This window comes from Pseudopodoces humilis, chromosome 8 (assembly GCF_049639895.1).
Source record: "Pseudopodoces humilis isolate 2021_Gansu_Grassland_sample_001 chromosome 8, ASM4963989v1, whole genome shotgun sequence".
In the NCBI taxonomy this organism is placed as follows: domain Eukaryota; kingdom Metazoa; phylum Chordata; class Aves; order Passeriformes; family Paridae; genus Pseudopodoces; species Pseudopodoces humilis.
The window spans coordinates 1149373-1283694 of record NC_142207.1 but is presented as its reverse complement, the minus strand read 5'-3'; the positions used below and the strand labels follow the sequence as shown (position 1 = coordinate 1283694).

Here is a 134322-nt window from a genome sequence, read left to right as displayed (position 1 = left end):
GGCTGAGGGGGATGGCAGCGCTCGGGTTGTCCCCGGTTGTCGCTTTAATTAATCGAAATTAAAGCGGCCTGAGGGCACAAGTTGTGTCGTCGCCGTGGGTGTGAGGGGGGAGAGGGCGGGGAATGAGGCTGAGGGGATCGCGGGTGGGCAATTCGTCCTGACATGTCAAGAGCAAGAGTTAAATCAAAACCAGTTAACAAGTTGGAAATACTGAACAATTTTCCCAGAGAGCTACAGGGAGAAGGGGGTTATGAAGCAGAGTCCTGCCTGATTGTTGTGAAAGGTGCGATACGTAAAGCTTTCCTTCAGGAAGGATGTTGTGTGATGTTTGATCTTTGCAGCTTCCAAGGCAGATGAAAGAAGAGCGATGGAGTGGAGCAGAGCAGGCAGCGAGCTCCCGGGGATGTGCAAGCGTCGGGAAAACAAATTACAAAAAACAAAAAAGTGGGTGGAACCGCCTTGTTAAATTCAGGGCTTGTCACCTCCAGTGATGCCAGCTGTAGGTGAGGCTAACAAAGTTCAGCAGGAAGGATTTCTTTCCACTGGCAGTGGATCCAGGGAATGCAGGATTTCTGGGCCACAAGGACAGCTGGCAGAGCCCCTGAGGCAAGGAGCAAACCAACAAACCCACATCAGCCACTGTGGTGAAATCAGGGAATTCTGGCAAGGGAGAAGATCACAACCCAAGGAACGAGAGAAGGACTGGGCACAGAATTAGCATGAGGAACAAGAGAATCATTAACCAACAGAAGACAGAATGCCAATTAATAACCGGCCGAGGAGACGAGGGTTAAGGGACCGTGACCAAGGAGATGAAGGATAAAGGTTTGTGGTGGCATGGTGGCAAACAGGGACATTGTTGGGGATGTTCCATAGGGAATGTGGCTCTGCAAGGATGGCTCAGTGACAGATTTTTGGGATGTGTGGCCAAAGGGATGTTGCCCCCTTTATGGGCACATCTCATCCCTGCTGTGGGGTCAGCAGGAGCTCCAAGTCCTTTGTGTGAGGAATAACCTGGATGAGTCAGGGATTGTAGCCAGCACCTTTGGAATATGCACTGTCACCCGTCTCAGAGCGAGCCTTAGTCACCGTCCTGGGTTACTCACTGCCTGGTTTGGAGTCATTCCCAAAGACCTTGTGGAAAAGCGAGCCACAACAGCAGCACGGTGCCTCATTCTGGAAGAAGGGCAGGAATTTGGAAGTCCAACACATTGTTGGATTCTTAAAAGCTTCCTGTATGATTCAGTGATATTTTCCTGCCCACTCGCCCGGAATTTCGGGGGCTGCATTCCTTTCCTCAGCTGTAATACCGAAGTGCAAGACTTAGGGACACCAAAGTTTCACTTGCATGGGTGAAAACAGTGGTTTTTAACATATTTTATACAGTTTTAATTCTTAAAATTGGAGTTGGAATGAAAAGTTAGAATTAAATTGAATTACACATTTGAATAATTAGAAATTACTGTTGTTATTTATTAAAAATTTGATTTGAAGAACACGCTGAATCTCCCTTCAAAAATTTTGCAGTTCTTTTTTTTTTTTCCATGAAAACAGTTCATATTTTTTGACCCGTTTGTACATCAAAACACTGATTTTTGAATCAGCTGTGATGATTATCACAGGGGTTATCAAAGCTTCTTTGCTGGGTTTTTTTGATCCCGAAATTCCATAAAATCATCAAGGCTGGAGGAGACCTTTAAGATTAACACCTTCAGACGGCTGGACTGTGGCTGAGGAGATGGTGGATGTCTGGCTGCTCCATTTCCCTCCCTTTTTCCATTCAGGAATTCCGGATTTTCCAGCGATCCCGGCTGTCTGCAGGTGGCACAATTGCCTCACATTCCCGGCCGCCGTTTTCCATCCCGAACCAGCTGCTGGAAATCACCTCCTGTCAGATTTTTAAGGCAAAATGGAGAGTCTTTCCCGAGGTCTAAATTCACTGATTGCATCGAAACTTCCTAATTTAATTTAATGAATCAGAGCGAGAACGGCATTAATTGGTTTAATTGCCTTAAAAAAGGAAGGATGAAGCCATTAGTGCAGGAAGGCAGCGAACCTTCCGTCAACGACTGATGTTGTCTGGCCAAACTGGGAATTTGTAATGGATCCTGGCTCATTCCAGACATTAATTCCAGAGTTTTGGCTTTTCTTAACTCCACTCATCCCACGTGGTTCAACAATCACAGCAGCTGGGTGTGGAAATGAAGGGATGGCTCCTCCATTTCCATTGGTTTTGCCGCCTCAAATCGTCTCTGTGGAGCTTTGCTCTGTTTTTTACCTGGATGTGGTGGGACAATGCATCCAAGAGCAGCTGGAAAGGAAGGATTGGGAAGGACCTGGTGTGGTCTGAGCCTCGCAGGTTCCAGGAGTCGTGGAGAACGTCCAGTCCAGCAGCACCTACAGAATTCCTGCTCTGGGTGACACCACAGCCAAAGCCACAGCACAATTCCCAAAGGGAAAATCCCACAGGAAATGGGAAAATCAACAACAACAACACGGAAAGGAAAATAGCAAATATCCCAAATCACGGAGGAACAAACTATTCCTTTAGGAGAAGCAAGAAGCAGGAGAGGGGGACAGAGAAATAATACAAAAAGAAGCTGTTTCCAAACCTGTTTTTCCAGACTCTGGATCTGGGAATCTCTTTCTCCCTGAGCAGTCTGTGCCCCCGTGTCCCAGCTGTGTTACCATCATTAGGCCCAGCCACCTGCATGGTGTCCACATCCCTGATGGATCCGGGGGATTTGTAGGAAACCTTTGCTTCCCCTCCTCCCTGCCCTGCCCACATCGAGGGGCCGACTCAGCTTTCCCAGTTTCTTTGTTACAAAATGTTGTCATAATATTTAATCTCCAGCCTTGGGCTCGGCACAGCTGTTTGAAAGGACAATTTGTATTCCCCAAAGTGCTTTGAAAACCCTCGGGAAGCTCCCAGGAAGCTTTTTCCTGGTGCACAGAAGCAGCTTGTCCAGGCTTCCAGCTTTGTTCTGTGTCTGGCTGGATCCTCTGGATTCCTCCAGCTGCCCTCTCGTTTACTTTGTGGTTTGCTGGAATATTTGTTCCCTGTTTTTTACGCCGTGTGGGAGTCACGCGGGCCCAAAACGGATGAAACAGAGAACAGATTCCATGGAAAGCATTCCAAGATGGGAGCTGAGGAACTGCAGTGATGTTCCTGTGAGGTGAGAAACCCACCCTTCCCCATGTAAATCTGCTGGGGTTTTCCAGCTCTGCTCAGCAGCTGGACACGCTTCCTATCGGTCGGGATATTCCTGCAGGAGAAGCTGGGCTGTGTTAATAACTCCTTTCTCTGCACACGCAGCCTGGTGCCACTTCAGTCAGCTGCTTAAAGCTTTGATTCATTATTGCTCATCTTCCTCAGGCTGCTGGCACTCGCCTCAGCCACTCCAGTCTCCTCATGGAAGCGTCTCCGAGGCTTTTCCACGCGTTGGAAGCAAGTTGGTGTTAACAGGAATGCATTTCTTTTTCTAATCACACTTTATCCTGTTACACAGTGGGATTCCTCTTCCTTACATTAGCTGCCACAGAGGAAACGGATCCTGGATTTTCCCCATTCCCATGCACAGCACCCACCCAGTGTCCACATCCAGAATTCCCCCAAATGCATGGAAACAATTCCAGTGGCAAAAGAAGATCTGGTTAACGGACACTGCATCTCCTAAAAAACAGCCTCAGCCAGGGTGAGTGGCTCCTTCTGGATCAGCCAGAAGATCCATCCCTTAGATCCAGCATTTCCCTGTGCGCTGGGGAGCATTTGGGAGTGCTGCAGCTCCTTGAGCCGCAGCTCCTGACTCCCTATTTCCAGCAGGGAGCTCTGGAAAGAGTCATGGAATCCCAGGATGGGCTGGGTTGGAAGGAACCTAAGAGCCCATCCCGTTGCACCCCTGCCATGGCAGGGACACCTGGATGGACAGCCCCATGCAGCCTGGCCTGGGACACTTCCAGGGATCCAGGGGCAGCCCCAGCTGTGCCAGGCTTGCCCACCCTCAGAGGGAAGCATTTCTCCCCATATCCCATCCATCCCTGCCCTCCGGCAGTTTGTTGTTTGCTGCCTAAGACCTCAGCCCACAAATCCTTGGAGATGCTCTCCCAAGCTCCTGGCACGCAGGGCAGGTGCTCCCATAAGGCAGGAAATTTGCCTGGGAGAAGGGATTTTGTGCCGGGATTTTTGCTCATCCCACACGGCAGCAGATCCTAACCCCGGTTTTGTGGACAAATCCACCTCCCGTCCGGTCTGGGTGGATGTGTGGCGGGCAGGAATGCGGCCGGCGGGCAATCCCGATTGTTTTCCTGCACAAACCAAAGTCGGCATCAGATGTTTCCTCCGCTGAGCTCCGGGGTTCAGCGTCCTTTCAGCGGGAGCATTTATCTGTGAATGGAAAGTGCCAGAACGCCGCTTTGCGTCTCGTTATCCGCACACACAGACAGCGTGTAAGCGATTCTTTCTGGGACCACGGTGGGAGCTGGCTGCACCTCTGTCTGCCTTCATCCTCCCCCACATCCCAAATATCCCCAATATCCCCAATATCCCAAATATCCCCAATTTTATAGCCCAAATATCTCTATTTTTCCCAACTCCCTCCTGCAGAGCCGCGCATTATTTTGGGATGCTCGCCCCAACGCCACGGTGAGTATCCAGACATCAGCGTGCCTCGGAGCACATAATTAACAAGCAGTCTAGAATATGCAAATGCAGGCTTTTAATTAGCTCTGGAACATCCAACCACCTGCACAGGGGTTCAGGAGGGGAGAGGAGGGAGGCCTGGCTACACCCAGACAGTCGTGTGTGCTTTTAATGAGGCTCAGCATCAGCTGATTGCCAATTAGAGCCCGTGGCCGGTCGGTGCTGCCAGGCTGGTTCCAGCTCTTCCCCAGAAACACAGAACAAACCAAAACAGGCCCATGGCAGGAGGAGAACGGGGAAGCTGTGAGTGTGACAAATTGAAAGAAATCAATGGATCCAGTCCTCTCCTGAATGCTGTCAATGCCCAGATTCTGCCTAATGAGAAGGCAATTAAAACAAGGGATAAACAAGGAATTGCACCCCAATTCCAGCATCTCTGCTGAGTTAAATCTGAGTTTAACCGTGGAGGCACCCAAAGATCTGCAGGAGGCACCTCTGGAGAGCAGGGCTCCAAGGGAATTGCTGCTCCTGGAATTCATGTGTGTGCCTCTTCCCATCCCCAGGCAGTGCCAGCCTCACCACAGGATGCCAGAGGAGCCCCTGTCCCCAGGAGTTTTGGGGTGTTCTCCAGAGAATTCTGCTCCCTCCAGGGCTCACTTCCAGAGGGGGTCACGGTGCCTCTGGAAGTGAGGAGGAGCAGAAACTCCCGTTGCTCCCAGCTGTGTCCTGCTCATGGCAGGATCCCATTGTACTTCCAGTGTGAGGACTGAGGAGTATCCTGCTACCCAGATGGGATGTCAGGATGTCCCTGGATCAGCAGTGTCAGAGTGTTCCTGTTCCTGGATCAGCAGTGCCAGGATGTCCCAGGATCAGCATCACCAGGATGTTCCTGTCCCAGGATCAGCAGTGTCAGGGTGTTCCTGTCCCAGGATCAGCAGTGTCAGGGTGTTCCTGTCCCAGGATCAGCATCACCAGGATGTTCCAGTCCCAGGATCAGCAGTGTCAGGGTGTTCCTGTCCCAGGATCAGCAGTGTCAGGGTGTTCCTGTCCCAGGATCAGTGACACTCCGTTGGCACCATTTGCCATCAATGCTGCACCAGAGGAATTTGCCTGAATTCCCCATTCTAACAGCATTTTTATGAAAATTAATTCTTCTCATTTCCTTGTCCTGCCTTTTTTATTCGGTTTGTTTGTTTTAAAATCTGTCCCAGTGTGACTTCCAGGAAATTCCCCCGCTCTGGAGGAGCTGTCCTCTCCCGTGCAAACCGGGGCAAGCCCTGCTCCTGACTCCCCACCCGTTGGACCTGTATGATTGGAGAGGCCCTGCCCCGCTGTTTGTGGCTTCGTTCATGTTTATAAACTACCCCGAGATCTGAGAAAAAGGATTTACGAGTGCAAAATAATAAGTTGCCAAACAGTTTCTAACCTCATAAACACATAATTTTAAATTCAAGGAGACACAGAGGAGGGCAAGATCACACAAGTGGACTGGGAAGTGTTTTCATCATCCATCCTGGGAGCTCCAAGTGCACAATTGCCTCCGTTGCTGCAAGCCCAGCCTCGTCTTTAATCACAAATTGAGAAAAAGCTTTTCTAAAGGTATTGTTTTATATTCTAAAAATGAAAAACTCGTTGGTTTTTAGCTGCCCTCATCCTTCTTTTGTTGTTTTTAGGTGGCATTAGGGAAAAGTTTCCTGGAAATACGAACTGGAATGTGGGAATCCGTTCAGCTGGGTTGGACTTTGTTCCTTGATGTCACACAGCAAAGTCACTGCCACACAAAACCCAAACAATCCTGCAGCTGAGCTGGGACCCCGTGGCTCCAAATCCTCCTCCCACTCCTGCACCTGCAGTGGGAAAGCTGGAATTGTTGGGCAGGGAGCCACAGAGGGAATTCAGGAGTTATTCATGGGCCACTTGGCTAACAGGGTGATTAATAATAATAATAGAAATATAATTATAAATATAAATAATATAAATATAAATAATATAAAATAAGCAGGGTGATTAATAATAATAATATAAGTATAAATAATATAAATAATATAAATATAAACATAAACATAATTATAAATAAAGCAGGGTAATTAATAATAATATAAATATAAAATATAAATATAAAATACAAATAGAAATATAAAATACAAATACAAATATAAATAATAAAAATAAATAATATAAAATAAGCAGGGTGATTAATAATAATAATACAAATATAAATACAAATATAAATACAAATATAAATACAAATATAAATACAAATATAAATACAAATATAAAATATAATATAAAATATAGTATAAAATATAATATAAAATATAATATAAAATAAGCAGGGTGATTAATAATAATATAAATATAAAAAATAAATATAAAATACAAATAGAAATATAAAATACAAATAGAAATATAAAATACAAATAGAAATATAAAATATCTATATTAAATATAAATATAGATATTAAATATCAATATCAATATCAATATAGCGGGGTGATTAGTAATAATTAATTTTGCTGCACTGGCACAGCGTGCCCAGATCAGCTGCCCCTGGATCCCTGGCAGTGTCCCAGGCCAGGTTGGATGGGGTTTGGAGCTGCCTGGGATAGTGGGAGCTGTCCCTGGAACACAGAGCTGGCTCCAGGAGCTGCTCCCCGAGCCCTGCAGATTGTGCTGTTTAATATTTGAACAGAAATTCATAATTCCATCCTAATTCCAGCTCCATCCTTTTACAGTCTGAGGCACAGAGTGTGTGCCCTTGTCTCTGACATCCAAAAAAGCACTAAATTTCATATAACACCCTGAAAACAACTGCTAAAGTTAAATAGAATAACTAAAAAGCACCAAATTTCATATAACACCCTGAAAACAACTGTTAAAGTTAAATAGAAAAACTAACTAAGAGTGTGAGTGTGTAAATTAGAAAGTTTTCTTAAGTCACTGAGTGGAAAAATTAAAGTTTAGTGTTTAAACTGGTTTAGAAAACAAAAAACAAGATTGAAGATTTAAGGTGTTGTCTCTTGTCCTTCTTTCTTCTTCATCTTCTTCTAAAGATATTTAAGTAGCAGTAAGTAATTAGCTAATTGCCACAATGAACTCTCACAAGTGTTGAGTCATTAAATCACTAAGAAAAACAATACACATTTCTATTGTTAATGAAGTGAAAATAAGAATAAAGATAAAAGAGCTGAGTATTTCAGAGCCATTTTGGGCCATTCAAGCCAATTTGAACCAGCCAGTTGTGAGTTGTAAGGTCTGCCAAAATCTCTTAAAAGGACTGCCAAATCTTTTAATAATATATTAATATATTGTTATTATGTAATATAATAATACTTATACTATAGTATACTATATTATAATATAATCTACTATAATCTAATAAAATACAATATAATCTAATACAATACAATATAATATATATACTATATAATATAATTATAATGTAATATAATATATATAATAAATATAATACAATATAATACAATATAAAACAATACAATATAATATATATATACTATATAATACAATGTAATGCAATGGAATATAATACAATACAATATAGTATGATATGATATAGTATGATATGATATAATATGATATAATATAATATGATATAATATAATATAATATAATGCCATATAATATAATATAATACAATGCCATACCATACAATATAATACAATACAATATAATACAATACAATATAATACAATACAATATAATATAATACAATATAATATAATACAATATAATATAATATACTATAATACACTATAATACAATACAATATAATATATATGCTATATAATATAATTATAATATAATGTAATATAATAAATACAATATACTATACTATAGTATAATATAATTAATATAATTAATATAATTAATATAATTAATATATTAATAAACATGAGAAACAAAAGCCTAACAAACTTTATTCTTCCTGACACAGAACTAAAAGAAGCCAAACTCCCTGTGAAAAATTACCCCAAAAAAACCTGAAAAGCCCAAAATCCAAGAGCACAGCTGAGGAGAAGAACCCCTGTCCCATTTCCTGTCCCATCCTGGCTGGATTCTGGGGATGGAGCAAAGCCTCGGTGCTGCCCCATCCCACGGATGCTGCGTGCTGGAAATGCCAAACAGACAGCCTGGAAAAGCTGTTTTCAATCCAAAAAATTGAGAATTTTAGTGGCCAAAGCTGCCACTTGCAGAGCTGCAGCCAACCCTGACACCCCATTAGGCCACAGAGCAAAAGCACAAATCTGGTGCTTTGGCCACTGGCAATTCTTATTTTTCTATAGAAAAAGTTTCTGCAGGAGGGAAAAAAAGGGGGGGAAAAAAAGTAAAAGCAGAGGGAAAAGGGCCAAGGGATTTGAGGACTTGTTTAAATAATGGAAAGGCTGCTGCTGCTGCTGCTGCTGGTTTTGTTTATGTCATCAAAAAAAGGGCACAGCTTTGAAGTTCCTCATGAGCAACCATTGGTTTGTAAAAGCAGCAGAGCTGTGATGCTGCTGGGTTTGCACCTTTCCAGCATCCAAACAGGCTGGGCCTCACTCCCTGCCTCCAGTCCTGGGCTGCTGACCTCACAGAGAGCTGATGAGTTTTTATTTTTAATGTAGAAAAAGCAAGAATCTTTATATTTCTCTCCCCCAAAATATTTATTCTGTTACAGTTTCTCCCTGTGTCATGGAATGCCACGGGAAATCCAACCAAGGACACCTGTCCTGGCTGTCCCCAAGCCACATCCTCCTGCTCTGACACCTCCTCCAGCTCCCAGGACTAGTAAACTGATTTTTAAAAACATTTTACGATGTCCTGTAGCATTAAACCCTGAGGTGATTCTGTTATAATCCTATAATTCACAGATATTTCATATGATAAATCTTATTTCCCATTTCCTGAGTCATCCTCCATCCTCCCTGATCCCATCTCCAGCCAGTGAGCAACTCCCAGAGAATGCAGTCCTGCAGTCCTATCCTTTATTTCCAAATAAATTTGGAATTCTATATTTAATTTAATTTTATATCCAGTTGTATACCCAGGAAAGGTGTGAGAAAGGCAGCTGGGGGCTCTTTCCCTGCTGCTCTCCTGCATCTGATTCAGGCAGCCAGGGAGAGGGGAGAAGCTTTCCCTGTGCTGTCACTGCCAGGGAAAGTGTGGATGTGTAAAAACCTGATCCAGACACGTTGGAATTGTCAAATAATTCCTGTTTAACCACTCCTGCTTAAACACTGGATGGGTCATTTAAATACTTGTACCTGCACCTCCCTGGCTCTCCCTCGTGTGGAAACTCAGAGTGTTCTCTCTTGCCAGAATCTTGGAAAAATCACGGAATGCTGGGACGGTTTGGGTTGGGAGGGAGCTTGAAGCCCACCCAGTGTCACCCCTGCCATGGCAGGGACCTCTCCCACTGCCCCAGGTGCTCCAATCCCTGTCCCAGCCAGCCTGGGACACTGCCAGGGATGGGGAATCCACAACCTCTGTGGGCACAGGGGACCCCCAGGAGTGACTGAGAGTGGAGTCCCAGGAGTTTCTCCATGTTTAGAAAGATGTAATTCCATTGCTGCTGCAGGAATCCAGGAGAGGAGAGGGAGAAGAGTGGGAGAGGGAGAGAGATTGACCAGGATCTGCTGCCCAAAACTGAACAGCAAAAAGCCAGAATGATTTTCTGTTGTAAAACAGCTCTGTGGGAAAAGCACCACAGACCCTCTCCCCTTTGCACCTCACTGCTTCCAAATCCTGCTGTGGGCTGGGCTTCTCCTCTCTGGAAAGGATCTAAATTCCCTGATGGATCACCCAGCTCCATCCCTCGTGCTTCCCTCGCTGCTGAGCAGTTCTGGGGTTCAGGATTGGGCAGTTCTGGGGTTCAGGATTGGGCAGTTCTGGGGTTCAGGGATTGAGCAGTTCTGGGGTTCAGGGATTGAGCAGTTCTGGGGTTCAGGGATTGAGCAGTTCTGGGGTTCAGGATTGAGCAGTTCTGGGGTTCAGAACTGGGCAGTTCTGGGGTTCAGGATTGGGCAGTTCTGGGGTTCAGGACTGAGCAGTTCTGGGGTTCAGGGATTGAGCAGTTCTGGGGTTCAGAACTGGGCAGTTCTGGGGTTCAGGACTGAGCAGTTCTGGGGTTCAGGATTGAGCAGTTCTGGGGTTCAGGATTGGGCAGTTCTGGGGTTCAGGACTGAGCAGTTCTGGGGTTCAGGGATTGAGCAGTTCTGGGGTTCAGAACTGGGCAGTTCTGGGGTTCAGGACTGAGCAGTTCTGGGGTTCAGAACTGGGCAGTTCTGGGGTTCAGGGATTGAGCAGTTCTGGGGTTCAGGGATTGAGCAGTCCTGGGGTTCAGAACTGGGCAGTTCTGGGGTTCAGGGGCTGCCAGCTGTGCCACTTTTCTCCTTGTGATGCCCATTACGGATGGGAATGGCTCATGGGAGGCTGCTGGAAGAGCTCCACTGCTCCAGAGGGGGTTCCTGGCAGCTTCATTAACACCAGTGCTAATGATCTGTGTGATTGGCACTTGGGGCAGGGGAGTTTATCTCAGCTCAGCTGGAAGGGCTCAGGACAGCCCAGGGCCCCGTGGCCAGGCAGGTGTCACCAGTGCCACCTCCCAAAGCCCAGGAGGACGACGTGGCCACGCTCCACGGTCCTTCCCTTGAGGAAAGAGAACTCAGTCAAAAAAGCTGGAGAATGTCACTGGCTGCATTCTACATCTGTTACATCTCAGGATAATTTATTTTAACCTCTGAAGATACAAGGGAAAATATGTGAAGGAGATGGAGACGTGCCAGTATTTCCAGTTCATTACAAGCAAAGAACTGTTGCTTATAGCACTTTCTTGGAGCAGAGAGCAGTCTGGTTTTAAATCCCTCAAGCAATGAGGAAATCACGTCCCCACCAATGGAAATGGCTTTTCAGCGAAGAGTTTATTAATTAAAAGAGTTTCAGTTTGAAATTCAGTCTAAATTTCCTCCCTTTCCATAATGTTCTGTCTGCTTTCTGAGGGCATTGCTGCATCCCTGCAGAGGGGTCACCCAAATGTGCTTCCTGCTCTCAGGGGGCTGCAGGGATTTGGGATGCAGGGACTTGTGGAATTGTTTGGAATTGTCGATTCTCAGACCTCTGGGTTTTGGGTTTATTTGCGATGCTGCAGAGGCAGAGCAGAAGTGATGGATCTGGGGACCGGCACAGCACGTGCCACCCACCCCTGGTGGCACTGGGCACGGTGACAAACTCCTGTCCCCGTGAGAGGTGACAGCTGTGTCCCCTCTGAGCCCCAAAAAAACCCCAAACAAACCAAACCTGGCTCTTTTCCAGCTGCAGGACCACAGCACTGCCCCGGGGCACCCAGCTGCACAAAAAGGCCCTTTCTCCACGTTCAGTTTGCGTGGGAGAAGGGACTGAAGGATTTGGGGACAGAAATTGGTGCAGCAGGGTCACCCCCAGCTGGGCAGGTCTGCTGTGAACTGACCCCGAGACATAAACAGAGGAGCAGCTGTGCCTGCACACAACACCAGGGAAAGCAGATCTGATGTATGAGAGTTACCAAGATTAGGGCTTAATTAAATTCCTGCAAGATTTTTGGGTCTTCATAAATTTCCTTTGAGCTCTCTGCCAACTAGGATATGCTCGCTGGCTTTGGAATATGAAAGCAAGTGTTGTTGTGTTTTGCAAATATATTTTTTAATGAATGCAAGTGCTGACTATGCAAAAGTCTCCCAGGTTTCCATGATTAACAAAATTACAAAAGCACAAAGGGTAGCAGTTCTTCTTGTTTTCGACTATCCCTTAAAAACAAGAGATGGATCAAAGTATCCTGTGATTAAGTTCATTAATCACACCCACTCCATGAAAAACCATGGGCTCTTCTGAAGCCACTTCTCACAGAGGGAGGGCGTGAGGAGTTGGCCAGGGCTGGTTCTGCTGTGGCTTGGGTGTTTATTTACTTGTTTTTCCCAAACAAGGACCTGGCTGGGATGGCATGGCCAGGGGGCAGGGATGTCTCTGGCCGGGTGGGCGAGGAGACAAAAATCTCTGCTGCTTCCAAACCGCTGGGGAGCAAATCCCTAAAAGCGAGGATTGAGCTGCAGGGGCACGGGGAAACCTGTCCTGATCACAGGAGATCCCAGGAGATCCCAGGAGATCCCAGGAGATCCCAGGAGATCGCAGGAGATCACAGGAGATCACAGGAGGGGATGGAAGCTCCCTGCAGGGAGCGGGATTCCCTCTTGTGCGCTCCTCTAGGATTTGCATCTTCCTGGCTTTTAATCCTCGTCCTCGGCAGCGGCTCCTCCAACACGCAGAGCTTTTATCGGAGCGTGTGTGAGGAGTGAGAGCCCTCACATCCCCCCTCGCCTGACAAATGTGTTCCCAGGGAGCCCAGAGAGGCCCGGACCGTGTTAAAGTGCTCGGAAAATCCGACAGCAAAGCGACAGCAGGGAGGGATTCAGGTCCCACATCCATCCCTGCAACGTCCCTGATGCGGGAGGTGTGCTCCTGCTTCTCCCAGGGATGGAGCTGGAGGAGCTCCCAGCCAGCAGGACATCACCTCTACCTCTGTAGGATGCAAGTGTCACCTGCTGGAGTTAGCAAAAATCAGCTTTTTTCCCCAAAAAATTGTTCAATGCCTGCTGAGGGAGTCCTGCCCGTGCTGCAGACACAGCGTGAGCAGCGCTGGGCTCCCAGCAGGGACCTGCCAGGGTGTCCACCCTGTCACCTGGGCCATGTCCTGCTCTTTTCACACCCTCCTAGCCTGTCAGGACTGTGAGGATGATGCTTTTGTCCCTGCCAAAAGGATTTCTCCATCCTCCCCTCCAGGTTTAACCACGAGCAGGGATGGAAACGCCCAGCTCTGGGTGGATTTGCACCAAACCGAATGCTCTGCACAGGGAGGATGTCTCGTGGCACTGCCCCACCCCGCTGGCTCTGCCTTTGCCAAGCACAAATGAAACCTCGAGGGGGATTTTGAGGAACCTCAGCACAGCTGAAAGCCCTGGGCAGCAGGGAAGGGGTTAGAGCCACAAACCAGCAGCTCCACGTGGAACAAAGCTGGCATTTCAGCGCCAAGACAATGGATTGTGTTTTCTGCCTTCATTTTAGTCATGCACTTGGCACCGAGGCTGAGGTCACCCACCCAGTCGTGCACTGCAGCATCTCTGTTCTGGCCAGCAAGGAGAAGCCAAACAAAGAGGAGCTGAGTCGGCAGGAGCGGGGCAGCAATCAGGGATGGACACGGCCCTGTTGAGCTGCACTCCAGCCCAGGACACTGCTGCAAATCCCTCTGAATAAGCATTTTCTCTGCCACACATCTTAGCACTTTGCATGGCCACTGGTCACGCTCAATTCCTGCCTCGCATCCCCGGCAGTAATTGCCGGCTTGGCCTGGTTTTGTGGCTGAATGATACGATTTGCAATGCAAGCGTGCAGGCTCCAGCCAGGGGATGCAGCCACTGCTCTCCATCTGTAAATATTTGCTCTAGCAGCAGCTCCATTTCCTTTGAAGCATTGAAAAAGGTGGCAGGTCTAACTTGGAGGCACCTGCGGGCACGTGGCTTAAACACACACGCCTGGGCTTAGGCTGGGCTTTGTGCCGTGCAGAGAGGAGCTCAGTTTGTCACCCTGGCCTGTTTTCTGGGAAAGGAACTCTAATTATGCTACCAAAGGCTGGGAAACCTGAGCTCTCTGTTGTACAGCGGTGCTGTGAGTTCCTCTGAGTGTGAGTCCGAGGTGCAGACATGGAATGCCAGCCTGGATTGGGTTGGAAAGGACCTTAAATCCCATCCAGAGCCACCCCTGCCATGGCAGGGACACCTCCCACCGTCCCAGGCTGCTCCAGCCTGGCCTTGGGCACTGCCAGGGATCCAGGGGCAGCCCCAGCTGCTCTGGGAATTCCAGCCCAGCTCTCCCCACCCTCCCAGCCAGGAATTCCCAATTCCCAGTATCCCATCCATCCCTGCCCTCTGGCACTGGGAGCCATTCCCTGTGTCCTGTCCCTCCATCTCTTGTCCCCAGTCCCTCTCCAGCTCTCCTGGAGCCCCTTCAGGCCCTGCAAGGGGCTCTGAGCTCTCCCTGGAGCCAGGCTGAACTTTGCCCCAGCTCTCCAGCCCTTCCATTCCCCAGTGCTCCATCAGCAGTGACTCAGCTCCACTGCTCTGTCACCTCTGTGGGTGCAGCTGCCCACACAGAAGTGCCCTAAGGCAGGGGGTGCCCTGAGCTGCCCACAAACCCCCTCTGACTGACCCCTCCAGCCTTTCAGAGCCTTTGGGGTGTGCCTTTCCCAATGGAAAAGGTGCCCTGGCCGTGCCACCACAGCAGAGCCATCCCCGTGGCTGTGCCATGGGCCAGAAGGTGACAGGGCACTTCCATCCCTGCTGCTTTCCCAGCTGGCTGTTTGGAGGAGTTATTAAAGATGCAGCAGCTCTGCTCCCTGCATCCGACAGCGATTCCCTCTCGGCTGGGTTCAGCCAAAGGGAGCCCTGTGAATAATTCAGCGTGAACTGCTGTTCTCCTTGTCTGCAGCAGGAGAGGAGATGTTCAGAGCTGGTTGGAAAGGGGAAATGTTTGTTTTATGGGAAAACCTGCATTGTTGGCTTTTTGTTTAATTTAGCATTAAACAAAACCTTTTGGGTCCCCGGAGAAGAGAAGCTCTGGGGTGACCTGATTGTGGTCTTGCAATGCCTGAGCCTGCAGAAAAGATGGGGAGAGACTTTGGACAACGGCCTGGAGTGACAGGACACAGGGAATGCCTTTGTAATTCATGTCCCAGTGTCCATGGAGCATCCCAGGAGCACGGGCTGCATGGGAGCTGTGGGCTGAGGAGCTCTGCTGGGAGCTCTCACCGTGGTGAAACATCACTAAAGGGAGCTGGTGACACTGGAAAATGTGATTTAAAGTTCTGGAAAAGGCGATTCCAGGGACTGCACAACTCCTGCTCTGGCAAATCCTCCCCCTTCCCCTGCCTTGCTGGGAGACAAAAGTTGTGAATCAGCCCCGTAAATTGAGATCCGTATTTTATCTCGTGAGCTCTGAAAACCCATTTAAGGCCTCTAAAACCAGCTGAAAAAAAAAATCAAATTGGTTTTATTCCTCCTGCCTAAGCATCCTGGGGAGTTCTTTGGTGGGAAAACAATGGGAACTCGTGGGGTGTTGGTGTGTGGGCCCACGTGGAAGCGCCCGGCGCTGTCCTCCCGCCCCGGGGACAAGGGCTGGCATTGTCCAGCTGGGGACTGAGCTCCAGCCCCTCCATTCCAGGGAAAACAGGGAGAGATCTTCTGGGAGTTGGTAGAGCCAGCATCTCCTCCAGCCTCTGTCTCCATCTCGCTGCTGCTGCGCTCTCACATTGCAGATTTATTAAATATTGACTCCTTCCCCAGCCCTGTTTTCTGCTCCATTCTCTCACTTTCCTCGGCATTTGTTCCTTGCTGGGAACGGCGAGGCTGGGTTTTGTCTGCCTGCCTTCCTGCCAAGGAGCGGTGAAGGAGCTCCTGCCTGGGCTGAATCCCACCAGGAATCTCAGCATGGACAGGAATGTGAGGATCCACCGAGATGTCCTCCAGCTCCAGCTGCTCATCTTCACATCCCGCTGCTCCTCGGGCGTTCTCTGGCTTTGCATCTTGTTTTAAACTCAGTTTACACCTGGAGGGACGTTCCCCTGGAGAAGGATCCAGGGAGAGCTGGGAATGTTCCCCTGGAGAAGGGAAGGATCCAGGGAGAGCTGGGAATGTTCCCCTGGAGAAGGGAAGGATCCAGGGAGAGCTGGGAATGTTCCCCTGGAGAAGGGAAGGATCCAGGGAGAGCTGGGAATGTTCCCCTGGAGAAGGGAAGGATCCAGGGAGAGCTGGGAATGTTCCCCTGGAGAAGGGAAGGATCCAGGGAGAGCTCAGAGCCCCTTGCAGTGCCTGAAGGGCTCCAGAAGAGCTGGAGAGGGATTTGGGATGAGGGATGGAGGGCAGGGTTGGGTCGGATACCGATAACAACACCGCACTTGGCTCTGGTGGAGCTGCACCTGATCCACACAAGAATTGGAAGTGACATCAGCAGGGCACAAGGAAATCAGACCCAAAGCTGATCATTTAATTTCCAGCACGCAGAGAAAATTGAGAGAGCTGCTGGGATATGAAGCTAACAACTCGCTGTGCTGGGGCTGAGAATTTCCACCCTGCAGCTCCTGCAGAAACTCGGTCTCCTTGAGAAGATTGTCCTCAGGAAGCAGCCTGTGATTTTTATATCTTTTTTTCCATTTGTTAGAGAAAAGACCCTCTCCTAGGCAAGCTCAGCATTGGTGAGCTGCAATCAATAACCTCTCCCTCAGCTCAGGGCTGGGCTTTATGGGTGTTCTACATCTTTATTATGAATGAAACATCCTCAGCTGAAAATCTGGAAACCTGGAAATGTGTCTGCTCACTAAAGCTTCTCCAGCTTTTATCAGATCACCTGGAAATCCACTGAAACAGCAGCTCGGGATCCATCCAGAAGTGCTGAGCATCAGGGAAAATGAGGGCTCACAAAACAATTTTTTCCCTTCAGAGGTCCTTCTGTAGATAAATAATTACAGCCTGGTTCAGGGGAATTTAGGAATGACTCAGCCCCAAACTTCCAGCTTTTTGTGAGGAGATTTTGGTGACAAAAAACCAGCTGGGTCAGGGGAATTTAGGAATGAGTCGACCCCAAACTTCCAGCTTTTCATGAGGAGATTTTGGTGACAAACAGACCTCAAGGAAAGGCTGAGAAGTCTCATTCTGCAGGGAAATTCTACACAGCTTGGAGCCCTTGAAAAGCTGGAATGGCCATTAGTCCCAAGAATTCCCTGTTGGCATCACCCGGTGTGAATGGCCCAGGAGCCTGGGATGAGCTCTGGGAACGGCACATTGTGTAGCTACTTCTTTTATTTGAATAAATAAACATGAAAACAAAGGCCTTGTTTATTAGTTTTTACCCCAGAATAATTCCTTTGCATTGCAATTCCCTTTTTTTACCTACCCACACTAATTTTGGCATTTGCAAATGTCGACATCCCAGTTACAGACAACAACAAATTGCTTAAAAATCATCCTTTAAAAGAATTCTTTGCTTGGCTGCATTGATGTTAAACGTTTGCTGCGTGTAAGGATGCTTAATTTCATTAAAATGTTTTTTTTTTGACCTGAATATGCCTCACAGCAGGAATTAGAGCTGCCTTTGACTTCTCAGGAATCCAGTTTCTCCTGCAATTTTCCCAAGCTGTCCTGGGTATTTGTGGCCAGCAGCATCTCCCCGTGCCCCGAGGTCTCCTGGAGTCCAGAGGGACGTGAAGATGCCAATTCACAGAATATGCTGAGTTGGGAAGGACCCACCAGGATCATCAGGAAACTGTTGAGTGCTTCCATGGTGGGAATTATTGACAGGGAAAATCCTCGCACTGGGGTGAGTTTGTCATCACAGGTAATTCAAAGCCCCGCTGGTGATTTGCTGCTGGGAGAGAGAAGGATCCTCTGCTGGGGACTGTCTTCAGTCACTGCTCCATGACCCTCCTCTCTTATCAGTGGTGCTCTAACGCTCCCTTATCTCACAGCACTCTTGTGAAAGCTTAATTAACTAATTAATCTTTCAAAGAATTGTGATAGTCTTAGATAAAAGACACGGGGCAAAGTATCTATTAGCGTTTCCTTCTAATGTCGTTATTAACTCCCGGGAGCTCACCCGGCTTTAAACCCTTGTTTAGTGAGGATGTCGCAAGATTTTTAGGCTTTTATCAAAGCAGCTGATGAAATTCTGAGCTGTTCCTGGGGCCTGCAGAGTGGGAAATCCACATCTTTGGCATCAGTCGGGATCCCAGGCCACGTCCTGATACTCCGTGGGCAAGCGAGCCAGGACAAGGAGTTTCTCCCCCTCCCAGTTATGGATGTATTACATCTTTATTTATTTTATTTTTAATTGGAACGAGCGCATTTAATTAGCAGTGGGTTTAGAGCTCACACAGAGAAAAGCTGCCTGTCACTTCCACAGATTTCCTCTGCAGGGTTGCGTGTGCTGCCACACAGGATTCCCAGCACATCGCTCCTGCGGCACTTCCTAAGCTGTGCCTCTGGCACAACTCTTATCCCAGAGAATGGAAACGAAGGAATGGTCATTTTCCGAACAATGATGTTTATCCTCTTGCTTTTTCCCCCAGAATTAATCTCCCTGTGGATAGTTTCCATGGCCAGGGGGAGAGGCAGCAGCACGAGTGTTGTCGTGAAGGTGAGAGCTGAGCGAAAATCGTTCTTCCCTGGAAGGATAATGGAATGCTAAAAGTGGGATATGGATTGGTGGGGCTGACAGGAAGGAATGAGGTCTTGGATTTGGGATTAAACCAGATGTAAGTGAGGACAGCACAGTCACCAGATGGGGTGATGGCATCTCCCAGGGTCAGGGTTCCAGGCTCGTGTTTCCCCTGCATTCCTGGGGGGATGCTGACACCCTGCCTTGGAGAGACCTTGCAGGGAACGATGAAGAAATGGGGGATAACACCTGAGGAACGGGCAGGTTTGAAATGCTGGGGAGGATGAACCTCCTGGCTACAGCCAGGCAGCTTCAGCTCGGCTTCGGATCTGTCGGGGCGATGAATTCTTGGGGATCAATCACCCCGTTTGTCCTGATTTCAGTGGGATGTGGAGCCCCTGTCCTCGGGCACCTACAGCCCTTTTGTGAGCAGCAGGGCCACGGCTCTCCATAGCAGAGGTCTGGAGTTAATCACAGGATCACAGATCTGGTTTGGATTTAAAGGGACATTAAAGTCCACGCAGTGCCACCCCTGCCATGGCAGGGACACCTTCCCCTGTCCCGGCTGCTCCAGCCCCAATGTCCCGCCTGGCCTTGGGCACTGCCAGGGATCCAGGGGCACCCAGTGCCTGCCCACCCTGCCAGGGAAGGATTTCTCCCGGATCTCCGCTCCCTGCCCTCGGTGTAAACCCTTCCCCGTGTCCCGGCGCTCCCGGCCGGTGCCAGCGCGGCCGCCGACGCAAAATGGAGGCGGCGGGGTCTCCCCCACCCCTTCCCCCCGTTTTCCCCCTCTCTCCCACCCTTTTCCAGCCATTCCCACCCCTCTCCCGCGTCCCTCCCCCGGCCTGCGGCGGGACTACGAGTCCCATGGCGCCGCGGGCCGGGGGCGGAGCGGGGCTTTGTGCGGGCGGCATGCGGGGGAGCCGCAGCCGGGGCTGGAGCCGGAGCCGGAGCGAGCCCGCCCCGGGGGGAGGAGGGCGAGGGCGGCGAGCCATGCCGGGCGGCGGCGCGGCGGAGCGGCCGCGGTGGTAGAGGGCGAGCCCGCCCGGCCGGGGCGCGGAGCAGCGCGGAGCGGCCGCCATGGGCAACGCGGGGAGCGTGGACGCGCAGCAGACGGAGCTAAGGGCGCACAGCGTCCCCCTGAAGCTGCCCATGCCCGAGCCCGGAGAGCTGGAGGAGCGCTTCGCCGTGGTGCTGGTGAGCGCCGGCCCCATTGTCTGCGGGGAAGGAAGGGGGGAGCGGCGGGGGAAGGGGGGAGCGGAGGAAAGTTGGCTCGGGAGCCGCGGCCGGGCACAGGTGGGCTCGGCGGGGCGGTGCCGCCCGCGGGACGGGGCCGCGGTTCTTTGTCTCGGCAGCCCCTGAGGGCCCGCGGGGCCCGGCCCGGGCGGCTCCCGGGGCCGGGGAGCGCAGCCCGCGGGGAGCGGCCGGGGATCAGCCGCGGCTGCTCCGGACACCCGCTGCTCCTTCTGGGGGAAACCCGCTCCTTCTGGGGGAAACCCGCTCCTTCTGCTCCGGGGACACCCGCTCCTTTTCCTCTGGGGACACCCGCTCCTTCTCGGGGACACCCGCTCCTTCTGGGGGACACCCGCTCCTTCTCCTCTGGGGAACACCTACAGCTGCCCGGAGTATGCCCACAGCTCCTCAGGGACACCCGTTCCTTCTCGGGGACACCCACAGCTCCTCACAGGACACCCCACTTCTGTGCCCCCCGGGACACCTCGGGCTTTCTCCTCTCCCCGTCCCGTTTGGCCGCGACACCCCGGTCGCGTCCCCTCACGCCGGGGACACCCCGGAGCTTCTCCCCGCGGGGCAGCGGCGTTTTCATTTACGGACGGGTCCTTCCCTGGGAGGGCTGAGCTTTCCCTGGGCAAACCTCCCGCTTCCTTCGGGGTACCACCGCGGCTCGAGGCTCGCGCCCCATCTCTTTTCCGCCTGTTTTTGCCGGGAGCCGCGTTCGCGTGTGGAACGGGAGCTGGGGGAGCAGGAGGAGGGAGAGGCTCCATGTGCGTGCCGTGCCCTGCTCTCGCTGTAATGCCATGGGAAGCCCGGAGCTGCCGGGGTAATTCCCGTCTCGCATCCCAGAGCCGCCCCCCCGCTCCCTGAGCGCTCCCGGCGCTGGGAGAGGATTCACAACTGGTGTGTGTTGGGGATTATTTCTGGTTAGACCCAATTAGATTATCATGTCTAAGAAAAGAATAAGCCTATTCAGTCAGGAACCCCCACGGACGAGCCAAATGGCGAGTGAGATGTTACGATTATTGGGCACAGTGGAGAAAAGCCTGGTGTCGCCTTGCTCTTGTCGGGGAAAGCCGGAGATGGGAGATGCTCCCGCAGGCAGCACATGGCTCAGAATCCAGTCTGGATTTGGCTGTGACTACCAGGAGGGCTCCCGGCTCCGTCTGCGGGAGGAAATCGCTGCCTTTGGGTTAGGGCTGATGGATGGGATCAGTAAAAGGCTGAGACGTCATTTGGGGGAGCGTTAGAAACGTGTAAGGTAAATACGGGAGATAACAGCCTGTCATTTCCTGAGGTGCCTGCAAGGAGGGGGTGGCCTCTGGATTTAGAAGATGGACTTCAATTAAGGCTGGGAGGATGAGTGCTGCAGCTTTGCTGGAGGGAGAGGCTGGCCGTGCAGGTGGCCAGTCTGTACAAACACGGCGTGGCAGCGTCTTCCCCCTCTGATTTCTTCTCCTGCTGGGAGAAGCTGCAAGATGGGACTCAAACACCACCAAAAATCACCTTCATGCTGTTCTTGCAGCCAGCCAGGCATGGCTGGTGTTGCTGCAGCTTCCAGGAAATATCTGACCGGTTTGTGAAAGGATAAAGTGCCGGGCTGTGATTATTTTGTTTTCTCTGTGGCTCTGAGGGAGAGATGACTGTGCCACTGGTCAGTTACCCAGAACGGGGTAGGCTGGAGAAGGGCAGGGATTAACCAGAAAGGAATGACTAGGGGAAAAACCATGAGGAATATTTTCTGTGGGGACAGAGGATGAGTCAGGAGATGGGAGAATGAAGCAGGAGATGCTGAAGGTTATAAGACTAAATCTCACCTTCTTTATGTGCTGTCTTAAGAAATTAGCCTGGCACAAGCACTGCTGGCACACTCGGATCCCTGCTGAGGTCCCGCAGGGCTGTGCTGACAATACCAATTTCCATATCTCTGATGGAATTCCCAGGGCTGATTGGGATGGTGATGAACACGTTGAGTTGCTGTGTGCAGGTCTCCAGCCCTCACGCTGGGAGGGTTGTGCCCATTGCAGGAGGGAGATGTCCCTCCCGTGAGTTTGGAAGTTTTATTCTCTCCCCTCATGCAGAGCAGGGAGCCCTGGCCCTCAGAACCACGAGGAGAGCACGGGTTGGCCGTGATTTCACCGTGAGTGCCGTGACACCAACTGGTTTATTGTTATTATTTATTCAAATGTGCTGTCCTGAGCTGCTCCGGGATCTCAGGAGTCCCTTCAGCGAGGGGATGTTGTGCCTGGAGGTGATGGATGTGTGCCAGCCTGTGTTTGCTGGGCTGGCAGAGGATTTTGGGTTGAGAAAGGGCTCTGATGCAGTGGTTTGTCTGCCTTGAACACACCTGGTCATGTCAAACACACTCCTGGTCATGTCAAACACTCACCTGGTCATGTCAAACACACTCCTGGTCATGTCAAACACTCACCTGGTCACTTGGAACACCCTCCTGGTCATGCCAAACACCCATCTGGTCACCTGGAACACCCATCTGGTCACCTGGAACACTCACCTGGTCATGTCAGATACACACCTGGTCACCTGGAACACCCTCCTGGTCACCTGGAACACTCCCCTGGTCACCTCAAACACTCACCTGGTCACCTGGAACACATACCTGGTCATGTCAAACACTCTCTTGGTCATGTCAAACACCCACCTGGTCACTTGGAACACCCATCTGGTCACCTGGAACACTCACCTGGTCATGTCAGATACTCACCTGGTCACCTGGAACACCCTCCTGGTCACCTCAAACACTCACCTGGTCACTTGGAGCACCTACCTGGTCACCTGGAACACACAGCTGGTCACCTGGAACACTCTCCTGGTCATGTCAAACACTCACTTGGTCACCTGGAGCACTCATCTGTTCACCTGGAGCACTCATCTGGTCACCTGGAACACTCATCTGGTCACCTGGAACACCCTTCTGGTCACCTGGAGCACACCTGGTCACCTCCCTGCCTCCTGATCCTCCTTGAGGTGCATAAATTGCAGGAGATGATGGGCCGTGCTCCCGGTGATGTTTTTTGGGTGAAACTCTCCAGGTTGTGCTCCGTGTGCCGTTCCTGAGGATGTCCCGAGCCAGCAGGAGGGAGGGTGGCACCTCTGGCTGTGCCATTCCACGGGGTCTGTTGGGCAGGAACATGGGGGTTTTCCTGTGGATCTGTGTCTCCCTGGCTGAATTTGGCTGTAGAAATGTGGAAATGTAGGAATGTGTTGCCATGGTTCATGAGTCGAGTCCGTGCTGCCAAGGAGAGGGCGCTGTGTGTGTTCTGGATGATGGGATGTACTTCAAGGAGGAGAATGTGGGCAAGCCAAGAGAGATTGCAGGTTTCAGGCTGTGAACCGAGTGTTGTTTCTTCCATCCCCTCAAACTGATGGGAATTCTCCTCTTTTCCAAGAAGTAATTCCCTTCTCTCTGGATTCCACAGGAGTGGGAAGTGCAGGGAGGCAGTGGTTGTGGCTTTGCCACCAAGTTCTGGATTTGGCTGCGCTGGATCTGAGCTCTGGCTCTGACTTTGAGCTCCCAGCACTGGCACATCCCCTCGGGAACATCCCAGCCTCATCCCTTCCCCAGTGCTCCTTCCCTGCCTTTACCCTCTGGACACGTGGGCAGAAATCCTCGGTTCTGGTGAGCAGCGCTGCTCGGAGGAAACCACAGCTCAGCGAACCAGGGGTGCCAGAGTCGCCGCAGACGCGGTGGCACCGGAGCCGCGAGCCCTGGGAGCCAATCCCACATTTCCAGCTCCTGCAGCAGGGTGGTCTCCCTGAACCCGGCACGGGGCTGCACGTTTGCAGATGCCACGTGGTTTGGAGGAAGCAGCCAGGCCGGGCTTGGCAGGGGAAATCGCTGCCTAATGAGCTGTGATTGACATAATTTGACTGCTGGATTACAAATCCGCGGTGAGGTTAACAGGAAATATCCTCTTACCCCCTCTGAGTGGGGTTTGGGTGCACAAAGGGCTCCTCTGTGCTCTGGGGGATGGAGGCTTGGCCAGAGGGTGAGAGAGGTGTTGCCACCCCCAGGGAAGGCACCTACCTGTCCCTGCTTTGCTCCCATCTTCTTCCTGCTGGAATTCCCTTCTTCCCACTGGATTTGGTCCTTCTCCATCCCAGGGAAGGCAGTTGGAGTGTCTCCTGCCTAAGGATTTGGGAGCTCAGTGTGAAAACTCTTAATGTTCCCCAGCTGCTCCCCTTTCTCATTGTCTGTGAGATATATTAGGCATTGTTTTATAAAATATATATATAAATGTGTATATTGTTTAGGGTCTGCAAGTCATTACGGAGCACGACAGGGCTGCAGGAGATTTCTGTGGGATAGGATCAGCTCCCCTGCTCTGGTGGGGCACTGGATTCCCTGTTGTGATCCCTGAATTTTACAGGATTCCCCTGGGATGGATTTGAGTTGAGATCCTGAGGTGCCTGATACAGGTGGCAGTGGGAGACACTAAAGCAGGTTTAGGAATCCTCAGGAAAATGAGATTTCCAAAATCCAGATCTCCAAAAGACCTTTGGGCTTTCCTTGTTGGGGCCTCAGCTCTGCCAGGCTCCTGCCCTTGGGGTTTTTCCTCAGGGTCTCGTTGAAGTGACAGAAACAACCTGATAAATCCCATTGTTAAATCTATACATTTCAGAGGGGTTAAATGTACAGCAGCACCTCGTGGTGACGCTTCTGCCCAGCTTCTGTCGGTCAGGGCATGGCATTTGTAAGTTTTTCCACCCAGACATCACAGGAGAACGTTTTTGTCCAACTGATTTTTTCCTTTGAGTGTCTGGGATAGGAGGGTGCTGTGGTGGGTATTTAGCTGCTGGTAACTCTGCTGAAATTAATTTCAGCTCCCTGGAAACCTGGAATACTTCAAGAATGGCTGGGCTGATGTAAATGAATATATTTTTGGGTGTACCATTTCTCCGTGCCAGATAATCCTGTTAATTTGGCTGATGGTGGAGGGATGAACCCTCTAAATTACACATTAAATTTGATTTAAGGTGAACCACAACAGGTCAAGCAAAACCTCTGCCTTTACCTTTAACCTGCCCCATCCTCCTTCCTCAGAGCGCCGATATCAAACGTCTCTATCGACTTCCTTAACCTTGTGTGCAAGATAAAGAGGATTTTATTATTTTTATTTTGTCTCCACCAGCAAGGTCATGCACAAGTGAGCCGTGAAACGCTCTCTTGGGTACTGCCCCACATCGTGGGTGATGCTAAAGAAGGAATTGGAGAGGTGCAAGATGAAATTCGGAGTTTCCAGGGCCGGCTTTAATCAATCAGTAGCTCTTGAGTAGTTTTTGATGGGTGATTGAACGACTTGGAGCCGTGGGTGGCTGCCTTCAGTCTTTGGTTTTAAAATCACTTCAGCTTTTCCTGCTGCATGAGAAGGTTTTAAAGGGCACAGAGAACCCAGCAGGTGACAGAGCCAAAGCAAAATGTTTGATTTCCCCTCGCGTTTTCGGAAGCGCTTGGGTGTTTTTACTGCATTTTTGGATTGTTGGATGAAGATTGTGAACGGTTCAGGAGCTTCTTAAGGACTCCAAGCCCTTTTGGAATGAAGCATCCACGTGGAGGTGTGCGTGGGGATTTATCAGCCCCTGGCCCGGGGTTGGGTGGTTCCTTTGGAGAAGGGGAGGGTTTTCCCTGTTGGAATTTTGAGTGTTCCTCCCAGCCGCAGGAGGGCTTGGGCTGATGTTCCATATGGGATCAGCAGCACCCCTGCTTTACCAGGCAGTGTCCTGCTGTCGTTTTGAGTCCAGAAATGACTTTTTTCCCTCCAGTGTGTCAGCAGCAGGGGTTTCAGTCTGTCCCCTTGGTCTGGAGCTCCTCACTGGGCGGGTGAAGGACCCTGCAGGAGCAGCTGCTTTGCTTATCCTCCTCATTTCTCACTCCAGGGGCATCCATCCTGAAATGAAACCAACCTTTGACATTCACTGATTTCAGTTTGCTCACTGGGAGATTCCTGAGGGGCAAACCTGGTGCCATCCCTGCCTTTTCCCCCAAACCCACACAGAGTTTGGAGCTTTCTGTTCGTTTTCCAGGCTGTTGCTGCTCCTCCAGCTGGGAAGGGGGAATGAGCACAGCCCAGGGTTCCTTTGGAGGTGGAGAATGCCTGGGATTGGTTGCAGTTTTGCTTTTCCTTTGCTGTCCCAGCTGTGGTTTGTGATGCTGGCTGTGGGGAGTGGCTGGCTCTGGGGCAGGTTTGTGTGCCCAGCTGGAAGGGCTGGCACCGGTGCCCGCTGTGGGTTTAGGGCTCAGGGAATGGGAAATCCCGTGGTTTGCTGCAGGTTCTGTGCACGAGTTGTCAGAGTTGGTGATGTCCAGCGGGAGGGTTCGGTGCCACTTCTGCACCAAAACCGTCCCAGGCTGCTCCAAGCCCTGTCCAAGGGCCTGGGACACTTCCAGGGATTGGGGCAGCCCCAGCTGCTCTGGGAATCTGTGCCAGGGCCTCCCCACCCTCACAGGGAGGAATTCCTGTCCAATTCCCACCTAACTTTGGGGACATGGGGCAGCTCTGGGGGCTCTGCTGCCATCACTAACCCTTCTGCCCCTGGAGCACCAGGACACAACTTGGGAAAGGCCAGGAGGCCAGAGAGACAGAATTCCAGAGGGGTTTTGGCTGGAAGGGCCATGAAGGATTATCCAACATCACCCCTTCCACCATCCCAGGCTGCTCCAAGCCCCAAGCTGCTCTGGAACACTTCCAGGGGTCCAGGGGCAGCCACAGCTTCTCTGGGAATTCCATCCCAGGTCCTCCCCACCCTGGCAGACAGGAATTCCTTCCCAATATCCCAATGTCCCAATATCCCTCTGAAAGGGCAGGAGGCCAGAGTGACAGAATCCCAGGATGGCCTGGCTTGGAAGGGACTTGAAATCCCATCCCACCTCCCACTGTCCCAGGCTGCTCCAAGCCCCGTCCAGCCTGGCCTGGGACACTTCCAGGGATCCAGGGGCAGTGTCTCTGGGAATAACCCAGATTTCTGGGATTCTGTGCTCCACAGCCAGCCCTGCCTCTCTCCTGGGCTGGCCTGGGCCTGGCAGGACAGGCTGGCACCCGGCTGTGCCCGCAGGAATCCGAGCTGGAGCTCTGGCACCGTGACCTGGGGCTGGAGAGCTCTCCCCAGCACGAGCACATGAATTATGCAGAACATGCTAATGAGGCAGCACTTCAGCCCTGGTTTATTTTTAAGCATCTGGGCTGCCTCTTGGGTCTGAATTCAGCACTTTCTGATCAGGATCAAAACAATTCCCCATGCAGGCAGCCAGACACGAGAAGAGCTTGGTTTTCCTGCTCCTTTTCCATGTCCTTGGAAGGTGTGGGGACAGCAAGAGGTTGGAGCTGTGGCTCTGGAAGGTTTTTTCCTCTCTGCTGGGAGGCACAAATGGGATTTTTGTTTGGTCACCAGAAGATTAGAGTTTAAAACCAGCAGGGCAGAGTGCCTGCAGGCAGTGCCGGTGACCCGGCTGGCGGTGAGCGGCGTGCAGCCGCGTTTTACACAAACTCAGCTGAATTATTGTTCTCTTCGTTTGGAAGAGTCCATTTGGGAATTCGCTACGGGAAATCAGTGACACAATCAAAATTCTGCTTGACTGATATCTGGGTTAGAGAAAATCTCTAGCCCTGAGCCTTCAGCAGTGCAGCAAAGGGCTCAGGCTGCTCAGGTAACAGCGCTTGGAGCTGCTGGTGCTTAAAAAGTGGGAAATTCCCGTTTATCACATCCTGATTTCGGTTCTGGAGGGCTGAGCAGGTTTCCATCACTCCATATGCTCACACCAGCTGGCCCCAAGGGTTGTGCTCCTGCCCACGTTCCGTGAGCTGTTCCCAGTTATTCTGCTCCAGTTTAGGTTGGATTTCAGGGAAAGGCTTTTCCCCCACAGGGTGCTGGGCACTGGGAGCTCCAGGGACAGCGGTGCCGGGGATGCCCAGGCTGGGGTTTTGGGGTGGGTTTTGGGGTGTCTGTGCAGGGCCAGGAGCTGCATCCCTGATCCTGTCAGTCCCTCCCAGCTCTGATATTCCCTGTGATCTGTGTCTGGTGCGAGGTCTGTGATGTGCAGCCCTCTCAGCCCTGCTCCGTAGTCCCAATAACCCAGAGTTCTGTATGGAAAAACACGAGCCCCAAGCTCTCCTAGGATCAAACACGGCCTTTCAGGGGGATTTCATTGCAGCAAGGCCTGGCTGATGTAGAATGCTCTATCCCCTGCTCAGGGTAACATCTTGCAGAGCCTCAGTGTGTGCTGGTTTTCAGCCCAGCCCAGGGTCTCTTTAACAAAACCAGCGTTTGTCTGCGAGGACTGAGCAGCCTTAAACACACATTTGGGCAGGAGGTTCCGGAAGGCCCAGAATGGGGGCATTGTGCTGCCAATGAATGGGGCTCACACCAGAGCTGGGCCCTGCTGGACCTCCAGGACAGCTCTGGGTGTCCCGGATCCCAGAGGGGACACCTCGGCCCTGGGACAGCGTTCCCAGAGCTGGGCTGGGCCCCACGCAGGATTCCCGGCAGGAAAATCCACAGGAAAACTCCAGAGGTTCTGACTTCCCTCGTCACGTTCCCTGAGCGGCGCAGGGCAGTGTTAACTGTGGAGGGACAGCACACGGGAAGGGCTTCAGGGACATTGGGATATTGGGAAGGAATTCCTGTCTGACAGGGTGGGGAGGGCTTGGAATGGAATTCCCAGAGCAGCTGTGGCTGCCCCTGGATCCCTGCAAGTGTCCCAGGCCAGGCTGGACGGGGCTTGGAGCAGCCTGGGACAGTGGGAGGTGGGATGGGATTTCAAGTCCCTTCCAAGCCAGGCCATCCTGGGATTCTGTCACTCTGGCCTCCTGCCCTTTCAGAGGGATATTGGGACATTGGGATATTGGGAAGGAATTCCTGTCTGCCAGGGTGGGGAGGACCTGGGATGGAATTCCCAGAGAAGCTGTGGCTGCCCCTGGACCCCTGGAAGTGTTCCAGAGCAGCTTGGGGCTTGGAGCAGCCTGGGATGGTGGAAGGGGTGATGTTGGATAATCCTTCATGGCCCTTCCAGCCAAAACCCCTCTGGAATTCTGTCTCTCTGGCCTCCTGGCCTTTCCCAAGTTGTGTCCTGGTGCTCCAGGGGCAGAAGGGGTTGGTGACAGCAGCAGAGCCCCCAGGGCTGCCCTCGGTGTCCCCAAAGTCTGTGGGCAGCTCTGGCCACGCTCCCCACGCGGGTGCTGGGAGTTGCTCCAGCACGGGATGTCCTTGAGAACATGATTATTCTTCCAGAATATTCTTCCAGAAACATAAGAAGAAATTCCAGATTTTGTAATGTGCATTTGGCTGTTGCAAGAGATATGTTAAAAAATACCAAAATTGTATTTTTCCCCCCTCTTTTTCTTTTTAACATAATTGTTTGGCCAGAAATCCTTTACTATAAAAGGACTTGGGGCAGCTCTAGATTGTACATCTGTTCCTTGTTTGTCTGCAAAATGACTGCACAGCGGAGGCCAAAAGCAGAGAATAGAGGGTTGTACAAATTGGCAAAGTTGCTGGAGTCTTTCAGAAGCCAGTAATTACAATGAAGAAGCAAATTGTTCAATCCAGAAATCCCGGCTGTTCATCCATCCAACATCCTGCCATGTCCCCCTGTGGCTCCCCTTGTCCTGCTTTCCAAAGGACAGAGAAATATCCCAGTTCCACCTGGGGCAGGTTTGGAGCTGGCACCAGAGGGAAGGGATGGAAATGGCTTTTATTTGAAAGTTTATACAGCACTTTTTCTGACAAAGGTTCCCAATAATTTACTGTGTTTGGGAGTGCTTCAAAGGCCTCTGCCCAGCTCTGAGCCTCGCAAGTGCAGATGATCAAATAAATTAACTCTCACAAATATTTGACTTAAAGGCTGCTCAAACAGGAGCTTTGATGTTGAGTGTGTGTGGGGGAGCCTCTGTGTGGCTGCTCACTCTCCTGGGGATATTGGGTGAACATTGAATTTGTCTCTCAGATAGGAGAAGCCCAAAATTAGAGATGTAAATAAGAATTAATGATGTTTGTTGTTCCCCCTCTGTGGGCATCGGGGTGAGTTCTGGCCCAGAGAGTTTTACTGGGAAGTTTTACTGGATTGGCTGTGCCATCCATCCCAAAAAACTTTGGCTCAGGAGTGATTTTGGTGCCAGGTGTTGCTCGGCGGCCGCAGCTCTCTGCAGGTAACCGGAGTCCTTTTGATGTTAGGGTAATTATTAAAGCTCGGTGGATTGAGGCAGGAAGTGTTTGGTAATTAATTTAATCCTTGTGTGATAGCAGCTGCTTGCAGGTAGCTGGGGTGGATGGCTGCGAGTTGTTGGCTGAAAATTGCAGCTTCCTGAAATAGTCTGGGAGTTGTCAGATCTTCCCAATGATCTGCTCGCAGGGAATTGTGTCTGAGCTTCAGCTGCAAATTCCTGTTCTCTTGATCATCTAAATGAGTATCTGAGTGTGGCAAATGCACAATGTTCTTTTTGCTAAATAAAACAAGAGCTTCCGTGCTTGACAGGAGTTTTTATTCCCCATGAATTTTTCAGGAGCCTCTGGAGGAAGGTGAGGAGTGAGAGGGGCTTGGAGCAGCCTGGGATGGGCAGGGGTGGGGTGGGATGGGCTTTAAGGTCCCTTCCCATCCAAACCCTGCCAGTATTCCATGATTCTGTGCCTGAGCAGGTGAGCAAAGTGCACAAAACACTTCTTGAAACTTTGCTTTTTAACTCCTTCAGCACAAGGGACACCTGGGATAGTCAGGGGTGTTTTCCTTCCTGGTGTGCTGGCCACGCTTGGGAGAAGTGAGCCACATCAAATGGCAGAAGAGGAATTTAGGAAGCTGAGTCTCAGGAATTTAGGAAGAGGAATTTAGGAAGCTGAGTCTCAGGAATTTAGGAAGAGGAATATAGGAAGATGAGTCTCAGGAATTTAGGAAGAGGAATTTAGGAAGCTGAGTCTCAGGAATTTAGGAAGAGGAATTTAGGAAGCTGAGTCTCAGGAATTTAGGAAGAGGAATTTAGGAAGCTGAGTCTCAGTCAGGGCTGGATCAGAGGGAAATGACCTTGCAGCTCAGAGCTTTGCAGGGTCAGCTCAGGGACTGGAGACCTTTTCTCCCTTCTGAGGAATCTCTTGCTCCCTCTGAGTCTGCAGAAGCTTTGGGACCGTTCCCAGCTCTCCCCTCACTTGGTGTGGGAGCAAGAGGTGTTTTCCAGAAATAAATCTGTGTGGATTCCTGGGAATCCACAGCCTGAGCAGAAGGCAGGTGGGATTTCTCCGTGCTGGGGAACGATTCTGTCACACTTAAATGCTTCAATTAGAACGTGAAATAAACTGTGCAGGAGTTCCTGTGAGCTGCTGAGTCCTTCCCTGTTGAGCACCAGGATCCCTGGTCAGGATCAGAAGAGGATGCAGATGAATTCCTAAATTCCAGGAAAACCAGCCCTCAATTTTCTCCTGCATCCTCAGATGTGGCAGATCCAAGGTATCCCAAGCTGGATTTGCAGGGAAGAGGAGAAACTGGGATACCTACAAACACCAGCGAGGCAAAAATTGATTAAGCATGAAATTCTTCTCAGCTGGCTCAGGGACAAAAGGTTGCACAACTGAAAGGGAAAAGGAATTTTATTTGGAAAGCTCAGGGCTATTGTTTGTTTGGTTTTGCTGGTGTTTATTTTCTGTCTGATGGCAGATCTTTGTTAAAGGTGAATTATCCCTTCTGTTTAGCAAGTGGAGTGAAAACAGCCCTGATGCACTCGTGAGGCATTCAGGGAATTGTTGGAATTGTTAAAATTGTTTGAGGTGCTCCCAGGAAGTGCTTGGGGGTACTTGAGGTGCAAGAACCCGTGTGGAGCAGAGGGTTACTTGTGTTCCTTTTTCTGCTCTTGAAACAGCCCAGACAGCACAGAAATAAATGCTCAAATGCGCTGAAACGTCACCAAAAAATACCTGCTGTAATATTTAAAGTTTAACCCACAGCCTTGTTTGGATGCCACGTCCCAGCTGCTGCTGCTGTGCCAAAACATTTCACAGAAAAGATGTGGGGGGAGAAAAGCACCTCATTTTTAACTCTGGGGAAATTTGGGGTTGGATTTATCCTTTGACATTGGGGAAATTTGGGGTTGGATTTGTCCTTTAACACTGAGGAAATTCAGGTTTGGATTTATCCTTTAACACTGGGGAAATTCAGGTTTGGATTTATCCTTTAATGCTGGGGAAATTTGGGGTTGGATCTGTCCTTTAGCACTGGGGAAATTTGGGTGTGGATTTGTCCTTTAGCACTGGGGAAATTCGGGTTTGGATTTTTGCTTTAACACTGGGGAAATTCGGATTTGGATTTATCCTTTAACAGTGGGAGGATTCAGGTTTGGATTTATCCTTTAACTGGGAAGATTCAGGTTTGGATTTCTCCTTTGACACTGGGGAAATTTGGATTTGGATTTATCCTTTAACACTGGGGAAATTTGGATTTGGATTGATTCCATCTCAGAACCAGTGGCTTTGGGAATCCCTTATCAAGAAGATGTTCCTGCTGTGAGAGCTCAGGGTCTATCCCAGGGTCACCATCCCCGAGCTGACGGGACAAGCAGAGTTTAACTCCTTTAACCACGATTTCCTGCAGCAGGGCCTTTTCCCACAGGGATTCCAGGGAAAACAGGGAGCTGTGTGTAGCCAAAACACGGATGGAGGGCCAGGCTGGGGCCGCTCTTATCCCGCTGACCTTGTGGGATGTCACATCCACGGACACGGCCGCGGTTCCCACAGCGCTCCCTCGCCGCTCAGGAATGCCCCACTTTTGGTTTTCAAGGTGCCCCAATTCTGCCTCTTCCCTCCTCTTTGCAATCCCAGAGATTTTTTTGTGTTCTTTGTATTCCCTTCACCAGCAAATTTTGGGTCAAAACTTTCACTTTTCTCCCCAGAGCTGGAAGCAGCAGCTTTTGCAGCAGCTCAGTGCACCACAATATTCTTATTCTTATTCTTATTCTTATTCTTATTCTTATTCTTATTCTTATTCTTATTCTTATTCTTATTCTTATTCTTATTCTTATTCTTCCTATTCCAAATATAAATATAAATATGAATATAAATATGAATATAAATATAAATATAAATATAAATACCATCGATAAATAATGCAATAATTATTGATAATAAATGTTATTTTATTTATTATAATATTTTCTATGTTATTAACTTACATACATTTATATTCTTATAAATGATATTTATATATTTTATAGATTATATTTTATATTTTTATAAACTTTCATAAATTTTACAAATTTTTAAATTTATATACAAATTTATGTATTTATAAATTTAATACTTTATAATGCCAATAAAATATTAACAATAGATTATCATTATTATCAAAAAGAATAATTAATTATTATAAACAGGCAAATAATTTAATAATAGTAAATATTTCATAATTATATTAATATAATAGTAATGATATATTATAATTAATAATAATGCTAGTAATAGTAATAACAATGATAATAATGATAATGCTAATAATAATGATAATTCTAATAGTAATGATCATGATAATAATAATGATAATAGTAATGATAATAATGATAATGATGATGATAATAATAATAATAATAATTAATAATAATAGTGATAAGGGCCCCAGACAGTGATTAAAAGAGCAGATTTATGGATTTTTCTGGCCAGACTCCATGTTTGGAGCTGTGTGTGCGGGTCCTGCCCTCCGGGTTTGGTTGTGGGGTGTTGATCCTTGGCCAGGGTGGTGTTTGTGGTGCCGTCCCTGCCCCATTCCCGGCTCCATGGCAGGGCTGGGACATTCCAGGACGTTCCCAGGCCAGCTGTGGGAGCTCAGCCCGCTCCGTGTGCTCGCGGTGCTCTCCGAGGAACTTCGTGGGAGGGAATGTGGCTGGAGAAATATCAATGTGCCGGGAGCAAACCCATCCCGTCAGGGAGCAGGGTTTAACATTTTTCTGCATCAGTGGGAGGCTCAACTGTGGTGTTTGTGTGCTTGGGGAGGAGGAGGGATCTGTGTGCTGTGTCTGGATAATGTGGGGTGGAAATCCAGCAAAACGGGAAAAAGATGGGGAAAAGGAAAAGAAAAACAAACCCAAAGGTTGGGTTTGGTGTCCCACAGCCAGCCCTGACTGCTGGAGGAGCTCCTGGCTGGAATGCTGGGCTGACAGGCACAGGAGTGGCTGTGGGAAGTGGTGCCCCATGGCAAGGGTGGCTTTGGGTGGGATTTTGGGAATTCCTGGCTGGGAGGGTGGGGAGAGCTGGGCTGGAATTCCCAGAGCAGCTGTGGCTGCCCCTGGATCCCTGGCAGTGCCCAAGGCCAGGCTGGAGCAGCCTGGGATGGGGGAAGGTGTCCCTGCCATGGCAGGTGTGGAATGGGATGAGCTTTAAAGTCCTTCCATCCCAATCCAGCCTGGAATTCTGGGATTCCTCCTCTGGGAAAGCCATGATTTAATAAGGGGGCACTTCCCCGTTCCATCAGTGCCGCCGTTCCAGCAGCTGAGGATACCCAGCCTGTGCACGGCTTTATCCTGTTAGGATTAATTGTTTATTAGGATTGTTTATTAGGGTTGATTATTAGGATTGATTATTATGATTATTTATTAAGAATGTTTATTAGGGTTGATTATTAGGATTGCTTATTAGGATTGTTTATTAGGTTTGTTTATTAGGGTTGATTATTAGGATTGATTATTAGGATTGTTTATTAGAATTGTTTATTAGGATTGCTTATTAGGGTTGTTTATTAGGATTGTTTTTCCACTCTCCATCTCCTGGTTTTCCCCTTGAGCAGCCTTTCCCAGCAGTTGGGATCTCGGAGCAGCATCTCCTGTTCCTGCCAGGAGAAGCCAGAGGTGGCTTCACGTTTTTTCCTGGTGTGTTTGTGCAAATCTCTGGTGCCCTTTTTCCTACTTTTTTGTTACATTTTGATCTCTGGAGGATGTCACCTATCCAGCTGTTATCCAGGTGTGTCCTCAGGTCCCGTGCAACACAGGAAATCCTGTAAAATAAAAAAAAAAGGATTTATTTTACTCTAAACAAAGCAGTAGCTGTACTTATAAACCTTACTGAACAGACTTTTGAGGTGCTGCTTTACCCTGGATTCTTCCCTTCCTTCCCTCTTGCATGAAAATTTTAAATTTTAAATTTTCTTGGTTTTTTTGTGGGGTTTTTTTTTCCCTCCTCCCCTTTTTAATATCTTTTCCCTGGGTTGTGGCAGCAGCGTGTCGTGCAGGGCTTTATGTCACATTTCACTTGGTCATACCCAGTTTCATTTTTAGGCAGGTTTTTTAATGGCCTTTCACTTCAGGGTTCAATCATCTGGAAAACAGATTTGGGTTTTTACGTGGCTTGGGGATTTTTTTTCAGCCTGGAAATCACCAGAAGTGCTCTTCAGTGTGCAGGGCTGGAATGATGTCCCACCTCAGCGTGGGATACATCAGGAACAGCTTCAAGAGTTTTTAAAATTCAATGTAATCAGGGCTTTGCTTGATTAAATGCCTCAGATTGGTATTTTTTGCCTTCATATGAGAGCTTCCCTTTCCTTAAATCAGCATTCCAACCAAAAATGGGATGTTTTCAAATCCCTTCCATCAAATCCTCAAAAAATCCCTTTTCAACATTGAGTAATTCCTGATAACTTCTGAATTTCTTTCTGAATTCTGAAAAAACCTCAAATGAGGTGGAATAAACTCTGTTATCCCAGTGTTTATGCATCAGGTGGATGGAATAACGGGAAGAGCAGAGCTTTGTTCCTGGATCCCGTTTCTTCCTAGGAAATTGGAGGGTGGAGTGGGATGGAATCAGCGCTTCCAGCAGGAAAATTGATGTTAATTGACAGCTAATGGATCGGTAATTTTCCAAACAAAAATGGGCAGATTGACACTCTGCAGGCTGAAATTGGATCATTTGGAGTAGAAAAGCCAAATTTTTTTTGTAGAAACAAAGCACCAGCCCACTGAGTGTGCTAAAAAATGCAGGAATCGTGTAGGATTTGATAATTTGGCAGCTCCATCCGTGTGGGATGGTCAGAAATGCTGCCCCGAGCCGGTCATGGCCCAACCAAAGAGATTTTTGTCTCTGGAAATGTCTCATTTCGGGAATGACTTCCAGCTTTTAAAATAAAACGTTATTTTTGTCCTTAGGTTGGAATATCAGGGCTGGAATTCCAGCTGAGGTGTTGAGATTCCTGAGGGATGGAATGGGTATGGAATACCCATTAAATGGTCAGGGATGGGTGTTAAATGGAGATGTTTTCAACCAAAATGTTGGGGTTTAGGGGAGAGCTGTGTAATCTGAGTTTCAGGAGGTGATGCAGGATGAAGGATTGGGGATGAATCCAGGCTTCCTTGATCCAGGATGTTTTTTGGGAGCCAGGGAAGAGCAGATCTCCTTGTGGGCTGCTCTTTGCCACGTTTTGTGTGGCAGAGAGCTGCAGAGGGAAAAGAATTCCTGCTGAGCACAGAACAGGCGCGGGGAGTTTTAATTTGGGATTTTGTGACCTCGGTTCTCTTGGTAGAAGATGGAGCTTGGAGCAACCTTTGCTGGCAGCAGAGGGGACAACCCTGCAGTCCAGAGGGTTTGATTCCCAAAATCCCTGGAGAAATGAATTTATCCCCCAGGGGATCGTGCAGAATGCGTGGTTCTGTGCGGGATTGGCCTCACCAGGATGGGTTTTCCCTAAAGTGCTGCTGGGGATTCCCTGAAGCTGTCAAATCCAGGGGAAAACAGGAATGGAGCTGCTCTGGAACACAGGATATCCCGGGCGCGAGCGGAGCTGCTGCGCGGCGTTTAACGCTCGCGTCGTTCGGCGCTCGCGGCACAACTTGAGCCGTTTATTTTAAGGCTTGGCTTAGAAGAGATTTGCTGTTGTCTCATCCTTTATGTTGAATTTCTCACATTTATTGGATTTGGACACCCTCATTTCATTCTATTCCTTGGGGTTTTGGGGAAGGATATTTCCTTTCCCTTTTTTTTTTTACCCCATTTTTGGAGCCTGGCGTGCATCCCTGCCTTCTCTCGTGTTTTCTGCACCTTTTCAAGTGCCCAGGACTCTGGAGTTGTAAATATTTTGATGATTGTTTGGATCTGGTTTGTGAAATCCTTCCTGATGCTGGAATATTTCCTGTTTGCTGTTGTTGGTGGCTCCTCTCATCTCTTCGTTTTCTCCATCCCATATATACATATATATGTATAAGATATAAATATTAGATTAGATATTATATTATTATTAGATAGAATATATATTATATATTATATATCATTATATTATATTATATATAATATATACTATTATATATTATATATTCTATAATATATAATATATAATAGATATTATATAATATATATTATATAATTATATAATATAATATAATATATATCATATATATAATAAAATATATAATTATAATATATATTTTAATACTATATATAATATATAATATATTATATATATAATTATATTATATACTATATGCTATATTATATAATATAATTATATAATTATATATAATGTAATATATAATTATATAAAATAATATAATAATATAAAAATAAATTTTATATAATAATATTATAATATATAATAGTCTATAGATTATTTTTTTAAAAATTCTTTTATGCTTTACTCAGAGCTGAGTCTGAAGGTGGAGGAGTTGAACTCATCCAATCTTGGTGTGTTTTGAGCCAGGCTGGTTGGTGAGCCTGCTGTGGCTCCTGAAAATGCTCCTTTATTTTGTGTATTCCCTTCCAGGGGTTGTTTCCTTCTCTTTCTCCGTGTGATTCCATCTGCAGCTTTTTATTTTCTGGCTGCCTCCTTCGCTCTGGCCTGGGCTGGGAGAGCTCCTTCTCCATTATTTAATCCTCCTCCTCCAAAATCAATCCAGGTTTTTTTGGTTTTTATTGCCTTGCAGACGATATTATCCCTGCTTGTCTGTATTCAATATTCCACAGGTTTTCTTGCACAGCCCTTAAGTAGCTTAGGGATAAAAACAAGGATCATTTTCCAGTAATTTCCTGGGTGACTCAATTAAGTTGTAGCTGTTGCAGTAATTCAGTGCTGAGGTTATTTATGGCACAATCCTCCGTTGGAGGAGCCTGGAGTGTTCCTGGAGCTTCCCTGGGTGGGAAGGAGCAGGAATTTGCTGTGACTTCACGGGATGGTTTGGGTGGGAAGGGATATCAGGATTTTCCAGTGCTACTCCCTGGGACACCTCCTGCTATCCCACACACCTGGCTTTGGGCACTTCCAGGGATCACAGCTCCTCTGGGAATTCCATCCCAATATCCCATCCATGCCTGTCCTCTGGCAGCGGGAATCCATTCCCCGTATCCCGTCTGTCCCATCCCTCCATCCCTTACCCTTCTCCAAGGGATTTGCATCTTGCATCTGAAAATCCAGGATATTTTCCCATTTATAGGCAACCCTCAGCCTGTGTTTTCCCAGCGGGTTGGGAGCTGGCAGGGAACAGCCCAGCCAGGCAGAGCTGCTCTCTGTGCGCCATTCCCGATGGATAAAACTCCGGCTGTCGTTCCTGTTTTTTTGTTGGAAACCCATTTCAACGCGGCCCAGCGCAGGGAAGAGCGGCTCTGGCCCCCAGATGTCGAAGATGAATCATGCTGCTCGTCTTTATTTCTCAGCTGGGGTCGACTCCCGGCCTGTGGAAAAGAAAAATGAGATTTTTAATTGTATTCCTAGAATAAATTGAATTGATTTATTTCTTGTGGTTGAGCTGGAGCTGTGGATGGATGCAGTGGGAGCACCAAAGAGATAAACTCAGCTTTGTGTTTAGGCCTGGCTGCTTTGGAACTGGGCTTTTCCTCCCCAGCATTCCCAAGAGATGGAAATTCCCACCATTGGGGAATATCCCAGCCAAGCATTCCCAGCAAGGCTCTTCCCTGCTTGGTTTTGGAGGAGAAATCTCCATAAATTCCTTTGGAGGCAGGAGCACTAATGAAAGATGACAACTGCAAACAGCAATAATCATATTTCTTGGCTTTGCTTTAGCTGTTTTATTTATAGTTATTATATATATTTATATATAATATTATATATATTTATTCTATGTATATTATTTATATATAGTATAATCTATATATAATATATATTTTATCTATAAATAATATCTAGAGATAATAGATATATAATAATAGATATAATAGTAGATATAATAATATACATAATAAATATTATAGATAAAATAATATATATATATATAAAATAATATATATTTATATATATATAAAATTTTATATATTTATATATTTTTATATTTATGTTTATTATATTTATTCCCTATTAGGGAATGGATTGGAAAAGCTTAGGAAGCCTGAAATCCAGGATGTTTCCAGGCTCAGCTTTCCCATTTAATTGATGTTTTTGAGGCTTACCTTTAAAGTAGGGCTTGGCCAGATCTAGACTGATGGAGGAATAGATAGATAAATATAAATATATAGTTATATATAACACAATATAAATAATATAAATATATATATAAGATATAAATATTGGGTTAGATATTATATAATATAAAATATTGTATTACAATATATAATATCTATTATATCTATATAATAATAAATATAATAACATATATATAATATAATGTCTAATAATATATATATTTATATTATATATCTGTATATCTAATAATATAGATATAATAGCATATATATAGCATAATATAGTAGAACATAATATAATATAATATAATATAATACAATTAATACAATATAATTAATATAATACAATATAATACAATATAATATATATTATAATATATATATAATTATAACATAAATATATGTTTAATGCTTTTATTATGGCAGTATTTGGAAAACCAACAGATGAGAATAATTAATCCATCTGAACAGAAATCCTTACAAAAACAATCCCAGCAAATGCTTTTGAATACAGCCTAAAACACCTGAAATCAATCTGAGTTTTTCAATTCCTTAAACTTCCACGACCTCACCCCCAAACTGAGGCTTATCAGGGCAAACTGAGAGCTGTTTATTGACTGTTCACTGGAATAAATCCTAATAAACCCTAATAAATCCTAATAAACCCTAATAAATCCTAGGTTTTGGCATTGTTGTGTGGGCTCGCTTGGACAGCAGGGAATTGGCGCCACAGCCTCGATTTTGGAAGCAGTTTTTGGGAAAGATGTGACACAAGTGGTTAAAGGCAAAACAAGAGAAATGCAGGGAAAAAGAAGGCATTGTTTGCAGTGGTATTTATTTGTTTATCCGTTTGTGGGAGCGGAGGGACGCTTCCCTGGGCGCTGCTTTCCGTGCCTGGGGAAGGCGTTAATCAGGGAAACGGAGCTGGGGAAGGAAATTGGTTTCGTTTCCCTTGGGATTTCCAGCAGGGCGAGCGGAATAACGGCGCTAATTCCCCTCAGCTGGAGCCACGGGTGGCATCTCTTGGCAGGGAACACCAGAGGTTTCCTGCTCTCTGGGATTTTGCTGGGCTTCAGCCACTTGGGGACAAAAATTCCGCGTAATTTGGTTTATTCCTCGTGGCCAGCTGCTGGTGGGGCCTTTCCTTTTGGGATCAGCCCTTCTGGGAGCCGATTTTAGTGCCCTGAAGGTGGGAGCAGCTCCCATGAGTGCTTTGGGATGGATTTCATTCCATGTGGGCAAGAGAAGGCTCCCAGGGCATCCTGACAGGGAGTTAAAAACAGCTCAGGGACACAAAGGAGCTTTTCCAGCCTCAGACTGCCTGGCTCTGGCTCCCTTGGCTTTTTGGGGGCTCCTTTCTCTCCCTCTGGCACCTTGGAATCCCTGGGATTTCTGTCCAAACGCAGCTCCCAGACAAGGGATACTTTTGGGATGTGCAGGGCAATGTTTGTCCAAAAATATCCTAAATTATCCAGTTTTATTTCTATTTTTTTCCAAAAATATCCTAAGCTTGAGGGGAGAAATCTCTGTGCTGCTATTGCTTAGCTAAGGAAAAGCAGGAATCTGGGAAGCTTTCACCTTCCTGATTTTTGGGTAGGATTAAATTCTAAGGGGCAGGAATAGCCTCTGCACATTCCCTGCCTGTCCAGGTCACAGGAAACTCCTTGAGTGGGTTTCTTTTCCTGGCAAATGTTGGATCTGAACGTGCCTGGAAAACTCCTGCCCCTGGGAGGCTGGAGATGTAGTTAATAATTGTATTTAAAATAATAAATAAATACATAGTTCTCTTTGCTATTGGTAGAGTAATTTAGCAAGGATAGATGGGATATTGGAAGGAATTTCTGGCTGGGAGGGTGGGATGGAATTCCCAGAGAAGCTGTGGATCTCTGGAAGTGTCAGGTTGGAGCACCTGGGATGGGGGAAGGTGTCCCTGCTCTGGCAGGGCTGGAATAATCCTAATTGAACACGGAATTCCATGACTGAACGTGGAATTCCATGACTGAATGTGGAATTCCATGATTGAATGTGGAATTCCATAAGTGAACGTGGAATTCCATGATTGAATGTGAAATTCCAGGATTGAATGTTTCAGGAGCAAATCTTTCAGGAGCTGAATCCTGCCCAGCTGCTCTGGGGGTGAATTTTTTTGTGAGCCCTTCCCGTGTTTTTGAGGGAATTCTCACCATTTAAAGGCTGATTCCAAACCTCCAGTGTTCTCCCCTTTTCTTCTTTTTTGGTTTTAGTTGGAATTTCTCCATTTCTTTCATAATCCCTGCAGGTGAAGGATCAGGGAAAGAAGGAAATCAGGACTCGGGTACCTGAAGGGTTTTTAGGTGATTAAACACAGTGATAATTATTATGGAATCATGGAATGATTTGGCTCAGAAGGAATTTGAAATCCCAAGGCCAGGGACAACTTCCACTATCCCAAGCTCCATCCAGCCTGACCTGGAGCATTCCCAGGAATCCAGAGACAGCCAGAACGTGGTGGGGTTACCTTTGTCCATCCAACAGGACATTTGTGGCTTCCAAAATCCACATTCCATGGAAAGCTGGTGGGATCAGCAGTGGAGCTGCTCTCCTGCTGCCTGGGGGTTGGGACCAGCTGGAGCGGCCACCTGCTCCGAGCTGGGGCCAACTCTGGGATTATCAGCCATCCCTGGAATTGTCAGCCATCCCTGGGATTGTCAGCCATCCCTGGGATTGTCAGCCATCCCTGGGATTGTCAGCCATCCCTGGGATTGTCAGCCATCCCTGGGATTGTCAGCCATCCCTGGGATTGTCAGCCATCCCTGGGATTTCCAGCCATCCCTGGAATTGTCACATTCCTGGGGCTCTTGGTTCCATGCCAGCAAAGGTTGGTGGTGCCAGCCCGGAATGCTGCAGGAAAATCCTGAATTTCCAATTTTTGGGATGAGCAGCAAGGCTTGGCCTCAGTAGGGAATTAAAGCACTTCTCCTAAAGGAATTCTCATAGAAAAAGTGGGAATTTAGGGTATTTTGGGTATTTTTTTCCTTGCTCCCGCTCAAGGAGTGAAACATTTCTGTTCAGTAAATCTGAGCCTGGCTTTAGTGAGCCTCGATCCAGGACTGGTTTTACCGTGGGATGAGCTTGGCTTTGGTCACCTTTTGTTTGTGACCATCAAGGAATAAATGAACACTGCCCAGGGGCTCCAAACATGTTTTATTTTTCTTTGTTTTTATTATTATAGTATATATTCATTTCATTATTATTTATAATGATAATTTAATATCAAATATATTCTAATTTAATAAGAATTTTATTATACTGTAAGCGACAAATTAATTTTTATAGTTATCTATTAATGTTATTAATAGTTACTAATGATTATTTTATAGTCAGTTAATTTTTTGGGGTCTCAGCAATTATTTGAGGTGAGCCTCTCTTTTCTCCCAGGCTCTTGCAACTCTCTCCCTTTTTTTAGGACATGATAGATGATGGCACGGCACAATCCCTTTTTTAATTATATCACTTAATCACTTTTTAATGATGTAATTTAATAACATATTAAATATATTTAATTATATATTATATATGTGTGTCTTACAACATTGTAAATGACAATAGCAATAAATAAATACAATGAATTATAAATTAAACTAAATTACAATATAAATTATAATCTTAAAGTAACAAATAAAAATTATTTAGATTAAAATAGAAATAATATAATATATAGTATTTATACTATAAATATATATATAAACATAAAGTATATATAAACATATGTTAATATGTTATATAGTATTTAAAATATTATAAATATAGAAATATATTTATATGTTTATATATAATTTATATATAGAAAGTATATATAATATATAATATATAATATATTATTATATATTTCTTAATAATATAATAAAATAATTATTATATATAATATATAAATATATAAAAATATAAATAGATTTATATATAAATATAGAAATAGAAATAGAATAAATATATAAATATATAACTATAAATAAAATTAATATATAAATATAAATAAAATATATAAACATAAATAAAATATAAAATGTAAAATAAAATAGATATATAATAAATAATATTATATATATAATTTATATATATAAAATTTATACCATTATAAAGATATAAATAACATGCAATAAATATTAGATACATTTATTCTATATAACAGAAATTACATTTATATAACAAATATTTTAGCCATGCACATGGAAACCTTTATTCTAACCTCTGAGTCAGATTTGTGTACACCTAACTCCTGATTTATTTTTGGGAATCAGGAATCAGGAATTGGGAATTGGGAACCGGGAATTGGGAATCAGGAAATGGGAATTGGGAATTGGGAACCAGGAATCAGGAATTGGGAATTGGGAATTGGGAATTGGGAATTGGGAATTGGGAACCAGGAATTGGGAATCAGGAATTGGGAATCAGGAATTGGGAACCAGGAATTGGGAATCAGGAATTGGGAACCGGGAATCAGGAATTGGGAACCGGGAATCAGGAATTGGGAATCAGGAACTGGGAATCAGGAATTGGGAATCAGGAGTTGGGAATCAGGAACTGGGAATCAGGAATTGGGAATCAGGAATCAGGAATTGGGAATCAGGAATCAGGAATTGGGAATCAGGAATCAGGAGTGCGGGCAGCGTTCGCTGTTTCCATCCCGCGCTCCCGTGATGTGAACGGATTCTTGATTTGCTCTTCCTGTGTTTTCCATTGGGGGGTCTAAAACTCGGGAGAGAGTTTGCTCCAGGTGTGTGTGTGTTTGGATTTGGGTTGGGGCAAGGATGAGGGGGAATGGAGGGCAGGGATGGATGGGATGTTGGGAATTGGGAATTCCTGGCTGGGAGGGTGAGGAGGGGCTGGGATGGAATTCCCGGATAAGCTGTGGCTGTCCCTGGATCCCTGGGAATGTCCAGGTTGGAGCAGCCTGGGCTGGTGGAGGTGTCCCTGCCCATGGAACAGGGGTGGATGGGATGAACTTTATGGTCCCTTCCATCCCAAACCATTCCACGATTCCATGATTCCCTTTGGTGACGTGTTCTGGGTGCTGGGACACCCTTTTGTCGCTTTGCAATGAGGTGGTTTTACAGCACGGACTGAAGGCTGTTCCCTGGCTGGGGCCAGGCTGCAGGCATGGAAATGAATCTGGAATTCCAGCTTCCAGCTTTGGCACTGTCCCTCTTGGATCCCTGGATTCCAGCGTGGAGAGAGCTGGTGGCAGCTGTGTGCCCGTAGGGATCGAGGGGATCGGGGTGCACCGGCCAGGGCCGGGAGCAGTGGGATCCTCCTCTCCCCCTCTCCAAAGCCGCTGTCCCTGGGGCTGAAATCCAGGTGCTTTTCCTGGGATTCTGTGACCCATGAAGGGGAATAACTCATGAGCTGGGAGGGTAACAACTCCCACACCCAAAAAACTCCAGAAAGGCCTTTTTAACTCTTAAAAACAGTGAAGAGCTGCTTTGCCTCCGAGCAGGAGGGGATTCGTGACCTTGTTCTCTGTGGGCTCTGTCCTGACTCGACCTTTCCCTGACGGATGTGTCAGCCCTCGGTGTTCCTGGCAGGATCTGGTGCCGTCTGTTGTGTCATTCCTGACACAAACGTGCCCGGCCCAGGGGTGGCATCGCCCTCAGAGCTGGCACAGGGACCTCAGCGGCCACCTGAGCACCTGCTGGCCTCGGCGTGGGGAAAAATGGGAATTCTGGAGGAGGCAGCGGCGATCCTGGCCCTGGGGAGGCGTTACAATTGCGGAACCGCGGAATGGTTCGCGTCGGAAAAGCCCTCCCAAGAGTTCACCCTCCCCCAGCACTGCCCCAAGTGCCACATCCACAGGAACATGGATTCCAAATCCCCCCAGGAACTGGAATTCCAGCACGTCCCCGTGCCAGGATGGGTGCAGCATCTTCATTCCTTTAGCACAGTGGAGATGAAAATTTGGCTCTGTGGGGTCGTGCTGGTGGTGGTGGGATGGCCCCAGCACATCCCAAAGTGCCTGTTCCACTCCTTCCCCTTGGGAAGGGATCCCGGGAGTGCCGTGTGTGGGGGGTGTCTCCTTCCCTTCTCTTCATTCTGGAGGTGATTGATGGATTTCAATACAAAAGCTCCCTGTTGAAGCCTCGTTGATTTTAATGAAGTGATTTTGCCGAGCCTGGAAATGAAATAAAAACCCTCCCACGACAGTAACCTGCATGTGAGCGGGTGATTAAAACACTTGTTTCCAAACTGCCTGGGATCCTGAGCCATTTCCCAGACAGGCTTCCTGATTAAAGGAAATCATAGTAAAAAATTAAGCACTGGGGCAAAAAAAAAAAAAAAAAAAAAAGTATTAAATAATCAAAAAAAGATAACGATACCAGCGGGATGATGTTTCTCCTGAACCACTTTTCCAGGCTCGCAGCATAATCCTGCTGGTGCTTCCAAGTCAGACCACATGTCTGAACAGATAATTTTTGCATTTTTAATGCTGGGCTAACTGTAAATACCTGCCTGCATTCAAGGAAGGCGTTTCACAGGCGCTTCTTCCTTCTGTGAAATTACAGCTTCAGCTCTGGGCTTGCCTCAACAGATTCTTGTCCCCAGAGCTGTGGGGGCAGGCTGGAAATCCAGGCTCTGGGTGTTTGATTTGGGAAATTCATCTTGTGGCACCCTGACCTCGGTTACACCTGACTACTTGGAAGAAGTGGGGGGATTAAAATGTTGATAAATTATGGAATTGCAGAATGGTTTGTTGGAAGGGAACCTTAAAGATTATCCTGTTCCAGGACAGCTTCCAGTGTCCCAGGGTGCTCCAAGCTCCATCCAACCTGGCCTTGGAAACTTCCAGGGATCCAGGGGCAGCCACAGCTGCTCTGGGCAACAAATCTCAGCTGTAAAGGTAAAACCAGCTGAGCCTTCCCTGGTTTTCCTCAAAATTAGAAAATGCTGCAATGTACAGATCCATCTCCATAAAAGATGTAGGAATTTGGGGCTGAGGAGTAAATTGAGTGCAAAATTACTGCAGGAAAGGGAGGTGTAGGCCTCCCAGAAAAGAATGGATTTTGTGGAGCCATTAATAGCCAGCTCAGGAATGTTAATTTCTGTATGTTTGTCATGGACAAGGGATATTAGCTGGGATTATTATGTGGATTGCACATCCAAACACGCCAGCAAAGAGCAGGAATAAAATGAGCCCGAAACTGAGCCAGGCAGGCTCCGATTTAAGTCCCTGAGCAGGGCACAGGCAGGTTTGAACTCTGCAAAATGGGCAGCTGGCCTCAGGGTGAGGCTCCTCCTGAATCCCACAGAGATCCCTGGTTCTGGGGCTGTTCAGGAGGTGGAAAATGCATCCGAGCTGGGGCTTTTGTGAGGAGGTTCTGAACCCTGGCTGGAGCGCGAGCTGCTTTCAAGGAGTGTCATAAAGAAAGAAGATCTCAAAGAAATTGAAACCACTTTTGAGTTTTAGGGGCTTGAAATGAGTTTGGAGAATCCTGTTTCTCCCCAGGGTTTTTCCTGGCTGGAATTCTGGCTGTCCTTTGGGATGGTGAGGCTCAGAGGGGCTTTGATGTGGTTGCAGGGACACGAGCGCTCGGGGTGGGTTGTGCTTTTGGAGAATTTGGAGTCAGTGGAGGAAGGGGAGCCTGGAATTCTTCACCTTCAGGGCAGGCAGCTTGGTTGGATTTCCCACTGGACATGTGGAAAATCCCTTTTTGAATGGGTTTCTTATGGCCCTGCACTGGAGGCTCCAGGGGATGTGAGTTTGGCTCCTGGCCCAGGGTGGTTGATGGATAAACTCTGGATCAAGAACCAGCCAGGAGGTTTGCAGCAGCAGGCTGGGAAAATAAAAGTGAAAGAAAATCACAAACCCTTCGGGTCTGGAGGAAAAATTCCCCTCTATGGGATCAGGGAAGAGAGGATTTAGATCTCCTTGGCTTTGTGATCCTTGTGGGCACTTTGGATGAGCAGGAGGGGACTGCACAAGCCTCGGCTTTTCCTCCTTTCCTTTGCTTGGTTGCCAGAGGCAGCTGGAGTTTGAGGATGGATTTTTAGGATTGCTCATCCTCTGTCCCCTATGAGAGCTCCAAGGTGGGAGCACCTCCTGTGCCACCACCTCCCTAGGGCTCCCTGGGTGACTGAGGCAGTGGCCAAGATGTTGAGGGGTTCAGCAGCATCAATCTCACTTTTGGGATCCTCTCTGTCCCAGTTATGTCTGGACAGGTGGAATTCCGGTGCCAGGAGCCCCTGAGAGCCGATGGGTGAGGCCCTTGGTGGGAAGCTGTGCTGTGGGAGGGATTCCAGCCGATGAACAAAGTCAGTTTTGGGTGGAAATCTGTTGATATTTAGAGGTTGCTGCAGTGAGAAGTCCCCTCGTGTTGTCTGGCACAATGATTAGTGAGCGACTTAATTAATTACCTCCCTCCCAGGGCTCATTAAATGCCCAGTGCTCCCAGCTCCAGGTAAACTGGGAATGTGGAGTGGCTTTGCCACATCCTCCAGTACCTGTGGGACAAAGTGACTAATTGCCTGTTAATTAGGGAACCTTCATTGCCATTGAGGCAGTGAGTGGTGCCTGTCCAGCCGTTCCTCGGGGGGTTTGGTTTGTCTGAGGGCAGGGCAGAGGGACAGCCACAGGTTTTCCCATGGGATGGAGCAAATGCTGCCTCAGCCATGGTCCTGCACCCCTCTGGAGCTGGCAGGAGACACAGCCCTGGCCTCTGGAGCTGACCTGAGGAAACCGCAGAAAACACAATTTCCCAAGGGAAAAGACCCAACGGGAATTTTTTCCTTCACATTTCCACAAGGTCAACCCAGCAGTTCCAGTGGCTTGGGAAGAGCTTTCCATGGAGAGCAGGAGGGATGTTCTGAGGGGGAACCTGAGTGGAGCAGCTTTTGTGGAGGGCTGGGAGGCCTCGACACGCGAGACGTCGGAGCGGCAGGAGCACGCCCGGATTTTCTCGTTGTTTTAGAGCTTATGTTAAGTGCTGCTTAAATGAAAAGGCTTTATTTTCTTACACCCACGAGCGTGTTTACTTCCTTGTACCTCCTGCAGTTGAAAGGGCTCTTTCATTAAAAAAAAAATCCCCCTTCAGACGGGCACTTTTGTTGTGGTTGTGCACGCTGAGGGCCTGGCCGTGTCTGTCTGTGCTTCTGAGGAGAGCTCGTTCCACAGGAGGGTTTCCAGTTAGAGCTTGGTGTATCCTGGTGTCCTTGGGCTCCTTTTCTGTCCCCATGGGTTCCTTGCTGTCCCTGTGGGCTCCTTTCTGTCCCTGTGGGCTCCTTTCTGTCCTCATGGGCTCCTTTCTGTCCCCATGGGCTCCTTTCTGTCCTCCTGGGCTCCTTTCTGTCCCCATGGGGATCCTTTCTGTCCTCATGGGCTCCTTTCTGTCCCCATGGGCTCCTTTCTGTCCTCATGGGCTCCTTTCTGTCCTCATGGGCTCCTTTCTGTCCCCGTGGGCTCCTTTCTGTCCCTGTGGGCTCCTTTCTGTCCTCATGGGCTCCTTTCTGTCCCCGTGGGCTCCTTTCTGTCCCTGTGCCGGTTCCTGTGGGAACAGCTCTGAACCCTCCCAGCGAGGGGAGGAGGAGTGGGCAGAGGGATGAGGGCTCCTGCTGGAACGTGGCCAGGATTTCAAGGAAAATGTGTCTTGTTTGTGCTGGTGCTGCTCCCTTTCTATCCAGGTTACCCCTGGTTTGGGGTGAGATGCCAGCTCTGGCTGTAACATGAGGTGAAACCGCTCAGAAGTGCAAGCCCCATTCCCTAGAACGTTTGCTTTTATGTTGTTTCAGAGAAATTAAAATAAACCCCGGTCAGTTTGGAGGGTTGGCAGTGACAAACCTCTGTCTGTAAGTTTTGTTCCTGGAATTTTTCATCCTAAAGCGTGAGGGAAAAAAAAAATCAAAAGCACAAAGCATTTATCTGTGCTTTTGTTGCAAATAAACTCTGTAAGAAAACAGAGGAGAAAGCAGGTTGGTGTTGATATTGCTGTGGAGACAGTTTTGTCATTGTGGGTGTGGGTGTGTCTGTTTTTGTTATGAACAAGTTTCCTATTTTAGGGATTATGTCAGCAAATAAAGGGAAATGGCATTGTCTGAGATTGCAAACCTGGCTGCCCTCCTGCACAGGATGCTCAGGAGGCTTTGGGCAGGATTGGGATAATCCAGGCTGTGCCCCACATCCCTGCCAGCTCAGGCGGGGGGTGCAGGCTCCAGCCTGGTGTCCCTGCTGGCTGTGGGGACGCTGGGGACTCACAGTGTCCCTGGTGTCCCCAAGGCTAAAGCAGCCCCTGAGCACTGCCCTGCTGCTGGGATTTCACCAAGAATGAAAACAGGGAGGGCTTTCCTAAAACCTTCCTTAGATTTGTTCCCCTATGGCCCAGCTCCAGGTGCAGCTTTTGGGGCTTGGTGATGCTGCCTCTCCCGCAGTTGTGACATACTCTGCTGCAGAGATATAAGATATCTTGAAGAGATAAATAAAGACAAAAGCTTTATTGTAAATGAGCCAGCAAACACATTTCCTTTTAAATATTACAAGTAGATGGGCTATGATTCCAGCAGACAGAAATGTTTCTCCCCTGTTTTCTTTAAGTCTCTGTCTCCCTTTTCCTTTTCACTGTTGGATTTCCCGGAGCACAGGAGCATCTGCCAGCACAGTTGGTTCCTGATTTGGTTTTACCTGCAGGAGCCTTTGGCACAGCCTGGCAGCTCCCTGGTGTCCCTGGCAGTCACTGGGGCACTGGGTCAGTGGCACATCCATATCCTCTCCTGGCACCGGCACCGGGCTCTGCGGGGTTTTAAGATGGTTTTGGACGAGCTGCCTGGCGCTGGGCCATGTTTTCTCCCAGGCTGAGCTCGGGAAGCTCGCTCCAAGCGCTGAGAGCTTCCTGCGGGGCGTGTGGAAGGAGCGGGCAGGGATGGCTCACCTGGGCTCCTGAGCACCAAGCTCTGCTCCCTGGGACAGGGACAGGACGCAGGGAAGGGCTGGAGCTGTGCCAGGGGGTTTAGGTTGGATTTCAGGGCAAGGTTCTTCCCCCAGAAGGTGCTGGGCACTGCCCAGGCTCCCCAGGGAACGGGCACGGAGCTCCAGGAGCGTTTGGGCAAAGCCCTCAGGCACAGGGTGGATTGTTGGGGTGTCTGTGCAGGGCCAGGAGCCGGATCCATGATCCTGTGGGTCCCTTCCAGCTCGGGATATTCCAGGATCCCGCTGCAGCGGCCGATGCGGGATGGGCACGGGCGGGAATCCCGTGGCAGCCGGGCACACCAGGGGTGACAGAGAGGGCAGAGCCAGGGGCTGCTGGGCTCTGAACATCCAAGGAGGTCAAGCCAACGTGCTGGAAGAATGGACTAGACATTAATGCTCCTGCCACTGAATGCAGCTCACAGTACCTGGGGAGAAAATTCCAGCCGAGCGCTTCCACAGAGCGCTCCCGCCTTTGTTCGGCTCCGGCTGCGCCCTCCCCGCCTGCCCAGCTCGGGTTTGAGGGATTTGGAGATGGGAAATGCTGCCTGGGACCTCGGGGGTATAGCACACATCATGGTTTTCCATGTGAGCTGCACGTCTCTCTCTTGCTTGCTCTTAAATCGCTGGCAATGCACTTTCCTTTAAGCCTTTGGGATAAAACGGGAAACAATCGGAGGTCAAGTGAAAAAAGGAAGAGTTTTGCTGAAGGAGTGGAGAATGAGGGATGTAGGTCACACAGCACAGGACTTTAAAGGCTCTTTCCTCCAGCTGACTTGGCCTTGGAGGCTTTTTGAAGTGCACATCTGGTGAGCAGATTGAAGGTACAAACCCCAGGCTTTGCCTTCGCTCTCTTCCCGAACATCTGACCCGGAGACCTCCCCTTTGGGGAGAAGGTTCGGGATCGTGCCAGGCTCTTCTCCCTGCACGCTGCTCAAGTGGCTCTGTGGGCTCCAGAAAAGCAGGAGGCAGATTAAGCCTTCCTATTTTCAGCTTCCCAACCACCTGCTGCACGGATTTTGCACGTCCAGAGCCGGATGAGGGACCGGGGAGCATCCTGGAGCATCCTCAGGGATGTGGGATCACGCGGAGTTACCTCCCCGTGACCCAGCCCCACGGGAGAGCTGTGGGACAGACACAGCCACGGGGAGGTTTTTGGGAGGAGAGGACTTGTAGGACATTGTGAGTGTGGGTTATGCCCGGTCCTTCCCTGTCTCGGCTGTTTGATGTCGCTGGAGTTGTTCCAGGCTTGCGTCAGAGGCGGCCCCAGCGCTCCTTTGCTCCGACAGAAATCTGGAAGAGCTCTGCTGAAGGAGCAGAGCAGCAGAAAAATATTTATAGACAGGAAGGGGATCTGGTCTCCCCCCACCCTTTGGCAGGATAACTCTCAGTTTCCTGAAGATACACGCTTGGCAGCGGTGGGGCCTAATTCATCGCAGCGAGCGCGCCGCTCCTCGGCATCCCTCAGATGGAAAATGTCATGGATTTGTCATGTCATTTAATTCCTTCCATTTGGACATGTGTTAGGAATGAAGTCAGCTGAGGAGATCACAAAAGCAGCATTGATGCCGTGGTCCCTGTGCAGATTCCCATGGGAGGGATGAAATGCCAGGGAGTGGCTGCTTCTCTGTCCCCAACTCCTGGGATGAGCCCAGGACATTGGGAGGTGCAGCTGGCTGTGCTCCTGGGAAGGGAGAGCTGTGTGGAAGCCTCATCCCGGCGTTCCCGCCGTGGGAAATGTTAGGAAGGATCAATCAAAGCACCTAGGTGATTTATTTGGATATATATTTTATTTATTTGGATTTTGGAGATGGTCACGTTCCTCCTGCAAACTGGAGCTGTAGCTTCGTGTCTTGCTCTGGCTTTGCACTCAGGGCAGGCTGTGACTTGATGGTGGCTCTGTCACCACTTGTAAGGTCTGAGGAGGAGCCCCGTGTCATTTCCTCACCTTTAATAGGAATATTCACGTGGGAGAGTGGCAGTAATGACTCCTTTCAAAGCAGGTGAGAACTGAAGTGACTTTATGGGGAATTAGGGCAGTGAAAATGCTGCTTTATGCGGGCCAAGGATCTGCTTCGCAAAGGGAGCTGCATCCTTCTTGCATGGGAATTCCCGTGTGGATGGAGCCCGGGGAGCTGGGCGTGGTGCTCTCCATCAGCTGGGATCTGTGTGGTGCCAGAGGGAATTTTATCTCCCAGCTTCCAGGACTCCTCCTCCAGCTTGTCTGCACCCAGTGAGTGCCAGCCCTGCTCCATGAGATGGCAGGAATGTTTCCAAGCCCTTGAGGGGCTGACTCAAACCCTGTGGAGAAGGGATTTAAGGCACAAACACCCCGGGAGGAAGGGACGGAGGAGCAAAGCAGGACGCAGAGTTGGGATTTGGGTGCGTGGCCCATCCTGCACCTTCCATGGGGGACAACACCTGCTGGGAACTGCAAACCAGACCCCTGCATTCCTGAGGGTTTCCCAGTCCCATGGAGCTAATCCCAAAAGGGATTAAGGGGACGAGTGTGGGTTAGTGATAGGAACGAGTTGAGGGATCAATGGAAAACTCCAAGGAAGGGATTTGCTTTCCTGACCCGAAGGAGAGGCAGCAGAAGTTGTGAGAGCCTGGGATGAGCCAGGGATATCCATCCATTTATTTATGTCTGTGGTGCTTGGCTTCAAGTTGTGTTTTTGTATAAATCATGGGATGCTCATGAAGGCAGAACCCCTGGAATCACCTCAGGCTCCTCTGTGCCCACCTGCCACTCAGCTGGATTATTCCTGGAGCCACTGCCAAGTGGAATTCGGGCCTGGGCGCTGCCTGGAGGAGGGAATTGGATGATGGGAATGGGCTGTGGAGGTGCAAATAGATCCCCCACTGCATTTGCTGAAGCAAAATCTGGCCTCCCCTTCTGGGATGGATCGTGATTTGTTGGGAATTTCTGCAGCTGAGTCCATCCAGGTGCCTCATTCCCTGAAAACTCCGGCAGCGATGGTTGGTCACCCTCGGGACATTTAAGTGGCACTGTAACAGTTAATTGGTTCCTGGTGTTGGGAACAACCTGGGTGTGAGGAGGAAGCAGGAAAAGCTTCTGTTCCTGAGGATGGGGAGGCAGGGGGATGGGATGGAGTGGGAGCAGGGCGATGGGAAGGGGAGCACACCCAGCTGGGGAAGGAAGGTGATTCCAGCTCTGGGATGCGGTCAGTGCTGGACCCCGGGGTCACAGCTCCCCCAGACAGGTGCAGCCCTTCCCTCAGCTCACCCCTGGGATTCCTGGGATTCCTGGAGGGGTTCGTTTCTCCTGCTGGGAGCTCGGGCACGGAGGGATTCTTGTGCCTGGGCAAGGGAAAGACTGGGAATGCTGGTGCAGGGCTAACCAGTCTCCCCAGTCCCTCCCCCATCCCTGCTTTTCCCTGCACAGCTCTCCTTGGGAAGAGGGATTTCCATCTGTGCCAGAACATGCAGGGATTTTGTGCCTGGGATGCGTTTCCCCCTGGGATTAATTGAAGGCTTGGTTTATTAGTGCCCTAATCCATATCTGCATCCGTTCCCTGGCTGGGGGTGCCCTCCCACCTCAGCCAGGATTTCTCCTGGCTGCAGCTCTGCTCAGGGAGTCAGGACACCTGGTGGGACAGCCTGGGGCATCCACACCTCCTCCTGCTCCCTGGCAGCCACCAGGAATTCCAGGAATACCACGGGAGCAGGGGTGAGGAGACTCTCACCATCAAATAAGAAAATCCCTCCCATACAAGATGTGTTTTCCATTGGGGTGTCCCCCTTGGCTCTTTTGGGGGGGATCCCACCATTTTTGAGCCATTCCCTTGTGTCTGTCACTGAGGGAAAACTTGCACAATCCTTCCCAGGATGGGAAAACCGCTGGAGTTTGCTTGACAGAGTCTCAGTGGAGGAGGTTTATATATTAAATACCTTTTAATTAAAGGTGAGGAAACCGAGATGCGGTGAGATTAAGGACCAGTTTTCTGCAGAGGCTCAGTGGCTAGTCAGGACTGGATTTTCAAACGAGCTCAGCTCCCCTTGAAGTAATAAACGAACAACCGGATTTTCCAAGCATCCCATCACCTTAAAAGCTGAGCCCTTCCAGCTGGGCTGTAATTGCCAGTGGGAAGTGCCCACCCCGGGCACAGGGAGGGTGTTCCTCTCCCTCTGGAGTCACCCCTGGAGTTGTTGACAGCAGAACTGGCTCCCTGAAGCGCCAGGAGAAGCGGGAGCTCGGGGCTGTGGGTGCTGTCACCCTGGCAGTCCTGCAGGGATGTGCTGGGGCTGCTCCTCCTCTGGCCACAAAGCTCTGTCACCTCAGAGGGACAAGAAGGGTCCCAGGCCAGGAGAAGAGCTCATATCCATAGGGAAAGGGGATTCCTCCATCCTCTCTGCTGTGCTTTGGCAGCAGCAGTGCCATCAGTGCTGAGGCTCAGCCGTGCTGCACCTGGCCAGGAGAGGGAAGGGTTTGGAGAGGGAATCGTGTGGAGAGAGGATGAGGGAGCTGGGAAAGGGAGAAAAGGGGGATCAGGGAGAATTTCTGGCTCTGCACAGGAGGGGACAGCCGGGGGGGTCGGGCTCTGCTCCCAGGGAACAGGGACAGGAGGAGAGGGAACGGCCTCAGGCTGGGCCAGGGCAGCTCAGGGGGGACAGCAACAGGAATTCCTTCTGTGAGAGGTTTGTAAAACACTGGAATGTGCAGCCCAGGGAGGTTTGCAGTGCCCATCCCTGGAGGTGTCCAGGGAGTTCCTGGAGGTGGCACTCAGGGCTCTGGCTGGGGACACGGTGGGATTGGGCACAGCTGGGACTCCGTGACCTTGGAATGCTTTTCCAGCCTCAGTTATCCTCTGATTCCATGGAATTCTCCATCTAAACTGGAGCTCCTGAGAGCTCCCCGAGTGACAGGGCTGTGTGGGTTTAAGCAGATGGTTAAACCAAGGATGTGCCAAAGAGGACGTTAAAATTATCAAGACAAAATGATCTATTTTGGTGCCTTTATTGAGTCACTGCTGGAAATGTTTTCTGTTTTCCCTGAAAGCCATTGGATTCAAAGGGCATGGAATAGTCTGGGGGTGAGGTGTTGGATTGTTGCAGGTAAAAATACTCAATCTGAGGGACACAAAGTGACTGAGACATCACCAAAGCTTTTCTACCCCAGGAATTGTCCAGTTTGGAGTGGAGGCTCCAGTGTAGCAGAACTACCCTGCAAACATGGATGAAGGAAGGTTTTGTTATCCTTTATATTCCAGAAAAAAAAAGGCTGTAGGAAATTCAACAAAAGGTATTTTCCTGTGGAGATGCTGAAATTCCCGCTGTGTGTCCCTGCCAGGCGGCTGCAGGAAGCTCTGTGTCACAGGCAGTGACAAAGTGGGAATGTTTTGCCATAGAGCTGAGAGGTTGTATCCATATCCTGCATTCCAGCAGCCTGGGAGAGTGCAAGGTGTCCCTGCCCATGGGACTGGATGATTAAAGTCCCTTCCAACCTGGACAATTCTGGGATTTTATAACGTGATTCCATAAAAATCGGGTGCCTGGAGTGGAAGTGGGCAGGGCTGGCTCTGCTGGGAGCCCATCCTTTGGGAAAACACGGGGACAGCAGCATTCCCTGATTGCAGAATTCAGGAGAGGACTGAAATCCAGAGCTGTTCCTTGCATCCAGGTGGCTCCTGGTGCCCAGAGGGGTGTTGGGAAGGAGGAGGAGATGGACAAGGAGGGGCAGTTTGGGGTTTGGAGGAGCGCAGCAGGGAGGCTCCAGTGGGAAGCGCCTCCACGGAGCGCTGCCGAGGCCAGGGGAGCTGAGGTAACTCTGCATCCTTTGCCAGATGTTTCCCATCAATATTCCTGTGGCTGCTTCCAAGAATTATCTGGTGTGACCTCACCGTGAGAAGGAACAAGGCGGCTTCACCCCGGGCGGGAAGCGCGGCGTTCCGGATCCCGGGTGTCCCACCCCAGAGCAGGGACCGTGTCCATCCCTGCCTTGGGGATGCTCCAGGAACATCCCTCGGGAAATTTTAGGGGTTTGTCACTCATTTCTGCCCTGAGGGTGTTGCTGTTTTGGAGGATTGCTGCTTTCAGAGATCCCGAACTGCCAGGACCCATTTCCCTGGACATGAGCTGGATGGGGATCCCAGCAAATCCTCCAGACAGTGCAGGGAGCAAGGGAAAGAGGGAATTCTCCAAGGAAATAAAAGTCAGCTCCAAGTTACTGCAGATTTGTCAGAAGCCAGCTGGTGGTTAAAGCCCTTTTCATGACAACCACAGACACCAATGTTTTATTTCCAGCAGGTGCAGGAGCAGCCTGGCACAGAGGGGTGGGAGGGATTTCAACCTGTCCAGCCTGGCCTGGGACACTTCCAGGGATCCAGGGACAGCCACAACTTCTCTGGGAACCTGAGGGCCTCCCCACCCTCACGGGAATTCCTTCCTGATATCACATCCAATCCTCCTCATCCCTTGTCCTGCATCAGTTTGCTGTCAGATCTGTTGGATTTGTGGATACAATAATAATTCTTCCCACTTCAGAGCCCACTGTATATTGTATTTTTTATTTTATTACCATTATTGTTGCATGACAGCTTTTAGATGCTGATTTTAACCAGTGAAGGTGTGAAGCCAATCTGCAGGAAGCACTTTCCCAGTGATGGATGAGGAGATGAGAGGGATGGAAGAGCTGAGGGAGAGCGGTGGATCCGTGCTCTTCCCTCCCTCTGTGCTGGGAAGGGCTCTTGGCTCGAGCTCCTGCCCCAAAGGAGTGGGTGTAGGACGGGCTGGTGTGAGCTGGAGTGTGCAGGAGCCTCCTCCAGCTTCCTGCTCTCTTCTCTTTATTTGTCTTTGCTTTGTACACAACCCCTGCCTGGACGCTCTGCCCCAGCTTTTCCAGGATTTCTGGAGGTGGGGAGCGGCTGGTGGAGGCATCCAGGAGTTAAATACTGCCCACAGGATAACAGCACTGGGACTTTTCCATAGACAACAAAGGGGAATTAATCACAAAAATATCTGTTATTAAAAACAAACTGCCAGGGGATTTTTGGGTATCTGATGGGGGAAGTCAGGAGATACAGTGTCAGATCCAGGCGGTGAAATCTGAGCTCGGTTTAGGCTGAGAGGCTTTATCGCCGTTTTCTTCTCTCTGAGCAGGATTTCAGCTCTTTGCTCAGACTTTTTTGAGATTTCCAGGCTGGCTTGTGCTCCCCGTGTTGTGTAAGGCCAGGGATGACCCCAGGGAGCAATTCCTGTGTCTGGAGGAGCTGCGTCCCTGCCTCGCAATCCCACACAGGGCAAATTCCCAGTGACATCAAAAGGAAGGGGATGGGGAGCAGGGAACACGAGATCAACCCCCAGAGATGATAATTGATGGAAATCTGAGCCACTGAAACACCTGAGAGCAACGAGCTGCCTCAATCTCCTTTTTTGCATTTCTTTCTCCCGTAGGTGGCTCAGCAGTGGGCAAGGAGAGCTGTGTTTCAAATTAATTCCTGTTAATTGAGGTTGCTCTCTCCCCTCTCCTCACCTTTTGTCATCCTGGATGGCAATTTAATTGGGTCAGGAGCACTATTTTGGGCTTAGCTGGGGACACAATGAGCTCAGGCGGGAGCAGCACTGATAATGAAAAGCCAAATTAATTCCTGGTGAATTTGGATCAGCTGAGCTCTCACCCCCATCGTGGATGGATGGGAAGAGCAGGGATGTGACCACCAGAGCCTGCTTGGACATCTCCAGGTGTTCCTGCAATCCCTCTCCACTGCAGAATCCATGGATCTCTGTGGTGGCCAGAGCTTGTTATTCTTAAAACTGCAACAACCAGACTTAAAAAAAAAGCTTTTATGACTTTTCCTAGTCCTGCTTTCCCGTTTTCCACAGTCATTTTTAACCAGATTTGTGGGAATTGCTGAGGGAAAGGTTGCCCAAAGCCTCACTTCAAGCTGTTATTGTAATTTTTGCCCAAAAATTCATCATTTACTTCATTGCAGGTATGTGCACATGGCACCAGCAGCTGGGTGGAAGGATTTGGGGCTGGATTCTGCTTTCACTGAGTGGTGTAATTCCAAAATAATCCCTTTTCCTGGGTTCTCACTAAGTCTCTGAGCCCAGCAGGGTTGTAGGGCTGTTTATATACAGAATTTTGGGGTTAATATACGATGAGCCAGCAAGATGTTTTGTTCTCAGTTTAAAGTGGGTCTGTCAGCGTTTTTCTGGTATTTTACTGAAAAACAAAAGACACAAAAAAAATCTCTGTGTCTTCTCTTTGACCCAAATCCCTGAATTGGCTTTTTGGGCTGCCAAGGAGGGTCAGAGAGTTGACAGGAATTGGCTCAGGGAGCAGCTGGGACACAGAATTCCACACACAACATGTAGGAAGTAACTCCACAAAAACCAAAATACTTTCCTTGCACTTCCCTGGAACGGGGTGGAGATCAGGGTTGATGGGAATGAGGGAATTTGTTCTGGGAGTGGGAGCTGGTGTTGAGTCCCCCAGAGCAGTGGGGTTTGGTTTTTTGGGAATGTGTCTCTCTGGAGCACATTCCCAGGTGTGGAGCCCAGAGGTACCTGGATAAATCAGACACCCCACGAGAGCTCCTCCAGCTGTCTCCAAGGGACACAGGATTTCCTGGGAGACCACCCAGGAGCACAGAGTGTGTTTACAGAGCTCATTTTTCCCCTTTTCCCCAAATTCCCTGTGGTTTTCCTTTATCTCTGCACTGGTGGAAGGGTGGGATGCTCCACCCTGTGCTCCCAGCGCTGCTGGAGCTTTGGGCAGCAGCAGAGCCTGGCAGGGATCGTCTGTTCTGGAGCTTCTGGGATACCCAGCGTGCATCCCAGAGCATCCAGAAGGAACCAGAGATCTCCACAAACTTCCCTCATGGGGTTTTTCCTCCCCTTAATTTTTCTCCCATTTTTTTATTCTCCCCATGTGACAAAAACAAGGGGACAAATTGAAGGGCTGGAGCATGGCCAGGGAAGGGAACGGAGCTGGGAAGGGGCTGGAGAATTGCTGAGGGAGCTGGGAAGGGGCTGGAGAATTGCTGAGGGAGCTGGGAAGGGGCTGGAGAATTCCTGAGGGAGCTGGGAAGGGGCTGGAGAATTGCTGAGGGAGCTGGGAAGGGGCTCAGGCTGGAGCAAAGGAGGATCCCGAGGGATCTTTTCCCTCTCTGGAATTCCCTGGCAGGAGGGGACAGCCGGGGGGGTCGGGCTCTGCTGGCAGGGAACAGGGACAGGAGGAGAGGGAACGGCCTCAGGCTGGGCCAGGGCAGCTCAGGGGGGACAGCAGCAGGAATTTCCCCATGGAAAGGGCGCTCAGGCCTTGGAAGTGCCCAGGGAGGTTTGCAGTGCCCATCCCTGGAGGTGTCTGGGGAATTCCTGGAGGTGACACTCAGGGTTGGGGACACGGTGGGATCGGGCACAGCTGGGACTCGGTGACCTTGGAATGCTTTTCCAGCCTCAGTGATCCTGGGATTTTGTGATACATGAACTTGTAAAGCTCTTTTCAGAGCCTTGAGGATTGTTAAACTTCAAATGCAACAAACCCAGTGTGGTAATTAGTTATGCAAATGGGGTTAAGGAGAGGGTCAAACCATGGGAAAGAAGGAGGGAGGAATCAGCCTTCCCTGGATGCTGTCAGGGCAGGAGCCTGAAGTGCAGGCAGATCCTGGCTTTTCATGGTTTTCCACATAAACTTCAGCCTTTTGGAAACATCCTGCAGAACTTTCAGTGGTTATGGAATCATGGACCTTAAATCCCATCCAGTGCCACCCCTGCCATGGCAGGGACACCTCCCGTTGTCCCAGGCTGCTCCAGCCCCAGTGTCCAGCCTGGCCTGGGACATTTCCAGGGATGGGAAGTTTGCAGAGACCTCTCACCTCTATCCTGGGTAACCAAGTCACCTTCAAAGTGTGTCTGCTCTCTGCTGAGCCTGGAGAAATCCCAATAAAAGCCTCTGTGATTCACACGGGCTTTGTGAACCTTAATTGCTTCAGGTTCCTGAAAAACTTTGATCCTGGAATGAAAGGCATCCAGCACAATTCCCAGTGACAATTCCCCTTCCTTTGGAGGTCCTGCCTTGTTTGGCTGTAATTAATTTGAATTCTGCAGCCACAGGTGGGGATGGGGATGATTTTTCCTGCTTCCCATTGAGTGGAGGTTCTCAGGATGAGGCTGCACCTTTTCCCTCCTCCCACAGCTTCTCTGGGCTCTCGGGGTGCGTCAAATCCTGCCATCACCCCCAACCCCATTTCACAGGAGCAAAAAAATCCAGAATTTGCAGAGCACTTTAACAAGCACTGAAACACACCCAGCCAAGTTTACTTGATTGTTCTTGGGATACCAAAAAATAAAAAAAAAATCAAATTGTTTGGACAAAAGCGTATTTCAGAGGCTTTGTGTGACTCCAGCCTTTCCTGCCTCCTCCTTTTTGTTCCGGATGCATCAGCAGATGTCCATGAAAGTGCTAAAGCTGCACCCTGCCTGACCTTTCCTGCAGAGGAAGGTAAATCACTGCTGGCAGCAGCTTCCCAGAATATCTCCAGAACGATACTATTGCTATTGTAAACAAATCTAATTAAGGAGCAACCTGAAGCAGGGTTGGGATTTGGTGGGTTGTTGTTTTTTTTTCTTTTTTTTTTTTTTCCTTGCTAATGTTTTAATTCGTGACCTCCCTCATCGTGGTGCCTTTGGGGTTTTGCACTTTGGGGCTTTCTCAGGAAGGGAAAAATTTGTTTGTGAGTTGGATTTTAGGGGTGTTTGTTCCCTTTGAAGAAATTTTTTGGGAGGAGTGACTTTAAAATTAGAGATTTTTACTGAGATTAGGAATAGTATGAGAAATACTGAGTTGGATTTTAGGGGTGTTTGTTCCTGGTAAAGATGTTTTTTGGGAGGAATGACTTCAAAATTAGAGATCCTTACTGCAATTAGGGATAGTCTGAGGAATATTAATGATGTGTGGTAGTGGTGGACTCCAGAGCCGTCCTGACCTGCTCCTGGTGGCTCATGGCTGGGAGGAATGCTGGGATCGGTTATCCAAGCACTCAGCCTCGATGTGTGACTGCCAAACCCCTGTTGGATCCATCCCATCGGATCTTCTCTTGCTGGACATCCATGGATTTATTCCCTCAATCCCACCACTCTTCCTAGCAGTTTGGCCACTCCTTTGTCAGCAATTAAGAAAACTTCCCGGGATCTGAAGATCAGTTCCTAAATCCTTGAGTGATCCCCTAAACAAGCGAGTTCCTGTCCCAAGGGTGTGTCCTGATGGTCTGAGAGCAGAGCTGGGCTCAGCCCTGCTGTGAGGACATCCAGGTCCTGATCCGAGTCCTAATCCTGTCCCTGGAGCACATTCCAGGGAGTTCTGGAAAGTTCCCCCGAGCAGGAAGAGGGGGGAGCACCCCAGGTGTGACCCTGGGAGGGGCCGTGCTGGTCTCCAGAAGGGCTCATCCAAAACATCTTCCAAGTCAAGTTCTCCGAAATCCCTGGGGATGTGGGTTTAGAAAGGGAATAATTCCAGCAGGGAGTTTTGTTATGGAAGGGGAGGGATGTTCTGGAGTGCAGGGTGGGAAAATAACCAGTGTGGCAAAGAATTCCTGCTGCCTCCCATGGGAATTTTTGGCACCTCCTGTTTGCCAGGTAGCTGTGGAGCCCAGAGAACAAAATCAAACGGTTCTATTCAACTTCATTTTTTAAATAATAAATTAACCCCACTGTCTTAAACTGCATCACTGTTCCTCAGCTCCATGCTGAGGTTTTGTAATTTTGTAATATTAAAACAGCTCCTGCAGGAAGCAAATCCCAGCACCCATCTCAGCACACGGGAAATCCACAGGATGCTTTTCCAACCCTGAGCTGTGTTCTGCAGGAGAACTCAGCAAGAAAATCCGGGATTTAACACCCAGCTGGTGGCAGAGCCTTCCAAAAGTGGATTATTTGTCGTGGGGAAGAGTGGGAGCGTGGCTGGGATGTTTGGTCCCACCTCCCCACAGGGCTGTGCCGTGTCATTCCCACAACCATGTGGGAATTCTGATGGGATTTTGGGGCTGAAGTTGGGGTTTGAAGGGATGTTTGTCCCCTGTCTGTGTAGATGCTCCAATTCCGAAGGTATGGATGGAGCGGGAAGGGTCTGTGGGGCCCGTGGGTGCTTTGAACGTCACCTCCGTGAAGGATTGAGGAAAACCAACCAGAATCTTGGAAATCAAACCAAGACTGGAAATTTGGGATGGAAGAGATGCCCTGGTGCTGCTTTGCAGGGCGGGGGGCAGTGAGGGGAGCCCTTCCAGGCACATCAGGGCAAGGGTTTGGCTCTGGGTCCCCTCATGGAGCACCGGGATGGGGCCGATACCATTGGGATTCCTTTCTCCTTGGTGGGAATGGCCATGCCCATTGGGATAAATCTGCATCTGATTTGCATAATTAGCAGAAGGAGCCTGTTTACTGAATGCTGAGAAAACTGGCAGGTTTCTATGAGCAGTGCAGTAAAACAGCTGCAGGCACGGCCGGAGCTCCCTCGGGATAGCGCCGGTGTTCAGGATATCCTTGGGATGCAATCCTGAGCCTCAGGGAATGTCCTGATGCTTCCAGAGACCGAGCCTGGCTGCAGAACTGGGGCCATCAGAGAGCCCTGGAAATGCAGGTGGAAATCTCCACGAGGATTCTGGAGGTTGGGCTGAGATTGACCTGGGGAAGAGGCGCTGGAAGAGCTCGTGTTGGAGTGGGAGACACGGAGTGTGTGCCCTTGTCTCTGATGCTCTGACATCCAGGAGAACACTGAATTTCATCTAACATGAAATTTATGGGTGTGTTTGCATGGTGATATATGAAAACAGCTGTTAGATAGAAAAACTAAAAGTGTGAATGTGTAGATTAGAGAGTTTTCTTAAGTCACTGGGTGAAAAAGTTAAAGTTTAGAGTTTAAACTACTTTAGAAAATAGAAAATAAAATAAAAAAATAAAGAAAAAATAAAGAAAATAAAAGAAAATAAAGCAAGTTTTAGAAAGTAGAAAAAGACAAGATAGAAGATTTAGAGTGTTGTCTCTTTTCCTTCTTTCTTCTTCATTTTCTTCTTCTAGAGGTTTTTGAGTAGTAGGAGATGATTGGATAGAAAATGCCACAGTGCAGCACACTGGTGATGGGTCATTGGGTCACTAAGAAAAATCATTTATGTGTTTATTGTTAATTGGATAAAAATAAGTATAAAGATAAAAGAACTGCATAGTTCAGAGCCATTTTGTGCCATCAGAGCCAAAGTGTGCCAGGTAATAATGACCTGAACTTGTGCAGAAAGTGTGGAAAGGCCTGCCAAGTCTTTGATAACATCCTAATAAACACGAGAAACAAGATCCTAACGAGCTTTGGAGTTTCTTCCTGACCCAGAGAACTGAGATAAACAGAACTCCCCATGAGGGAATATTCCAAAGGAGCTCGGCTCAGAGGAGGCTGAGAAATCCAGGTTTGAGAAGTGCAGCAGAATCAAAACAGAAAAAAAAAAGTTACAGCTTGGATTGAGGAGGTAGAAGAGGAATATGCTGAGGTGGATTCCCATCTTTAGGATATTCTGTATTTCAGGTGGGATGGATCAGCTCTTTGGACAATAATGAGGCTGAAAATTCTGTAGATACCAGGCTAAGAACAAAAGCAAACTCGATACTGATAAATAAATCTCCCCTAAGACTGGATGGAAAGCATTGACAGCAGTGCCTGGAAATCCTGGGATGTGGAAGAAGGAGCATCCAGCATTGAGCTTGTTAGGTTTAATTGAGCAGCACAGGCAGGGAGGGAGTTTTGGGTTAGTAACAGGCAGAATGATCCCTGTTTTCTGCTAAATGAAATCCTAACAGGCCCTGATCGGTGCTGAGATCCCTGCATTATTCATAATTCCCTGGGATTGCTCCCTGAACAACCTGTAGGTGTTGGATGCAGGCAGCTGCGTCCCTCCCTGGACAGCTGGAGATCCCAGGGATTTTCATTCCTCCCGGAGCAGAAAATGGCCATGGCAGAGCTGGTGTGTGCAAAGCTGCAACGGGAGAAAATCCTGGCATGAAATAATGAACTTTAAACGTATCTAAACAGGGAAATAGCATGACTTGGATAATGACTCTTAATTAATTAGAGCTTCTCAGGCGGCTTCCCGGGGTTCTGATGAGTGTTGGAGCCGGGAGAGGACCCGGAGCGTGCAGCGTCCGTAAAACCCCGCTCCGTGTGCCGACTTTATTAAAGGCTTTGCTGTGTCGAGTTGGATGTTTTGATGGAGTCCACGAGGCCCTAATTAAAAACACGTTCAGTGAAAACAGCCCTCTGCCCTCACGCTTGGCTTTCCGTGGGATCCGTGTTTGTCAGGGAAGATGGGACGCGCCGGAACGCCGAGATCCCCGCGGGGCCGCGCCCGGATTGCGCTGGCCTGAGGTTTGCTGGGTGGATCTGTCAGGAGCTCGGGGCCAGCTGGACTCGGGGCTGGGATCCCAGCTGGTCCTGCTTCCCCAGCAAAGCCCCAGGCTCCGGGAGCTGCTGGCCTGGGAGAGCCCCAGCGGGATTTTCTCACTCCTGCATGGCACCGGCGAGCGGGGCAGGGGCTGGGGCTTGGCACATCCCTCAAATCCCTCCTCTCTGCCTGGTCCTGCTCCCCTGGCATCTTCCCAGGTTCCTCCAGGCTGCAGCTTTCCTGGTTTGGGTTTTTATAGCACTTCTGCTGGCCCTCATGGGATGGTCAGGCTGGAGGGGACGATGGGCCATGGGGTGATGTGGTCCAACCTCCCTGCCCGAGCAGGGTCATCCCTCCCAAAGGGATCCCATCCTCACTTCCCAAAGGGATCCCATCCTCACTCCCAAAGGGATCCCGTCCTCACTCCCAAAGGGATCCCATCCTCACTTCCCAAAGGGATCCCATCCTCACTCCCAAAGGGATCCCATCCTCACTCCCAAAGGGATCCCATCCTCCCTCCCAAAGGGATCCCATCCTCACTCCCAAAGGGATCCCATCCTCACTCCCAAAGGGATCCCATCCTCACTCCCTGCTCTTTGGGATCCCATCCTCACTCCCTCCCAAAGTGATCCCATCCTCACTTCTGTCCTTTGGGATCCCATCCTCACTCCCTGCTCTTTGGGATCCCATCCTCACTCCCTCCCAAAGGGATCCCATCCTCACTCCCAAAGGGATCCCGTCCTCACTCCCTCCCAAAGGGATCCCATCCTCACTTCTGTCCTTTGGGATCCCATCCTCACTCCCTGCTCCTTGGGATCCCATCCTCACTCCCTCCCAAAGGGATCCCATCCTCACTCCATGAACTCCTCAGCCCTGGCAGTGTCCCAGGCCAGGTTGGACAGGGCTTGGAGCAGCCTGGGACAGTGGGAGGTGCCCCTGCAGTGGATGAGCTCCAAGTTCCTTCCAGCCCAGCCCATCCTGGGATTCTTTGATCACTGAAAATTCCCGTTGGGATCCCATCACCACGGTGTCAGTGGTGATGCTGCTGGTGAAAGGAAAACCAGAGCAGATTCAGAGGATTTAAATACAAAATTTAGATTTTGTCCAAGCATTTTTTCTGGTGCTCCACTTGGCTTTATCCTTAGGGACACGAGTGCTCCTGCCCCTGCCTTTGGAGTGGTTTGCAGTTGGTTTGTGGGGCCTTTTTTAGCAGAAAGGTGTTTTTCGCTGGAAGGTGGTGGGGGTAACACAGCTCCTGCTGCCACCCTGCAGGAAATCCTGCCTCAATCCCTCTCCTGGCTCTTGCATTCCTCAGTTTCTGGGTATCCTCATGAGACGCTCCCTTCCAGCCCAAATCCCTCACGTTCCTTGCCCTTCCTCCTCCTTTAAGTTCTTGAGTGCAGTTCAATTTTGGGTGGTTCTGTTTTTGTTCAGACAAATGCTTTTGGACCAAAGCCTGTGTTTCTCAGGGTGGTGTGAACTTGATTCCACAAACTGATTCATCCCCACCACGTCAGGATGCAGGACCCAATTCCTGCTTTTCTGTTCAGTTCAGGAAGGACCTGAAGCCATCTTGTGATTTGTATTTCCAGAGGTGATTTGATCACTTTTCCGGTAGGAATAATAATAATAACAATAATAATAATGATAATAATAGGACTAATAATGGGGATAATAATCTGGATACTCAGAGCACTTGGGAAAGGTTTGTTAATGAGGCACAGTGAGGGAGATGTGAAAAATAAGGTGTTCAAATCCAGGTTGGACAGGGCTTGGAGCAACCTGCTCCAGTGGAAGGTGTCCCTGCCCATGGCAGGGGGTGGAATGAGATGATTTTAGGGTCCCTTCCCACACAAACCAGTCTGGAATTCCATGATTTTGTGATTAAAGAACAGCATTGTCTCACCCTGCCCTTTCACAGGTGTCTACTTTGACCTTTTGAGCGTCTTCCAGTATTTCTGGAAGAAAATCCAGGGGGATTAAGATGGATGTGGTGTTGGAAGGTTTCACACTGGTTTTATGATGTTCTCTTTTGGTTTCATTTTAAGGTAAGAGCCCAGAATTATAGCTGGTATTAATGGCATGACTGAGCAGTAAAAGTGCCCTTTGGAATTCCATGGATTGCAGTTAATGGGAAGCACTGGCTATGGAATCCCAGCGTGTTTGTGTTCCTTGACAGCCAGGAATTCCTTCTTGCCTGGCCTCAGGACATCCAGGACTCACTGGAATGAGCAAAGGGCTTGAAGGTAGTTCTGCCTCAGGTGTTTGTTCTTGTGGGTGCCCTGGACCCCCAGGATCCATTGGGTTGGAAAAGCCCTCCAAGATCATGGAGTCCAAGCATTCCCAGCATTACCCCTGTCCCCAAGTGTCACATCCACAGGGATTAAATCCCTCCAGGGATAGGAACTCCACCCTTTCCATGAAGGAATTGTCCCCAGATCCCCCCTGAGCTGCCCTGGCCCAGCCTGAGGCCGTTCCCTCTCCTCCTGTCCCTGTTCCCTGCCAGCAGAGCCCGACCCCCCCGGCTGTCCCCTCCTGCCAGGGAATTCCAGAGAGGGAAAAGATCCCTCGGGATCCTCCTTTGCTCCAGCCTGAGCCCCTTCCCAGCTCCCTCAGCAATTCTCCAGCCCCTTCCCAGCTCCCTCAGGAATTCTCCAGCCCCTTCCCAGCTCCCTCAGCAATTCTCCAGCTCCTTCCCAGCTCCCTCAGGAATTCTCCAGCTCCTTCCCACCTCCCTCAGGAATTCTCCAGCCCCTTCCCAGCTCCCTCAGGAATTCTCCAGCCCCTTCCCAGCTCCCTCAGGAATTCTCCAGCCCTGCTGTCACATTGTCAGGGATTCCCACTCCTCTGGAGCCGTGTGTCCATCTGGGGTGAGGCTGTTCCCATCCTCCTGCCCAGAGCCCACCAGGAGCAGTTCCACCTCTCCTTGTTCCCAGGCTGGATTTTTCCTTTTATCCGTGCTTATTTTCCTGTCTGTGTTTGGACACAGAAGCTGTTCCAGCATCCCATTTTTGCTTTTTACTTCTTTAGGGGAGGGTTTGCATTTCAGAGGGCTCTGCTTGGTTGGGTTTCAACTCCTCCAAGGGAATCTTTAACAACAGGTTTCGATTGCTGCTTTCTGTGAGGGGGAAGGAAAAAAAAAATGTTTGGAATATTTTTGTTGTAATTAAGCTTGGCAGATATTTAGAAAAAATAACATTTTGGCCACAGTGAAACCTCGTGGTCTGTTAGCCCGGAGCAAGGAGCATTCCCCTGGCCCTTGTCCATGAGGGATGCTTGTTTTCCTTCCTGAACTGGGAACTGGGAGGGAAACTGGGATGCAGGTGAAGAGGCAAAGTGGGATTTTGAAGTATCCAGTCTCTCCTCCCCAGCACATGCTGGAGTTGCAGGGTTGGGAATTTAGGAGCGAAAGAACCACGTTTTGCTCTAAACACTGGATTTATTTGAGTTATTTTGCTGCTTTAAATAAAGAAGGTGGGCGGTTATTGAGTCCCACACGCTCTGGATGATATCCTGAATTATATCCTGAATTATATCCTGAATTTCCAGCCAGAAGCAGAGTTCAGGATCACTGCTGCCATCACGTTCCCTCACAGTGGGATCATCCTGGTTTCCTGCTAAGCCCCCAGCATGTGCAGGAGTTTGGCTTTGATCCATGCAGGATTTCCCTGCTTCCCACCAAAGGCAGCCCCATTCCCGGGTCGGCATGGCACGGAAGAGAATTCCCGGGCTCCCGCTGCTCCCCAGAGCTGGTGTTTCTTTCAGGGCTTGAGCCGAGCTCCCGACTGATTCCCGGGAGGGGAAACATTCCCTGTGGGACACAGCTCCTGCCCTGTGCCCAGGGATAACTCCTCCTTCCCGGTGGGTGCTGAGATGGGAGCTCTGGGCATCGAGGCAGGAGCTGCTGAGCTGTTCCTGCTGGATTCCAGCCTTCCAAGGAGCCTCATTAATGCAAGGGGTTAATTGGGAGCCAAATCCTGTTCCAGTGACCCATTCCCAGCTGGAATGTTCCCCTCTGGATGCTCTGGAGATCGGCAGCTCCTGTGTGGGTTTGTGTTCATCCCCATGGATGTGTCTGGAGAGGCTCCTCGGTGTTCCGGTGACTTTGAGCCTGAGGTTTTGGGCTGAATTCCTGGGATTCTGTGTGGATTGGAAAGGCAGAGAGTTGTGACCACACCATGGCAGGATGGGCCGTGCTGCTGGGATTGGGCTGGGTTGGACACCATGACCTTAGAGGTCTCTTTCATCCTAAATGATTCCATGATTTTATGGGGATTTGAGCTGCTGCCCTGTGCCCCCTTTCCTTGGTACACCCACATCCTCATCCATCCATCATCCATCCATCATCCATCCATCCATCATCCATCCATCCATCCATCATCCATCATCCATCCATCCATCCATCATCCATCCATCATCCATCATCCATCCATCATCCATCCATCATCCATCCATCCATCATCCATCCATCCATCATCCATCCATCCATCCATCCATCCATCCATCCATCATCCATCCATCATCCATCATCCATCCATCCATCATCCATCCATCATCCATCCATCCATCCCTCATCCATCCATCCATCCATCCATCATCCATCCATCCATCCATCATCCATCCATCCATCATCCATCCATCCATCATCCATCCATCATCCATCCATCCATCATCCATCCATCCATTCATCATCCATCCATCCATCATCCATCCATCCATCATCCATCCATCATCCATCCATCCATCATCCATCATCCATCATCCATCCATCCATCCATCATCCATCCATCCATCATCCATCCATCCATCCATCCATCCATCATCCATCCATCCATCATCCATCATCCATCATCCATCCATCCATCATCCATCCATCCATCATCCATCCATCCATCATCCATCCATCATCCATCATCCATCATCCATCCATCATCCATCCATCCATCCATCATCCATCCATCCATCATCCATCATCCATCCATCCATCATCCATCCATCCATCATCCATCCATCCATCCATCATCCATCCATCCATCATCCATCCATCCATCCATCATCCATCATCCATCCATCATCCATCCATCATCCATCCATCCATCATCCATCCATCCATCCATCATCCATCCATCATCCATCCATCCATCATCCATCCATCCATCCATCATCCATCATCCATCCATCCATCATCCATCCATCATCCATCCATCATCCATCCATCCATCCATCATCCATCCATCCATCATCCATCCATCCATCATCCATCCATCCATCATCCATCATCCATCCATCCATCCATCATCCATCCATCCATCATCCATCATCCATCCATCCATCATCCATCCATCCATCCATCATCCATCCATCATCCATCCATCCATCATCCATCCATCATCCATCATCCATCCATCATCCATCCATCATCCATCATCCATCATCCATCCATCCATCATCCATCCATCCATCATCCATCCATCATCCATCCATCCATCATCCATCCATCCATCCATCATCCATCCATCATCCATCCATCCATCCATCCATCCATCCATCCATCCATCATCATCCATCCATCCATCATCCATCCATCCATCATCCATCCATCCATCCATCATCCATCCATCCATCATCCATCCATCCATCCATCATCCATCCATCATCCATCCATCCATCCATCATCCATCCATCATCCATCCATCCATCATCCATCCATCCATCCATCCATCCATCCATCATCCATCATCCATCCATCCATCCATCCATCATCCATCCATCCATCATCCATCCATCCATCCATCCATCATCCATCCATCATCCCAAACTCAGCTGGCAGCATCCTGGAATCTCCTGTGGGAATCAGGCTCCACCATTTCGCTCAAATTGAAGGATTTGTTTCTCCTTAAACTGTGAGGAATTCCTGGAATAAATCCTGTGAGGAATTCCTGGAATAAATCCTGTGAGGAATTCCTGGAATAAATCCTTGTCCACCAAATCCACCTTGTACCTTAGAAATACACAATAAATGGTGTTTAAATACAGAATATCAGCTCAGATTCCCCAAGGGAAAAGGCCGTGTCCGGGGCCTGCCCTAATCCCACAATTATTACTTGTGCCAAGTCGGTTTTGATGCCACATAATTTCCATGGGAAGTTCAAAGCAAGCCCGTGGAAAGGCTTTGTGCTGCCTTTGCTGTCACCTGTCCCTCCTGGGCTCTGCCATCTGTTGAGGTGACATTTGAAATGAAGGTGTCGTGGGGCTGTTCCCTGGGTTGGTGTGGAACACACACAGCCATTGAAGAAGGAATTGCAGGTGTGCCTTTATCTGACATTATTCCAGAAGCTAAAATACAGCTGGCAATAAATGGGATTAGGGAAAAGGATTGAGCCCTTGGATTGTTTAAGCTGGCACAGAGCTCGCTATCCAAAGGGAAGCTGAGTTTATCAAATTGGTGTTTTGTTTGAGGTTTGGGTTGTGGGGTTTGCTTTGGTTTCTTCATCCTGTGCCAGCTCAGTGTGGGCACCTTTTTTGGTAGGAAAACCACCTGGATCGGGCATCCTGCAGGAAATGAGCTCTGTAAATCAGGGTTTTCCCTGCTGGGAATGGTGTGTGGATGTAAGAGCAGCATGGCTGGGTGCTCCTCTCTGCTGTCACCTTTGTCACCCTGGGGGGAAGCTTTGGTGCTCCTCCTCCTGCCCATGGAGCTGGGAATTCCAGAGGGAATCCATCCCAGTCCCTCTCTTGGCCAAGCGGCTCTGGCTGGAAAACTTGTCAGCTGTCCTGGAACACAGACATCACACATCCAGTGCTGGTTTCCCACCCTCATTAGTGCCAGAAAAGGACACTAATTAGCTGTGCTGTGCCCAGCGTGGCTCTGTGTGCTGTTCCCAGGAGCGGAGCCAGGCTCCCTCCGCGGTGCCCGTGAATTGCCGGGATCTTTGGAGCTGCCAGGGCCGTGCTGCTGCTCCTGCTCACTGTGTTCTCCCTGCTTTGGGGGGGTCTCACATTCCCACTGTCCTGATTTTCCCCTGAGCACTGCAGGTGCCTGGCTGCTGTAGGAATTTTCCTTTCCACTTAAAGCCATAGCTGGAAGGACCCACAGGATCATGGATCCAACTCTTGGCCCCAAAATCCCACCCTGGGCATCCCTGGGAGCAGTGTCCAAACATTCCCTGAGCTGTGGCAGCCATGGGAATGTGACATTCCCTGGGAATCAGGGCCATCCCTCTGCTTGGACACGGTGCAGGAACTAAATTTTAAGGAGCTAAGTTTTGCCAAGTTCCAACCCAAATTTTCCCATTTGGTCTTTCCCTGTGGAGCTGTGCGGGTGCCCCGGGGGTGCTGCTGTCACCCAGTGCCTCATCAAAGGCAGAATTCCACCCTGGAAGTGTGAAATCCCAAATCCCCTGTGCTGGGGCTTCCCAGCTTCCGAAGGAGGTGGTGACAGAAGGCTGAGCATATGTTCCACAGGGGCATCATTAGGAACAATTGGTTGCAGCCTTGGTAACGCCGGGATTTACAATCTTCCATAATCTCTGGTGCCTGTTGAGCTGGGGAAGACATTCCCAAAGGCAGCTGAGGACTTGGAACCTTCTGGAAGGATGGGTCTGGCCGATGCCTGCCATCTCCGATTGGGAATGGGGGTGCTGGTTGGAGCCTCCCCTCAGGGTTTCTGTGGTGCTGGAACACCATGCAAGAGCTCCATGGCCGTGAGAGATGTTTGGATTTGTTGTGGAGCAGCTGGGCCATCGCTCTCCTCTCCTCTGGGATGTCGGTGTCACCGCTCCGTGCTGGTGGCTGCTGGGGGTACAGCCAGATCCACAACTCTCCTGTGGTGTGGGGCTCTCTTTTTGCCCCAAAAATGAAGCCACAAGTCATGCTGGCCATATCTGCGAGGCTCCCACACAACTGGAAGGGGCGGGTGAGGCTGGGAGGAGAGAATTCCCCGTTGTGTGGGACCCAAAGTTTGGCTCTTGTGGGAATGCTTCCAGCAGGGCTTCCAGACGGCCTCACTGGGATCTGGAGCTGCAGGAGTCACGGGCTGGTGTTGTGTGCAAGCCCTGGAGTTGGGGCGTGATCCCAAGGGAGCACACAGCTCCCAGGCAGGGATCCGGGATCCCGGCCCACCATCTCCCCCATGGCAGTGGGAGCTGTGCCGAGGTTCGGGGAGGGAGCTGATCCCTTGCTTCCCAACCCAGCCCATCCAGGGAGTGTGGCTGAGCTCACACACCAGAATTTGGCTGGGTGTTTGGCTTTCCTTCAGCCACGGAAGCGGGAACCTGCCGATAGCATCGTGGAGCTCTTGCAGATAAGGATAATGAAGTGGGAGGCTGATAAGGAAGTGCCATTGCTGGGAAGAATATTTTTCCTTTGCCAACTCCAGCTAAAGGTAAAAGCTGTTTGTGATCTGGAGCACAAAACTTCCTCAGCTCTGTCTGTCCTGTGGGATTGGTGCTGCTTCTCCCATCACCAGTGAGTTTTCCTGGAATCCCTGAGGCTGAGGTGTTCCCAGCAGGTTGCTCAGGGCTGGATCCCGTTTACCCTCCAAGGATGGAGCTGCCTGTGCCAGACTTGGATCATACTTAGTGGATAAAGGGATTTGGGGGTTTGTTTTTGTACCGTTCCAAGTGGAATTTGAGGTATTCCAGCCTGGCCTGGTGCTTGTCCCAGTGCCAAGCTGCAGGTTGTTCCAGCGTGGGATTAATCCTGCTGCTCATCCCGGTCATGTGCCAGCCAGGGCTCGTTTTCATTCCGTGCCATGCTCTGCTTGGGAGCCCGGGAGCTCTTTAACCTAATTCCCATTCCCAGCTCCCGGCGTGGGAAGCTGGGGAGAGCCAGAGCTCCTTTTACAAATCTCTCTTCGTGTCAGCACTTCCAAAATCTGGAGTTTCACTCGTGTGTGACACCCTGACACACAGGTGCCACAGGCGCCTGCCTTCCACAGGGAGCTAAAATATTCCCAGGAAAGCCTCTTCAGGAATAATTTTTTGGATTTTTTTGTCTTTAAGCTTGAATCTGTTCAATTCCTGATTGTGCTGACAGCCAGCCCAGCTCCTTCTGCCTGGGATCTGCACCTCCCAGTCCTTGGATATTCACTCAGAACTGAATCCAGCTTCCTTCCCCAGAACCATCCTGACAATCAAATTAATTCAGTCAGGAATTAGGGACGGTTCTGCCTTGGAGAACCTGAGGAAGAGCAGGTGTGTGGAATAATTTTCCCACTTTTGTGCCCTCAGCACCGCAGCTTGAGTTCTCTGGGCTGGGTGATCCATCACAAGTTGGGTTCAGCGGTCTCTGAGGTCCTTTCCAACCTCAATAATTCCATGATTCCATGATTTTGGCAGCACCCTGGGTGTGCTCCTGGCAGGAGATGCCAGTGGTGGTGTCACAGCGCAATTCTCCGTCACAATTCCGTTTTACAGTTCATAAACATTCATCAAAGGGAATTTAGATGAAATCCAAGTTTTGTCTGGTTCCAGGCTTCCTGCAGCGGGAAAATCACGAGGTGGATGTCTGGGAGAGTGAGCAGGTGAATTGTGTCTGACATGAAAAGATGAAATTAGAAATGTATTTGTGGCTAAACAAAGGGAATTGTAAACATGTGTTGCCATCAGGTGAGAAATCCTGTGGGATTCAGTTGTGAGGATAACTCTGGAATGACAGGAGCTGGGGAGAAATCTTCCTCTCTTTCCCTTTTTTTCCTGAGTTTAGGTGCCTGCTTACATTGTCCAGAAATTTGGGATTAATCTTCTCACAGAGATTAAAAATAGCATCCAGAACTGCCTTGGGAATGGGAGCCCAGCCAGCACAGCCAAAGATTTATTTGGAAAAAGTAACCTAGTAGGGATTTTATGGGCAAGTTCAAACATTTATTGGTCTGGCACCTACCTTTGGGACTGGTTTTGGGATGGCCACAGTAAAAGTGCCTGAGGAATAAGCAAAGTGATCCCTCGGGAGGAAGCTCCAAATGGGATAATTCTCCCCTCATTCTCCTCCAACAAACCAAGTGCCCTCAGCTGCTCCTCGTATGGCCCTGCCAGGGAAACCCAAGGAAAAAAAGGATAAAGCACCTGAAATGCAGGGAAACTCGAGGAAATGGGGAAGAAACCCCTCCCAGATCCAGGGAAATATATGGGAAGGAGGATAAACCCATCCAGATCCACAGAAACCCAAAGAAATAAAGGAAAACTCCTCAGTTCCAGGAAAATAAAAGGGAAGGGGGATAAACCTCTTCAAATCCAGGAAAACTCAAGGTAAAAAGGGATAAACCTCCCCCAGATCCAGGAAATTCAAGGCAAGTGGGGATAAACCCTCCTAGATCCCAGGTAAGTTGAGTGAATAAAGTTTAAGCCCCGCTAGATCCAGGGAAATTCAAGGAAAGCAGGTATAACCCCCCCAGCTCCATGGAAACGCAAAGGAAAAAGGTTTAAACCCCCCCCAGATCCAGGGAAACTTAAGGGAAGTGGGGTTACCCACGCTGAGGTCCATGGAAATCCAATGAAAGTGGGGATAAACTCCCTCAGATCCAGGGAAATTTGAGGAAAGTGCACTCCAGAGCCACTGATGCATCCTTAGGCCTGACATCTGTAAAATATCCAGGAGGAGGGGACAGGACCAGGCAGGACATGGGGATGAATTTGGAATTAGGACATGGCAAAGGCCAGGTTTTCTGGGAAAGGAGCAAAGGGAGGGCAGACAGAGGTGTTTGCTCAGGGCCATTCCCTGAAATCCTGCTGCCTCAATCTCGGCAAATCCACGGAACCTTGAACGCTTAAAGACAAAAAAATGAAAATTCAAAAAGGTGCTGTGAAATTTGCGTGCGGTGAAGCAGCAAAAAAAGCAGGGCTGGGGTGTGAAAATGCTGGATTTGAGTCACTGCCAATCATTCCCACCGTGCCCCTGTGTGTGGAAATTCCTTTTTTATGATTTATTGCCAGCCCAGACAGTGTCAGGGAGCCTTGGGGACAGTGACAGCGGAGCACAGGACACAGCAGCCCTGCTGCAGGAATTCTTGCTCGTTATGGCTGGAAAATCACAGGATTTGAGGTTTATTTTGGCTTCCCTGCACCTCCTCTGCCGGGCTGGAGTGGTGCCTGCAGTAGTGAGACCTGTAAATATTTCCAATATAAATCTAAGTTTGTAACTTGCTGTGAAAAATTCCCTTGGGATTGAGGTTTGGGTGTGTGAGAGCCTTTCCTGGTGTTTACATTTTTAGGTGTAAGAAACTTCCAAATAAATTCCTTTCCCTGTTCAACAAGTACTCGAGTGCAGCAAAGGAAATAATTTTCATTTTTTCAGGAGTTTTTGATTTACCTGCTCCCTCTGGGCAGCGTGAGGGGAGCACTGGATTGGCTGGAGGATGTTGTGAAGAGAAGGGAGCTCAGGGAGAATTAAAAAATTAAAAAAAGGCTTCAGTTCTGAGCATCTGAGTGAGTTCCTGGCTGCCTCCAAAGCAGGAATTCTGTCTGGGACGTGGTTTTCCAAGGAGGGCTCGTGCTGACATTCACTGGAGACAGAAAACCTGGGGCCAGGCCCCAGGCCAGGCTTTTTATCCCTGACTTCATTTATTTTTCTTGGTTTATCCGACCCTTAATATTATTTAAATGAAGGTTTTGTTCCTAGAGCAGCATCCATCAGGGTTTCCTCTGTCCTGGGACCAAACCCTGCTGGCCTCATGGCTTGGATTTGCTCTTGGATTTGATATTTTAAACTCATCCCTGTGTTTTATTCCAGCTTTGGGTGGGGTTTTATCCATCTGTTGGTGTGGTAGGATTTTGCCATGTGGGGGTTTCTCGTGGGTGCTGTCGTTGAAATCTCAGTTGGTGTTGCATAAGAAACTCACTTGGAATGAATTCCGTGGGTTTTTAGCCGTATGTTTGGAGAGTGTTTGTGGGCACAGCTTGTCCAGAGGAGCTGTGACATCCCTGGAAGTGCCCAAATCCAGGCTGGACAGGGCTTGGAGCAGCCTGGGATAGTGGGAGGTGTGGAATGGGATGAGCTTTAAGGTCCTTCCCAATCCAAACCTCTCTGGAATTCCATGATGGGAAAATTCACGTTATCTCTATCACAGAAGTGTGTGTAGGATAATTTGGGATCATCAGCCGGCCTTAAAAATTGCAGTTAGGTGAAGTTTGTGTGTTTTGATGAGGATTTTTATCCAGCTTTTCCTGAGTGAGGTTGTCTTGGCCGACATCCCTGACCAGCTCATCCCTTTGGAGGGGAAGGGAGGGATCCTCCACGTGAGGGGAGCTTGGATGCATTTTGTTCCCCCCACCCTCTAAAAATCCCTTCTCATCCTCAGGAATATCATATAAATCCCGGAATCCCAGACTGGTTTGGGTTGGAATATCAAAGCCCATCCCAACCCACCCCTGCCATGGGCAGGAACACCTCCCACTATCCCAGCTTGCTCCAACCTGGCCTTGGACACTTCCAGGGATCCAGGGGCAACCACATCTTCTCTGGGAATCTGTGCCAGGGCTTTCCCACCCTCACAGGGAGGAATTCCTTCCCAAAATCCCATCCAGCTGTGATGCACTGGGGTGTGCACGGCTTCCAGGTGGGAGCTGCTGCCGGAATTTTCCTTTTTCCTCCTGAGCAGCTGATGGATGAGCAGTAGTGCAGTCCCACAGGTGACTCCACTTCCAGAGGGTTTGTAGGGAATAACAGCATGAGGGGATGGGATCTTGTGACTCACAGCAAAGCTGCTTTTTCAATGGGATCTGGGGAAAAGTTCCGGAGAAAAACCAAAATCCCTCGGCGTATTTGGGATAATTGTAGGGATGCTTGGACCTCGCCGCTCTGTCTGTGCTGCTGTGAGGCAACACAGGAGTGGAAAAGATGTAAAAATTGCTGGAACCTCTTTTTTGTGTGTTTTCCAGCATTTTTGTGCCCTGCAGCTCCCAGCACTCTGGGCTGCCCCATGAGTGGATCCCATTGTGTGTGCAATTCCCAGCACAGCCTTTGGAATACTGATTCTGGTTCTTTGGGAGCCACCTGCTCTGGCATTTCACTGAAAGGGCTTTAATTTTGGATTTTGTGGTTTTCCTTATCGGCAGTGAGTGATTTAATAAAACCACGGGACGAACTCGGAGTGAGTCAGGCCTGGCTGGGCCTTCAAAGCCTTCCTACCCTGGAATTCTTTTCCAGTGGTGAATTAATGAGGTTTCAGCTTTCCCAAAACGTGAGGCCATTAAGCTGAGTCGGGGTTTTTGAGAGGAGCAAGCAGCTCTGTGGTCACTGCAGCCCTTGGTCCCCAAAACCTTCCAGAGGTTTCCCGGATAAAGTTCCCTCAGCTCTCCCACTTGCTGTGTGAGGAGAAGGTTTGGGATCAGAGGATCCTGAAGGTACCAAAAGCTCTCCAAGATCTACCAAGGCCACCACTGCTCTGTGTTCCCAAGTTCCACCTCCACAGGGCTTTAAATCCCTGCAGGAATGGGAATTCCACTGCCCTGGGCAGCACATTCCAATGCCTGAGCACCCTTTCCATGAGGGAATTGTCCCTGATATCCAACCTACCCCATCACTGGATAACCCCAGGCCCACCAAGGTGCACGGGGGGCAGTCACAGATCCAGAATTCAGGATTTTGACTTGTTCTTTTTCCAGTCTTTTCCCAAGGATGAGCTCCATACACCGTGTTCTCTCTCCTCAGCAGGTCCCTCCGTGCTCTGGAAGCTTCTCCCACTCTTCCCTACGGATCCAGGGTGTCTTTAGGAGGGGACAGGCCTGGTGCAGGCAGAGCATTGGTATTTTTAGATCAAAGACCAGTTTAATAAAAAAAAAAACCAGCAGAGGAGAAGGAGGATTTAATAAATAAGTACATTTAATTCTAGCCTAGCTTGGATTCCTCATAAAGTCAGGGAGCTTGGAGCTCGCTTCAGTTGCCTCTGGCTTTCCTAAATAAACACAGGAGCAGGGCTGGGAAGTTAAGTAGCACAGAAAATTGCAAAAAAGTTGCATTTTAATATTCTAGGAGAATATTAAGGGCTGTCTTACGGGCCAGGCCCTGGAATTAAATTTTAATGCTGTCCAAAAATCCCGAGGTTGTTTTGGTAGGCAGCTCCTGGAGCTACACAGAGACTTTTTGTGCAGAAAGGGTCACAGTTAGGGCAGGGTGAGGGACCTTCTCCAGCCATGGTGAGTGAGCAGGGTTTGGGGCCAGGATCTGCTTCTTATGGAATTCTGTCATTTCTTCTGGAATTTTTATCTGGAGAAGAGCAGGCACTGGAGGAACCTCAGTGATCTCCACAGCTCCTGGGCAGGAGGGTGGAGTGAGGTGGGCCTGGCCATGTCCCACGTGAAGGGATAACAGGGAATGACCCTAAATTGCACTAGGGGAGGTTCAGGTTAAATATTGGAATTTTTTTTCCCCTGGAAGAGCAGTCAGGCATTGGGATGAGTTGCCCAAGGATGAGGTGGAGTCACCATCTGTGGGACTGTTCAAGAGGTGTCTGGATGTGGCCCTTGGGACATGGTTTAGGGATGGTTGTGGTGGTGCTGGGTTGACGGACTCGATGATCTTCAAGGTCTCTTCCCGCCTGGAAGATTCTGGGTTTCTGGGAATTTTCCCTCAGGCTAAAGAGGCCTGGTTGCCACCACCCTCCTTCGCTGTGGCCTTGGGTGGTGACGCGCTCAGTGTGTGCTTCACCTGGGCAGCGCCTTGGGATGAAGAGTTACGGAATCACAAAGGTTGGAAAAGCCCTCTAGGATCACCAGATCCAACCATTCCGAGGCTGAGGCCTCACCCCTGTCCCCGGTGCCACCCGTTAAAGCTGTCCCCAGGTGCTGCAGAAGAGCTCAGGTGAGAGGTGATTCAGCGAGTGGGGTGAGGCTGGAGGCCTCACTGGTGACTCTGGATGGCCCCAAGCCACCCCTGTTCCCCAAAGCCAGCCCCTCCCGTCTCCTGGGCTGTCCCAGGAGAGGATGAGCGATGGGAGGTTGGAGCTGTCCTGCTCCACCTCAGAGGATGAGAAGAGCCCTGGCTTTGCTCCTGCCTGGGCACCCTCCTCGTTCCTTTCCACACCAGATAAATTTAGGGATTGTGAGGGAACATTCCCAGCCTCAGCCGTCGCACCTCTGACAGCCAAGGGTGACAGTGTCACACCAACAGAGCTGATTTATGCTGCTGTTCCTTCTCTTCTCAATGTTTCTGGAATTTGGTTCCTTTTGGATGGCAGCTCAGTGCCAAGAAGGAAAGCTGGATCCACTCAGGAATTGGGATCTGGGTCTCTCCAGCCAGGGAAGGGCTGCTCTGCCTCCCTGGAGGTGGGAGGTGTGCACTTGACTGATGAACCAGTTTTGGGTCTGTTCTGTAAGAACTCACTGGATATTAATAAAAGTTAAAAACACCTCAGGCTCTGCCTTCTGCCTGACTGAAATGCAGGAAAAATCAGGATTGCAGCTCCACACATGGTGGAGACGGTGAGATAAACCCCAGAAAGCTGCAGGCAAAATGCTGAACCTGAGGAGCTGGGAAGGATAAGCTGGAGAATAAACTCAGGCTGGGCAGTTCCAGGTGAGGAGGGAGTCCTTGAAGGCTGGAGTAAGAGCAGGGCTTTGATGTGGGTGTGTAAATGCATCACGAGGACCAAGACTTGTTTGGAGTGTTTTAGAGCCCTGATCTTTTCCCTAAGTGCTGTTGGGAAGGCAGGAATGATCCAGGTTTGTTTTTCCATCTCTCTGGGAGTAGTGGAAGGTGGGAATAATCCCAGTCAGAGGGAGGACAGGAGGAGAAAGCCAGCTGGGAATTAATTCTCAGGAATTTGAGTTACTGTGCTCATAGAGGAGTGGGAATTCCCTTCACCCTCACCTGCCACATCAGGGTGTGTCCTGGCAGACCAGGTTTTCCTGGAAATAAAAAATGAATAAATACCTTTATTTCCTTCAGGGTCAGCAGTGCCTGTGTGGAAGTGGGAAGTTTAACCCTTCGCTGGGATGGCTTTTAATGTCCCTTCCTCCAGCACTGGTGTCAGACTCTGCTTCCCCACCTTTCTCCATCCCCATCCATTGGATGGTGAGGACATCCCACATTTTAGGGCTTCATGAGCTCGTGCTGACACATCATGGGAAGAAATGGATCAGGAGGACTCCGTGCTCATTCCCAGCACAATTAATGTCAGGATTCGTTAATAAAAGGGATGCGGACTTGAAGATGATACGATCAATAAGAGCAGCAGCCTGGTGCTATTAATTAGCAGTGCTATTAATTAGCAGTGCTCATGCTTTTGACTCAGCTGAGTTGCTGCTACACTGGTTTCCCAAAACTTTGGGCCTTTTCATCTTCAGGAGAGCGAGGAATAAGTTGGAAAAAGCGCAGCAGGCGCTGGTGCTGGTGTGACCTGGGCTGCAGGTGGCACCTGGAGGCATCTGCTGCTGCTTCCTTTTCCAGCTGGGTGCTTTATCCCGCTCGGGATGAGTTCAGCGTTTTCCCTGGATAATGCAGGAGCTCTTTGTCCCCAGGACCTGGGGCCACCACCCCAGCAGCTCCCTCAGCGCCCTTTTTACATGGAAGGGGACAGCAGGACAACCCCAAGGGATGTGTTTGAGACCAAGGACAAAGCCAAGCTGTGGTGGTGGTGCCCAAGTCCCGCAGATGAGTCCATAAATGAGATTTTTAGTGCCAAAACCTGGAATCGGAGGCTCCGCCACTTTGGGTGGAGCTGGGCTTTGTTTCAGAGGTTAAAAATACATAAATTTCCTTGTTGCACTCTGGTTTTATTTTTAACTCTGCAGCAATTTAATATTTTGGAGATCTGCTTGTACTCCCCCCAGTTTTCCATCTGCTACTGTGATTAATTTAAGGCCCAGCTCTATCCTGCCAACCCAGAGCAAACAGAATGGAAACCTTACCTGGATGGTTTGGCACGGAGCAGCAGACACGAATAACTTTGGAATTCGGGGGGGAAAAAGCGAAATCCCGTGTTCCTGGAGCCAGGATGGGGTTGGACAAGAGCCCTTGCAGGCAGCAGGAGCCCGTGCAGGATCCAGCTGTGCTTCCTCCAGGTTTGTGCTGGGAGGTGTTGCTGAGGAGTCGGAAGCGGCGTGCTCCGCTTTCCTACAGCCTCTCCAGGCAGGAGGATTTGCCACAGCTCGGCTTTTCCCCCCTCCCCAGGCCTGGAAACACCGTGAGGTAGTGGAAAGTTGCAAGTGAGGAAGGTGGGATTGATTTCCCAAGGCTGTGGAAGGGACAAAACTGCGGAGCTCACCTGGGTGCTCGGCCAGGGGGGCAAAGGAGCCTGGGCAGAAATGGTTATTTTTAATTTGGATTGTATTTTATGATTATTTGAATTTTGGATTGTGTTTTATGATTATTTTTAATCTGGATTGTGTTTTATGATTATTTTTAATCTGGGTTGTGTTTGGTAGGAGCCAGCCAGGGATGGGGATGAGGATGGAAATGAGGATGGAAATGAGGATGGAAATGAGGATGCAGAGCAGTGGGGCACAAGGTGAGGCTGCTTCAGCTGCAGTTCCCATTCACAGGAAAGGGTTTTATGGGATCCTCATGGAAGCTGGGGATCCAATTAAAGGTGGAAATCTGCTCTGCTGGCAGTCTCCAGCTGCACGAGTGGGTGGTGACACAGGGGACACAGGCAGGAGAGGAGAGTGGGGCCGTCCCTGCTGGCCACAGCAGGAGTCTGGATTGTTTTAGGAAGGGAATAATTCTTCTCTCAGAAGCCTTCAGAGCTTTCTAATTGGGAAAAGATGGAAAGGGAAACCACAGGACACAGACCTGTCATTAACTAAAGAACTCTGGGATGTGTGAAGCCCACGGTTGTAAGAGCTGGAAGTGGCCAGGAGAGGTTGGTGAATCATTCCAGGGATCCATGGGGAGTAGGAAATCCAAATGACAAATGTGTCTGGTTGGGTGTGACTCCAGCAAAACTCCTGGAGCCAGTTCAGTAGCCTGGGCCTCGGATCCTGCTGCTGTCACTGAGTTGTGGATTTGGGAGCAGTGCACTTGGATTTCAGGAGCCACTTGGGGTAGTGCCATGCAGGAATGTAAAAAAAAAATCTATTGCTTCCCATGGAAGTGAAAATATCGTGGTTTAGGATGCAGTTTTCCAGCAGGGAGTGGCTGTTGAGAGGAAGAAAATCCTTAGTCCAGGTTTCAGAGAAGGGATGGTGTAAAATCATAGAATATCCTGAGTGAGAGGGATCATCCAGCCCAGCCCCTGGCCCTGCACAGACACCCCAAAACCCCACCCTGGGCATCCCTGGATGCTCCTGGAGCTTTTGGGAATGTGCCCATTCCCTGGGGAGCCTGGGCAGTGCCAGCACCCTCTGGGGGAAGAGCCTTGCCCTGAGATCCAGCCTAAAATTCCATGGCACAGCTCCAGCATTCCTCAGGTTCTGTCCCTGTCCCAGGGAGCTGGAGCTGTCCCTCAGGAGGAGCTCCAGGCTGGGATGGCTCCCCTCAGTCTCCTCCAGCTGAACAAACCCAAAACTGTGACCTCCAAATCTGTCCCCTGCAGAGCCTTCCTCATCCGCAAGCTCCTCCTTCGGACACAGTGCCAGATCCAGAGCTCCCTTAGGCTGTGCAGGTGACCAGGGCAGTTCTTCCCAGAGAATCTGAGAATCCTGCAGGTAGGAAAAGCTCTCCAAGATCTGCAATCCAGCCATTCCTCAGCGCTGCATGGCTTTAAATCCCTCCAGGAATGGGAGCTCAGCAGAGATCAAGGACTGGAGGGGCTGTGGAGTGACCCCTGGTGCTGTCCCTGCCACGCTCACCCTGTAAAAAACCTGATTTTTGGGCAGTGAGTGGGTGCAGTTCACCCTGAGCTTACTCTGGGAGCTGGGCCTGCCTGCACACGGTGTCCAGAGGGAGTTTTCCCTTGGGAGAGGGCAGGAATATCCACAGTGAGCTCTTGAGGGACGCCAAGGGCTTGTGTGGAGCAAAGCAAAGCACTTCCCGCTGCAGCCTGAGATCAGATGGCTTCGTTTGGGAATGAGATCACTGGAGCCTGGCTCTTGTTTTCCCTGTTCCAGGCTCTCATTCCCGCTGAAGCCCTGGCACGGCCGCGTCCTGCCGAGGTTTCCAGGCAGGATTCTCATCCCGGTGCCAGCCGGGCTGTGTGAGCTGATTAGCTCTAAGGAGATCAGAGCCTGACAAGGGCTGCATTGCAGGTAAACACTGGAGCTTTTCCTCCAGCTGAGAGGAGCTGTGTAACACTGCTCAGGAGGAAGGAATGGTGCTGGAAGAACCCTCAGGAAAAATACCAAGAAGTGCACGGAATGATAAGCAGAGCTGATAAGGTGCCTGGTGAGAGACTGAGAGGAGAAGCAAGCACTGATATGATCAGAGCTCTAAATGCTGTCAACATGACAGCAGCGATGAGCAGGAGAAGGAGCCGTTGTTATCTGATGGAAAACAAGCTCTGGGAAGAGCAGCCATGGGACAGGAGGGGCAGGGGGATCCCCAGGGACAGAGATGGAGGGAGAGCAGAGGAGCGAATCCTCGGCTGTCCCTCATTCCCAAGGCTTGTCTGGCTGTCCTGGTGCCCAGCAGCATGGTCAGCACTGACACAGACTCACCCTTGGTGCCTCTGATCCTGCCAGGAACCTCCTGAAATTCCCATTTTCCCCGTGCCAGCGAGGTGTCCAGGTTGGCTGATCCCAACAGGTGCCGCTTGTCCGCATCCCTCCTCTTCCCTGGGACGGGGTTTGTGCGAGGAAACGAAGGAAATCTGGGAAGAGGATGGATCTGGGATGGTTCCAGGGATCCCCAGGACAGCCTGCTGGGATAAGTCTGGAGGCTGGGTGTGGCACAGCTTGGGAAGCTGCTCCCAGAGTGGGATTTCGGTCCTGAACTCGGGTTTATTGATTGCTGATTTATTGTGTCCGGGGCCGGCTGGCTCTTCCTTCCTGGGAGGGGACTGCCAGAGGCCTGTGCTCCCCAGGGCTTAACTGGGTTGACTGGGCCAGTCTGGGAATTCCAGCTGGAGCCCAGGAGATGCTGGAGCCCAAGAGGTGCTCGGCAGATCTTCCATTTGGCCTTGCTGTGCTCGGCTGGGCTGATGGGGATCCTTTCCAGACCTGGTGTTTGCAGAGCTCTCCGGGTGTTCCCGGGTTCCATCCCGTGTTCCTGGGTTCCATCCCGTGTTCCTGGGTTCCATCCCGTGTTCCTGGGTTCCACCCCCTGTTCCTGGGTTCCATCCCCTGTTCCTGGGTTCCAGCCCCTGTTCCTGGGTTCCATCCCCTGTTCCTGGGTTCCATCCCGTGTTCCTGGGTTCCATCCCGTGTTCCTGGGTTCCATCCCGTGTTCCTGGGTTCCATCCCGTGTTCCTGGGTTCCATCCCCTGTTCCCGGGTTCCATCCCCTGTTCCTGGGTTCCATCCCCTGTTCCTGGGTTCCATCCCCTGTTCCTGGGTTCCACCCCCTGTTCCTGGGTTCCATCCCGTGTTCCTGGGTTCCATCCCGTGTTCCCGGGTTCCACCCCCTGTTCCAGCCTTCTCCAGGAGCACGATCACCACAGTTACGCTGCACATTCCGGGATGGGGCTCTTGGGAAAGCCGCCCTTCCCAGAGAGCTGTCCTGGAAGGAGCACTCACATCAAAGGAGCCAGCAACGATAGGGATCAAATAATTGCTGCCTCTCCCTTTCCTTCTGACTCCTGTCACTCAGTCTGGGGTGGCTGGCTGAGGGTTGGGCAGCAGCAGTCCTGACTCTGGGATCTGTGGCATCCAGCTGAGGTGGCATGTGGTGACTTTTCCAGCCGGGATAGCTGCTGGAGTAAAATGAGGTGGCATTTTGTGATCCTGTTGGGAGAGCACTGTCCTGCAGCCCCAGCTGACAGTGGGAGGTGTTTCCCTTAAGAATGTGCTCAGGGAAGGGAACAGGACCTGGCTGGGGCACAGAGTGTGCTGTCCTCTCTGCTGGATGCTGGATGGAGCTGGATGGTCACAGAATCCAAAACCAGTTTGGATTGGAAAGGACATCAAATCTCATCCCACGGGCAGGGACACCTCCCACTGTCCCAGGTGCTCCAAGCCCTGTCCAGCCTGGGCACTTCCAGGGATCCAAGGGCAGCCACAGCTCCTTTGGGAAGCTGTTCCAGGGCCTCCCCACCCTCACAGGGAACATTTTTTCCCTAAAAACCCCGGATCCAGAGCTCAGGGCTGGCCCTCAGCCACTCACCTCGTGTGTCCCAGTGTGGCCCTGCCCTTGGGTGCCTCTTGATTCACCGGCGCTTTTGGGGCCAAAACCAGCAGGGAGAGGAAACGTTCCTGAGCAGTTCTGGCATCAGGAATTCACAGGGAACAATCCAGGAACCGCAGCCACGCTGCCTCGGATTGCTCCAGCTGGGTTTGGCTGTGGTTGGTCCCTCACAATATTCTGTCTCTCCCCAGAATGCCATGAACCTGCCTCCTGACAAAGCCCGGCTCCTGCGGCAGTACGACAACGAGAAGAAGTGGGAGCTCATCTGTGACCAGGTAAGGAACCTCTGGAGAGCCTTTGGGAGGTGAGAAGAAGTGGGAGCTCATCTGTGACCAGGTCAGGAGCCTCTGGAGAGCCTTTGGGAGATGCCTGTCTCCAGCTGCTCCATCCTGGGCTGAGCAGGGCCTTGCAGGGCACCTGTTCCCGTGAGTTCCAAGCGCTCATTCCTTCTGCTGCCTTGTTGGTGAGCACTCCCAGAGGCCTCCCAGCCACCCCAGTCCATCCTGGCACGTTGTCATTCTATGATTTGTGTCATGTTCTCAGTGTCCCAGAGGGCTGTGAGCTCTGTGCTGCAGGCTGTGGTGGCAGCAGGTCAGGCAGAAGCCGTTTGATCCCAAATTCCCACCTCACAGAGGGATATCCCTTTCCCCTCTGATGTTTCCATCTCAGCCTGAGCTCAGAGTCCTGCCCTGAACAAACGATCTCAGCCCAGGGGCTGCTGGGCTCCCACGTCACCTCCAGGGACAGACAGGAGCCTCTGCTCTGCTCCAGAGGCTGGGAACGACCTCGGCTTGGGCAGTGCCAGATGCTGAGGAATCTCCTCAGGTGTGCAGCAGTGAACAGGATGTGATGGATAAACAAGAACGGCATTTTGGGGGCAAATGTGCCAAAGGTGGGATTGGGATTGGGGAGCCAGCAGCAAAACTGGGATCTGCTGTGAAGTTCAGCAGTAGTGGTTAATGAAAATGATTAGTCCAGCACTGGGAAAGTGGGATGTTCCCTTGGGAACTCAGCAGAAGCAGGGTGAGAACTTGGCAGGAGGTCAGGGACTTTGGGATAAATACATTTATGGGACATTTCCTAGTCAGCTGTCGCCATGGTGGGGCATCTGACACACTCATGGAATTCCAGACTGGTTTGGGTTGGGAGTTCCAACCCCAGGGACACCTTCCACTATCCCAGATTGCTCCAAACCCTGTCCAGCCTGGCCTTGGACACTGCCAGGGATCCAGGGCCAGCCACAGCTGCTCTGGGAACTCTGCCAGGGCCTCTCCACCCTCACAGGGAAGAATCCCTTCCTAATATCCCATCTAATCCTGCCCTCTGGCAGTTTAAACTCATTGCACAGGTACCTTAAAGTAAAACTTAATACAGAATTACCTTTTTCCCCCACGAGTTGCCCGTGCAGAGAATGTAAAACTTGAGCTATTTAAAGATTGATTTTACTGAGACAGTGAAAAATCACACTGCTGCGAATGATTGCAGATTCCCCTGGATCCCTGGCAGTGTCCCAGGCCAGGCTGGCCAGGGCTTGGAGCAGCCTGGGATGGTGGGAGGTGTCCCTGCCGTGGCTTTAAGGTCCCTCCCAACCCAATGCATTGAGTGATTCCATGATTTGTGTCAGGGGTGTTCCCAGAGCTCCGTGCTGAATTCCCGCTGGCAGCGGCACAGGCTGGAGCTGTTTGATCCCAGCCTGGATGTGCAAATTCCCAGCCCGGAGCTGATCCACCCTTTGCAGCTGCTGCTGATTCACTGCCCAGCTCCGGGCTGAGCTGGGAGGGATGAGCAGATGCGAAGGAAATTTGCAATCTGGAGTAATCGCCGCTCCTGACAGCTCCTTGCACAACTCAGGGCTGGGCTGAGTCCCTTCCCTGGGATGAGCATTCCCATCCTTTGGAAAGGCAGGGCTGATGGGAGCCAGCAGTGCCAGCAGCAGCAGGAGGTGACACAGTGCCACCTGGCCCGTGGTGGCCCCACCGAGCTGGGGTCTGCCACAGCTCCCCAACGTCCAGAGCTCTGTGAGCAGGTGGCACCAAAAAGCAACATTTGGGGTGTGAAATATTTATATCTGTCCCTGGAATAACGGGGATGAGGTTCCAGGAACAGCGGCTGTGCAGGATTTTTTTATTCCAAATGCTAATTTTGACTCCTGTTTTCCCTTGGTTTGGCCTATTGTGCCATTTTCACCTGGTTTTGCTTGTAAATCCATGAGGAAATGAACTCCTCTCCTCTGCTGGTTCTCAGCTTACATCCTCAAGGGAAAAATGTCCAGAAATGGTATTTTCTAAGCAGTCTATATTCTAAATCTATATTTCTAAATATAATATATATTATATATAATAATTATAAATATAAATATTATATTAGATATAATAATATAATATTTAATTATATATAATAAATATAAATATATAATATAATAATACTATATTATATTATAATAGAATATGTATTATATAATATATATTATACTATAATAAATATAATACTATACTATATGTATTATATATATAGTATATATACTATATATACTATATATACTATATATACTATATATAATATAATATAATATATAATATAATATAATATAATGTAATGTAATATAATATAATGTAATATAATATAATGTAATATAATGTAATATAATATAATATAATATCTGCATATATAATTCCACATATTCTATATTTCTAAATATATATTCTATATATAATCTATATTTCTGAACAGTCTATATATATAAATATTCAGCAGCAGATCCTGAATATTTATCTGTGGAATATTTGGAGTTAATCCCCATAAAGGAACTCTCACTTTTGCAAAAATGAGATTAACAAAAGTGGGGAACTGGTTTTATCATGATGATGATGATGACAATAATAATAATAATAATAATAATAATAATAATAATCTGTCATGGATAGGATGATTTGCATTGTTTGAATCATTGTAAGGGCTGCTGGGCTGGTTGTGGAGGACTCATCCCACGTGGAATTTTCTCTCCCTTCGTTTATAAACTTATCAAATCATCTCAGAATTGTCCTCAGAGCTTGCTCTGACCTCTCTGGATAAGGCACAAGCAGCAGAAGAAGAGGAAAGCCAGGAGATCTGTTGGAAAGGGTCAGGGTGGCCACCTGGGGCTTGGTGTTGGGACAAGGATGCCATTTCCTGGGCTGGAAATCAGGGAATGGCATCGGAAAAGGCTTTTTTTGGAGGGCTCTGTCCAGCTGGGTGCCAGGAGGGGCTGCAGAGGGAGGGGGGTGAGGAGGGGAGGCCTTGGGGACATCCTGCAAAGTTCTTTGTGTCCCTCTAATGGCAAAGGGTGGCAGGGGCGTCACCGCGGCCTGGCCCTGGGACGCACGGCGGGTGGGAATAAGGGATGGGGAGTTCCACAGGGAACCTGGGAGGTTTGCACCCAAAAGCTCCTCCTGAGGGGTTTGGAGAGCTCTTCCTTCCCTGCTGAAGCTCCAGGAGAAGGCAGGCGCTGGGTGTTCTGGAGGCTGGTGGCCAGCCTGGGGCTCTTGGGGTGGCCCAGCCCTCAGCTTTGCTTCCAAAGGCTTTCCCTGCCCATGGGATCCGTGGATGGCTGCTGGAGAAGGGCCTGAGCGAGGAGCGGGGTGTTGTGGGGGTGCTGTGCCATTTTTTGTCACAAATTCCTCAGTGGAGCCCAGATTTCTCCTCAGGAACGTGCTGGGGGAACCGGAGCCCTTACGGTGCCTTTGACCCTTTCACAGCACAGATCCAGGGCCAGTATCCAGCCAAGGGTTTTCCATCGCTTTTTATGGCTGCAGAAACCATTTGCAACTCTGGTTTGAGGGCCTTTGCTTAAAAAAGCATAGTTTTTTATGCAGGGAATCTGCCCTCTGGGGGTAAATACAGGGCAGGAAATCCCGTGGTTTACTGAATTCAGGAGAAGTTGGACTTCGGGACATTCGTGGCTTTTTCCGTCTGACTGGGTCACCCTGGGAGAGGGGGCTCAGGGAAGATCAGACGAGGAGGGATGGAGAGGTTGGAGATAAAGGCACCAGGAGTCACAGGCTCAGCGATTTGGGATTGGGAAGAGCTCGGCACCCCTGGGATGGGAGGGAGCAGCAGCTGGGTTCAGTGCTGACCTGCTTTGGCAGGATGTTAATCCCGGGGGAATGGATCATTGTGACTCCTCGTCAGTGCAGGGATGAGCAGCTGCTGTCACCTCATTCCACAAGGACACTTCCAAAGCCACACGTTGTCCTGCTGGTGGGAATGCTGGCACAGGAGCTGCAGGAGATGAGGAATTCTGCACTGCATTCATGATGTGCTTGAGACACTGCTCCCCGTCTCCCCTGTCCATCTCCTTCCCCACTGATCCCAATCCGTGGGATTTATGCACTCCCAGCATTGTGGGATTCCGATCCCGAGTCGGATGCGCCGGGCGCTTCCCCGGCATCTGTGAATCCCAAGAACGAAACAGCTTAGTGAGGATAATGATAATAATGAGAATAACATATGTGCTAATGTAGAAAAATGTCCTGAATGGTTCTGGGAGCCAAGGATTGTTGGGAAAGCCACAGTTTCCTGGTTCCGGAATGAATCCGTTTTCCAGAGCTGGGCGATCAGGGGATGTGCCGGGTTCTTTGCAGGATCACGTGGACGTGCAGGAGTCCTGCAGTTCCTCTTGGCTGCTGAAGTAAAGCCCCCCCAGGTTCCCCTTTTTTCCTGTATCCGTAGGAAAACAAAGTGCTGATTCTGGGTGAAGGAGGCACCAGAGAGGTGTTGTGCTCCTGCCTCCAGGCTTTTCCTCTGGATTGTGGGATCATGGAATGGGCTGGGTTGGAAAGGGCTTTAGAGCCATTCAGACCCACCCCTGCCATGGGCAGAGACAACTTCCGTCATCCCAGGTTATCCCAGCCTGGCCTTGGGCACTTCCAGGGATCCACAGCTGCTCTGGGAATTCCAGCCCAGCCTCTCCCCACCCTCCCAGCCAGGAATTCCTTCCCAGTATCCCATCCAGCCCTGCCCTGTGGCAGTGGGAAGCCATTCCTTGTGTCCTGTCCCTCCATCCCTCATCCCAAATCCCTGTCAAAATTTAATCCCAGTGAATTCTCCGTTTATTCCCCCAAAGGGAGATGCTGGGCCCGGCTCATCTCTTTCCTCTCCAGTGCTGCTGCTCTCCTTTCATTCCCTCTGTGCTGTTCCATCCTGGCTTACACCACTGCTCCTCAGGGATTTTCCAAGTCAGAAAAGGCCTTTATCTTTGGGAATTAAGCTCGTTTGCTTTGGAGGACAAAGGCAGTGTGGAGTCATTGCTGCTCCCTGCAGATAATGCTGGAGCTCACAGCAGTCACGTAGTGGAGATAAAAAAGGTTTCACCAGGATTTAGGAACTTTGTTGTGTCTGAATGGCTCAATCCAGGGAAGCCACCACGTCCCAGTCGTGATGTCACCCCACAGCATTTGCTGAGCAAAGTTTGGCCGCTCCAATCCGGATTTTAGGCTTTTTATGCGTGTGGTAAAAATCCCCGACCTCGTCATTCAGCTGGTGTTAAATCCTGAGTTTGGAAGCTGAGCTGGCCAGGGTGTGGGTGGGAATTGCCAGAAGTGGAGGGGAGGAGCTGACAGGAAAAAAAGCAGGGATTTTTAACTCTTTAATTATGGATTCGACGGCAGAGCAGTGCTTTGGGAAGTGTGGGATGGACCACGAGACAATTCCAGTGGATTCCAGGAAGATCAGCCTGCAACCAGCTCCATTCCCAACCCCTGGGAGCTCCCAGTCAGATTTTTGGGAAGAGGGTGGTTGTGACCAGACCTCCAGGGTGATTTGGAGGCCTCACTGCACAGCCCCAACCCTGGCCCTCGCAGCTTCTTAATCAGCCTCTAATATAAAACACTCGGAGCTGGATAAACCCAGACAGGAATCATGGCCAGGAAAGGGCATTTTAAAGGCTAATCCTTCATAGCTTTCCAAACCAGCAAAGAAGAAATGCTTGAAGGGGCTGTAAAAATGTTTCCAGGCCTAGGAGATGTTAACCACGAGTGGTTTTTGGTCACTCCTCAGGTAAGAGCATTGCTGGTGTTTGCTGCTCGTGGATAAATCCTTTAACCCAAATAATTCCACTCCACAAGAACCAGCAGCGTCTTTTTAAGCCGAGTTGCTGCAGAGATTATTACATAAATACATAATTACAGCCAGGTTTGAGGAAAACAAACAAAACCATGCAGTAGCTGCATCCCAGACTGTTAAATGAGCCTGGTGAGGCTCTTCAAACATTTCATTTTGAAGATTCCAGGCAATTAAAACTGGTGTTTGGGAAAAGCTCTTGTCACTTCAGCAGATGAGGGTCAATTACTTGGGAAGAGAAATGAATCCAGAAGAGCAGAAGGGCTTTTCTGGGGGATTGGGCTGAGCACAGCTCTGAGAGAGCCCCCAGAAACAGGGGGAGAAATGGGAGAGGGAAGGTGGAGCGTTGTTGGGATGGGATCCTGCTGCCAGGAGAACGTGGCTGGGGGTGGAATTGGAGGATCCTTAAGGGCTCTTCCAACCCAAAGCACTCTGAGATCCCAGGAAATCTCTGTCTGCCCCTTGGAGCCACCGAGGTGAGCCTGGCTCCCAGAATCCCTGAGAGAGAGCCAAGAAGAATCCACAGTGGTGGACATGGTACTGGAGCAGGACAGACCGTGCTGGAGGCACTTTGTCCAGAGAAGAACCCTCAGTGAAGAACTTTGCATTTTCTGAGCTGTTTTTTAGATAAAATAGGAAATGCCAATTCCAGAACTGTGTGGAGGCGCACGGAAAAAGAATCCAGCTGTGCAAGAGGAAAGCCATGAGTGCTCTGTGACTTCCAGAGCTCCCACCAGGGCTGTTGGAGCTCAGGGAAAAGTTTTTCCTTCATTTTTTCCTGCTGGCCATGATGGTTTTTTTGGTTTTTTTTCCCCAGCAAGCAGCAAGTTAATAACAGGAAGAACTTGTGGTGTTCAGACAGTTCTGGTAACTGGGCAGCAGTGTCCTGTTCATTCTGGAATAACTTTGGGATAACGGAGTCAGAATTGCATCCTGAACTAATAAAGGGAGGTTTCAGATAACAGTTATAAAATGGGAAATTTCAGGAGGTTGGGATGAGATCTTTCCTCCAGGGAAAGGGGCAGAATAGCTTAAAGTTCTTCCAAGATACAAATAGGATTAGAATTTTTGGGAATGCTGTGAGGAGGTTTGGACACAGCACTCTCTGCCTGTGGAGCAGCTCATGTTTCACAGCAGCTTTGGTGGGATAAACTTCCAGCTGGACACTGGGAAAGCAGGGAAAAATCCAGGAGCTCTCAGGAGACAGAGCTGGTGTGATCTGGGGCTGAGGGGGGATTGGCTGGAAGGTTTGGGAGGAGCTGGGATGGAATTCCCAGAGCAGCTGTGGCTGCCCCTGGATCCCTGGGAGTGCCCAAGGCCAGGCTGGATTTGGGATTTGGAGCAGCCTGGGATGGTGGAAGGTTTTCTCCAAGTGGTTAAAAAGGATTTTGTGGTGGTGCATGCATCGCTATCCTGACCCTTCTCCTTCCTCTCTCCATGCTCCTGCTCAGCAGAAACCCTGGAATTTCAGATGGATATGCAGCTAAAATTCAGAATTCCCACTGAATGTTTAAGGTGTCTTTTTGTGCTGTTGATGTAAATGTCAAAATCCATTTAAATCTCTTTTATTTGCATACACAGGTTATCAACTTAGGACCAGAATGTTTTAAAATATAAATTGTTTAATATGTACGTGGTGCAAGAGTTTCCTGGATAAACACAGAAAAATGGCTGATGTTTATTCCTGTCTCTTTTCCAGGAAAGATTCCAAGTGAAGAATCCTCCACACACGTACATCCAGAAGCTGAAGGGGTATCTGGACCCAGCAGTGACCAGGAAGGTGAGGAGCATCCTGGTTCCTCCTGCCTGTCCCTCATTCCTCAGCCACCATGGTCCAGGTTCCTTCCTGCCTTTGTGCAAAGTCTCAGGGAGAAGCAGAGAGAAATTGGGAATTTGCTGCAGTTTTCCAGCTTGGGAAGGAGAGCAGATGTTGGGAAGCCAGGGATCATCTCGCACAGAGCGTGGATAAATAACCTGATAAATTGTCTCTGAGCTGGGCTCTAGGCCTGGCTTTGGCTAAAGCCCTGTCTGATGCCCCTGGCTCAGCCCTGGGAAGGGGTGTCCATATTTTGGGTCCTTTTCTCTGGGAATTTGCCTGACAGAGGATTGGTGCAGCTGAGTGCACTGTTTGTGGTGACAACTCCATCCCTGGGGATCAGCTCCATCCCTGGGGATCAGCTCCATCCCTGGGGATCAGCTCCATCCATAGGGATCAGCTCCATCCATAGGGATCAGCTCCATCCCTGGGGATCAGCTCCATCCCTGGGGATCAGCTCCATCCATAGGGATCAGCTCCATCCATAGGGATCAGCTCCATCCCTGGGGATCAGCTCCATCCCTGGGGGATCAGCTCCATCCATAGGGATCAGCTCCATCCCTGGGGGATCAGCTCCATCCCTGGGGGATCAGCTCCATCCCTGGGGATCAGCTCCATCCATAGGGATCAGCTCCATCCATAGGGATCAGCTCCATCCCTGGGGGATCAGCTCCATCCCTGGGGGATCAGCTCCATCCATAGGGATCAGCTCCATCCCTGGGGATCAGCTCCATCCCTGGGGATCAGCTCCATCCCTGGGGATCAGCTCCATCCCTGGGGGATCAGCTCCATCCATAGGGATCAGCTCCATCCATAGGGATCAGCTCCATCCATAGGGATCAGCTCCATCCCTGGGGGATCAGCTCCATCCCTGGGGGATCAGCTCCATCCCTGGGGGATCAGCTCCATCCATAGGGATCAGCTCCATCCCTGGGGGATCAGCTCCATCCCTGGGGGATCAGCTCCATCCCTGGGGGATCAGCTCCATCCATAGGGATCAGCTCCATCCATAGGGATCAGCTCCATCCCTGGGGATCAGCTCCATCCCTGGGGGATCAGCTCCATCCCTGGGGATCAGCTCCATCCATAGGGATCAGCTCCATCCATAGGGATCAGCTCCATCCATAGGGATCAGCTCCATCCCTGGGGATCAGCTCCATCCCTGGGGATCAGCTCCATCCCTGGGGATCAGCTCCATCCATAGGGATCAGCTCCATCCCTGGGGGATCAGCTCCATCCCTGGGGATCAGCTCCATCCCTGGGGATCAGCTCCATCCCTGGGGATCAGCTCCATCCCTGGGGATCAGCTCCATCCCTGGGGATCAGCTCCATCCCTGGGGATCAGCTCCATCCCTGGGGGATCAGCTCCATCCCTGGGGATCAGCTCCATCCCTGGGGATCAGCTCCATCCATAGGGATCAGCTCCATCCATAGGGATCAGCTCCATCCATGGTGACAGCTACAAGAGCCTCTAAAACGCACCCAGAAATTCTGCAGAGCCCAGCAGGTCCCACCCTGGCCTGGCTCTGTTATCCCAAACTTTCCCTGCAGTGATCCAGGGTGGGTTCCCTGTGGAAAACACGGATCCTGCTCCAGCCCCTCTGTCCCTGTGCTCCCAGCCCTGGGACAGTGCTGCTCTTGTGGGAGCCTCCAGCCAGGAGCAGGGAGCCATTTCCAAGGCAACCTTGACATTTCCCCTGTGGATTTTTTCCCAGCCCGGTGAACGGGGTCTTTGTGGTTTTTCTCTCCGGAGGGTTTTGGAGTTTGTTCCGCGTTTGGCTTCGCTCCGTGGGCTCACATTGGAGCCTTTCTTATCCGAGGTGCCAAATGACAAACCCAAAGGGGCTGGAAATGCCGAGTTCCTGCTGGCCCCGGGGTTGTTCCGGATCAGCCCTTCCCGGAGACGTCTCCGCAGGGATGGGAGAGCTCATCCCACCCGGACCCTTGCTGGGATTGAGTGGTGGCACCAGTTCAGCCGGTGCTCACGTCCAGGAATTCCTTCCCAATATCCCACCTGAGCCTGCCCTTACCCTTCTTCTCCCATTTAACTCTCAGGGATGGGAATGTGCCAAAACAGCTGCTCCAGAGGGGTTTCTCCAGCTGTTTCAGCACTTTTCCATGAGCAGGGAGAAGAGGATCCTCCAATGCTGCTCCAGATGGGATTGAGGTGCCCCTTTCACCTCATTTTCTAAAGCAGAGGAGCTCTGTAGCCTGCAGGAGAAAGTTTGATGCTGCACCAAAGCTTGGCTTATAAAGAAATGTTTATTTATCTCCAGGCTTTTAATTTCCTTAATGCTGGAAGCTGCAGGATGTTCCTGGGAACAGAAAGGATTTCTCTCTTTTTTGTGTTTTTGTTGACTGCTGGGCTGCTGTTGCTGCATTCCTGAGGATTTAGAGGAGTTCTCAGTCAGCTCCATCTTTTCCTCATTCCCTTTGTGCTGGGTGAGATGTTGAGATTTTTTAATAGAGCCTAATTGTTATTTTTGCTGCCCATTCCATTGCAGAAATTCAGGAGACGAGTCCAGGAGTCAACCCAGGTGCTCCGAGAACTGGAAATTTCCTTGAGGACAAACCACATTGGGTGAGAATTTATTATGCCTCTGGTTCCATTAATAATATTAATATTAATGTTAATGTTAATATTAATAATAATAATAAAAAATAATAGGAAGAACTATTATTATTATTATCATCATTATCATTATTATTTTCATTATTATTATTTTCATTATCATTTTTATTATTTTCATTATAATTATTATTATTTTCATTATTATTTTCATTTTTATTATTCTTATTTTCATTATTCTTTTCATTTTTATTATTTTCATTTTTATTATTATTTTCATTATTATTATTTTCATTATTATTTTCATTTTTTATTTCCATTTCCTATTTATTTATTTATTTATTTATTTATTAATTACTTTTATTTTTATTATTTGCATTGTTGCCAGAGGTTTTGTTTTTTTATCAGGCATCCCTTTCCCATCCACATTCCCACCAATTCCACCTTCCTGTGGGACCAGGAGCACTGGGAGCTTTTCCAGTGTTTTTCTCCCTGATCACACACCGTGGCCAGCTCAATTCCATCGATTTTTTGGGGGATTCTGCTGTGATTTGGAGGGAATTAGGGGCTGTTTTAAGCTGTGGGGGGAATTGCAGTCCCAGCTGGGTGATGGGAACATTCCTAGGAGCTGCACATCCCAAAAACTCCTCCCACACCCCTGCCAGGTTTTCCCTCCTTTTCCAACACAAAGGATTCCCCACCAGAGGTTTGGGGAATCCTTGGATGCTCTTGGATTTGGGATGAGCAGGAGGAGCCTCAGTGCTGCATCAGGAAAAGAGGGAACAGCACCAATGTTCATTCCTTCAGCCCCTGAATCCTTAAACAAGGACTTTCCCAAACCCAGGCAAGTTATTTTCACAGGGAAATGATAAAAAATGTCCATCCTGAGGATCAGAATAAGTCAGAGGTGATGAATTCCCACTCCACGAGCCTGGAGCTCCACTTCCCTCCCTGGATTCCCTCATCCCAGCCACTCCCAGGGGATTTGCTGCCCCAGTTGGGGTTCAGAGAAGAGCTGAGGTTCCTTTTCCCCCTGGATTTGCCCCTAAAATGATGGATTTTCAATTTTTTCTCGGCATTTTCAAAGCTTTGGACTACAAATGGACTTTCCTGAATTATTTTGCACAACCCAGGGGCCAGAATTCACTGTAACAGGTGCACACCTTTTAAAAAAGAGGCAAAAATAAAATTTAATTTTTTTTTTTTTTCCCCTGAGACCCAAAGTGCTGCAGTGGCTCTGTCTCCGGTTTTTCTGAGAATTCCAGGGAATTCCAACTCCCCAGGAAGGCTCTAATGTCTGCTCTTTCTCTCACAGATGGGTCAGGGAGTTCCTGAATGAGGAGAACAAAGGCCTGGATGTCCTGGTGGAATACCTGTCCTTTGCCCAGTATGCAGTCACGTAAGTGAGACATTCCCAGGATTTCCTGACAGCAAATCCATGGATTTTAGGGAATATTCCTTCATTCCAAAGGGGTTAAGCACTGAACAGGCTGCCCAGGGCAGTGGTGGAACCACAATCCCTGGAATTGTTCAAGAAGTGGTCTGGTGGGCATGGAAGTGTTTGGTGGTTCTGGTTTTTTCCAGCCTCAATAATTCCATGATTCTGTGGGCCTGAGAGCAGAGGAAATCCTGATGTGAGTCTGGAATTATTTCATCACAGCAAACAAAAAAAAAACAAACCCAAAAAATCCTGAATTTAAATCTTGGGATTATTCATCTCTATTCATATATATTTTTTATCTTTGGTCTCTGAGCCACCTTAGGGGTGGAAAACCCATCCCACAACGTGTGCAAAGATGCAGGATTCCTTGGAAATAGGTTTGGAATTGGTGTCCCAGCCCAGGGCTTTGTATTCCTGCTGTGTTCCAAGGGATTCCCAGCCCCCAGGTGCTGCAGCAGATGTGCCAGGAGCCTTTCCTGGGGCAATTCCAGGGGTGTTTGGGAAGTTGGGAAGACTGGAAAATGAAGCTGGGATCAGATTGAGTTGTTTGGCTCATAAATCATGACATGGGCTCTGAGAAACCAGCAGGGAAAATCAGCTTTCAGTGGAGATCTTCAGCTGGGAGTTGGTTTTACTGGTGTGGAATCAGCCCAGACTGGTTTGGGCTGGGAGGGACCCTCAAGCCCATCCCTGCCATGGACAGGGAGCTTCCCTCTATCCCAGGGTGCTCCAAACCCCATCCAGCCTGGCTGTGGGGAATGAATCCACATTCATTCAGGATATCGTAACAGCTTTTTTTTTCCCGTAAAAATGAAAAAGAAGCCTTAGGTTAATGATAATTTAAGAGTAGAAACTCAAGCTGGGGAGAGCTGATAATTTATTTTTAGTGGATTTACGTCCGTCACTGCCCAGAAAAGAGATTTGTGGTGGGGTTGCAGGAAAATTTATGAGGGAAAATCCTTTGGTTTCAAATGTTACCCGCTGGAAAAAACGGTGCACAGCAAAAAGAAATGTTTGTACAAAGGCTTTCTTCCTAAATTTCTATAAATGTACGCGAGGAACTCGCTGGGTTTTTCCCTTCTGGCACGGGGAGCATGAGTAACAACCTCAGGAGCTGGAAGGGGAACCAGCAATTCCTGCTTGGAATAGCAGAACAGCGGGCAGGGAGTCAGAAATCAGGGAATCTGGGATGATTGTGGTGATGTTTGAATGTGCTGGGAGGTTTGTGGGGCCAGACTGGGATGGAGGAAACCAAAGTGGTGCTTGCACAGCTGATTTATGGAGAATCCATAAATCATAAATCAGAGAGCTCCCAGAATTCCCACTTTTTCCTTACAGGCAGGGATATTCCGCAGCAAACAACTATTTTATTTTATTTTATTTTATTTTATTTTATTTTATTTTATTTTATTTTATATTTTTATTTTAATTTTTGGATTTATTTTATTTTGATTTTTATTTTTATTTTTGGATTTATTTTATTTTTATTTTTATTTTTTAAATTTTATTTTATTTTTATTTTCAATTTTTAATTTTTTTCCTTTTTATTTTTATTTATTTTATTATTTTATTTTGTTTTTATTTTTTATTATTTTATTTTATTTTTTATTATTTTATTTTATTTTTTATTTTTTTGATTTCTTTAAATTTTTTATTTTTATTTATTTAATTTAATTTAATTTTATTTTAATTTTATTTTTGGATTTATTTTACGTTGAAGAAGCTGTTTGGTCCCGTTTGGATGTGGCCCTGAGGGATTCAGAGCCCTGAGGATGTGGGACCAGGGCCACTGGTGGCCTTGGCAGGGCTGGGAATGGTTGGATTCCATGGTCTTGGAGGGCTTTCCCAGCCTGAATGTTCCGGAATTTCCTTCCCCACGTGAAGCTCATCCTGTTTTCTGGACTTTTCCATGTCCCTCCAGCACCACAACTCTCCTTTCCCACCCTCCTGCTGAGCTCACAGAACCCTGGGATGGTTTGGGTGGGAAGGGACCACCTGGATCAGCTGGATTTGATGATCTTGGAGAGCTTTTCCTTTGCTTTTGTCCCCCTTGGCTTTGTCCGGTGATTCTTTGACTCCACCAAAACCCGCGGCGGGAAGGAGAACTCCGCGCGCGTCTCTTCCGCCTAACCCCGCCTTGGAATTCCCGTTTCCTTGCAGGTTTGACTTTGAGAGCCTGGAGAACAGCGTGGAGAGCTCCATGGACAAGTCCAAGCCCTGGAGCCGATCCATCGAGGACCTGCACAGGGGCAGCAATCTGCCCTCTCCTGTTGGGAACAGCATCTCCCGCTCCGGCCGGCACTCCACTCTCCGGTACGGAATCCTTGGGAATCGCGGTGTGGGACGGCTCTTCCCACTGGGACATCCCTCAGCTCCCAGCAGAGGTGTGGCACACGAGGCTGCTGTGAGGTGGAAGGAAGCTCTCAGAGGTGGGAATCGCTTCCAAGGGCAGGATGAGCTGAGGATGCGATTCCTTGTCCTCTTCTCCAGAATGGAGCTCAACATTTCCATAGATCCAGCCGCATCCATCCCGTGTCCCGTCCCTTCCAGCGGCACATTCCTTCCGTGCTGCCAGGGATGGGATACTGGATTCTTTGGAAAGGCCACTTCCCTCCCGCAAACCCGCTGTCACCCTCTCACCATTCCACGCTTGACAACCAAGTGTCTCTTTCCCAATGTTCCTTTTTTTTTTTGTTTTATTTATGGAAAAGGCAGGATCACTTCCCAGGGTTGCTTGACAGTCACCTCTCCCCCATCCCTTGGATGTCCCACTCCACCCCAGCTCCCAGTACTGTCCCTCAGGCCAGGCTCCGAGTGCCGGATCCTTTGGGATGATTTTTCCGGAGTTTTACTCCCCAATCCTGGGAGCACGGCAGATTCCAGGAGCGGAGCCTCACTTCCATCCCATCCCTTCCAGCAGAGGTGGTTTTGCTTTGCCAGGCAGTGACCTCGGCCCCAGGGTTGATGTTAAGTGCTTCCAAACCTTGTACCTGGAAGATTTAATTCCCAGAGAGCTCTGGGAAAGAAATCCGGCTGTGGAGTGCAGCAGGATCACTTGGCCAGATGATTTTGGGGTTAATTCTGGTGGTTTTGGTGCTCTTTGCTTCTTCCTTCTGCCAGAAGTGGCGGAGCCCGAGCCGGCGGGAGGCGCCGGTTCCGCCGTGTCCTCGGGAGGAGCACTCGGGATTAGGAATACCTAAATCAGGAATACCTTACGTGTCTCTTACATTGTTTCTCTTCATTTCCTTCCACCCTTTTCCCTTCCTTACGTCTCCCTTTATTCCTCACCCGGCTGACTCCCCACTCCAACATCTCCCCCATTCCCTGTTCCCGCTGGGACGCTCTTTCCCGGCGCTGTCACCTCCTCTCACGCGCCATCAGATCGCTTTCTCTGCCCGAACACCTCCAGCTCAAACGCTGCCGCAGCTGCTCGGCAGCCGACTGCCTCTGGAAAATCCCGTAAGTCCGAGTGGAAGGAACGTCCCAGCAGGCCGTGGCTGACGCGATCCCACAGGATCCCCAGGAGAAGGGATCCGGGCTCCGTTATCCCGTCCCGATCCTGTAGTTGGCTTCCGCAGGGCGGGATTTTGGGAAAGGCTTGGCGTGGAAGAGCTGAGTTTTCCTCCTGCTGGTGCAGCTAGTTGTGTTTGGTACACGTAGAGCTCGTGGTGCTTGTCCCTCCGATTTCCCTTTTTTGTTCGAAACAAAACTCGATCGGACCCAAAACCACCACGGAAACGGGACCTGGGAGAGTTTTCCAGCCAAAATTCCCCTCCTGCTTCCAGAACCTTCTCAGTACCGTCTTTGCATTGCGTTTGGGAGGGTTGCTTTGGCTTTTTTTTTTTTCTTAAATCTGGGTTTTTAATATTCTTTTCCATGGGTTTTGTTCAAAATGTGGAATTTGAAAAAATTAGGTGGTTTTGAAAATGCAGGTTTTGGGTTTTTTTTAAAGTTCTGTTTTTAAAAGTGTATTTTATCAATAGCTGGGGATTATCTGTGTTAAAAAATCCCCTGAAAGTTAAAGGTAGGTGAGAGATTTTTAAGAAGGGAGGGCTTTTATTAATTATATTTGTATATATATATAAATATTTATATATATACAAAGTTAAAAAAAATATTACAAATATAGTTTTAAACTATATATATATAAGTTTTTAAATAATTATAATATTTATATATAAAGTTTTTAATAATTAGAATGTTTTATATATATAAAGTTTTAAAAAAATTGTAATATTTACATATATAAAGATAATTTTAATATTTATATATATAAAGTTTTTAATAATTAGAATATTTTATATATATAGTTTTTAAATAATTGTAAAATTTATATATATAAAATTTTTATATAATTATAATATTTATATATATAAAGTTTAAAAAAATTATATTTATATATAAAGTTTTTAATATTTAGAATATTTTATATATATAGTTTTTAAATAATTACAATATATTTATAAAGTTTTAAAATAATTGTAATGTTTATATATAAAGTTTTTAAATAATTAAAATATTTATATCTATAAAGTTGTAAATAATTATATTTATATCTATAAAGTTTTTAATAATTAGAATATTTTATATCTATAAAGTTTAAAAATAATTATAATATTTATATACACAGATTATAAAAATATTTAATATAAATATAATAAAAATAGAAATAAAATAATGCATAAATGTATGAATATATAAATATACAAGTATATAAGTATGTAAATGCATATGTATAAATATATAACTATAATGCTTTAATATTATCTATATTTTATATTTATATTAAGAATTGATATTTTATATATAATTATTATATTTTATTATATTTATTTATTATATATTTTTATTATTATTATATTATCTATGAATATTATAGATAATAATATAAATAGAATAATAGATTTTTTTTATAATTATAATTTTTCAATTGTAATTTTTATAATTAGTAAATATTGGTGAATGAAGGGAAATCTCAGAACGAGGCTGGTGCTCAGCTGAGGAGGGGGTGCAGGGTGAGGTTTTTTTGGGGGTAAAACCAGGATGTTCTGCCCCCTCTCCGGGTGATAAATGAGATTTTTGGGATGTGTGGACACCCAGGCTGCGTGGAAATTCCTGGAATTCGGTGGAAACTGTGCAGTGGGAGGAAGGAAACCCAAAATCCCGGATTGGTTTGGGATGGAAGGGTTTGAACTCATCCCATTCCAGGGGCAGGGACTCCTCCCGCTGCCACAGGCTGGAAGATTTGCTGTTCCCTCTTGGAGGAATAATCCAGGATAATTCAAAATCCAGGAGCTGGCCTGGGATGGGCAGAGCTCCATCCGTGCTTCCCTCTCTAATTCCAGCTCCAATTCCCCCATCCCTGCGTTTCCCTGGAAACCAGGAGGGTTTTTTTTCCTTGAGAGGAGGCTCAGGGATTTGGGAAATCGACACCAAAATGAGGGCAGGAGGATGAAAAAGGGAGAAAAACCTTGGGGGATTTTCTTGCTGCTTTTTTTGGGAGAAGGAGCTTTAGTGAGAGGCAGCCTCTGCTGTCAGATAAATATTAATGCAGCCTTTGCAGTGTCCCAGCCCATTAGAAATTCCCTTTCTTCTGAGAAAAATATTGGAGTTTTCACGTGGATTGAACTGAGAAACTTCAGTTCTTCCTTCAGGATCTGTCGAGTCTGAGGAGAGAACGATCCAGGCAAATCCAGAAATGGCTTTGGAGTGCCTTCAGTAACTTGGACACGGTTTTGGGAGCTGAATTTGGGCTTTGCCAGGGACACTTTCACTGCTCAGGGGCCTGGGGAAATCATCATTTCATCAGATACATCCTGATTTACCAGAACATCTCTGTGAGCAGCTCCAGGAGCTCACACAAACCCCAAACTGTTGGGATGACCCCAAACCCCAAACTTCCTTTCTGAAGGATTTTTTCTCTGCTTGGAAACCCCAAAGTTTCCAACCCCCAGGGAAGGAACCCAAAACCTTCCCAAAACCCTGATGGATTTCAGCTTCTCATCCCTGTGGGACCCACCCCGGGCTGCTCTCCTGGATGGGTTTGAGCAGCTGGAAAGGTGAAAATGATGGGAGAAATCGGCCGTGATTTGTGTTAAATTGGGGAATTCCAAGTCTGCACCGCTGGGCTGGGAATGTCCTGGAATTCCAGAAGGGTTTGGGATCTAATTCCAACCTTCCTCCCACTGCCCTGAGCTGCTGCAGCCTGGCCTTGGGCACTGCCAGGGATCCAGGGGCAGCCACAGCTGCTCTGGGAATTCCCAATTCCCAATATCCCACCCATCCCTGCCCTCTGGCACTGGGAGCCATTCCCTGGGTCCTGTCCCTCCATCCCTTGTCCCCAGTCCCTCTCCAGCTCTCCTGGAGCCCCTTCAGGCCCTGCAAGGGGCTCTGAGCTCTCCCTGGATCCTTCCCTTCTCCAGGGGAACATTCCCAGCTCTCCCTGGATCCTTCCCTTCTCCAGGGGAACATTCCCAGCTCTCCCTGGATCCTTCCCTTCTCCAGGGGAACATTCCCAGCTCTCCCTGGATCCTTCCCTTCTCCAGGGGAACATTCCCAGCTCTCCCAGTTTGTCCTGGAAAACCACCCAGCTATGGAGAGGTTTAGGAGGGATCATCTCATTCTCATCCAGGTGGTTGGATCCAAGCTGGAATTCCAGGCAGTCCTGGACATGCTGGAATATCCTTGCACCTGGAAATTCCCAAATCTGGATTTCTGGCCATTTTTTATTGTTTAAGGAAACTTCTCCCCATTTCTTTGAGCCGACAGAACCGGTGGATGCTGGAATTCAGGGATTCAGGGATTCACCAGACACTGAGAAAATTATTTTCTTCCAACATTGGCCTGATAAAAACCTCATTAATCTGATAATTAATGTATGGAAAATCATTCTGCAGCACTTCCTAATTTAAATCCAAGCAAAACCAATGTAGGAGCCATCAAAATCCAGCTCCTCCCTGCTGATCCCAAACTGGGCCACAATTCCCGAAATCCTGCAGTGCCCAGAGCTGATGGATTCATTCATATTTATGGATGGGATAAAAAAATAAAGAGATAAAAATTCCTTTAACAGAATCCTGCTTTGAATTTGGGGATTCACAGCCGGGAAGGGAAAGGGATTGTGGAAATCTGGGAATTGGGGACAGGGAACAGCCAGGCCTGGAATGGGACCTTGTTCCTCTTGGGCTGGGCCTTTAAAAAGGGGGAATTTGCAGGGAAGAGCCAGAAAATCATAAAAAAAACTGGTGTGGTGTTCCCTGTTCCTGCTTTTTTTGTGGATTTAAACAGGGAATTTTCAGGGATCAGCCAGGGAATCACAATAACTGATGTGGTGTTCCCTATTCCTGCCTTTTTTATGGATTTAAATGGAATTTTCAGGCATGAGTGAAGGAATCATGAAAACTGGTGTGGTGTTCCCTGTTCCTGCCTTTTTTGTGGATTTAAACAGGGAATTTTGAGGGATGAGCCAGGGAATCATAATAAATTGGTGTGGTATTCCCTGTTCCTGCTTTTATAGTGGATTTAAACAGGGAATTTTCAGGGATGAGCCAGGAATTGGTGTGGTGTTCCTTGTTCCTGCCTTTTTTATGGATTTTAATGGAATTTTCAGGGATGAGGCAGGGAGTCACAATAACTGGTGTTGTATTCCCTGTTCCTGCCTTTTTTATGGATTTAAATTTGCAAGGACGAGCCAAGAAGTCAAAAAAACCCCAGTGTGATATTCCCTGTTCCTGCCTTTTTTATGGATTTAAATGGGATCAGCCAGGGAGTCACAATAAACCAGTGAGATATTCCCTATCCTTGTGTTTTTTTGGGAATATTCCCTGTTGCTGGCAGGAAGGGCTGAGGTGCTGGAATCAAACATCCACATTTTTATCCTTGCCAGGACCTTTTCCTCCTTTATTCCCACCAACATTTCCTGCTCATCCTCTGGAAAACTCCCTCATCCTGAAGCAGTTGGATGGATTTTCCTCTTTCCTTGCTTTTCTCTCCCAGAAAGGAGGTTTGGGATGGAAGAGAACTGGGAATTTTTGCAGGTACAACACGTTGCCGAGCAGGAGAACGCTGAAGAACTCGCGGTTGGTGAGTAAGAAGGACGATGTCCACGTGTGCATCATGTGCCTCAGGGCCATCATGAACTACCAGGTAATTCCTGGAATTCCTCTTGGGAAGAGGGAAGGGAATGCTGGAGTTAAAGTGGACGGGAATAGGGGGATTTTACTGGAATGGGAAGGGGTGGGATGCAATCCTGTTGGGAAATCTGGTGTTTTGGGAAAGGGTAATAAGAGGTTGGATGTGTTTATTGTGTTCATTAGGCATGCAGCTAATTAGGTTGTAATTATAAGGTTATTATTATATTATATTATATTATATTATATTATATTATATTATATTATATTATATTGCTATTATATTATATTGCTATTATATTATATTGCTATTATATTATATTGTAATATAATAAAATATAATATAATATAATACAATATAATATATTATATATATTATATTAATATATAATAACTTAGATTATAATATATGTAATTATGGTATATTATATAATAATATATAGTACATAATAATACATTAGAATAATATAGCTTATATTATATTATATTATATTATACTATATTATATTATATTACATTATATTATATTATTATATAATAATATATTAGATTATAATATAATATATATAATTATGATATATTATTTGTTAATACATAATATATAGTACATAATAATATCAAATATATAATACATAATAATATATTAGAATAATATATTATTATTTTATATATATTATATGTATTATAGATACTCTATTATATACATTATTTTATAATCTAATATCTTATATTATTGTGTATTATATATTATATATTATCATATAATATATCATAATAAGATATTTTATATTATGATCTAATATATTATTATATATTATTTTATTATGTATTATATATTATATATTATATATTATTATATAATATATTATATATGTAATTATAATGATTATATATTCTATATTACATTAAATTAAATTATTATAAATTAAATAAAATTTAAATAAATAAAAATATACCTAAATATAAATAATTAAAAATTTATAAAGAAATTATAAGGAGGGTGGGAGAAGGAAATCCTGCGGTTTTCAGTCCGTGGGAGAGGTGGGATCGGGGCTTTGGGGTGGGATCGGGACGGGATCGAGGCGGGATCGTCCCTTCTCTTCCCAGTACGGATTCAACATGGTCATGTCCCACCCGCACGCCGTCAACGAGATCGCGCTGAGCCTCAACAACAAAAACCCCAGGTAGGCTCCTCGGGCTGGCAGGTGAGCCAGGAGAGCTGGGAATGCCCTTCCAGAGGGGGATTTGTGGGAAAAATCCAGCCTGGGCTCTGGATCGGGTGGAACTGGAATGGTGCAGGTAAAGCTGCAGTGGGTGTCTGAGGGCAGCGCTCTCAGGAGCTGCTCCAGCTTGGATTGGTCCAGGATGAGGGAGGGTGGGTTTAGCTGGGATGTTGGGAACTGGGAATTCCTGGCTGGGATGGAATTCCCAGAGAAGCTGGGGCTGCCCCTGGATCCCTGGGAGTGTCCCAGGCCAGGCTGGAGCAGCCTGGGGCAGTGGGAAGTGTCCCTGCCCATGGCACGGGTGCCACTGGATCATCTTTAAGCTCATTCCCACCCAAACCATCCTGGAATTTTGGGATTCAGCTGGAATTTGGCTGCTGGAGCCCTTCTGCTCTGTTACAGTGCAGGGAAACCCCACTGGCAACTATATGGGATTTTCCTGAAGAGAGGGAAAATCTTCTTTAGGAAATGTTATCCAAGATCCTTAGCTTGGAATTTCTCTGGGAATTTCTCTGGGGGAGGGATTAATTTCTGTTGTGGCTCAGGCTGCAGCCACAGCCATGATGCTGGAATTCCTCAGTGGAACTGCTGGTGATTCCATGTCCCTCCTCTCCCACACATCCCTGTGATCCCACCTCCAGCACATCCTGGTGTTCTGCACCTTGGCAGCTCCAACAAATCCCCAGAGATGCTTCCAAGGAAAGGTGAAACAGGGGGATGAGGTGGGAACCAGCACTGGATGTGGATTCCCAGCCTAGCTGAGGCTGGAGCAGGAATCCTGTCCTGAGGGAAGCAGCTTCCTCCTTCTTCCTTTTATTCGGCCCCAAGTCAGCAAGCCAAGAATAAATGAGAAGTTTATTGCTTTTATAATTTTTTAAAATCATTTTTATAATCATTTTTATCATTTTTCCAGTGCCTGGGGATCAGGGGAGAAGCCAAGTTTTCACTTTTGGAAGAAGTGGGTTTTTTTGGATTTTGGTGGATAAAAAAACTGCTTTCAGATGTGACTGGAATAACCTGAGGTTTAATCCCTGCTCAGATCCCAAACTGAGCTTGTTTTTGCCCCATGGGAGCTGTTGGAGAGGTTTGGGAGCTCAGGGCTGCCTGGGATGTGCCAAGGGGAAGCAGCAGCAGAATTCCAGGGAATTCTCCTCATCCCAGAGGTGTGGGCAGCACTGGAGACTCCAATCCCAGAGATCTCCATCCCCTCCGAGGGAATATTGCAGCAAATCCCCACAGCATCTCCTTGGTCCTGAAAAACCCTGGAAGTTCTTGTGGCAGGAGGAAAAAAAACAACAAAAAAAACCCCTCGAGGAGGCAGAATTGAACATTCCATTTAAAATTTCCTAGGGAAGGGACCATTTTTTCTGGTTTCCAAAGATAACCTTGAGCCTTTGAGAGCCCACAAGGTATTTCTTGTTCTGTAACATCTGCTTTGAGTCGCTGCTTGAGCATGGGACTAATTTTTTTCTGTGTGTGCATGGTTTGCCTCTGCTCAGAGAGAGAGCTCAGCTGCCCAGAAGGTCTTTTGTTTTCCAGGAATCCTGGAAGGAAACACTGTGGATGATTTTCCACTGGGTTTGCTGCATGTCTTTCCCTCGGTGATTTCGTTTTCTCTCTGTTTCACTGCTGAAAAATCGGCTCAAATTCCTGGTTTTTATGGGAAAAGGACGTGCTCCAACAGCCTGTGTTCCTGCAGTGATTTTTTTTTTTTGTGTGTGTGTGTGTGTGTGTGTGGAGGTGGCTAAAAATCCAAATGATCACGGAGAATAACTGGGATTTGTGTCAGGGAAAGCACAGGTTGGAATTGGAAGGTGGTTCTGCTCCTCCAGGTGTGTGCAGGGAATTCCCTGGGAGCAGGGAAACACCTCCTTTGCCAGAGTGCTGCCAGCTCCTTCCTGCTTGGATCCCCACCTTGGGATTTCAATCCCTGCATGGTTTGAGAAGCTTTCAGACGTGGGGGGAGCTGCATGATGCCAGGAGAGGCGAAATTCCCCAGATCAGCACCGTGCACCTTGCAGGGGTGTCCATTCCCAGGGCTGAAAGCACACGGGATGAGGCTGCAGCTCCCACGTTTTCCCTCAGCAGGGAATCACGGATCAGGTGCTGTCCTGAGCATCTCCTGTTGTTTTCTCCACAGGACAAAGGCCCTGGTGCTGGAGCTCCTGGCAGCCGTTTGCCTCGTCCGAGGGGGCCACGAGATCATTTTGTCTGCATTTGATAACTTCAAGGAGGTTGGTGGAGCTGCTTTAGGAAATTCAGGTGTCCCTGTTTCTCCTGGGATTGATTGGAGCCTCCTCATCCAGCTCAGTTCCCGGCAGGAAGGGTTTTCCATGAGCTGCAGGTTTTCCCTGGAGCACCGTGGTGGCCATTCCATCGTTTTCACCATGATTCCAACAATCCCAGCGCTGCCCAGGGCAGGAAAACGCTGCTGGAATGGGATAGCTGAGCTCCCTCAGCAGCATTCCCAGCCCTTTGTCCTGCTTTCCATGGATCTGGGAGAAGCAGCTCCCTGGTTTTATCTGGCGTTGCCTGAGGCTGGAGTTACAGGAGGAGCGGAATTCCAGGAGAGCTGTGGGACAGCTTTGGGATGCTCCATTGAAATCCAAACACTCTGAGAGCTCTGAGGGATCCAAAGTGGGATCTGAGTGAATAAACCAGGAATAATCCTGGCTGTGTGCAGGGAGCACTTCCCAACACTGGCTGTTGTGTTGTTTCATACAAAAATATTCCAGAATATTTTGGGATTCCCATTTGGGAGGGGAGGGCGTGCTCGTGGCCTCTCTGGGTGGGAAATCATTTGGAATTTGCAAATAAACCCAGGATTCAGGTGCTTTGGAAATAAACCCAGAACTAAGGAGCTTTCCTGAAGCTGATCCATAACTCTGAAGAATCCAATGGGTTTTGCTCCAAGGCAAGAAGAAATACCAAGAAAATTAATTTGGATTCAGCTAATCCAGACAATTTTTGGGAAGGTGGCTCTGGAATTCTGACCAGCTGATTGTTGCACCGATTTATTTTCACTCCTCCTTTAGCCAGGGGTAATTTTCTCTTTTTTCCCCTCCCTGTCATTTGGGTTTCTCCCTAATTACAGAGCAAAGTCAGCTCGGAGCTGTGGCACAGCCTGGTGCAGCTCTGCTCCTTCCACTCATGGATAAAATCCAATATTTTTATTTTTTTAAGGAGAAAAGAGATAAAAAGAGGGTTTTTTTGTAATTAAAACATCCAACAGTGGCCCCTGGCTCCTCAGGGGTGCACATGGAATGATTTATGAGGAGGGGTGTTTTTCCCAGAGGAAACCGAGAGGGTCTGAACAAGCAGAGAAATTGGGAATTCTCTGTGGGAATTCTTGAGCCCGGCTGTGGTGTATGTTTTCAGGTGTGTGGGGAGAAGCAGCGCTTTGAGAAGCTCATGGAACATTTCAGGAATGAAGACAACAACATTGACTTCATGGTGAGTGGTATTTTCCCAGAAATTCCCAGTTTTTCCATCGTTTTCCTTCCCTGGGCCTGGCCCTGCTGTCACAGGCAGAGGCTCTTGAAGGGTTGGTGGTTCTGGGGCTGGTGGTGGCAAAAAAATCTCCCAAATCTGGGGCTTTAAGGTCTGTGCTGGAGTGTTGGAAGCTGAAATCCCACTTTTAACCAGGAAAAATCCCCCTTGAATTCCTGCTTGGTGCTTGGATCCGACATGGCTCCGTTCTGGGCAGCATTTCCCACCCCAGCACTGGAATTCTGAGGCCTCTGTTGCCCTTTGTAGCAATTTAGTGCTGAACTTTGTGTGAAAGACCTTTTCCTGCCAAAAATCAGGTGTTAAAGCACCAGTGAGGTGATTCCTGTGGGATTTGAGGGCTCCAGGAATGTTTCCAGGACAGGATCACAGCCTTGAGGGCCAGCAAGTTAAAAACGAGCTGGTGTGAGGGAGACAGGCTGGCAAATTCCTGGGATTTCGAAAGAAAAGGAGGAAATGACCTGGTTTTCACTCTCAGATTTATCCCTTCACTTCTTCCTCTGGGCCCTGGAACAGATCCCAGGGAAGTGGCCAAATTCCAGTGCCAAACTGGTGATCCAGAGGTGCCTTCAGTTGCTCTTCCCATCAAATGACCCAGAGACGTGGAGTCTCCTGGAGGTTTTTCCTGGGGATAAAATCCGATTGCTTCAATCCTCAGGTTCCTCCTGGGAATCTGGGAAGGATCCCAGTGGATGGTGGGAAGCTGCTGTTGCTGTGCTGCTCATGGGATGGGGTTTTATCCATGAGAAACCCAGCAAGGATGAGGGAAATTCCTTCCTGGAGCAGCTCCAGGGGTGACAGATGGGATCCTGAGAGGCCTGGGGCACAGCAGGGTGTGCCAAAGGGAGGACAAATTTTGGGAATTGTCCCCCAATTCCTGCCACTCCACAGATGTCCCCACATCCCATACCCTGGAGAGCCTTGGCCTTCCCTGGCTGGGCTGGGTGTGGATCCTGGGATCTGCTCCTGGTTCAGTTTGGGAAGTGTGCTTTGGGCAGCCAGCAAAGCCCTTCTGTGCCCTTTCCTAAACTGGGGCTTCCAGGCCTGGATTAACCTCACAGGCCCAGAGTAACCTCACTTCCCCTGCTGCTTAAAACCAGGCCTGGATTAACCTCCCTTTTCCAGGCTGGTTAAACCCAAGGCCTGGATTCATCTCCCTTTTCCTGGTTAAACTCAAGGCCTGGATTAATCTCACTTTTCCAGGCTGCTTAAAACCAGGCCTGGATTCATCTCCTTTTGCATGGCTGGTTAAATCCAGGCCTGGATTAATCTCCCTTTTCCAGGCTGGTTAAACCCAAGGCCTGGATTAACCTCACTTTTCCAGGCTGGTTAAACCCAAGGCCTGGATTCATCTCCCTTTTCCTGGTTAAACTCAAGGCCTGGATTAATCTCACTTTTCCAGGCTGGTTAAATCCAGGCCTGGATTAATCTCCCTTTTCCAGGCTGGTTAAATCCAGGCCTGGATTAATCTCCCTTTTCCTGGCTGGTTAAAACCAGGCCTGGATTAATCACCCTTTTCCAGGCTGTTTAAACCCAAGGCCTGGATTAACCTCACTTTCCCAGTCTGGTTAAACCCAAGGCCTGGATTAACCTCACTTTTCCTGGTTAAACCCAGGATGGGTTTTTTCCTGGTGCCTGCTCTGCTCCGGAGCATTCCCGCTCTGGGAAGGTGACTCTGCAGGCAGGACTGAACTCCTGGAATGCTCATCCCCCTTTATCCCAGCAGACAAAATTCCCTGAGCCCGAGCCAGGGCTGGCCTGGCAGAGGAGCAGTCCAGGAGACATCTCCCATTTCTCCAGGGGGGAAATGTTCCGAGGGGGAGCTGCTCCCGGGGCTGCTGCTCCAGTGCCAGCCCCATTCCCGCTGCTCAGGGGATCCCTGGCTCACTGGGCTGTCCTTGCAGGTGGCCTGCATGCAGTTCATCAACATCGTGGTGCACTCCGTGGAGGACATGAACTTCCGAGTGCACCTCCAGTACGAGTTCACCAAGCTGGGCCTGGATGAGTACCTGGATGTGAGTCTGGGGCTGCTCCCGTTCCCAATCCTCCCTTTCCCACCTCCCCAGCCCTCACCCCACAGCTTCTGGGCTGTCCCACAGCTGGGCCAGCAGGGGAGGGCTGCAGCCAGCTGCAATTACAGCCTGCAGCTAAATCTGGAGCCTGATAACAAAGGGAGGATGAACCACAGCCATCCTCGCCCTGCCACGTCCCCCAGCCACCCGGCTCCCTCCTCCTCCAGGCTGGAAAAGTCTCCCTTGGGATTCTCTGACAGCCAGGAGTCCTCTGCTGTCTGTCTGTCTGTCTGTCTGTCAGATGGAAGCTGCTTCTTTCTGTTTTCCATGGGATCCCAGAGTGGTTTGGGTTGGAAGGGACCTGCAGGAGTTTCCCCCACTATCCCAGGCTGCTCCAAGTCCTGTCCAGCCTTGGACACTTCCAGGGCTGGGGCAGCCACAGCCTCTGCAGGCAGCATTTTCCTCCCTGTCCTTGGGAGCACATCCCTGGAAACGCTGCTGCTGCTGGCATGGGAATGCCTTGTCCCTGCTGATCCTTGCTCAGGATCCACCAGGAGAGGGGTTTGGGCTCTGTGGGATGTGCTGGGACACGGCTGCACCGGCCATGGCTGTGCTCGGGGTCTGGGGGTGGCTCTGGGGACTCCGTGGGGAGCAGGCAGAGCCATTCCCAGTGAGCACAGAGGAATCATGGAATGGTTTGGGCAGGGAATGGTCCTGTGAGCCCTTCCATGGGCAAGGAATGGCCCTGAAGATTCCCTGTGATCCCTTCCAAGGGCAGGGAATGGCCCTGAAGATTCCCTGGGAGCCCTTCCATGGGCAGAGAAGCTGGAGCAGAGGGAAAGGCCCTGCCTAACTGAGCTGGGGGTGTTTGGTGTGCAAAGGGATTCCCTGGCTGGTGGAGGAGCCCTGAGCTGCCAGGACTGTCCCAGTGCTTAGTGTGACCTGTGTCCCCGTGTCCCCATGTCCCCATGTCCCCATGTCCCCATGTCCATGTCCCTATGTCCCCATGTCCCCATGTCCATGTCCCTGTGTCCCCGGTGCCCACAGAAGCTGAAGCACACGGAGAGTGACAAGCTGCAGGTGCAGATCCAGGCCTACCTGGACAACGTTTTCGACGTGGGGGCTCTGCTGGAGGACGCGGAGACCAAGAACGCGGCCCTGGAGAGGGTGGAGGAACTGGAGGAGAACCTGTCCCACGTGAGTGGCCCACGGTGCCACCTGCATTCCGGATTTGGGAGGAGGGAAAAGCTTTGGGATTGCTGGGCCTCTGGACTGGGAACAAAATCAGAAAATTCCAGCTCCTCAGCAGAGCAGGCCCAAAATGGGGGAGAAACCATCCTGGCCATGTTTTAAACAGGGGCTCAGGAGGGAAGGGGCTGGAAAATCCTCTGGTGTAGACGCTCAGGGTTTGCTGTCCCAAACCTTGGTGTCGGTTCCTTTAGGCTGGAAGACGTGGCCTGGCTTTGGGAAAAGAATAAAAATTTAAAAAAAGGGTTTTCCATACTTTAAAACTGAGAAAAGGCTTTTCCTTCCCCGCCCATCCCTGAATTCCCACCACTTGGAATGAATAATGCTCCTGGCTCGCTGTGCAGTGTTTTCCCCTCTGAGGAGCTGCAGGAATCAGGGAATGGTTTGGGTGGAAGGGACGTTAAAACCCACACGGTTCATGGACACCTCCCACTGTCCCAGGCTGCTCCAAGCCCATTCCAACCTGATGTCTCCCATCTCAGGCAGGAATCTCTTCCCTTTCCAAGGAAAGGCTCCAGGGTTTCCTGGAATATCAGTAATTTATCCATTTACCCAAGAAGCGAGCTCTTAGTTTGATGGATAAATCCCAGTTTTCCAGGGAGTTAATCCATTTCTCTTTTGTTGGATAGCTATCTGAAAAACTCCAGGACACGGAGAACGAAGCCATGGCCAAGATTGTAGAACTGGAAAAGCAACTCATGCAAAGGAACAAAGAACTGGACGTGATCCGGGTGAGTGGGATGGGGAAGCCCTGGATGGATTCAGGATGCAGGGAGTGGAGATCCCGGATTTGGGGCAGGGGAATTCTCTTGGCTTCCCAGTATTGGAGCTGGGGCAGGTTCCAGGTGGAATTGTTTGTGTGTGCACTCAGAGGATGGACAGAAATGCCTTTGGATGTGCCAGGAATCACTGAGTGAGATGGACACATCTCATTCCCCAGGTCTGGAGCATTCCAGGTGGGAATTTTGGACCTGTGGAGGTCCCAAAGGGTGGGAGAATCCAGAATTCCTCTGTGGGGGCTGCCCTGGGCACGTGCAGTGCAGTCCCCTCCCTGGATCAGGCTGCTGTGATCCTGCCCTTGGAATTCTGAACGCGCATTCCCCGCTCCTGTGTGATTCCAGGAGATCTACAAGGATGCAAACAGCCAGGTTCACACCCTGAGGAAGATGGTGAAGGAGAAGGAGGAAGCCATCCAGCGCCAATCCACGCTGGAGAAGAAGATCCACGAGCTGGAGAAGCAGGGAACCATCAAGATCCAGAAGAAAGGGGATGGGGACATCTCCATCCTTCCCGTGGCCCTGGGCTCCGGGGCGGTGCCGGTGGGAGCCGAGGCGGTGCCGGGGGCCTGTGCCACGCCTGGAGCGGCCACCTCGGTGCCACTGCCACCACCTCCCCCACCCCTGCCCGCCCTGCCGGGCTCCCCCGAGGCAGGTGAGCGTTCCCAACCTCCCTGGAATTCCCTTCCCATGGGGAAATTCCTGCTGGTGCCCAGCCTGAGGCCATTCCCTCTCCTCCTGTCTCTGTTCCCTGGGAACAGGGTGTCACCCCCCTCTGGCTGTCCCCTCCATCTGTTTTTCCATGGCTGGAAGAATCGGTCCCTTCTTTCCTGGGGTCACCTGTGGCTGCTGGAGGCCGTTGGTGGCTCCGGGTGGGGAGGGGACATCGGTGCCATTTCCTTGTGTCCCTTCTCTCCGTGCTAACTCCATTTTCCCTCCATCCCACAGTGCCCAACGGCCCCGTGGCGATGCCTGTGCCACCTCCACCACCACCTCCTCCTCCTCCACCACCTCCTCCTCCTCCTCCTCCTCTGCCGGGCCCAGCTCCGGACGCGGCTCCGGACGCGGCTCCGGCGGTTCCGCTGCCCCCTCCGCCGCCGCCCTCGGCTCCCCCCCTGCCCGGCACGGCCTCACCCACCGTGGTCTTCAACTCCGGCCTGGCAGGTAAAGCTCTCCCAGGGATGGGCAGGGACCCCCAGAGCCCTCCAGAACCAAATCCCAGCTCCTCCCTGGGCTTGGGATGCGGAGCTGGCAGAAGGAAGGAGCGTTCCGCAGTCTCGGAGCTGCCCAGAGCAGCCATGGCTGCCCCGTGCATCCCTGGAAGTGTCCAAGGTCAGCTTGGAGCCACCTGGGATAGGGGAACTGGATAATCCTCTCTGTCCCTGATTCTGGGATTCTGGGATTTATCAACCCAACGCTTTGGGTTTGGTCTGGAAGAGTTGGATTTTCCAGCAGAACAAAACTCACACCAAAAGCGTTTCACAAACTGGGTCATTTTGGACTTTGATGGAATATGGGTTGGATTTCTTCTGAGGAGAAACACCTGTGCAACATTTGGGAATTTTTCTGTAGAAATTTGGGAAAATAAAAGGCAAAACTTGGGTATTTTTTGGAAGGAAGAACAATCTGTTGCCCATCCTTAGCCGTGCCAGGAGTCCCGGGGAGCCAGTGAGGGCTCACGGGTGTCCCCAGGAATCTCCAGAGCTCAAAACAAGAGACTCTCATCAAGAGCTTCGTTAAAGACAAAACATCTCATTAAATATTCCAGCCTTGAAAGGTTCCTTGGAAGACAAAAAGCATCCTGAGAATGCCAGGGTGTCCTGTAGGAAAATGAAGCTCTGAAGGGAGGGCCGATCCCTCGGGATGTGGCCTGGGAGCTGCAGATCCCATTTTTCACTGGGAATTCCGAGGGAATGGGACCGGAAGTGCCTTTTGTGGATGCAGTGGCTCCATGGGAAGGAGCATTCCCAGGGCAGGAACGCTGTGGGGCCGGGGGGAGGTGGGAAATAACAAATGCTGCTTTTCTGACCTTTCCTAACACTTTTTTCTCTGTTCCTTCTGCTGCCTGCTAAGATGGGCCCATCAAGCTCTTCTGTAGGTTCCTTCCTGCTAAGTATTCCTTATCTCGGCATTCCCTGGCTCCTGGGGGTATCCAGGGGCTCCTGGGGGTATCCAGGGGATGGGCAGGGGGAGGTCAGAGCCAGCCCTCGGGATTTGGGAGCTCGGGAAGGGACGAGGAGCAGGAAGGGAAATCAGAAGGAGTTCTGAGCTCCATTGTCTTTCCCATTCCTGCCTTCCCTGTCCTGGAATAACCCAGGAGCAGTTAATTATCCTTTCCAAGGTGAAAATTCCTTTTTGCACGGGTGTTCAAGGCTATTCCTTCTTTTATTTTGGGAATTTTGTGTAACCCCATCCATTTAGCAGAGAGCAAAATCCTGTTTAGTGTAGATGAGCACAAGCTGGATAAATACAATTCCCAAAATACCCACTGGAATATTCTGTGTATTCCCTGTTATCCACTTGGCATCCAGCACTGCAGGATCCGGGTTTGTGTTCCACACCTGCCAGGTTTTTTTGGGAAGTAATTCAGGAGCAAGTGATTGGTGGATGGACTTTAATTAAATTGATTTTGTAGCAAGGAACAAATTTGTGTTCCCATGTGAGGAAAAAGAAATGGGAACTGGATTATGGAAATTATTCATGTGGCTTCCAGGTGGAATGGGATGGGAATGGGAGTGGGAGTGGGAGTGGGAATGGGATGGGAATGGGATGGGAATGGGGATGGGAATGGGGATGGGAATAGGATGGAAATAGGATGGAAATAGAAATGGAAATGGAAATAGAAATGGAAATAGAAATAGAAATGGAAATAGAAATAGGAGGGAGTGGGAATGGGAATAGGGATAGGGATAGGGATAGGAATAGGAATAGGAATAGGAATAGGGATAGGAATAGGAATAGGGATAGGAATAATGTTGTTCCCTTGCTCAATCAGGCCTCATTTCCAGGTTTCATTTTCACAGCTCCTCTGTTTGAATTCCTGAATAACTCCAAAGTTCCCAAATGACTCGGGTTTGCTGGATTTGCTCAGCACAGGAACTAAAACCTGGTTTTAAACCCCTTTTAAAGCCCAGCTTTGCTGCAGCTCAACCCTTTGGCCTTGAAACTCAAACCTGCTGAGGATCCTGCAGTTCCCCCAAATCCCATTTCCCAAAACCTTGGGAACGGGGCTTTTTTCCCTCCTGGTCAGAGCGGGCTCTGCCAGCAGCAGAATTCACTGAATTCACCCACTGTCCCCCTTTTCCATGGAATTTGGGCAGAGCTTGGGAGTTCAGATCAGTGCAGGCACCTCGTGGCCATACAGGAATCCCAGATTTCCCTTTGGGAAGTTTGCAGAGCCCTGGGGGTTGGTGCTGTCCTGCTGAGGGCTGGGATTCCCCTCTCCAGCAGCCTCTGGAGGCAGGAACAGCTTTCCAGGATTCCAGTGGGATAATGAGGTTTGCCCAGTCCTTCTCCAGCGCTGAATTCCAGCTGGGGAGCCGCCCTGCGGTGTTCCCAGGCGGATTTTCAGGAGCTGTCCGTGTCCTGTCCCCAGCTGTGAAGATCAAGAAGCCCATCAAGACCAAGTTCCGCATGCCCGTCTTCAACTGGGTGGCCCTGAAGCCCAACCAGATCAACGGCACCGTCTTCAACGAGATCGACGACGAGCGCATCCTGGAGGTACCCGGGAAAGCCTGGAATCATGGAATGTCAGCCTTGGGAAAGGCTCTGGGAGCGCCCCAGCCCAGCCCTCAACCCAGCACTGCCCTTGTCCCCATCCACAGGGGTAAATCCCTCCAGGAATGGGGGTTCCAGCCTTTTCCAGTGCCTGGCCACGCTTGTCAGGAAGGAGTTTTCCCAGTATCCAATGGATATTTTCCCAATATCCAGCTAAACCTCGGCTGGAGCAACCTGATCCCGTTTTCTGCCGTCCCTGTTCCCTGTCAGGGAATTGTGGGGAGATCTCCACGGGGAAAGGGCTCATTCCAGATCCTGGATGCTCCCCTGGATGCTTTATCCATGGCTGGGTAGTGCTCACAAGAGTTCTCCTGGATTCCTGAGCTGTTTGGGGCTGGATTTCTGGGATCTGGCCAGCTTTCCTCATCCCAGCTCAGGAATGTTCCTTCCATCCCTCAGCCTCTGACAGAACTCTCCAGATTCCAAAGGTTGGACAGGGCTGGAAAAACCTGGGCTATGGGAAAGTGTCCCTGCCCATGGCAGGGGGTGGAACTGGGACAAGCCTTAAGATTCCAACCCAAACCATTCCATGATTCCATGATCCAGTCAAAGCTTTTCCTGCAGTTCTGGGTGAGGATTTAGCATTCCCTGCAGGAGAAATCCTTTCCTTCCCTTCCCAGGATCTGAACGTGGATGAATTCGAGGAAATATTCAAAACAAAAGCCCAGGGCCCAGCCATGGATCTGACTTCCAGCAAGCAGAAGATCCCTCAGAAAGGATCCAACAAAGTCACGCTGCTGGATGCCAACAGAGCCAAGAATTTGGCCATCACCCTTCGGAAAGCCGGGAAAACGGCGGATGAGATCTGCAAAGCCATCCACGTGTGAGTGCAGCCCCTGCAGCCGAGGAATCCTGCCCCAGCTTTCCTGGGAAACGGTTTGGGGTTGGCACTTGATGGGAAAATTCCAGCTGGGGAAGGAGGGAATGGTGGTGAATTCCCAGAAATCAGAGTGCCTGGAACTCGGGAACTCAGCTTTGTGTGGCTGAGTCACTGTTGGGGTTGGAGCAGCTCAGTCCAGCCTGCCCAGTTTGCCAGGGCAGCTCCTGGTCTGTTCCACGATATTTCCCATTCCAGTGAGCAAAATCCGGCAAGAGGCTCTTTTGGTTTGCTCCATGAGGGATGGGTTTGGTCCGGGTGCTGGAGCAGATTTTGCATGGAATTGGATTTGGGGAGCAGGCTCAGGAACTGATCCGGATCCTTCCCTGTCCTGGGACAGCCGTAGCTGCTCCTTGGGGCTGATCCCAAATCCATCCAGACTCATCCTGGCCATGGCAAACACCTCCCACTCCTCCCTAAGGAATATCTCCAAAGTGTGGATGCACAAGCTTTGCCTTTGGCTGAGGGTGACCCAAAGCTGCCCCAGGTCCTGGCAGCTTCAGCTCCTGGCTTTAGGGGGCTCTGGGCCAATTCAATACAAATATTTGCTCCTCCCCACCTCTTTTCCCTGGAAAAGTGAGCCTGGAGGGGTGGGGGAACTGCCATGTGTTTGGGAATGGAAGCAGCATCATTCCCATTATCCCTGGATCCTGTTCCCATCTGCCTGGGTAGGGCAGGAGGAGCTTCACAGCTTCTTCCTTGATTTTCCTCATGTGGAGCTGAATCCCAGATTGCTTTGGGTTGGGAAGGACCTGAAAGCCCATCCCGTCCATCCAGGGGCAGCTCCCACCACTGACACTGCCAGGGGCAGCCACAGCCCCTCTGGGAATTCCAGCCCAGCCAGGAATTCCCAATTCCCAATATCCCACCCATTCCTGCCCTCTGGCAATGGGAGCCATTCCCTGGCTCCTGTCCCTCCATCCCTTGTCCCCAGTCCCTCTCCAGCTCTCCTGGAGCCCCTTCAGGCCCTGCAAGGGGCTCTGAGCTCTCCCTGGATCCTTCCCTTCTCCAGGGGAACATTCCCAGCTCTCCCTGGATCCTTCCCTTCTCCAGGGGAACATTCCCAGCTCTCCCTGGATCCTTCCCTTCTCCAGGGGAACATTCCCAGCTCTCCCTGGATCCTTCCCTTCTCCAGGAGAACATTCCCAGCTCTCCCAGCCAGGCTCCAGAGCCATCCATGGCCCGGCCACTTCCCCAAAGCTGAGCTTTGTCCCCACAGCCTTTTCCCGGGATTTTCCCGCAGGTTTGACCTGAAGACGCTGCCGGTGGATTTTGTGGAATGCCTGATGCGGTTCCTGCCCACGGAGAACGAGGTGAAGGTGCTGAGGCTGTACGAGAGGGAGAGGAAGCCCCTGGAGAACCTGTCTGACGAGGACAGGTTCATGATGCAGTTCAGCAAGATCGAGCGGCTCATGCAGAAAATGACCATCATGGCCTTCATCGGCAACTTCTCCGAGAGCATCCAGATGCTCACCCCGGTCAGTGGGAGCAGGGAATCCACGGGATCTGAGCCCTGGCACCCCAAAACCCCACCCTGGGCACCCCTGGCTGTCCCAACGCTCCTGGAGCTCCGGCAGCCTCGGGAATGTGCCCATTCCCTGGGGAGCCCCAGCACCCTCAAAGGAATGTGGTTGGGAAAAGTCACTCTTGGGCCCTTGGGATTGTGTTCCTGAAAGCCTGGGATGGCTGTAGGGGTTGGAATGTAAATCCTCACTTCTGAGGGGGTAAAGCTGGCAGGAGATGAACGGTTTGGAATCCTGGAGTGTCAGGGCAGGGGAGTATTCCCAGCATCCCAGAGCGGGTTGGGTGGGAAGGGAGAAGGAATAGCTCATTCCTGGCCATGGCAGGGACAGCTCCCACTGTCCCAGGCTGCTCCAAGCCCCAGTGTCCAGCCTGGCCTTGGACAGGGATCCAGTGATCCAGGGGCAGCCACAGCTGCTCTGGGAATTCCAGCCCAGCCCCTCCCCACCCTCCCAGCCAGGAATTCCCAATTCCCAATCTCCCATCCATCCCTGCCCTCTGGCACTGGGAGCCATTCCCTGGGTCCTGTCCCTCCATCCCTTGTCCCCAGTCCCTCTCCAGCTCTCCTGGAGCCCCTTCAGGCCCTGCAAGGGGCTCTGAGCTCTCCCTGGATCCTTCCCTTCTCCAGGGGAACATTCCCAGCTCTCCCTGGATCCTTCCCTTCTCCAGGGGAACATTCCCAGCTCTCCCTGGATCCTTCCCTTCTCCAGGGGAACATTCCCAGCTCTCCCAGCCTGGCTCCATGGCAGAGGGACATCCATGCTCTGTCCCATGGATGAAAACCAGGAATGTTTTTTTTCAGGATAAGTGTTTGGATGTTGATTTTCCTGCTGGCTGGGTGTGCATTAACCAAAGCTCTCCCCGTGTTTCCCCACAGCAACTCCACGCCATAATCGCTGCCTCTGTCTCCATAAAGTCATCCCAGAAACTCAAGAAGATCCTGGAGGTAGGTCTGATCTCAGCTCCCCTTCCAGGGATGTCTAAACTTCCAGGAATTTGTCCTGAGAATTCCTGCTCTGCTCTGTTTCATCCTGGCAGATCATCCTGGCCCTTGGGAATTACATGAACAGCAGCAAACGAGGGGCTGTGTATGGATTTAAGCTGCAGAGTTTAGACCTGGTAAGAAAAGCAGGGATGTGTTGTGGGCACCAGCTGGGAATTAGAGCTGTGGAATTCTTGAGGTTGGAAAAAACTTCCAAGATCATGGAGTCCAAGCATTCCCAGCACTGCCCCTGTGCCCAGTGCCACATCCACAGGGATTAAATCCCTCCAGGAATGGGCACTGCAAACCTCCCTGGGCACTTCCGAGGCCTGAGCGCCCTTTCCATGGGGAAATTCCTGCTGCTGTCCCCCCTGAGCTGCCCTGGCCCAGCCTGAGGCCGTTCCCTCTCCTCCTGTCCCTGTTCCCTGCCAGCAGAGCCCGACCCCCCCGGCTGTCCCCTCCTGCCAGGGAATTCCAGAGAGGGAAAAGATCCCTCGGGATCCTCCTTTGCTCCAGCCTGAGCCCCTTCCCAGCTCCCTCAGGAATTCTCCAGCCCCTTCCCAGCTCCCTCAGGAATTCTCCAGCCCCTTCCCAGCTCCCTCAGGGATTCTCCAGCCCCTTCCCAGCTCCCTCAGGAATTCTCCAGCCCCTTCCCAGCTCCCTCAGGAATTCTCCAGCCCCTTCCCAGCTCCCTCAGGAATTCTCCAGCCCCTTCCCAGCTCCCTCAGGAATTCTCCAGCCCCTTCCCAGCTCCCTCAGGAATTCTCCAGCCCCTTCCCAGCTCCCTCAGCAATTCTCCAGCCCCTTCCCAGCTCCCTCAGCAATTCTCCAGCCCCTTCCCAGCTCCCTCAGGAATTCTCCAGCCCCTTCCCAGCTCCCTCAGGAATTCTCCAGCCCCTCAGTGTCCCTCCTGTCCCAGAGCTGTCCCCAGCACAGGAGCTGGCCCAGCAGTGCCAGCTCAGGGACCGGCTCAGCTCTTGCCCACCTGGGCACCCCTGGGCTCGTGTTCATCACCCCCGGATCCTTTCCCACTTTTCCAGCCTCTCTGTCCCAACCCTGTGGCTTTCAGGAGGTCGTGGTGACCCAAGTGGCTGCTGGGGAACTCCATTGGTGCTTCCCAGCGTGGAAAACACGCTGGAGCAGCAGCAGCAGCATCGAGTCCCTTGGCTTGGATCCAGCTCCCCTCAGCTCTGTTCCCGCTTTTCCCAGCTCCTGGAAACGAAGTCGACGGACCGGAAGCAGACGCTGCTGCACTACATCTCCAACGTGGTGAAGGAGAAGTACCAGCACGTGGCCCTGTTCTACAACGAGCTGCACTACGTGGAGAAGGCAGCAGCAGGTAGGGCCCCCTTCCCTTCCCTTCCCTTCCCTTCCCTTCCCTTCCCTTCCCTTCCCTTCCCTTCCCTTCCCTTCCCTTCCCTTCCCTTCCCTTCCCTTCCCTTCCCTTCCCTTCCCTTCCCTTCCCTTCCCTTCCCTTCCCTTCCCTTCCCTTCCCTTCCCCTTCCCTTCCCTTCCTTTCCCTTCCCTTCCCTTCCCTTCCCTTCCCGCACCTTCCCTTCCCGCACCTTCCCGCACCTTCCCGCACCTTCCCGCACCTTCCCTTCCCGCACCTTCCCGCACCTTCCCGCACCTTCCCGCACCTTCCCGCACCTTCCCTTCCCGCACCTTCCCGCACCTTCCCTTCCCGCACCTTCCCTTCCCGCACCTTCCCTTCCCTTCCCTTCCCTTCCCTTCCCTTCCCGCACCTTCCCTTCCCGCACCTTCCCTTCCCGCACCTTCCCTTCCCGCACCTTCCCTTCCCTTCCCTTCCCTTCCCTTCCCTTCCCTTCCCTTCCCTTCCCTTCCCTTCCCTTCCCTTCCCTTCCCTTCCCTTCCCTTCCCTTCCCTTCCCTTCCCTTCCCTTCCCTTCCCTTCCCTTCCCGCACCTTCCCTTCCCTTCCCTTCCCTTCCCTTCCCTTCCCTTCCCTTCCCTTCCCTTCCCTTCCCGCACCTTCCCTTCCCTTCCCTTCCCTTCCCTTCCCTTCCCGCACCTTCCCTTCCCGCACCTTCCCTTCCCGCACCTTCCCTTCCCTTCCCTTCCCGCACCTTCCCTTCCCTTCCCTTCCCGCACCTTCCCTTCCCGCACCTTCCCTTCCCGCACCTTCCCTTCCCTTCCCTTCCCGCACCTTCCCTTCCCGCACCTTCCCTTCCCGCACCTTCCCTTCCCGCACCTTCCCTTCCCTTCCCGCACCTTCCCTTCCCTTCCCGCACCTTCCCGCACCTTCCCTTCCCACCATTCCCGTGTCATTCCCAGTGTCCCTGGAGAACGTCCTGCTGGATGTGAAGGAGCTGCAGCGGGGCCTGGAGCTGACCAAGCGCGAGTACACCATGCACGACCACAACACCATGCTCAAGGACTTCATCCAGAGCAACGAGGGCAAGCTCAAGAAGCTCCAGGACGATGCCAAAATAGCCCAGGTGCCGCAGCATTCCCGGGATTTGTGTGGGGGGCGGCTCCCAGGGCTGGGCTGGTTTTCCCTGGAATGCTGGGGCTGGGGAGGGTGTGCAGGGCACTGAGGCTGTGCCTGTTGCAGGATGCCTTTGATGATGCTGTGAAGTATTTCGGGGAGAATCCCAAGACGACCCCACCCTCCGTCTTCTTCCCGGTGTTTGTCCGCTTTGTGAAGGCCTACAAGGTAAAGCAGAGCTTCCTCCTCCTCCTCCTCTTCCTCTCTTCCTCCTCTTCTCTTTTTATATTTCTCTTTATCCTTCTCTCTTTCTCCTTCTTTTTCTCTTTGTCTTTTTCTTCTCCTCATCCTCTTTGTCCTCCCCCCACTTCTCCTCCTGTGTTCTTCTCCTTCTCCTTCTCCTCTTCTTTCTCCTTCTTTTCTTTTCCTCCTTTTTCCTTCTCCTTTCTCCTTTTCCTTTCTCCTCCTCCTCCTCCTTTTTCCTCCTCCTCTTCTTTTCCTCCTCCTCTTCTTTTCCTCCTCCTCTTCTTTTCCTCCTCCTCCTTCTTTGTTTCTTCTTTCTTCTTTCTTCTTTCTTCTTTTCCTTCTCTTTCTTCTTCTTCTTCTTCTTCTTCTTCTTCTCCTTCTCCTCCTCCTCCTCCTCCTCCTCCTTCTCCTCCTCTCCCTTCCCCCAAAAACCCCGCTGTGGCACAGATCCTGTTCCTCCCTGGCTCCCCCAGAATCACTAATCCATGGATTTTCTCCCAAACAGCAAGCAGAGGAAGAAAACGAGCTGAGGAAAAAGCAGGAGCAGGCCTTAATGGAAAAACTCATGGAGCAGGAAGCGTTGATGGAACAACAGGACCAAAAGGTACAGGACAAACGCAGCTTCCAGGTGGGATCGTGTTCCTGATATCCAGAAACCTCAGCTCTGAGTGAGGAATTGCAGCTGCCTGGAAAATGTCTGGAAGTTTTTATGGAGAGAATTGGGATAGGCTGGAAAAGTTCCAGTGTGTATTCTGCTGCTCTGGAAGTCTGCAAAGTTAAGGAAAAGGAAATCGGTGGGAAGTTGTCCTGTCCGTATTTCCAGGGCTGAACTTTATCCTTCCCTGACTTCTCCACGGAGCGGGAGCAGCCGGGGAATGGAGGGAGGGAACAACCCAGCCTTGGGAATGGGGTGGGAAATTCCCGTGGGAATTGGTGGGGCTGTGTGAGGTTCAGGAAGGAGCCCAGGAGAGCTGGAGCTGCATCCTGAGCATCCCCGTGCATGTTCCCAGTCCCCTTCCCACAAGAGCAAGCGGCAGCAGCAGGAGCTGATCGCGGAGCTGCGGCGCCGGCAGGTCAAGGACAACCGGCACGTGTACGAGGGCAAGGACGGCGCCATCGAGGACATCATCACAGGTACCCCCTGCTCCCGAATTCCCAGCCTGGAGCTGCCTGTGCCTGCTCCAGGCCTCTCTCCTCTCCCCAGGGCGTTGTTTGTGTGGTGTGGAGCAAGTCCAGAAGGTTCCAGCTTGCGGGGACATTCCCAGGGTTTTAGGGCAGGCGGATCCCGGCAGCTGCTCCAGCTGAGCCGTGTGGATCTGTCCCAGATCCCTTTTGTCTCCCCACAAATGGGATTGATGTCAGGATGAAGAGTCTCTGTTTTCATTCAGACTGATCCCAGAAATCCTTCAGTGATCCCAAACTGCTCCAGGTTTTCCTGCTGATCCTGGAGGGAAGGGACACAGCCCCTGGTGCAGCCAGGCACAGTCAGAACGTGGCTGCAGATATTTGCAGCCTGAACTGCATCTTTCCCAGGAATTAAATCCTTCTTCACACTTCCAGCTTCTGGGATTGCACAACTGGAAGTTTTCCACACGTTTTTCACCTGTGGTGTGGAAGGAAAATGATTTAACACCTCAGGAGCTTCACAAACTCCGTTTCCTTGCACAGAACCCAAAACAAAAAGTCTTTGCCAGCTGCTCCTGGGAGTTTTCCACAGGAGTTTTTCTTGCAGAAGAGCAGGAGAGCTCTTTGGCCCCTCCCTAAGGAAAAGCCAGGGAATTTTTGCCCAGCTGGATGAAGTGTGTGAAGCTTTCCCAGCTCCTTTTAACCTTGATTAATGGCCCTGAGATAACATTCCTCATTTGAAGGGCAGGGTGGCAATAATATCCAACCTGGCATTGCTTCCACAACTCCTCCGAGCTCCTGGGACTTTGTTTAATTGGAAAAATGGTTCTGCTGCTCTGAGGGAGGAGCAGATCCTATGGAAAAGGCCAGCCAGAGGAGAGGGTGCCAGGCTCCAATTAAACATTTCCTGTGCTCTTGTGCCTGGATTTGCCCATTTTGGGAGCCATGGAGGAGGAAAGGGTCAGGCATGGAAGGTCAGGTAGGACCAAGGTGATCTCCCAGTAAATCCTGCACTTCTCCATTCCTGGAGATCTCCCAGTAAATCCTGCACTTCTCCATTCCTGGAGATGTCCCAGTAAATCCTGCACTTCTCCATTCCTGGAGATGTCCCAGTAAATCCTGCACTTCTCCATTCCTGGAGATGTCCCAGTAAATCCTGCACTTCTCCATTCCTGGAGATCTCCCAGTAAATCCCACACCTCCCCATTCCTGGGAATGCTCCAGGCCAGGTTGGATGGGGCTTGGAGCACCCTGGGATAGTGGAAGGTGTCCCATGGATGGGATTTAAGGTCCCTTCCAACCCAAATCATCTCAAACACTGAGGTTTTCCCACAGACCTGTAGCACACCTTAAAGCAAAACCTTCAAGGGAATTATTTTATTACAGGCCCAGGAGGAATGGCTTTAAAATGAAGGAAAGATCAGGGATTGGGAAGGAATTCCTGGCTGGGAGGGAGGTGAGGCCCTGGCACAGCTGTGGCTGCCCCTGGATCCCTGGCAGTGTCCCAGACCAGGCTGGCCAGGGCTTGGAGCAGCCTGGGATGGTGGGAGGTGTCCCTGCCACGGCAGGGCTGGGATGGGATGAGTTTAAGGTCCCTTCCCACCCGAAGCAGGCTGGGATTCCACGAGTGGAGCAATATCTCCTGGAGCCTCACCATGTGGCAGGGCCAGTGAGGAGCAGGCTGGAGCGTGTCCCGGTGTCCCGTGTGGGAGCACTGAGCTGTCCCCGAGGCCTGGGGCGCTGCTGACGTTGGTTTGTGTGTGGCTGTTGTTGTTCCCATGCAGTGCTGAAGACGGTGCCGTTCACCGCCCGAAGCGCCAAGCGCGGCTCTCGGTTCTTCTGCGACCCTGTTGTCCCTGAGGAATTCCATTACTAAACTCTCCCTCTTTCACACCTGACGCTCTTAGAAACCAGGAAGGTCGCTGTAGACTTTTTGCCACTTTGTTTGTGTGGATCTCAGCCAGGAATCTGTGACTGTTGAGTGTGTAGTGGTGTCCAGCGTCCTCCTGAAGTTGTAGTGGTGTCTCCTCTGTGGCATGTTCTCTTCATCCCATCCCATCCCATCCCATCCCATCCCATCGGGCTGTCCCGGTGTCCCATAGAACAGAAGGTGGGAGTCACTGGGATGAGTCTCCTGCAGTGTGGGGACTCAGGAGCTCACTTGGCTTGCCTGTCACCTCGGGGGGCCGTGCATGTGGCACCTCTGGGTGCAATTCCGGGCTGCATGGACCTCGGGAATGGCTTTGGGCATGGCTCCTGGCTCGGGAATGACACCCACGGGGTGGTTTAGGATTCCTAACCAGCACCTGCATGTTCTGCATGTTCAGCTGCATGGGGTGGAACGGCGGGGTCAAATCTCTCCTTGTTCGCTCACATCCACATTTAACTCTTTCATTCCATGTCAGCTCCATGCCAGCTTTATTTCATGGATTGGGGAATTCTCAGCAAGCCTGGACTCTGTGTGAGGCTGGGCTCAGTGCATGGAGCAGGGCGGGAGCAGGATGGGAATCACGGGAATGCGTGGCAGGAGCACCGGAATGGTGCCGAGACAAAGCTGACATGGAAGCCAGCGATTCCCATCGTGGTGTCCCCAACGTGTCCCTAACCCAGCACGGCCCTGGGCACTGTTGTCCTCATGAAGGACTCAGCTTAAGAAGCCAGCAGTGTTCCTTCCAGCGTTCCCTGTGAAATTCCATCAGTGTCGCCAATAAATCCACAAACTAACCCACTCCACGGTTCTTTGCTCTTCCGGGTTCTCTCTGTGTTCTCTTCCTGGAGCCAACCTTCAAAGCAGCTTGGAATTGGGGTAGGGAGCGTCCTCCTGTCCCTCCTGCCCTGTCTAACCCCTCTCGCTCCGTGGTTTCTGCCCGGGAGGTTTGAACACTGACTTGACTTGCTCTTCATTCTCCATCCCATTTTTTTTTTACTTAACCATCATTTTTTTTTTTTTTGTGTTCTGTTTGTTGTTTTTTGTTTTTCTGTTTAGCCCTAAAGAAGAATAATATCACTAAATTTCCCAATGTTCACTCGAGGGTAAGGATTTCTTCTAGCACAGCCGTGGTGGAGGATTCCCAGAGCTGGCAAGCATCACTTTTTACTTGGCTTCCTCCTCTCTCTCTGTGCCAGGCAGCTGGTGGTAGATGTGGCTGAGCTAATACTGGTGAGACCCTCGAGGCCACTTGAGACCCAGATCCTTGATTTTCACCTCTGGAGGTGCAGGGATCCACAGGATGGTGGTTGGTGACAGTCATCTCGCTGTTTTGGCCACTTCTCCTCGAGCTGAGCCCAAAACAGTCTTGTCCCCAAGTGCTGTTGTTGGTGACCGTCTTCACACTCCATTTTGGCCACTTTAATTCAAGTTGAGCCCAAAATAATCTCGTGCCCGGGTGGTGCTGGTTGGTGACCACCATCACACTCTGGTTTGGCCGTTTCTCTTCAAGTCCCAAAAGAGCTTTGTCCCCAGGTGCTGCAGCCCCACATTGGGTTCTGCATGAGGTGGACGATCTCCAACTCCAGGTGTGGAGAGGGGAGAGCTGAGAAGTTTGGGAGTTCTGTGTAACTCCCACCACAAGTTATCCAGGAAATCTGAGGGATTTGCCCAGTCCAACACAAATTTGTTGGCCAGGAGACCAGGATTTGAACTGGAATTGTCTTCAGTGCTTGTTTTGTTGTAGGTGCGCAGGTGACAGCACATGTGACACCTGTAATGGGCTGCCACCATCCCATCCATCAGCTTTCTCCTTCTTCCATCCATCCATCCATCATCCATCCATCATCCATCCATCCATCATCCATCATCCATCATCCATCCATCCATCCATCCATCATCCATCCATCATCCATCCATCATCCATCCATCCATCATTCATCCATCCATCATCCATCCATCATCCATCATCCATCCATCCATCATCCATCATCCATCCATCCATCATCCATCCATCATCCATCCATCCATCCATCATCCATCCATCCATCCATCCATCATCCATCCATCCATCCATCATCCATCATCCATCCATCCATCCATCATCCATCCATCCATCCATCCATCATCCATCCATCATCCATCATCCATCATCCATCCCATCCCATGCTCAGTGTTCCCTCCCGAGCTCTCCCCTCCTTTGGCTGATGCAGCATCGCTCCAGCCATGGAAAACAGCTGGAGAATCCCATGCCAATGCCAGCTGCTTTTCCCAGGGCACCTCTTTTAGATCTTGGAGGTCCTTGCCAACCTGAATGATTCCATGAATCCACACTAAACGGGATGTAGGGATCCTAAATCCATCCCGGAGTGGCCGAACCCGTGGATCACGCACCTGCTGTGAGGAACATCCTCCAGCTCCGGTGTTTGAGTGTGGGAACACGCAGGGACCACCTCAAAGTGCCTGGCTGGGGTCGATGTGGCCTCGGTGACAGCTGTGAGGGGACATTCCCAGGGCACCATTCCCGCGGTCCCACCGGCATCCCGATCCCACCAGTATTAACCGGCCGCTGGGGCACGTAGTTCGGGCATTCCGTCCTTCCCTGCGCTGCGCCGGGGCCCATCCCTGCTCCCGTCCTCCACAAGCTGCTTTGATTGGCTTCCAGCGGGCCTTTCCCTGTCTGTCCTGCCGTGCTGTGTGTCCGTGTGTCCGCCCGGGCGCCGCTGACTCCCTGCCGGCTCCCCGCAGATCTCCGGAACCAGCCGTACCGCCGGGCCGACGCGCTGAGGAGGAGCGTGCGCCGCCGCTTCGACGAGCACGGCCTGCGCTCCAACGGCGCCGAGCTGGCCATGTGAGCGCCACGAGCTCCGCATCCCGCCTTTTCCAGGGAAAAACGGACCTTCGGAGGGCTCCCGGCCCCGCGCCGGGATCTCCACGCCAAGTGCCTGAAATGGAAGTTCCTGCTCCCGTGGATCCCAGCAATAGGATTGGGGTTGGTTGGGGGCGCCAAGGCTCTGCAGGGTTTGGAACCAAAATGTAAAATATGGGTTGGTTCGGGGGATTGGGTTGGTGAGAGCTCCCGTGGGCCTGGTTGGAAACTGGGAATACTGGGAATACTGGGAATACTGGGAATACTGGGATGTGCTCGGCTTGTAATGCTGGGCCGAGGGGCAGGCCCGGCCTCCAGCTGCACTTAACGGCTCTTTCTTAATTCAAACTACAAACAAAGACATTTAAGGGCTTTCTGGACGTGGAATTAAAATAATCCCAAGGAGCTCCCAGCCCTTTTCCCAGCCCCTGCAGCCTCCCAGTGGAACGTGGGATCCCAATCCCAGGGATAGGAACGGAACAGGAGCTTCCCCCAGTTTGGGACGTTCCAGGGCTCGGGCTGGGGGGGGCAGGGAAGGCAGCCTTGGGATAACAGCGTATTTATTAATTAGCACTAAGCAATTAACACCCAGTAATCAGTATTAAGCTCTGAGGACCACTGCAGCCCAGTTCCTGGCAGGGGCATTCCAGCCTGCTCCGGCTCCGAGACATTCCTGCTCGGATTCCCTGCTGAGGCTCCTTTGGAAGGGAAGCCCAGCCTAAAACTCCCGCCAGGTTTTAGGTTCAGTTTTAGGTTCGGTTTTAGGTTCGGTTTTAGGTTCTCCGTGGCATTTTCCAAGCCTAAAAAGGGACGGGAGGCTGACTTAGGAGCGTGGAGCAGCGGGATGGATCCCACTCCGTGCCATGCCAGCAGAATCCAGGAGCTGGGAAGGGCTGGACCGAGGAGAAATTCATCCTTCCCAAATCCCATTTCGCTTCCCTGCCTGGGCTCATCCATCTGTTAATTGTAAAATTTCTTGTATAGTATTTAACCACTGAATTTCTCTGCCCTTTCCCGTTGTGCTCCCACTGGTGAAGGTCCCTGTTGGATTATTTTTTTTCCTTGGATAACGTGTAGTTATATGATAATCTGTTTTTAAATGTACAGATATTTTGCTACAAAATCGGTGCAGTTTTTTATGGTTTTTACACTTCCCCCTCCCCTCCCACTTCAGCCTCTGGGTAATATTGTAAATATTGTTTAAAAAGGAAATAAATGCATCAAGCCTGTGCTATACAATCTGAATGTTATTTTAACTTATAGTTTTTGTTTTTATATTTAACTAAAAGGACAGTTTGGGACTCGGAGTTACCACATTGACCAATTTCCAGGAATTTTTTTTTCCTTGAAAAACTGCCAAGTTTTCCATTTCCAGCACTGTGTACTTGACCTGCTAAAGAGAACATGCCACTGTTGCAAGGAGTGTTTACATCAAAGAAAACCGGATAATTTGAATTTCAAATTTCAGCAGGTGTCGGGGTATAAACACTAAATCTCATTTTCTTCAGCTCAAAGGTATTTTTTTAATAAAAGCCCAAAATGAAAGCCAAGCTGGCATGTTCTCTTTAATATTTTTCTAGTCATAGATCTGCTTCTTAGCAAGATTAGAAGTGTTTTCTAAAGCAGTTCACGTTCCTTTCCTGGTCTGTTCCTGCCATAAAATCAAATAAACTATTTACACTACTACACTGAAATCCAGAGAGGTTTTTTGGGTCTCTTTTACCTGTTTTTTTGGGGTTTTTCCCCCCAGAAATGGTGATATTTGATAGGTGAACAGCTGGAGCTCGTGTGGGTGAAGATTGAAGGAATTTGCTGCATTAATTTACTTAATCTTTGTTATTCTGGAAGAGGCTGAGGGAAGAAGTTTGAGGTGTGGATGTTCCTGGGAGAGACCTGGATCAGCTCCAGGAGGGAAATAAATGGGAATTAATATTTGCCAGAAATGCACTCAAAACAATCCAACCATTTAAGGCCTAAAGAATTTTAATATCAAATCTAATTTTTAAAATAGAATTTAATAGAATTATTCTGAGTTGGGGGGGGTCAGGATTAACCAGCAGAGCCAAGGTTTTCATACTGACAGTTAAAAATGATCCAAAAGAATCCAATATTTGATTAAAAAGAATCATTTTGGCTAAAATTCCTTCCAGTTTCCAGGTGGGAATGCAGAGGTTGAGCTGTTGGCTGTGCTGAGGCTGCCAGAGGAAAAAAAAAATGGGGCTGGGAAATAGGAAAGAGGAGGAAAACACCAAAAAAAAAAAAAAAAAAACCTGGAAAAACAAACCTGAACTCAATTCCCTGGAAAACTCGATCCTTGGTTTAAAAGCAGGCTCAGCTTAAAGCTGAGTTTTTTCCAGCAAATTGATTGAAGAAAACCCCAGCATTGGAGTAATTGACATTCCCAGTTCTTTATTTTTGATGGAAAAATAAATATTGGCAAACGTTTTTAGAGTGATATTCCCTTAGGAACAACTTTTTCATTGGATTTGTGTGGGTGCAAGGGAAGAAGAGCATTGGAAGAAGCTCCTTCCTCCCTGTCCGACTCAAAATCCTTCTCCCAGCTCCATGCCACATTCCAGGAGCTGCTGCCCTCCTGTTCCCACACTGGGAATTCCCATTTTGGGATACAAACCCAGGGATGTGGGTGCTCCTGGAACAGCGATTATCCCAATCCTCCCTTGGCAGAGCCACTTGTTGCAGGGAAAAACTTGGAATATTCTCCCTGCCACTGCTTCCAACCTGGATTCCAAACACCCCATGGATACCAGAAATCCCCACAAGCCCTGTTTGACCAAATCCAGGTGGTTTTCCCCCAGCAGCAATGACTCTCCAGGAGTAAAGAGCAGGATTGGGATGTGCTTTCCCATCCCAAACCATCCCAGAAAATCCCAAAATATCCCAGGAAAAAATGGTTACAACCTCCTGCATTTTATATTTCAAAGAACTCATTTCAATCTCGGGGTGTTCTTAAGGATTCTGAGCCTTTGCAACCTCCCCAGCCAGAAAATTCCCTGGATAAATGGATCCTTTGGCTGTTTATGCACTGGTAAAAGCGGTCAAAATTTGTGAAAAAATATTCCTGGAAAGGAATCTGAAGAGTCTTCAAGCAGCTTTTGTGAGTGATCCTGTGGCTCAGAGCTGTACAGAGTATTTAAGGAGAAATAAATACCAGTACATGCTAAAAGACAAGGTTTAATCAGCGATAAAAATGTACAAAAATATTCCAAGGACAGCGGCTTCCCAATTTTCTCACCGAGCAGGGCTGGGGGCACCTTCCTGAACGTGCTGGAAAACGGGGCTGGAGCTGCCTCCTCCTCCCTCCTCTGGGCCGTGCAGGTACATTCTGCAGCAGGTTCTTAAGGCAACACATGGAATTGTGTTTGACATTGCATTTTTATTCCTAAATTTTCCGAAGGGGAAGAGAAAAGGTGGAGAGAGAAACGCTGGAGTCACAGCCAGGGCTGGGCCGGGCTGGGATTTCGGGAATGCCGGGGTGGTTGTGTCCCAAACGCTCCCTCTGCTGGCACAGCGGGAGAATTCCCGTCCAGCACATTCCCAGGGATTTGGGATTGATGGGAGTTGGGACTTGGACACGGAATCAGTCTCGGACAAAAGCTGCAGTGCCAAACAACCCCAAAAGCCAAAGGGGTTTGCAGAACACATCAGGACGTGGATCCCTTACTCCTGCTGCCTTCCCAAAAAACCCCACCCAACCAAATCCACCAGTGACTGAAAACACCAGGAATTAAATTAGGAATTTTTTTCCTGAGGCTGAGCTGGGCTCTGCCCAGGCAGCCCA

At 49.6% G+C, this 134322-nt stretch overlaps 2 protein-coding genes across 7 annotated transcripts in view; one reads left to right on the top strand and one right to left on the bottom strand.

The window, feature by feature from the left end:
- Positions 1–19862: 19862 nt before the first annotated feature.
- On the top strand, positions 19863–131762 carry FMNL2 (formin like 2). Of its 4 annotated transcripts, none has more exons than XM_014249602.2 (27): positions 19863–20065; positions 86127–86210; positions 93731–93811; positions 96352–96428; positions 97732–97815; positions 100018–100170; positions 105894–106002; positions 107094–107170; positions 109350–109443; positions 110588–110662; positions 112621–112731; positions 113776–113925; positions 114606–114707; positions 115098–115407; positions 115701–115916; positions 118348–118472; positions 119150–119352; positions 120650–120884; positions 121805–121873; positions 121966–122046; positions 123119–123248; positions 124203–124366; positions 124483–124584; positions 125108–125206; positions 125613–125736; positions 128714–128760; positions 130403–131762. In XM_014249602.2, exons 1-27 carry the CDS (start codon positions 19949–19951, stop codon positions 130439–130441), a joined length of 3258 nt encoding a protein of 1085 aa, XP_014105077.2. In that variant the 5' UTR covers positions 19863–19948; the 3' UTR covers positions 130442–131762. The 4 variants fall into 4 exon arrangements, with proteins under 4 accessions (XP_014105077.2, XP_014105076.2, XP_005519634.2 ...); XM_014249601.2 differs by having other exon boundaries at positions 128714–128807; XM_005519577.3 differs by lacking the exon at positions 128714–128760 and adding an exon at positions 127512–127645.
- A 1933-nt stretch (positions 131763–133695) lies between these two features.
- PRPF40A (pre-mRNA processing factor 40A) overlaps positions 133696–134322 on the bottom strand; it is an 18643-nt gene continuing 18016 nt past the window's right edge. For 2 of the 3 annotated variants that reach the window (XM_088058854.1, XM_005519576.3), the window contains one exon: positions 133696–134322. This exon is cut by the window's right edge and continues 404 nt beyond it. The gene's annotated coding sequence lies outside the window, so the exon portion shown is untranslated. The other variant, XM_088058855.1, reaches the window with a different exon arrangement.

What these genes read in the sequence shown, in the direction of transcription:
- FMNL2 (XM_014249600.2), top strand. Translation starts at nt 19,949, where the DNA reads ATGGGCAACGCGGGGAGCGTGGACGCGCAGCAGACGGAGCTAAGGGCG. An exon ending in TGGAGGAGAACCTGTCCCAC is followed by an intron (nt 113,926 to 114,605) that starts GTGAGTGGCCCA and finishes TTTGTTGGATAG; the next exon opens with CTATCTGAAAAACTCCAGGA. An exon ending in ACGATGCCAAAATAGCCCAG is followed by an intron (nt 124,367 to 124,482) that starts GTGCCGCAGCAT and finishes TGCCTGTTGCAG; the next exon opens with GATGCCTTTGATGATGCTGT.